This window comes from Thamnophis elegans, chromosome 12 (genome assembly GCF_009769535.1).
Source record: "Thamnophis elegans isolate rThaEle1 chromosome 12, rThaEle1.pri, whole genome shotgun sequence".
Classification (NCBI taxonomy): Eukaryota; Metazoa; Chordata; class Lepidosauria; order Squamata; family Colubridae; genus Thamnophis; species Thamnophis elegans.
The window spans coordinates 43,818,397-43,940,292 of record NC_045552.1 but is presented as its reverse complement, the minus strand read 5'-3'; the positions used below and the strand labels follow the sequence as shown (position 1 = coordinate 43,940,292).

At 42.5% G+C, this 121,896-nt stretch overlaps 4 protein-coding genes and 1 long non-coding RNA gene across 6 annotated transcripts; 3 read left to right on the top strand and 2 right to left on the bottom strand.

The window, feature by feature from the left end:
- Nucleotides 1–506: 506 nt before the first annotated feature.
- LOC116515248 (protein CXorf21 homolog) lies at nucleotides 507–7,006 on the bottom strand. The gene is made up of 2 exons (XM_032227171.1): nucleotides 6,731–7,006; nucleotides 507–1,510 (listed from the first exon to the last, which is right to left on the bottom strand). The coding sequence occupies exon 2, from the start codon at nucleotides 1,461–1,463 to the stop codon at nucleotides 636–638; it is 828 nt and encodes a 275-aa protein (XP_032083062.1). The 5' UTR covers nucleotides 1,464–1,510; nucleotides 6,731–7,006; the 3' UTR covers nucleotides 507–635.
- A 1,286-nt stretch (nucleotides 7,007–8,292) lies between these two features.
- Nucleotides 8,293–12,469, top strand: LOC116516098 (SH3 domain-binding glutamic acid-rich-like protein 3). Its single transcript, XM_032228499.1, has 3 exons — nucleotides 8,293–8,352; nucleotides 10,887–11,054; nucleotides 11,979–12,469. Exons 1-3 carry the CDS (start codon nucleotides 8,305–8,307, stop codon nucleotides 12,078–12,080), a joined length of 318 nt encoding a protein of 105 aa, XP_032084390.1. The 5' UTR covers nucleotides 8,293–8,304; the 3' UTR covers nucleotides 12,081–12,469.
- A 3,716-nt stretch (nucleotides 12,470–16,185) lies between these two features.
- SH3BGRL (SH3 domain binding glutamate rich protein like) lies at nucleotides 16,186–48,935 on the bottom strand. Its single transcript, XM_032228253.1, has 4 exons — nucleotides 48,578–48,935; nucleotides 20,772–20,957; nucleotides 17,921–18,001; nucleotides 16,186–17,172 (listed from the first exon to the last, which is right to left on the bottom strand). Exons 1-4 carry the CDS (start codon nucleotides 48,620–48,622, stop codon nucleotides 17,140–17,142), a joined length of 345 nt encoding a protein of 114 aa, XP_032084144.1. The 5' UTR covers nucleotides 48,623–48,935; the 3' UTR covers nucleotides 16,186–17,139.
- On the top strand, nucleotides 34,911–47,329 carry LOC116515929. The gene is made up of 3 exons (XR_004256286.1): nucleotides 34,911–35,031; nucleotides 41,398–41,576; nucleotides 47,133–47,329. It is a non-coding gene; the product is annotated as an uncharacterized LOC116515929 (long non-coding RNA).
- Nucleotides 48,936–68,823: 19,888 nt separating the features above from the next.
- On the top strand, nucleotides 68,824–78,501 carry LOC116515273 (non-histone chromosomal protein HMG-14A). 2 transcript variants are annotated; one of them, XM_032227207.1, is made up of 6 exons: nucleotides 68,824–69,429; nucleotides 71,102–71,131; nucleotides 72,600–72,635; nucleotides 73,305–73,355; nucleotides 76,693–76,836; nucleotides 77,788–78,501. In XM_032227207.1, the coding sequence occupies exons 1-6, from the start codon at nucleotides 69,415–69,417 to the stop codon at nucleotides 77,833–77,835; spliced, it is 324 nt and encodes a 107-aa protein (XP_032083098.1). In that variant the 5' UTR covers nucleotides 68,824–69,414; the 3' UTR covers nucleotides 77,836–78,501. The 2 variants fall into 2 exon arrangements, with proteins under 2 accessions (XP_032083098.1, XP_032083099.1); XM_032227208.1 differs by having other exon boundaries at nucleotides 68,831–69,429; nucleotides 72,600–72,629.
- The last annotated feature ends 43,395 nt before the right edge of the window (nucleotides 78,502–121,896 follow it).

Genomic DNA, 121,896 nt, shown 5'->3' with positions numbered 1-121,896 from the left:
ATCTCCAAGGTCCCCTCCAACTTTGTTATTCTGTTGATCTGATTTTTTTGTTAATAGCTAAAAACCAGTGATACACAAATGCAGCATAAGCCCTAAAATACGATTAATAATGCCTAGGTTTCTTTCAAGAACTTCTCAGATTTTTTAATATACACGATAGGGCTTAGGGCTCCATTGTATATAGGTTGTTGCCAGTGGTGGGATTCAACCAGTTCACACCTATTCGGGAGAACTGGTTAACTTTCTAAGCAGTTCGGAGAACCGGTTGTTGGAAGAAATCTCCTTTTGTTTTTTTCCACTTCTCAGGGCTAATCCTATAAGAAAGGCAGGAAGGAAACATTCTGGTGTTGTTTCTAGCCTCATCTTTATTGTCCTGCTTACAGAAACTGCCTCTCCGGTTAACCCTGATTACATTGTAACAGCTAAGGCGAAACACCCATCGTGGGTAAAATGAGAACCCAGATTGTTGGGGGCAATATGCTGACTCTGTAAACCACTTAGAGAGGGCTGTAAATCACTGTAAAGTGGTCTATAAGTCTAAGTGTATTGCTATTAACCAAAGACTGTCTCATTTCTTTTGTCTGTTTTTAAAGAATTTATTGCACGTTGCATCACAAACATTTTCTCTTGCCAAATCATGAGATTTGCAAATTCGGCGTGCTAATTTCACTGCTGTTTCCACCGCTAGTGTTGTGCAAGCCCAGGCGAGCCAGGGAGTGCAAGAGCGTTTGTTGGTGTCCATGAGACAGTGGGTGGTGGGCCTCACCGAGGTTACTCATCAGGCCGTTCGACATCAGGCAGTGGGTGATGGAATTGCAGTGAGTCAACTTCTCTTCCCAAAACTGTTTATACAGTTCCTGCATTTCCTTTTCCATGTGTTTGTTAAGCAACGAGTTAGAAAGGGGCTCCTTGTGGGGAGCCAGGCTGTTCTCCCCAACGTCATCCCCGGGCCCCACCTTTAGCACCCTGGGTTTCTGTAACGGGAAGGGAGCATCTAAGGGGAGGTCTGTAGACAGGAACACGGGACCAGACAATTCGTTGTAAGTCTGGTACATGAAGCAGCCGGAATCACATTGTGTATGATCAGCGATATGATCTCCTCCAATATGCAGATCGGGATAATTCTGATAAAGACTTTGGCATGACCAAGATCTGTACAAATCCAGATCTTTCCCATAGTACTGCTCTTGAACTGGTAAGCGCTGAGGAACAGACAGGGGCATTTTCTGGATTTTGTTCCTTGGGGCATCTTGTCCAGGGATCTGCTGATGACTTTTTGGATCCATGTTCCCACCACCAGTTGCGTCCTGATTAGATTCCGTAAAGAGCTGTTTGTTTTCATCCGTATTTGCCAACTGGCTTTGCCAAGTTTCTTGTCCGACAGGTTTCAGCAACTGGCTTTGATGGGAGTCAAAAAGCTCACCTTTATAGGCAAAGACAGTTATGAAGCTTTCTGCCAGCATGGTGGCTCAGAAGACGGACCTTCAAAAAGACTATGCAGAGGAAATGCCTTTTTAAAAAAAATACACGGAGAAGTTATTTAGAGAAGGAAAGAGAAAACAAATTCAGTTGCTTAATTCATTGTACCTCGGTTAAGACAGCAGCAAAATATTCTCAGCCTTCTTTAAACCAAGATCTTCCTGGTTTATTAGATTCCAGAATTCCCACATCAGCATGGTCAGCGTGTAGGAATTCTGGAATTTATAGTCTAAAACAGTGGTAGTCAACCTGGTCCCCACTGCCCACTAGTGGGCGTTCCAGCTTTCATGGTGGGTGGTAGGGGTTTGCTGTATAACTCTGCTTTATAAATTCTGCTTTATAAATTTTATAAAGTAAAGTTACTTCCCTACTTTATAAATCACCATTACTGTGGAACCGGTGGGCGGTTAGAAAATTTTACTACTAACAGAGATACGAAAGTGGGCGGTAGGTATAAAAAGGTTGACTACCCCTGGTCTAAAACATCTGGAAAGCGTCTCTTACAGCGATTAAATTTTGGCTCTTCCTTTTCTACGCTGCCCTTATGCTAAGCAAAACATATTCTCTAATCCCAATAATTTGGCAAGCCATTGCAAAACACCAGAAAGATAAGAAGGAACATTAGAGAACCAGGATGTTCTAAGTTATCCAGAAAAAACACTTAGAGAACTACTCAGTGGCTCAAAATACACTGAAAATGATTTATAGTTAAGCAAGCAAATAAAAAATATCGGTCTGTGGATATCGACTAATGATTCATCATTGGCTGAGATCATACATTCTAAACCATGAATTATGGTGTTGCAGAACATGATGGTTGGATTCACACAACATGGTATACCCTATGCAGGAAGAATTTGCTCACAAATTGGATCACAATTGGTTTAGCTAGATGGGTGAAAACTCTTACAGAGGAGGTTTGCTTTGCTTTAGCTCAATGCATTCTATGAATCCATGTTATGATTTGTAGATTGTATTTTGTCAGGGTAATGATGATTTAATAGCTGACCAGCTGCTGTAAAGCTGTCAACCAAGATGATATAAGTCAGCAGGGTTACTTCCGCTCTACATGGGGCAGCCCTTGAAGAGTGTTCGGAGACTCCAGCTGGTCCAGAATGCAGCCGCACGAGCGATTGTGGGTGCACCCCAGTACACCCACGTTACACCTATCCTCCGTGAGCTGCACTGGCTACCTATTGGTCTCCGGATACGCTTCAGGGTGCTAGTTATTACTTATAAAGCCCTACATGGTATTGGACCTGGGTACTTGAGAGACCGCCTTCTGCCGATTACCTCCCACAGACCCATTCGATCCCACAGATTAGGCCTCCTCCATATTCCATCTGCCAGCCAATGTCGGCTGGCGACTACTCGGAGGAGAGCCTTCTCTGTGGCTGCCCCGGCCCTTTGGAACAAGCTCCCCGTGGAGATTCGGACCCTCTCCACCCTTCAGGCCTTCCGGATGGCCATGAAGACCTGGCTGTCCCAGCAAGCCTGGGGTTGAGTTTCCCCCCCCCCCACACTCGAATCTGCTGTGTCTGTTGTGCTTTTAAATGTGTTTGTATTGTCTGATTGTCTTTGTCTTATTTTTTGTAATTTCCCCTCCCTTGGCTTTGTTCAGCCGCCCTGAGTCCCTTCGGGGAATAGGGCGGCCTACAAATTGAATAAAATCCAAATCAAATTTAAGAATCTGTATATATAAGGGAAGCCATGTGAGGGTCTCTCTCTCTCTCTCTCTCTCTCTCTCTCTCTCTCTCTCTTTCTCCCTCCCTCCCCCCCCCTCCTCCTCCTCCTATATCTCCCTCCTTGCATTCTATTTCCATTGTGGTTCCCCATGTAGAGTTGAAGATTGATTGATTGCCTGGTATTTGCCTAACACGTGTATGTATGTATATATAAGTCTTGTATATAAACCACTGTTTCAAAGACAAAACCTATGTGTACTGTATTTTACTCCTGGGTTGACTCAAAACAGTAGTCACGCTATGCGCACTCTGACATATTTTACATCTTAGTCTGCCACACAGACACCCATCTGACTGCAGCTTGTTCAAAAAAAGCTGATTAAGAAAGTAATGTTTGATGCAATGTATATGGTGTTTAGCCTCTGATTCATTTTCCTTAACTGCGTTCCTATTTCTTCTCCTTTTTCAAGGAATTAGAAAGTTGGTACATCAATTTCTTTTATCAGCAAAACATACAAGTCAGTCAAATTAGAGTTTCTTCTTTAGAAGAGAAAAGTTGAAGCTCAAGGTTGAACTCTGGGCTCCTTGTGCTCTCTCCGCTTGGTTGTTTTCTTACCGACCACGTTTCATTACCAAACTAGGTAGTATCATCAATGCTAGAAGGAAGTGAGGAGTTGCTCTCTTTTTATATATTAGTGGTTTGCACTGTCAGAAAACAAAATTGGAAACAAGAAGACCAAAACATTTTCCCACCAACCATTAACACCCAGATAAGGACAGATTAACACCAAGAGTATTAGCACCAACAAACAAATAGTAATAAATACTCCAATCAAGTAACTACTAACTCAGACAAACAAACAGTAAACAACAGCCCTTGAGTTGGATCACTGATGATGTTACCTAGTTTGGTATGGAAAAATCTGTAAGAAAACAACCAAGTTCAGAGACCACCAAGGACCTCTCAGTTTCTTCTTTGCTGTAATAATTTCCTTCGGGTATTTATGAAAAGAGGATAAATATGTCCATTCAGTCCAGAATTGCTATTTAATTTAATAACTTACTATTTTTAACTCTCACACCTCGTTTATTGTGAGTCTCATTTCTCAAAAAGAAAAAGGTTAACAGGAAGTTGTGGTTGAGCATATGAGGCTCACCCAAACCATGTCCCACATCTTAAGTGCCTCTCAACCCCGATCAAAATTTTCTCAACTTGTCTTTTCTGCAGAACACACAGAGCAGGCTGAATCTTAAGAGTTATTATAAGGCGTGGAGGAGAGTGGGGGAGCAAAATATAAACCCTCCAGATGAATTTCCACATTTCTTACAGATGTTTTACCTTGGCCCATTCTAGATCTCACCTGAATTATTCTCACGATAGATTTAATAGAATAAAAGAATTGGAAGGGACCTTGGAGGTCTTCTAGCCCAGCCCCCTGCTCAAGTACAATTATACAATTATAATTATACAATTCCAGACAAAAGGGCTGTCCAATCTCTTCTTAAAAGCTCACCCAAACCATGTCCCACATCCTAAGTGACTCTCAATCCTGATCAAAATTTTCTCAACTTGGTGCCTTGTTCTGAAATCACTACAAATTTACCCAAGTTGTGTAAAGTCCTGCAAGTTAAATAACCCCAATGAATTATTTTTCTAGGCCCAATTTTATACAACAGCCTTTTCTTCCGATTCTGGGTGGCTTAAAATAAAATAAAATAAACACGTAATAAACGCATAAAAAGAACTGTAACATTAATAAATATTTTTTTTAAAAAAAAACAATCTAACTGGAAAAAGTGCAAAGAAGAGCAAAGAAGATAATTAAAAGCCTGGAGACTAAAACATATGAAGAACAGTTGCAGGATTTGGGTTTGGCTAGTCTAGAGAAAAGAAGGACTAAAGAGTGACATGATAGCAGTATTGCAGTATTTGAGAGGTTGCCACAAAGAGGAGGGGGTGAAATATTCTCCCAAGTACCAGAGGGCAAAACAAGAAACAATGGATGGAAACTGATTAAGGAGAGAAGCAACCTGGAATTAAGGAGAATCTTCCTAACAGGGAGGACAATTCACTATTGAAACAGCTTGCATTCAGAAGTTGTGGGTGCTGCATGGAGGTTTTTAAGAAAAGACTGGACAGCCACCAGTCTGAAATGGTATAGGATCACCTATTTGAGCAGAGGGGGTGGATAAGAAGACCTCCAAGGTCCCTTCCAGCTCTATTCTGATTCTGTTTCTTTTACAATCTAAAAATGAAAGCGTAGCTGCCATAAAAACAAGTTGGAAGGTCTCTTGAAGAGGATTATTTTTGTCACGTCCTGAAAGATCATCAGGATGGGGGCAGACTAAATTTGGAGGGGAGAATACTATAGTCCAGAGGGAGGGGACCACTTGTGTGAATATTTCCACCTGTTTTGTTTCAAGGTGCAAAGAGTGCAGAGAAGAGCAACAAAGATGATTAGGGGACTGGAGACTAAAACATATGAAGAACGGTTGCAGGAACAGGGTATGTCTAGTTTAATGAAAAGAAGGACTAGGGGAGACATGATGGCAGTGTTCCAATATCTCAGGGGTTGCCACAAAGAAGAGGGAGTAAAACTATTCTCCAAGGGTAGAAACTACCCTCTCTGAGGGTAGAACAAGAAGCAATGGGTGGAAACTAATCAAGGAGAGAAGCAACTTAGAACTAAGGAGAAATTTCCTGACAGTGAGAACAATTAATCAGTGGAACAGCTTGCCTCCAGAAGTTGTGAATGCACCAACATTGGAAGTCTTTAAGAAGATGTTGGATAGCCATTTGTCTGAAATGGTATAGGGTTTCCTGCCTAGGCCGGGGGTTGGACTAGAAGACCTCCAAGGTCCCTTCCAACTCTGCTATTGTATTGTATTGTAAGATGAATATCCTCTATTACACTGCCTAGTTGGGCAGATTCTGTATAATTTGTTTTAAATTTACCCATAGTCCAAGTGATAAAGCCATGCACTGTAGGTCATCACTAAAATATTGCAGGAAATTTTACAGTATTGTCTGATGGCAAAAGGTTTAAAGTGTTATCTCTCCACGTTAGTTTACCCCAGGTAAATTATAGGAGACAGGGTACAGAGGTAGATTTTGTACAATATTAAAATAATATAATCCAAGAAGGTAAAACAGTAGGGGTATGATTTTCAGCTAAGCTTAGATTTATATTTGTTCCCAAGCCTTTTTTGCATCCATGTGATACTGCCTGTATATATTACATTGCAAAAAAATTTTTTTTAAAGATTTTAAAACGTTCATTCCAAAAATGTCACTGCTACTTGCAAATCTTACCATGAATTACCATACATTAACCAATGGGAACTCAAATTGTCATAGTTTGGGGCTATCTCAAGGTGGCCCCTTCAGCAAAACATATTCCCAATTACATTTTGGTTTGTTTATTTGTATTTATTTCTTAAATGTATTCCTCCCATCTGACTAGCAAGCAATTCTGAGAGGCTTGCAAAAAATGCCCTGGATTATAGCCTTAACATATTTTAAATTACATAAAACGTTAACCTCCCTGTGTTTGCAATAAACGTACCTTTGCTGATTACATGCTTTGTGGGATCAGGAGGGAAAACGGCCACAAAATAGAGACAAGGATGATTCCTTTCTGAACTTTTTTCAGAGATTGCCCAGATGTTCTACTCTCTACAAGTCATGCTTGAATCTCTGGGATTCTGCAATGTTCAAGCATTTAACAACAAGTCACTGCCAGTGAGGGGGGAGGGAAATCTCTGTGGTCACCCCTCCTGCGATAGTAAATCCAAAAAAGGATCTGACTTTTAAAAATTTTATTGTGTAATGAGGCAGATAAGTGCTGTTCTCTTGTGACTGATACAATTTGCGGAACTGCACAGGAAAGAGGAAGTACGACTTAACTAGGAAAACGAAAATGTACCATATTTTTCAGAGTATAAGATGCACCAAGGTTTTGAAGAGGCATTTTTTTAAAAAAGTAGGTAGGTAGATAGAGGAATAGACAGGGAGAGAAAGAGAGAGAAATACATTAGGTAGGTAGGGAGAGAGAGTAGTAGTTAGGTAGTTAGGTAGATAAAGGGATGGATGGATGGATGGATGGATGGATGGATGGATGGATGGATAGATAGATAGATAGATAGATAGATAGATAGATAGATAGATAGAGATAGAGATAGAGATAGAGATAGAGATAGAGATAGAGATAGAAATAGAAATAGAAATACAGTAAATAGGTAGGGAGAGAGAGTAGTTAGTAGATAGATAAAGGGGTAGAGAGAGAAATAGAGAAATACAGTAGGTAGGTAGAGGGATAGAGAGAAAGAGAGAGAGAGAGAGTAGTTAGTTAGGTAGGTAGGTAGGTAGGTAGGTAGGTAAAGGGATAGAGAGAAATACAGTAGTAGGTAGGGAGAGTGTGTGTGTGTAGGTAGGTAGGTAGATAGAGGGATAGAGAGAGAGAAATAGAGAGAGAGGGAAATACAGTAGATAGGCAAGTATTTCTGCTGGCACAGCACTTGATCAATTTAATTCTCATCAATCAGTTAAAGAGCTTTCCAAAAGGAAAAAAAAGTTTTTGCACTTTGCAAACCTTCCAACAACGGCCCGTTTTTTCACGAAAATGGGCCTGTGTTTTTTTTTCCAAATAAAAGGCATGAATAGCCTTGGGGGGGGGGGGGTGTTGCAGAGTATTCCTGCAACTGTTCATTATGTTTTAACTTCTCTGCGCTTCAACATATTTTTGTATCATGTCCCCAAAACATGTCTGGCCTTCTCTCCCCTGAATCTCAGATCTCCTGCATTGGCCAGAACTCCCAGGCAGTCTCGGTGCTGGACTCCAGCTCCTACCATTCCTTTCTTGCTAGCCGGGATGCGCAAGCATCGCAACACCAACCTCTTAAAGGTCCACAAGAGAGAGGGGGGGGGTCTATTTCCGTCTGATGGCCTTTGCAGGAACACTCGCCGCAGTTCCCCGCCGGTCCGCAAGGGGCGCAGAAGAGCAATAACCAGGGAAAGGAGAGACCGGGGAGGTGGGAGGGGGGTGGGCTGCTCTTTGAGTGGCAGCACGAGTGGCCACTCTGAATGGCCGAGCCTCGCTGGCGGTTGTGTTCTCATAGCAACGGCGGGCCCAGGGCGAGCATGGCCGCCCTTCGAGTGTATTACACCAGCGTGACGGGCTCCAGGGAGGTGAGGGGCAGCCTGGGGGAGCGACCGCGCCCGAGAGCTCCTTACAAGCCGGGCTGCTTGGGAGGGCGAGCCGCCCCGAACCTTTCTGCAACCCGTCGCCCTCCGGGAGTGCGGAGACTACAGGACCCATCATCCCCAGCGCCTTCCTTGTGGCTGAGATTGCAGGTCCCCTTCCCCTCCAGAGACGTGTGGACCACAATTCCAGTCATTCTCAGCGCCCTTCGCCTGCCTGGGAACTACGAGCCCTGCCCGGTGCCCCTGGGATCACAACTCCCATTATTCCCAGCCAAGTTGTGGGATCACAACTCCAATTATTCTCAGCGCCGTCTGAAAGGTCTCAGGACTACAAAACCCAGTGGTTCTCCCGAGGCTCTGGGATCCCAACTCCCATCGCTCTCCATGTGTTGTAACCACAACGTCATCTATTCTCCATACTCTGGGATTACAATTCGCATCACTAAAAGAAGGGGGGAAGGATTATGGGAATGTTTCTTTTCCCATTTGTGGAAAGGTAAAATAAGCTCAGTATTAGGAAGGAAGGAAGGAAGGAAGGAAGGAGAAGGAAGGAAAAGGGAAGGAAGGAAGGAAGAAAAAAACAAATGGGGGAACCATGGCAACCCAGTATCTCTTTTATGTCTTGGAACTACAAGCTTCAGTGCCCTTCCAAAGGCTTGGATCACAGCTCCCATCACTCCCAGCCACCTTAGCATCCTTTGCGTGTCTCTGGAATACAAGTCCCAGTAGCATTCCAGAGACCTCTTGGATCACAGCTACCATCACTCTCAGCCACCCAAGCATCCATTGTGTGCCTTGGAAATACAAGCCCAAGTACCCTTCCAAAGATTGGGATCCCAATTCCCATTCCCCGCCCCCCAGCATCTTTCATTGAGTGTTGAAGTACAACCCTTGGACCCCCAACTCCTATCACCTCAGGCTGAAAATGCTGATCCATCTCTGAGGGGATGAGGGCATCCTGAGTAAGGGGAGAGAGAGAGGGAAGTGGATTCCCCAGACAGACTATTTTGAATTCAAAAGATCAATAAAAGGCTTGCAATGAGATCAGTGTTGGGTAAGGGCTCTGAAATGCACAAACTCTGGTCTGCAAGGATGTCTGGAGAAGAGGGGCTCCAGCTCCTTCCCTCTGGGCTTCTTTGGAGCTGCTGAGAATAGAGATGAGACATTCTCGAGCCTTGAATGACAGAGAGCAAACCCCACTCCTTCCTACAGTAGCACTGATCATATTACCTACCCTAGTTGGGTAGTCAAATGTCTGCAAGAAAGCAACCGAGCTCAGAAAGACCAAGGACCACAACAGTTCAACTCAGAGCTATAAATACACTCTTACAATGAAGTAATAAATAATACTCATTGGAACCTTCTTGCAAATCCACTCAAATGCAGCAGCCAACACCAGTCCTAGAAGAGACTATATAAGACAGCAAACCCCACTCCCTTCTAGCACTGATGGTTACCTAGTTGGGTATTGAAATGCCTGCAAGGAAACAAACTCAGAGAGCACCAAGAACTCCAGAGCGTTCAAGCCTGAGTTAAAAATATTACCTTCTATTGGTATCTGGACTGACATTCAATCTATATATCTGATGCATTTCATCTGCCACCTCATTTCTTAGGACTCTAGGCAGTTTACAGATTTAAAGAAGTGCAAGTTGTGCTATCATATGTGTGTGTGTGTGTGTATATAACATTTTATAATTTTACACCAGCATCTTCCATCTGCTGGAAGCAAAAATAATTCCTAATACAGGCATTCCATTCAAGGCACTTTTTTAACATTCAAAAACTGCCACTCTTAAAAATAGAAACACACAAACTATGGCTCAAAATAAATTAGTTTCAGAAAAATCAATAGAAATAGTACTACAAGAAAGCTATGCCAAGACTAAGACATCAGAAATCTGTAGTTGTCAGAAGCAGTATACAGGGATGGGCAGACTTTCAAAAAGAAACCATTTCTGCACAAGTTTAAAAAATACTAATTAGTTGCCTGGATTGATTCTTTTTCCTGTAGCATAATAAACTAAGTAATTTGTAAGTTTGTACTTCAGGAAATATTCAGGGGATTGTAACCTATATGTGGCTTTGTTAGTGAATGCACCTTTGTTCTCTATTACCAAACTTTTAATTTTAAAAAGAATCCATTGTGATATAAATAGTGATTTTAACTTGGCAGAGGGCAGGAAGGAGGGAAATGCAAAATTACTAAAATAGAGGTGGGGAATTTGAGTGGGTGGGGGGAGGGAAACTGTATTGAAGGGCTGTTCTCAAAAATGGGCATGAACCCCGAGGAAGCTGCATTTTCAGCCCCAGCTAAAGTCACCCACTTTTGAACTAACTTTTTGATATGAAGTTAGCTTCCAGCTCTTCTAACTAAAACCCGGAATCATCCCAAGCGGAGGACTAGGGCAGCCCCATGGTAACACCTGGATTTGAAGTATTAAGAGATGCTGTCAGATCTGTGACACCCCAAAGTCTCTACCCTCCCTCTTCACCAAAACTGTTGACATCCTATCTAGGTGAAGCAGAGGCAGTCTGAGGTTCTTCGTATTCTGGATGGGAACCGCATGAAGTACCAGTTGGTGGATGTCTCTCTTAGTGAAAGTTTGCTGCAAGAGATGAGGGACAAAGTTGGCAAGGCTGATGCAGTCCCGCCCCAGATCTTTAACGGAGACGAGTATTGCGGGGTAAGGAAAATCAGATTGGGGGAGGCAACCAAATTATGGATTTGGTTATAAGGGCTGGAAAACAAGTTGGACAGCACCAACGGAAGGTGAATAAAAGCACACTTATTCAAAAGGTATTTTGTGTGTGAATATAATGTCTCATTAACCTTCCTTCCCAAAACAAGAAAAAAATCTGGAATTTATTCACTTCCTCCAATTCTTGCTTTTTTTCCCCCCTCATTGGCACCATCTCCAGCCTTTTTCTTCTTCGAACATTAGAATCATCCCCCGTGCAGGTTACATATTGACTATGCTATTATTTCCAAATGGAAAAAAGGGGTGGAGGGGAGGAAGGATAGGGAAAATAGAGTGTGTGAACTACATTACATCAATGAGCTGTTAGTCATCCAAAGTGCACAAAAGAACCAAACCACGTTCCCATTTTTAGGGCTGACCTACCAATCAGATTTGCAGAAGGATAAGTTGTCCCTAGACAAGGTCAGTTAGTTTCATTTTTGATTGGAAAAAATTCTTGCTTGTATGTAGCAGAAATCACATATTTTACCATCTTCTGACAAAAAAAGTTTGTCCCACCATGGAGTTTTCTTTTCTGCTTTCTCCTTCCAACAATCCAAATGAGCAAATTAAGGTTGATAAAGAGTTCTCAGACCATGGTAACCTATAGTATGGTTGCATTCAGTGTAGCATATTCTTTGAATCTCGTTAACAAATCATGATTAAATATGATTTCTATAGTCAGTGAGTGATTGGCATAATCCAGTAACTTTAGGAATGGAATGGCCATTTGAATCTAGGATAAACAGATTCAGGCTCAACAGTAACAGCATTCTGAAGAAAAGTGACATCCAGCGGAATGTGACTTTCATCCCAGTGCCCTTCTGCTTTCTTAACTCAGTTAACTTCTATCTTTTGTATTTGTTTCAGGACTTTGAGATGCTGTATGAAGCAACTGAAAATGAAGAAGTTAAGAAATTCCTTAAGGTAGCAGCTGTAGATAGAATGGGGAAAAATGTGGCAACAATTTGAAGATGTTCCTTTATATGTGTTCAATGCTTAAACCATTTTTTTAAAAAAAGTTTAGATGAAACAGGAATTTTGTATGTCAAAGAAATTCAGCTCCCTGTGAAAGACATGGGAATTGCAAAAAAGTAATGTCCGCTCTTTCAGCTTTTTGTATAAGGTTTACTTTGAGGATAAGGCAGTAACACCTTTCTCTGACAGTAGAACACAAAAAGTGAGCCATTACTTTTCTGGTAGCTGGGTGGACACACTGTTAAACACACCAACTTGAAATCTCTCCTATCAGATAGAAGGATTTTGACTCATTTAAAACACCAGAGTGAAAGACCTAATGAAACATATCTTTTGAAGTTGTGACTTCAGATACCGTTATTATCTGGGTGAATAAAATAATAACGTAAAGTTACTTAGAGCTGTCCTGTTTTCTTTGAGGACATGATTCCTGCAAATGCTTGTGTTGTCTTTAGGTAAAGGTAAGGTAAAGATTCCCCTCGCACATATGTACTAGTCATTCCCAACTCTAGAGGGCGGTGTTCATCTCCGTTTCAAAGCCAAAGAGCCAGCGCTGTCCAAAGATGTCTCTGTGGTTATGTGGCCGGCATGACTAAACACCGAAAGTGCACAGGACGCTGTTACCTTCCCACCAAAGGTGGTCCCTATTTTTCTACTTGCATTTTTATGTGCTTTTGAACTGCTAGGTTGACAGAAGCTGGAACAAGTAACAGGAGCTCACTACGTTACGCAGCACTAGGGATTCGAAGCGCCAAACTACCGATTGACAGGCTCAGCGTCTTAGCCACTGAGCCACCATGTCCTTCCATGTGTTGCCTTTAGGTTGAATCAATCTTTGAACTGATTTGGAAGCAGGGATTTTTTTTTCTCAAAGTTTTTTTTAAAGACATTTCTGTACTGTAAAATCCAAAAATACTGATAGATTCCCTTTGGTTTTCAGTGGGCCCATTTCTGTTGGCTTTTATAACCTCAGTTGCCTATGAGAAGTTATTGCAGATAAAGAAAATGTTAAAAGTATAAAGAGGATTCCTAGGCACTAAAAAGCTGGCGATCACTTTAAAAAAAAATATTTCTGATTGAACTTTCCTAATTCAGAGCCCACGGCCATCATGAAATAGGGAAAAGAAAAGTTTCAAAGGAGTTGTGAACTGCTATCATTTAGGAAAAGAAACAGGACTGCCAGCCAAAGAGACTCAAGCACAGTGGGATTATGAGAGAAAAACTGAAGTTATGAATGGATGCCAAGGTCTGATAGACCAGAAGGTGGGTGATCAAAGGCCCGAAGAGGAACTAGCAGAATTGGATTTGGATTTTATTCAATTTGTAGGCCGCCCTATTCCCCGAAAGGACTCAGGGCAGCTGAACAAAGCCAAGGGAGGGGAAATTACAAAAAGTGAGACAAAGACAAACAAACAATACAAACAGTTTAAAAGCACAACAGACACAGCAAATTTGAGTAGGCGGGGGGGACTCAACCCCAGGCTTGCTGGGACAGCCAGGTCTTCATGGCCGTCCGGAAGGCCTGAAGGGTGGAGAGGGTCCGAATCTCCACGGGGAGCTCGTTCCAAAGGGCCGGGGCAGCCACAGAGAAGGCCCTCCTCCGAGTAGTCACCAGCCGACATTGGCTGGCAGATGGAATACGGAGGAGGCCTAATCTGTGGCATCGAATGGGTCTGTGGGAGGTAATCGGCAGAAGGCAAGTACCCAGGTCAGAACCCCAGCAAGAACAGACCTCTAGTGCTATTCACAGAGTTGCAAGATGCCCAAAGGGGCAAGGAATCCTGGTGGCGCAATGGTTAGCATGCCCAATTACAGGCAAAACTCTGTCCACAGCCTGGAATTCGATCCTGGTGGGCTCAAGATTGACTCAGCCTTCCATCTTTCCAAGGTTGGTAAAAGGAGGATGACCCAGATTGTTTGGGGGGGGGGGGGCAACATGCAAATAATGCTGCTATACTGTAAACTGCCTAGAGAGTGCTGTGAAGCGCTATGGGGCGGTATGTAACCCTCACGCTAGCGCTAATTACCATGTAGCAGGCCAAGCAATGGCACTAGTTCAGGTTAGCGGCAGACAAAACAAAAGGACAACTGCTAACGATAATAGGGCTCCTGGGAATGACAATCAAGCCACAACCACAAGGCTCGCTGAGTAGGCCTGTGTAAGAGGAAAAGTGCAGGCCGTAGGGATGTGGGCAACTATGGCAACTTTAACACCTGTGGACTTCAGTTCCCAAAAGTCCTAGAAGTTGGAGTCCACAGGTCGTAAAGTTGCCAGAGTTGCCCATCCTTGTTGCAGAATATAAAAATATCACAATATCACAATAAAAGATATAGTTGTAGAGGATATCATACAAAGAATGACTTAGAGGGTTAGTATAATAATAAGAGACTGCTTATAAGAAATTAAGAGTATAACAAGTTTGAGTTACAATATACTCATTTAATGCAAAAATTAATGACTATTAATGACAATAGACTATTAAGAGATAAGGGGGTTATCTAACATAGGCTTTCCAATAGCAATGAATTAGGAAGATATATGTAGATCAATATATTTGAGTGAAAAACTTTGTGGAACCGTCTTCAGCCACTGGATGCAGGATTTGTCCTGTCTTGAGTTTCTTACCATCAAAACCCATCTCAAACCTGCAGGGTATTCTTTGTCCAATCTCAGCCCAAGAGCCAGGAACAACTAGGAATGATCATTGGTGCAAAAGCATATAGTATGAACTAAGAAGAGATGGTCCTCTTTTTTTCTTTTGGAATCCAGAACTGGTAAAACCAGGCATTCAACATTAGCATTTCTCAACCTTGGCAACTTTAAGATGGGTGGACTTCAACTCCCAGAATATTCCAGCTAGCCATGATGTGGAATTCTGGGAGCTGAATTCTGCCCATCTTAAAAGTTGGCAAAGCTGACAAATATTGCTCTACATACTACATATTTCCAAAGAAAAACACCATGCTAAACATTTTTTTTCTGAAAACAACACAAAAGAGAAGCAATTATTGTATTTTGACTCTCAAAGGCCTCATGAAAGCTAACACAGATAAAATAATGCAGACATTATAAACTTAGGCAATTCCTGCAGAACTTAAATTCTGGAGGGACCATGTCAGCTGACAGGAATCTTAGTTTTAAAAAAAAAAAACCTCATGTTGATTTGTGTATTTATCTGCATGTATTATTAAGTGGGAAAGGGAATATTTGGATGGAGTCATCTACATTAACTTTGGTCCTCCGCATGGGCTGAGAATACAATATCCATGAGATAAAAAGGCAACATACATCTATTTATCTGTGAAGTTCTTGATATTCCCCAAGCTTGATGATATCTGCATATGATGTGTTATAATTTGACTAAATAATATCATCGATGCTCCTTTTTTATATAGTTTGCCTTGCCAGCTGTGGCTGGGGGTGTGGTTTTCTCCTTGCTACTTCCTTGATTAGGGTGATATTTTCTGCTTGATTGTTTCTCTGGTGTTAATCCCCGCTTATCTAGTTCTTGGCTGTTGAAGGAGATGTGTTAATTGAAGAACTGCCAAGGAGAAAACCACTGCTCACCAGTGCTAGCAGGGCAAGCTGCTGTATCAAAACAGAAAGCAAACCCCAGGCTTAATCTCACTGATGATGTTATCTAGTTGGGTAAGGAAACATCTGCAAGCAAACAACCAAGCTCAGAGAGCACCAAGGACTCCACAGTTCAACCCTGAGCAATATATATATATATATATATATATATATATATATATATATATATATATATATATATATATATATATATATATATATATATATATATATAGGTATATTCTTTCTGTTGGATATATCTATATTGATGTGATTTGATTAAGACTTTGTGATTCAGCTGCATTTCTACAACTTTCCAAATCCATAGGAGTGAGAACACTTTTCAGCATTACTTGTAGCTAATGTGTTTCTTGGGATGGGGTTCTTGCCCACATCTTTGATCGTTATTACACATTCTGAAAATACTAGGAGTTTGACAAACTGCTAAAGGCAACTTCACAGCATTGCAAAACCAGGCTGAAAAATCAGTTGAAGTTCCTTTATCATAGAGACCTACAAGCTTCATTCCTGCAAATGACCTTTATTCAGTTTTATTTCATATTGGACCCTTGATTTTAACAAATCTCATCTTGTATAGAAAACATTTTACAAGCTCAATATATCAAACTAAGTGTTATTCTAATTCGTAATTACTTGACCTTGTTTCTTAATAATAATAAAAAAATAACAAAAAGTATTTTGGCCCCATATTACATTTGCTTCACATTCTAGCGAAATAAGAACTATTTTGTTGTTTTCATAAATCCAGAGGGTTAGAAATGCACATTTTACTGAGACTGCACAAAAATCTTGTCATTGTGTTCTGATCAACTCTGGCAAATCCTGCCCTGATTCCATCAAAGAGACTCCAATGGCATCAATCTACATTACAAAATAACAAAAGACCAACTCTACAAACATCCTAACTACCACAAGTCATTGCAAACTTCAGCTATGTGACATTGCAACAAACTTTAGGACATCCTATTTGACATTTCGGTTTTTGAAGCAGTAGAGGCACTGGGGTTTATTAATAAACATTTTTGCAGCTAGATTTTCTCTACATCTGCAAGTATAATTACAGATCTGTGTCACAGAGAGAAAAAATACAATGCTTTCGTTAATTTTACAAAAAAAAAGAGGGTGATGAGCTGCAAGAGTCAAAATTCAATCAAGGGTTTCTAGAAACTTCATTTAATTTCTCTCTCTTTCTCTCATTGTGGCACAGTTGTATTTACTATTATTATTATCATCATCATCATTCATAATGATAATACTATTTGGTGTTGCTTCTTGTTAAATCTATATGGCAGAATATTGTAGAGAGCAGCCAGTAATTTTGGGGAAAACAACAAAACCTTTGCTTCTTTTTTCTTCAAGCGCATTGGTTTTTGCAATTGTAAGGGAGAAAAGCTGTAGGATTTTCTCTTTGCAGAATTTTTAAGGCTTGAGGCTGGGAGGAAGAAAGGAGGGAAGGATTCACACCCCTTGTTTTGCTAGTGCTTCTGCCTCCTGGAAAGACAATGAGAGAAATGTTAGCCAAGTTTATTTTTAATAAATAAAACAAAACAATTTGGTCACCTGTACAGGTAGTCCTCAACTTACTACCATAATTGAGCCCAAAATTTCGATTGTTGAATGAGATGCTTGTCAAGTGTGTTAAGGAAGAAAATTTACATCTGTTTCAGTAATATCATTAAAGCTTTTAAGAGGAAAAGAAAGATAATCAAAAGCTAGGATGGTTAATATAATATTATATATTGGAACACTAAACTATTTCTATTAAAAATTCTTAGTATTCATCCTAAGACCAAACTAAAGGGGCAGTCACAGAACAAAGATGTAAAAAAAGGTGAAGATAAAATAAACAAGGAAGCTCATCAGCCTTAAATATAAAATGTTAATTCTCTTTTACCCATGCTCAGCATACTCTAGTATCTTTTTGAAAATTTTAACTGCTGCCAGAGATAAATCTAGCACTGTTTCATGTAATAAAGAGTTCCTTATTGGAGAGGAGAAAATCCAGAAAAAAAAGCTCTCATGGTGAGAGAAAATAAACTTTAAATGCAACACTTGCATTTAGACCAGGAATCTCCAAACTCGGTCACTTTAAGACTTATGGACTTCAACTCCCAGCATGCTGGCTGGGGAATTCTGGGAGTTGAAGTCCACAAGTCTCAAAATGGCTGAGTTTGGAGACTCCCAGTTTAGACTTTCAAAGCACAGGAAACAGAGTTCAAGCAACTGTGGCAATACCTACCTTTGAACCAGGTGGGGGAGTCAAGCCTAAAAAAGCATAGACAGCATTATTCTCTCTAGCTTCAAAGAAAGCGTCATAATCCTATGGGATGGGAGAGGGAAGAAAAGAAACATCAGTATATAGCCTTTAGGAACCAGTTTGTAGTATTTGATCTTTGAGGAAAAGGAACTCACGAAGACCCACCATGCCTATTTATAAATCTATATCTACGGGTATATATAAAAGGCAAATACCACTCACTCATCACAAGACCTCCAGAACTATAAAGCCTACAAATTTGAAATTTGGCACGTATGTTCCTCTTGGCTTCTAGGTGCTCGCTAAGAAAGGATTTTTTCAAAATGACCATCAGATCTTTAGTATTTCTTATATTATTATTAAAACGCTCTGATGCTAAGGAGTTCTACTCCCCCTCCTCACCTGAAAAGAACTCTGTTCCAACTGCCAGTTGCCTCACATTCCGCTACCTCAGTTCAAACTGACAGATGTTCCACTCCTTCACTCAGGAGTGGTCTGGGGCTCCTTACAGTAGTAAACATTGGTACTTCACCAAAATGTCTATGCCTTCCACCTATGGAACTGCTTCCATAGATCTCAAGGCAGCGGGAGCAATATTCCCTTATGTGTTTTAATTACCGACCACCACTCAGCCAATGTATTGAACTGGATTTCTCCTGCATTGTCCAATCACATAGTTTCATTGTGAAGCACGGATGTCCAGCTAGTATTAATATATTTCCCATTTTTCCGTGATACTGAAGGAAGCAGAGGAACCTATCCAACACTTTACTAACCTCTGAGCAGAAGCTGGCTAGATGATTATTTTCAAGAGACATCCTAGAATTTCATCTTAATACGCAATACTTTTTTTAATGAAATCTATTCTGTCCATTACAGTTGACTTCATAAGCCCATCCTTTATTCTTAGGCTATTCCATTAGTAAGAAACAAAGTAGTTGTGATAGGGAATTCATCCCGGGAGAATTGGACTTGGCTGGTTCAGTTACATATTGTTGGCTTTAAAAATCAACACGTACTCCAGCTGGTTTGGCAAGAAATCTGATGGTTGGATTATACCTGGGCCAATAAATATGCTGAGTAGCTTGAATTAGTCTCCGAGAAGTATTTCTGAGTTGGGAAATACAGCCAAATTCAACTGTATGGGACCGCTATTCCCTAGAGGGCAGACTCTCTATATTACCAAATATTCATGTTTTAAACTATTTTTAATTAGAAAAGAATAGAATAACAGAGTTGGAAGAGACCTTGGAGGTCTCCTAGTCCAACCCCCTGTTTAGGCAGGATAACCTACACTACTTCAAACAAATGGTTATACAATCTCTTCTTAAAAACTTCCAGTGTTGAAGCATTTACAACTTCTGGAGGCAAGCGGTTCCACTGATTAATTGTTCTGTCAGGAAATTTCTCCTTAGATCTAAGTTGCTTCTCTCCTTGATTAGTTTCCACCCATTGCTTCTTGGTGCTTTGGAGAATAGTTTGACTCCCTCTTCTTTGTGGCAACCCCTGAGATATTGGAACATTGCTATCGTGTCTCCTCTAGTCCTTCTTTTCATCAGACTAGACATACCCAGTTTCAGCAACCATTGTTCCTATGTTTTACCCTCAGTCCCCTAATCATCCTTATGGCTCTTCCCTGCACTCTTTCTAAAGTCTCAAAATTCTCACATGGAGAATTTTGTTTTGTAGATTCTCATCCAAGTCCTGGTTGTCCCAAAGGTGCTTTTTCAAGAGGCAACTGGACTTTCTGGTTTTTCTTCGAAGACGTTTTGCTTCTCATCCAAGAAGCTTCTTCAACTCTTCAGAAGCTGAAGTCCCTCTTCAAAAAGCACCTATTTGCAGAGGTGAAAATGAGAATGCCTGTAGGCCCCATTCATCCAGAAATAGCCAACATCCAGAAAGGTCTTCGGTTCCGAACAAAGCATTTATGACTCTATTTCTACTATTTAAAAAATATCTTGAAAATTCTGGAATTGAAGCCGGCACATCTTCAAATTGCCAAAGTTGAGAAATCTGGCTTAGTTTATAGCCCAGGGATTTCTAAGCGTAACTTGGAAGAAAAGTCTGTTTAGCCTTTTCAGTTCAAATGAAGTAGACCCAGCATTTCTCCTCTGTTGTGACTTTCCACCTCATTCCACCCCAAAAGTTACTTGCAAATGATGTGCCCATTTGAGGCAGGGATTCTAGATTTGAAGCTTATAGAGTAAAGCTTCCTAGTGTTCTGACCTAGGCTTCCACAGCAGCATGAAGCTGAGTCCTCCTCCCGATAAACCCCTTTTATTTAATTTACAGTGAATTCCTCTCCAGAAAAGTCTTTCCTCTCCCACTATGTTTTAAGATATTTCAAAATTACTGACGTTTATCAGGCTTGGAGAGTGGCCACACCAATATCTTTCAGACACCACAATACTTGGCAAGAATGCAGGAATGAACTAATTGTCTCCTGCAAACTCCCCTCCCCTTTCGCTCCTCTTTCATTTCCTCTGGGAGGAGCCATTCACTGTCCACCTGTGGCTTTACTCCCAAGTCGGCCCCTGTTCTTTAACTGTTCCCTTCATCTGGCAGCTCTGTGCATGCGCACACTGGGAACAGGCTCCAGCTGTTCATCTGCCTCACTGATGTCTGACTCCAAAGGCAGTTGATCACTGTCAGACGGCTCTGGCCCCCTCTATGCCTCCAACACAGAGCCCTCATCCGAGCCTTCCCCAGACTCCAGGACTGGCCCAAGTTCCTCCCCAACCTCCTCACTGTCTGAATCTGCTGGCCAATGGCAGGCCACAATACCTAGCAGATTTTTAACACAAATGGAAAAAAAGCAGAGGCTGTTGCTCACCCCAAGGTACTGGCTGTCATTAAAGATACGTGGAGGCAATGGATTCCCAGTGGCTGGCCGACAGTCTTCTGGGACGTTCTCCCTCATCCATTTGCGATTCTCTTCATTGGCCGCAATGTCTTTCTCTTCAAACTCAATCTTATTGACTTCCAAGAAGCTGACCACATCTTGCTGCTGTTTTTTTATCTAGGACAAAGATATATGAATCAATGACTTCTTAGTTCCTTCTCTGTGTGAAAGTGGAGAAAAACAATCCATCTCGTGTATGCTACGGTGCACACAGTGTCCTTCAACATGTACAGAGGCAGACTCACACTGGTGAGAGAAAATTAGCATTAGCACTCAGACTTATATACCGCTTCACAGTGCTTTCCAGCCCTCTCTAAGTGGTTTACAGAGTCAGAATAGTGCCTCCAAACAATCTGGGTCCTCATTTTATCCACCATGGAAGGATGGAAGGCTGAGTCCACCTTGAGCTGATCGGAATCGAACTGTTGGCAGTGGGCATAGTTATCCTGCAATACTGCATTCTAACCACTGGGAAGAATGGAAGGAAGGAGGAAGGGAGGGAGGGAGGGAGGATGGGAGATAGCAATAACACTTAGACTTATATACTGCTTCACAGTGCTTTATACCCCTCTCTTAGCTGTTTACAGAACTAGCACTTTGCCCCCAAACAATCTGAGCCCTCATTTTACCAACCTCAGAAGGATGGACGGCCGAGTCAACCTTGAGCCTGGTGAGATTTGAACTGCCAGATTGCAGGCAACTGGCAGTCAGCAGAAGTAGCCTGCAGTACTGCACTCTATCCACTGCACCACCACAGTTCTTGTTGATGTGCTATTGATGTGGCCGAATACTGGGTGCATGTCATTTAGTTTTAATCCTATTTAGCCTATGTACGTTTAATGCGTTTCTATAATTCTGACAAGATTTTTTTTTTAAAGGAAGTTCCTTCTGGCTCCCTCTGGTGTCCAACCTTCAAAATCTCATCTTATTTTTTTAAAACAGAATTCAAAACAAAAACATTTTCCTATGAGAAGGATTCTTATATGAATTCCAAAATCTTATTTAAAATACACCAGGATGCCTTAATCTGTTTGTAACTTTCCAAAATCAACCTAATAATCCTTTTGCTGTCAAAAAAATCCTTAAATTCCTTAAACCTGTGTTTAAAAATTATTTTGCTAAGAATTGAAAGGAACTAAGCTCTATATATAGAGCAAGCAACAGAGGAAACCTGGACATACATATGCCCTCCACAATTTCCTCCACAATCACAAGGCAGTATACATAACCATTGTATTTCCATTTTCCAACAACCACAAGTTATGAGCTATTAGATTAGATTAAATTAAATTAGATTAGATTAACAGAGTTGGAAGGGAGCTTGTAGGTCATCTAGTCCAACCTCCTGCCCAAGCAGGAGACCATTTAAGTATGAGCCAGGAAGGTGCTGTAGCTTCCAAAAAAGCCAACACAATCCTAGGCTGCATCAAGAGAGGGATAGATTCTAGATCTCAGGAAGAGATAGTAAAATTCTATGCTGTACTAGTGAGACCGGATTTACAGATTACAGATTAACAGGTTCCACCACAAAACCGCGGTCGACTAAAGCCCGCTCGACGAAACCGCATACCTGACGTCATCACAGCGCGACGAAAAAAGCACGCTGTGAGCGGTAAAGCTAAAATTAACGCGTAAACCTAAACCTAACCCCCCCAAACCTAACCCTAAACCTAACCCTTAACCTAACGCTAAACCTAACGCTAACCCTTAACCTAACCCTAAACCTAACCCTAACGCTTAACGTAACCCTAAACCTAACCCTAACCCTTAACCTAACCCTAACCCTAACCCTAACCCTTACCTTTACGTGAATCGGCTTGCTTTAAAAGCGCTTTTTAAAGCGCCCTTTTTTCTCCGCGGTCGTTGTTGTCGCGCTGCTGATTTGCTTTGGTGTTCTACTATTTTCAGAGTTTATGCAACCTTGCCAATAGAATGTTTAAGCTTGTACACATTGGTTCATCTGAACGGAACCATTTATTACAATTACCTTAACATGCCTAATTACTCAATTTTGGGACAAGAAGACTTAACTGATGCTTTTGCACCAACAATTTCCTTCTTGGAGTAAAAATGTTCAATTATAGTCTCCAACCTTTCCTTCCATTGCTTCAGAGACATGAATGATTATAAGGAAACTGGTTGTTAACAAGAAACTGTGAACTTCAGGACACACACCTGATCAGCCTTTTGTCTTGGAAACCAGAATAAAGAGTGGCTGACTAGAAGCTAATGAGAAAATCAAAATTGAAGAGGTGACATTATTTCTAATTTGAGCCAGATGCAGGACTTTTCTCAAGCAGCTTGTCCATATATGGGCAAGCAAAAACACTCTAGTCCTCCAGCCAAACAGATGTGAGAGCAGCAGACAAGCAAACTAACTCCAAATATGGTTGCTGAGCTGTCTGGTATGTAGGAAGACAAACTGAAAGAGGAAATGAGGGGAAGAAATGCAAGCCAATTCTTTGGCTTTGCAATGGACAGATGCCATGGGCCGACCTTGGATCCATGGGTATTTGAGGAACATTAGGGTCAAAAAAGAGACGTACAGAAGGATGAGAATGTGGACCGACATCACTTCAACCCCTAGGAGCACACACAATCTTATGCTGTAAATTTAAAAGATCTTGTAGAATACTTGGGTGCATATCTATGTCTTATCACTTTGAGTCATTGTTGACTCTTCGCAATTGCCTGGACAAGTCCCTGCAGTTTTCTTAGCAAGATTTCACAAGTGGCTAGCCATTGGCTCTTTCCTAAAGTTGAAAGACAGGAACTGCCCCAAGGTCACTGGCCTTAGGCTTTGTGCCGAAGGCAGGACTAAAACTCAATCTCCCCCTTTTAACCTGATACCTTAACCACTAAGCCCAACAAGCTCTCTAGAATAGGAAAAGGAATAGGAATAGGAATAGAAGAGAAGAGAAGAAAAGAAAAGGATGGAAGGGAAAGGAATAGGAATAGGAGAAAAGAGAAGAGAAGGATGGGAGGGAAAGGAATAGGAATAAGAATGGGAATAAAGAAGAGAAGAGAAGAGAAGAGAAGAGACGTAAGGATGGGACAGAAAGGAATAGGAATAGGAGAATAGGAATAGGAATAGAGTAGAATTCTTTATTGGCAAAGTTTGATTGGACACAAAAGGAATTTGTCTTTGGCGCATAAACTCTCAATGTACATAAATGATATAAGTGATAAGTCATGATCACAGTCATCATAATACATTCATCATGAATCGCAAGTGGAATTGACAGGTTATTCTACTACAGTAGTGAGCTTCCACCTGACTGGCCTGCGTATGGTGCAACTGCTGAATTAGCCATTAGCCAATCAATCAATGCCAATATAAGAATATCTGGTGCATCAGATTTTGGTTTAATAATATTATTTTGACACCATCGATACAATTGCAAAAGCCGAAACTGGGCAGATTTTTTTTAAAAAAATTACAAAATAACCTTTGCAATCATGTTGGTTATAGTGAGGCTCACAACTGCAAGGCAATAGGTAACAAAACAAATCATTTTCTCCTGGGGATTCACAAATTGCTTCTTTATATACCATAGAGGCCCAAATGTAGATGGTCATGAAGACAGAACATAGAATAATATGGCAGGAAGGGACCTCGGATGTCTTCTAGTCCAAACCCCCATCTGCTCAAACAGGAGACTCCATACCATGCTGGACAAATGGTTATCCAATCTCTTCTAGAAAACCTCCATTGAAGGAGCACTCAGAACTTTTGGAGATAAGCCATTCCAACAATTTATTGTTCTCATTGTCAGGAAATTTCTTAGTTCTAGCTTGAATCTATCTTTAATGATTTTCCATCCATTACTTCTTATCCACAGCTGCTTTGGAGAATAGGTTGGACAGTTCTTTTCTATGACAGCACCTAAGATACTGGTAGACTACTGTCATATTGCCACTAGTCCTTCTCTTCGTCAGACTAGACATATCAAGCTCCCTCAATCATTCATTATGTAGTTCAGCCCCAACCCCCTAAACATTGTTGCTCTTCTCTGCACTCTTTTTAGAGTCTCACAATCTTTCTTGTATTATGGTGACCAGACTTGGATGCAGTATTCCAAGTGTATAGTATTCCACACCATAAAAAAGATGTTGAGACTCTAGAAAGAGTGCAGAGAAGAGCAACCAAGAGGATTGGGGGACTGGAGGCTAAAACATACGATGAATGGTTGCAGGAACTGGGCATGGCTTGTCTAGTGAAGAGAAGGAACAGGGGAGACATGATAGCAGTCTTCCAATATTTGAGGGGCTGCCACAGAGAGGAGGGGGGTCAAGCTATTTTCCAAAGCACCCAAAGGCCAGACAAGGAATAATGGATGGAAGCTGATGAAGGAGAGATTCAACCTGGAAATAAGGAGGAACTTTCTGACAGTGAGAACAATCAACCGATGGAACAGAAGTTGCCTTCGGAAGTTGTGGGAGTTTCACCATTGGAAGCTTTCAAGAAGAAACTGGACTGCCATCTGTCAGAAATGAGCAGGGGGTTGGACTACATGTCCTACAAGGTCCCTTCCAACTCTGTTAATCTGTAATCTGTAAATCTGGTCTCACTAGTACAGCATAGAATTTTACTATCTCTTCCTGAGATCTAGAATCTATCCCTCTCTTGATGTAGCCTAGGATTGCGTTGGCTTTTTTGGCAACTACAGCACCCTCCTGGCTCATACCTAAATGGTGGTCTACTAGCACACCCAGATCACAGTTCACACAGATCACCCAGAATCACAGTTAAGTAGCCTAAATGGACTTTAGAAGGAAAAAACCGAGAACAACAAAAACTTTCAAATAGGCTTCATTTATTTTGATAGCATGTCTACAGAGATTCTCAGTCCTCCGGGTCATGGTTGTCCCAAAGGTGGTTTTTTTTCAAGAGGCAACTGGACTTTCTGGTTTTTCTTTGAAGACGTTTCGCTTCTCATCCAAGAAGCTTCTTCAGCTCTGACTGATAGTGGGGAATGGAAAGATTTATATTCCTTGCAAACAGCTCCACTATATTTCCCTGAAATGCAATGGATTTATTGCCCTCATTAGCAGCCCAGTAATCTCACTACTGTCTAGAACAGAGGTGGGGAATTATTGTAGGATATGGTGGCTCAGTGGCTAAGATACTGAGCTTGTCGATCAGAAAGGTTGGCAGTTCGGCGGTTCAAATCCCTAATGTTGCATAACGGAGTGAGCTCCCATTACCAGTCCCAGCTTCTGCCAACCTAGCAGCATGTAAAAAATGCAAGTAGAAAAATAGGAACCACCTTTGGTGGGAAGGTAACAGCATTCCATGCGCCTTCGGCATTTAGTCATGCCAGCCACATGACCATGGAGATGTCTTCGGACAGTGTTGGCTCTTCGGCTTTGAAACGGAGGTCAGCACTGCCCCCTAGAGTCAGGAACGACTAGGAGATATGCACGAGGGGAACCTTTACCTTTAATCTGACCACTGTCTAGAACAGAGATATGGAATTATGAGCCCTTTATGACTTGTGGACTTCAACTCCCAGAATTCCTGAGCGGAAAAAAAATTTGGGAGTTGAAGTCCACAAGTCATAAAAAGGGTCATCGTTCCACACCTCTGCTCAAGTGGGGAGGTGCTCCTTCAGTTGGCTTTATGGCTATGATTGAAATAAGGCAGACTTTTCTCTAATGTACCCCAGAGGCAATGTTCCAGAGCCAAGGGCATTTCATCTCGCTATCTGCTTCCTGCAGAGGACTTGCCATTTGCGCTTGGCAAAATTCCTTTATGTCACAAATTGTCTTGGAAGTTTATAGCGGAAACAACTCAACGCAGCAGTGAGATTGAGCCAGTCTGGAAGGAAAAGCAACAGGCAAGCAAGAGAAACTTGGAAGAGCGATGCACGGTATGCAAGATGCTTTGGGCTGATTTGGAGGGGGACATGTCCCCCGTCCCCCCCGAGGGACCAAGAAAGACCCGTGGAGTTACTTCTGAGAGGCTTCTTTTATTGTTCCTTACCTAGAGAAAATAGGGGTGCAGTGCCTCAGTAGCTAAGAAGCTGAGCTTGTCGATCAGAAATGTCAGCAGTTCGAATCCCTAGTGCCACGTAACGGAGTGAGCTCCTGTTACTTGTCCCAGCTTCTGCCAACCTAGCAGTTCAAAAGCACGTAAAAAATGCAAGTAGAAAAATAGAAACCACCTTTGGTGAGAAGGTAACAGCGTTCCGTGCTCCTTCAGCATTTAGACATGCCGGCCACATGACCACGGAGACGTCTTCGGACAGTGCTGGCTCTTCGGCTTTGAAACGGAGATGAGCACCGCCCCCTAGAGTCAGGAACAATCAGCCAGGGTTGTGATTTGCGGGTTCTCCGAACTGGGCAGATTCTTAGCTAGGGGTTCTCCTGAATCTGTGCGAACCCACAGCAGCCCACCGCTGGCAAGGATGCTCCAATTTATTCCAGGTAAAATGCTGGCTTTCTTTCTCTCCAAATGGGGTTGACACACTTGAACATATGCCAACGCTTTTTTTTTAAGCCAGGTGATTGCCTCCTTTTTTGAAATTTAGGAATTACACCTAATTCCTGATGGGCTCATTCAAACTCCTTTGGCTGCGGCCTGCGGCATCCCTCCATTCAAATGGCTTGGACTTCAGAGCTCAGAACAGGCCTTCCTTTCAAATGGGGGAAGGAAAAAAGAGGTGACAACAGGGAACAATGGACTGCTGCCAGGAGAAATTAATTTATCTGCAGGGAACTGAGCCAGCCTGCATGTTTTGCCTTTGTTTGACATTTAAAAGAACACTAGGAATGTGCTTACTGCTCCAGATTGAAAGTGCACCCAGCAAGAGCACAGCTGAGAACTTGGAGGTTTCGGAGGAGAAGACAAGCAAAACAGTTAGGATGACATAAAGCCAACCGGTAGGCTTCAAAAAAAGCCAAGAAGCTTCCCCCCCCACACACACACATATACAAAAAAAGAGAGATCTAGACAGCATACTAAAAAGCAGAGACTTCACCCTTCAGCAAAATTGTGTATAATCAAGGCTATGGTTTTCCCAGTTGCAATGGATGGCTATGAAAGTTGGACCATAAGGAAGGCTGAGCGCCAAAGAAATGAGGCCTTTGAACTATGGTGCTGGAGAAGACTCCTGCAAGTCCCTTGGACTGCAAGGCTATCCAACCGGTCAGTGCTAGAGGAGATCAACCCTGACTGCTCTTTAAAAGGCCAGATCCTGAAGAGGAAAGTCAAATACTTTGGCCACCTAATGAGAAGGAAGGACTCACTGGAGAAGAGCCTAATGCTGGGAAAGATGGAGGGCAAAAGAAGAAGGGGATGACAGAGAATGAGGTAGCTGGATGGAGTCACCGAAGCAGTCGGCGTGAGCCTAAATGGACTCCAGAGGATGGTAGAGGACAGGAAGGCCTGGAGGAATGTTGTCCATGGGGTCGCGATGGGTCGGACATGACTTCGCAACTAACAACAACAACCAAAGAGGCGTAAGGTCCTTGGCTACCAACTGTTATACCTGATGGTCATTAAATCACAAGGAAGTCTTTGGAATTAAAAGAATCTGCCTTAACCTATCCAAGGCTAGAATATTTGGGCATGAACTTTTCCAAAGTTCTTGACTTCCTGGTGTTGGGTACACATTGCTCACACCTTGCATTAAGCAAAGCGCACAAAAATCTAAGGAATCATATTTCTGTTAACAGTGTACAAAGGTTTACAGGCCAGGAATGCAGGTAGGGTTCAAATCAATGGCACTGGGGCAAAAGCTGACTTGGATTAACATTTAAATCCATATTAAGACTGCTGGAAGTGTACAAATAAAGAGGGGTCTTTTTATCATCAATGGTGGACATGTGATAAAGCACAAAATTTTAATATATTTTTTTTTGAAAATGAAGATAAAAATGAAACCAGAACTTTTCCTTTTGGGTTTAATGGGAAAGGAACATATTAACATGCTCTGATGCTAAGGAATTAGACATTCTACTTCCCCTCCCTACCTGAAAAGAACTCTGTTCCAACTACCAGTTGCCTTATATTACCACACTTGATGCTACCTCCTTCACTAAACCGAGAGTGAGTGTGGCCAGCGCGTTACTCATCCAGCCTGTGGGCTGGGATTTTAGACATTCTACTCCCACTCCCCATCTGAAAAGAACTCTGTTCCAACTGCCAGTTGCCTTATATTAACCAAGCCCAATCATAGTTTCGGAGCGAAGCACGGGTATCCAGCTATTTATATATGTTGACAGCAGCAAAATTATTGTATGCACAAAAATGGAAGGACACGTCAATTCCTACCATGGACGAATGGTTTCAGAGGTTGATGGAGTTGGCTGAAATGGCAAAAACTGACCACTTTGATTTAAAAAAAGAACATAAGTACCTTTGTTTCCATGTGGAAACCGCTTCTGAACTTCGTGCTTGATGTGGAGAAGAACGAAGCTTTGATTTTGCATTTTACTGATTATACTGATAGATCTTTATAGAAAAGACTGGTTCATACTATTACGGTAAAACAAAAAGTTATGATTTGATGTTAATGCCTTATTTTACTGTAAGGGAGAAAGTCAGGAGCCAATGCTTCTTTTTCTTTTTTCTTTTCCTTATCTTTCCTCACTTCTCTTTCCCCCTGTCCCTCCCTGCTGCTTTCCTATTAACTTTGTATTTTGTAGTTTACAATACTTTATAACTCAATAAAAATGGAGACAATGTTAATGACAAGACTCCTTACATCGACAGTTTTCCCAGTCGAAGATCACACCGTGATGGCAAAAGTGGGTGTAAATCTGGTAGATATCTCCAAGAATTTAGAGAGCTTAAATCAATGCTAAGGTTGCAGGTTGTATACATTCATTCGAAATACAATTAGTCCTCGATTTACATCAGTTCATTTAGTGACAATGGTGCTGAAAAAAGGTAAACCTATGATCGTTTTTCACGCTTAGAACTGTCTCAGCATCCCCGTGGTCATGTGATCAAAATTTGGACTCTTGGCAACTGGGCTCATACTTATGACGGTTGCTTGGCAACCAACTCATATTTATGACAGCAAAATGATAGTTGTCAATCTTCCTTTAGGTCAGGATCGGGAACGACTAGCACATATGCGCGAGGGGAACCTTTACTATTTTATTCCAAGCAGATGCTCACTCCCCTTAAGACAGTGTTTCTCAACCTTGGCAACTTGAAGATGTCCGGACGTCAACTCCCAGAATTCCCCAGCCAGCGAATGCTGGCTGGGGAATTCTGGGAGTTGACGTCCGGACATCTTCAAGTTGCCAAGGTTGAGAAACACTGCCTTAAGAGCTCGGGGCACTGAAGGAATGCTGGAAAATCACTGGCATAGCGCTGCAAACATCCGCCCTACTGCTCAGCACTGTAGGAGGCCCGATAATACACAAGCTATTTTGGGAAGTGGATAATTATTACTAAGTGCTCATGACTTCTTTCAAGGTTACATTAAGCAAACAAACAAATAAACCCAAGAATCGTATATAAGGCAATAGCATCCACAGAAGCAGCAGGGATATGCAGTCAAGGACACAACACCGACTGCCATTTGTCAGAAATGGTGAAGGGTCTCCTGCTTGGGCAGGAGATGACCTACAAGACCCCTACAAGACCCCTTAGAGCCGAGGTGGCGCAGTGGTTAGGGTGCAGTACTGCAGGCCACTTCAGCTGACTGTTATCTGCAGTTCAGCAGTTCAAATCTCACCGGCTCAAGGTTGACTCAGCCTTCCATCCTTCCGAGGTGGGTGAAATGAGGACCCAGACTGTGGGGGCGATATGCTGACTCTGTAAACCGCTTAGAGAGGGCTGAAAGCCCTATGAAGCGGTATATAAGTCTAACTGCTATTGCTATTGCTATTCAAATTCTGTTAAGCCGCAGTGGCGCAGTGGTTAAGAGTGCAGTACTGCAGGCTACTTCTGCTGACTGCCAGCTGACTGCAATTTGGCAGTTCAAATCTCACCGGGCTCAAGGTTGACTCAGCCTTCCATCCTTCCGAGGTCAGTAAAATGAGGGCCCAGATTGTTGGGGGCAAATATGCTGACTCTGTAAACTGCTTAGAGAGGGCTGTAAAGCACTGTGAAGTGATATATAAGTCTAAGGGCTATTGCTAATCTGTTAAATCAAGACAAGACTATGCCTTCTTGGGTCAAAGGGAAAAAACGGGGGAAATGCATACATCCAGTCCCTAAGGGGGAAGAACCAAAACCTGCAGAGATGAATATCTTGTGTGTGTGTGTGTGTCTTCTAAAACAACATCTTTTTTTCATATTGCACACATAATTTATTCAAATGCTGTATCCAGATCCAGAAAAGCCAGTCAGGATATTTCTGCTTTGATACTGTTGATACTGTTCAGTATTAATTTGGCCTATGAAGCAGCCTGGAGGAGTTCTGTCAAACCTGTGCATCCATCAACGGAACCATCCCAACAACATGTGAGGCTTCCTTTAGAAAGCAGGAAATATAAAACACAATGCACAGAGAGATAAAACATCTCTTTAATTTCTCCAGTAATCCTTATGCGAGCAATTATTTATCAATAAAAATCAATATGCTCCAGGCATTTCCACTAATGCACTCTGGGTGCTCTGCTTCTTTTTTTAAAATTTTTACATTCAGAGACTGCTTCATTTAATGACTGAGTTACCAGTCTCAAGTTTGGTCATTAAACAATGTCGTGGCCTGTCGGCCACCGACCCTTCCAGCAGTTGAATCAGAGGAGAAGGAGGAAATGTGGGAGTCAGGGCCAGCAGCCAGGCACCTTGAGAGCTTCAAGGGGGAAGAGGGAATGGAACTGGCAGAGAGAGAGAGAGAGACAGAGAGAGAGACAGAGACAGAGGCAGAGCCTGGACTGGCCATCAGTTCTCAGATGGTGAGTCAACAGCCCCCAGGTCTGGAGGTGGCTGATGAGGAAGAGGAAGAACAGCTGGATCCAGTGCCTGATACATGGCTGCACAGAAGACAAAAGAGAGGAGAGCAGTGGAAATCTGTGGGCCGGTCCTTGGGAATAGATTCTGCTGCTAGTGAAGCCCTACCCTAGTTCTGGGGATAAAAGGCAGGGGACGGATATGAATAGATGTGGCAGACAACTATTCATCCCCCTGCCAGACAGACATGTTAGCCTGCTGTGAGAGAGAGAGAAACTTTTTGCTGGGGCTGCTGGCAGTTCTAATAAAGGAATCATTGATTTAACTACAGGGGGTTTCTCATGTATTGGGAAGCTGTGTCAGAACAGGTTATTTCTCTTTGGAGGAACATCTCTTCATGTCACCTGCCACTTTTACTTTGAACTGGTCCGGCCCAAATTCACCCATAGCTCTTCTAAGGTGCCACTGGGTTGTACTTCATATCCGAATCAGAGTTTACAAATTTTATCAGTTTAACAAAATATAAAATATGAAAACATAGGAAGAAAAAAAAAGATAATGGGAAAAGGGGGAGGGAAAAAAGTGCAGGGCAGAAGGAAAAAGGAAAAAAAAGGCATTGACCTCTGACACCTTTTGGTGCTGTAGAGTTCATGGCAATAAATTACTGTATTTTGGGGAGTATAAGATGCACCTTTTTCCCTCAAAAAAGAGGCTGAAAATCTGGGTGCGTCTTATACACTGAATACAGCATTTTCTTTTGCCTCCTGAAACCCTGCTCCCTTCATCAAAATGGTTGTGCATACCTTATAAGAGGTTTTCAGATAGCTCCTGGGGGCTGGGGAGGGCAGAAATGAGCAAAAAATGGGGCATTTTTTGCCGCCCTAGCCCCCAGCAGCACTCTATAAACTTCCTAATGTCCTTTTTTTTTGGACAAAAAACGTGCCCATTTTTGCAAAAATTGGGCCATTTTTTGCTCGTATTTGCCCCACCCCTGGAGCACTCTACAAGCCTTCTAAGGGTTATTCATGCCCCCCTTTTGGGAAAAAAACGGGCCCGTTTTCATGAAAATGGGCCGTTTTTGGGAGGTTTGCAAAGTGCAAAAACTTTTTTTTATTTGCTTCTTCAAAACCTTGGTGCGTCTTATACTCCAAAAATACGGTAAGACCTCAAATTTCAAAGAGCAGAGCCACGGATCATAAATGAAAAGCAAAGGATCTATTGACATTAGGGGAATTCCTATTTCTCTGGTATGCATTAGGGAAATTCCTAACATTTCCCCAGGATGCTCTGAAAATAACCTTTTTATAGCTTGACCAGAGTTTGAAGGGACCTTGTAGGTCATCTAGTCCAAGCCCCTGCCCAAGCAGGAGACCCTACACCATCCCTGACAAATGGCAGTCCAATCTTCTTTGAAAGCCTCCAGCAAGTTGATCCATTGGTTGATTGTTCTCACTGTCAGAAAAATTTATCCTTATTTCCAGATAGAATCTCTCTTTCATTAGTTTCCATTCATTATTTCCTTGTCTGGACTTCAGGTCCCTTGGAGAGTAGCTTGACCCCTTCCTCTCTGTGGCAGCCCCTCAAATATTGGAACAGGGCTATCATGTCTCCCCTGGTCCTTCTCTTCACTAGACTAGCCATGCCCAGTTCCTGCAACCGTTCATTGTGTGTTTTAGCCTCCAGTCACTTAATCTTCCTGGTTGCTTCCTCTCTGCACTTTTTCTAGAGTCTCAACAATTTTTTTTATAGTGTGGTGACCAAAATTGGATGCAGTACTCTAGGTGTGGTCTTACTAAGGCTTTATAAAGTGGTATTAGTACCTGACTTGCTCTTGAATGTAGTTTACTTTTACTGACTCAAGGACAGGAAAGAAAACAAATGGAGAAAAGATTAGTCCAGCTGTCCCAACCACAAGACTGAAAAATCGCTCTACTTCTGACAACTTGACATGACGGTAAACCAACAGCAGCTGGATTTGCTCGGATGGGGCCTCCCATTTGACATAGTTTCAAGCTGCAAACACCAGGAAGGCTGACAGGCTAACAGTGGTGGACTGAGAAGCCAACTGTATTTAATTCAAATTTAGGCTGTGGGTTTTTTTACAGCTGGTAAAAGAGGGTGAAGCAGTTAAAATTTTGGAAAAAAAAACAGAAGGAAAACTAGAAATGTGAAAAATTGGACAGCATTCAAAAGATGTTGGTAAGGTCTCCAAAATGGCAGTTTTATTGCACCTTAATCAGACACCAGGCTAAGGAAAAAATCCTTTAGCAGCATTGCAACCGGTTTTTGTACAAGGCATATATTTGAAGAAAGCATTGTGAACTTTCTTCAAGTTTACTTACACGATAGGTGTAGGCCACATATTTCCTGGGAAACAAAGCACATTGTTTGTCTCCCACCCTTTTGAGTAGGGCTGAAAATTTAAATCAATACTCCAACTGTTCTCAAATCTGTTCATCTGTGTCTGTGCATATGTGTGTTTGTAGGAGTCACTGTAGCGCAAAAATACTAATAATACACCCACTACTATCATGGGATTCTACTGCGCATTTAAAAATCTCTACATGGGTTTTTTTTTTTTTAATCTCCATAATCCTGTGATGTAGATTGCTACCATTGGGGAAATAATAAATCAGAGCAAAGAGAAAATGTATTTTTTTTTTCTTTCCAAAGTCATCCAAGAAAAGTCACAGCAGGGTGAGAATCTAAATCTAGGATTATATCCCAAGTTCATTATTGCATGCAGAAACTCCAGCACTGCATATGCTGAAAGAATTTCTAGATTTCTAGGGCCCCTTTTTTGGGATGGCGTGGGTGGGGTGGAGTTATTGGAGGGCTAAAGCTGCCTAGAGTCACTGAAAGAGAGTGGGTGGCCATATAAATTGTCTCAATAAATAAATAACAGTATAACAGCTGCCTTAAAGTTGCAGAGGCGTAAGGATCCTGCAAATAGCCTTTACAATCCACAAACCAGAACAAACGTGTAGTTTTTGGACATGGGTTTTAAGAAGTAAAAGGGTATTTTAAGGCTCTGCAAGATTTAGCAAGTTCATTCTGCTCCTTAACTCCTACTCACCCTCATCCACAAAACACACACAGGGGGCGGAGGGTAGGGGGAGAGAGGGTGGGGACAGGAGGCTAAAAATGTTGAGGTCACCCATTTTGGCAAAGTCACAGCAAGAGTAAACAACAAATATAGTTGCCAAACCAAAGCGGATTGTCCATTTTTGATCTCAGAAAATAAAAAGTTAGGATGCTCTCTAGGTTTACTCTTTTTACATTCCAGATTTAACTCTTCTGGAACTGCTAATCAAATCTGTATTATTTTTGAAGGTGGGTGCTATGTTTAATTCTCTTTCATAAATTTAATTTGGGCATTTATACTCCAGTCTTCAGCTAGAAACAATCTTGAGCAGTTTACAGGGGGAGGAGGAAGAGGAGGAGGAGAGGGAGGAGGAGGAGGAGGTAACTCAAATTAGTACAAAGAAGTTGTTGAGGAGTGCTTGTTGCTGTCTTGAGCTTGGTCGTTTGCTTGCAGAATGCAGATGTTTCATTACTCAATTAAGTAACATTATCAGCGCTAGGGAGTGTTTATATACAGTAGCTCCGTCCTGCCAGTTTTGGTGGGGCTGTGACTTGATTAGGGTATTGTTTTCTGCTTGTTTGTCTGCTTGTTAATCCCTTGGGTGTCGGTTGCTGGAGAAGATGTGTTTTGGTCTTTTTTTAAAAGTTTATTTTTCATCCTTTGAATGACATGTGAAGTTGGTTTATCTCCTAATTGTCTATTGAGAAATTATCTAACATTTTTGGACTCACCTTGGTTCTAAGCATCCCAGTTGAAATTGTGATTGTTAGTCTTCTACCTGTCTGGTCCTATGTAGTTAACTATGTCATCTTTGCAATGTATTCTGTAGATAATTCCTGTTTTTGTTTTAATAATTGGACTTGCTGGGTCCTTTGGTGTAATTTTTGGGTAGGCTTTAGTTGGTCTGTGTTTTACAGTGATATAGTGTGGCTGTAATACTCTTATTGGTTGTGGCTAAGTTGTTTTTGATGTACTGCAGTGTTATCCTTTTCATAGCTTGCGTGGATTGTGCTGTATTGGCTTGAGTGTCTATGGAGATGCTCAATCCTCCAGGGCCATGGTTGTCCCAAAGGTGCTTTTCCAAAAGGCAGCTAGATTTTCTTGAGGTTTTTTTTTCCTTGAAAGCATTTTGCTTCTCACTCAAGAAGCTTGGTTGGAACTGAAGAAGCGACCTTAGGCTAAAGATATAGAAGGATCTTGACAAACTTGAACATTGGGCACTATCTAATAAAATGAAATTCAATGGTGAAAAGAGTAAGGTTCTACATTTAGGCAACAAAAACGAAATGCACAGGTACAGCATAGGTGGTACCTTGCTCAATAGAAGTAACGGTGAGAGGGATCTTGGAGTTCTAGTGGACAACCATTTAAATATGAGCCAGCAGTGTGCAGCAGCTGCCAAAAAAGCCAACACAGTTCAAGGCTGCATAAACAGAGGGAGAGAATCAAGATCATGTGACGTGTTAATACCACTTTATAATGCCTTGGTAAGGCCACACTCGGAATACTGCTTTCAGTTTTGGTCGCCACGATGTAGAAAAGATGTAGAGACTCTAGAAAGAGTGCAGAGAAGAGCAACAAAGAGGATTAGGGGACTGGAGACTAAAACATATGAAGAATGGTTGCAGGAACTGGGTATGTCTAGTTTAATGAAAAGAAGGACTAGGGGAGACATGATAGCAGTCTTCCAATATCTCAGGGGTTGCCACAAAGAAGAGGGAGTCAAACTATTCTCCAAGGCACCAGAGGGTAGAACAAGAAGCAATGGGTGGAAACTAATCAAGGAGAGAAGGAATTTAGAACTGGGGAGAAATTTCCTGACAGTTAGAACAATTAATCAGTGGAACAGTTTGCCTCCAGAAGTTGTGAATGCCCCAACACTGGAAGTTTTTAAGAAGATGTTGGATAATCTTTTTTCTGAAATGCTATAGGGTTTCCTGCCTAGGCAGGGAGTTGGACTAGAAGACCTCCAAGGTCCCTTCCAACTCTGCTATTGTATTGTATTTGTTATTTGTTATTTGTTGTTATTTGTTATTTGTTGTTATTTGTTGTTATTTGTTGTTATTTGTTGTTATTTGTTGTTATTTGTTGTTATTTGTTGTTATTTGTATTGTATTGTATTGTATTGTATTGTATTGTATTGTATTGTATTGTATTGTATTGTATTGTATTGTATTGTATTGTATTGTATTGTATTGTATTGTATTGTATTGTATTGTATTGTATTGTATTGTATTGTACCTGAATGAGAAGCGAAACATTTTCAAGGAAAACAAACGAGAAAGTCCAGTTGCCTTTTGGGAAAGTACCGCTGGGACTACTGGTTGAATAACCAGTCCCTCTTTGATCAAGTTGCATGAGTTATCAAAAACTACCTGACCTCTTCAACTACTACAGCATTAGCAAAGCACACCCATGGACATCTAGTACAGCTGTCTGTTTACACATCAGTGAAGATGAGCCCTGCAAGATCATTACACCAGACTGCCTTGGATCCACAGAGCAAGCCCTGGGCCTCAGACAGAAATGGACTACCCTGTCATTTAAAAAAAAAAAAAACGGTTAACAGAGTTGGAAGGAACCTTGTCGGTCATCTAGTCCAACCCCCTGCCCAAGCAAGAGACCCTACACCAGTGATGGCTAACCTTTTGGCCATTATGTGCCAAAAGCGTGGGAGCGTGTGGGGGCGGTCGTGCGCATGCATGCCCACACCCATAATTCTATGTGCCCGCCCCTCCCTCCATGCATTTCCCCCCCCCTGCTTTCAGCACACGATGGCAAGGTGGACCCGTTTTTCACCCTCCCCACGCTCCAGAACCTTTCTAGAGCCTGGGGAAGGTGAAAACCGCCTCCCCCCCCCTCCCGGAGGCCTTCCGGAGGCTGAAAATGGCCCATTTGCCAACTTCCGGTCAGACCGGAAGGCCCATTTTTCGCTCTCCCTTTTGGGCTTTCCTGACTTCTGGTTCGCCCAAAAGGCCTGAAAATCAGCTGGGCAGTGCGCACATGCGAGCCAGAGCTAAGCTCGTGTGCCCACCGATATGGCTCCAGGTGCCACCTGTGGCACACATCCCATAGGTTTCCCATCAGGGCCCTACGCCATTTCAGACAGATGGCAGTCCAGTCTCTTCTTGAAAGCCTCCAGGGATGAAGCTCCCACAACTTCTGAAGGCAACTTCTGTTCCATGGGTTGATTGCTCTCACTGTCAGAAAGTTCCTCCTTATTTCCAGGTTGAATCTCTCCTTGCTCAGTTTCCATCCTTGTCTGGCCTTTGGGTGCTTTGGAAAATAGCTTGACCCCCTCCTCTCTGTGGCATCCCCTCAAAATTTGAGCTTTCTCCTCTAGGATTTTCAATGCCACGACTCGTTTCACACCGAAGTCTGTAACATTAAGATCTGGAAAGCTGTCAATCCTAATTCTCCCCATTTTACACCGATTCTGAATAAATCTCGTATTTATCTCTCTTGAAGACTGCAACTCCAGTTTCCTAAAGCTGAAATTTCTTTTGAACAGAATCACTACCAATTCTGTGAGTTTGGGGGAGGGGGGGAGAGAATTTGGACGCCAGCCACTAACTTTAAGTTGGCAACCCAGCAAAAAGCAAAGTGAGCGAAGTCTGAAAAGAATGCCTTGTGGCCGCAGTTCAAACTCCTTCAGAAAGCAGCTGGCCAGCAGTTATCCGAGAGGCCACCCAATTACCGCCTTTCAGTAGGAAAAGACCCGGCTTCTTGGCAGGCTATGAAATCAGCCAAACAATGTTTGACTTTTACAGCTCTGGAAATGGCTTTTGTATAGTCCAAAATAAACACAGAGGCAACCTCCCCACTAGCTGGAGGGCAGCAGCTTAACGTGGTTATCCATTAACTGCTAAAGGTTCAGCAAGGAAACTGAGGGGGGGGGGGGAGCTATAGCTTTCCTGCTGAGCCCTGCAGAACATCCTTAAGACTGTTTGATTCGCATTTTTCTTCCATTATTTTTTAAAGGCATTTAAACACCTCACACTTGCCAACCACAGTTCAAAAGATTAACAGCCAGAATAATTCAAAATGAATCGGGTGTTTTTGGCAACGGCGCTTCCATTCAAGCATTCAAAAATTAAAGTTGGCATGAAATACAGAAGCCAGCGCCTTGGTTGTCCCACTTCATTGAGTTAAAAGTTAACTTGCTAGTCCTTAGGACGGCCAAAAGACCCTCTGTAAGATCTTCCAGCTAGCTAGCTTCGTTCACCTTTCCACCAGTTTCCTTTCGTTGATGTCCTAGCAGCTGTTTGGTTGAAACACAAACCTCTGCGCCATTAAAAGGCCACGGATTCTGAGTCTGCCTAACAATTTACAAGTTCATGTTTTTAGGGTGGTTCTTAGAAAGGCTGTTTGGTGAAGCTTGCCAGGAAACCACAGAATTAAAGAATTTTGCCTCCCTAAAGACTGTTTGCTATGCTTTTTTTTGCAGTTGGAATTTTCCAGCTTGGTTTGGAACAACAGATGCTGCCAATTATAACTTCTTATACAAATCTAACCCATCCCTTTAAAGATGACGTCCATCCACTCATAAGGCTTTCATGTTATTCAGCATACCTCAGTGCCATGATTAGATTTCCTCTCGTGTATGATCATTAACAGATATGCTCAAGGCAGATTTTACCCATGCACAACCATCTTCACTACACAGCGTGGACAAATCCAAATGAAGAGCACTCATACAACCCTAACAAATATGAAGCAGCAACTTCAAAAACATAATTAGCAAACTAGAGATCTGGAAACGACTTAGACAGATGGTAACTCCTGGGTTATGCCTTTTTCCCCTCCTTCTGTTGAATCGTATCTGATTCATAGAGACTCTCTGAGGTTTTTCTTGGCAAAGTTTTTTTGGGGATGTGGCTTGCCATTGACTCCTTCCTAGGGCTGAGAGAGAGTGACTGGCCCAAGGGTCACCCACTCTATGCTTGTTGTGGCCCTCTAGCAGCCAGAGGAACTGGCAGCAGATTCGGACAGTGAGGAGTTTGGGGAGAAAGATGGACCAGTCCTGGAGTTTGGGGAAGGCTCTGATGAGAGCTCTGCATCGGAGACAGAGAAGGGGCCAGAGCCATCTGACAGTTATCAGCTGCCTTCAGAGTCAGACATCAGTGAGGCAAACAAACAGCTGGAGCCTGTTCTCAGTGTGCACATGTGCAGAGTTGCCAGGCGAAGGGAACAGCTAAAGAACAGGGTTGACTTGGGAGTAAGGCCACGGGTGGATAATGAATGGCCCCTCCCAGAGGAAATAAAAGAGGAGTGAAGGAGGAGTGGAGTTTGCAGGAGACAAGTAGTTCGCTTAATTGGTTCTTGACTCTCTGAGACTCCTTGCCAAGTTCTGCAGAGATTGGCCTGGCAATTCTCCAAGCCAGATAAGGTCTGTGACTGCAAATCCTCCCTTGAAAGACTTTGCTGGATGTGAATGAGCAGAATTCACAGTCAATTAATAAAAGGGGGTTTTGTAGGGACAAGGAGTTTTCTTCAGGCTCTTGGGAAGCCTCAGTCAGAATAGTGCTCAAGGCACATCTAGAACTCAAAATCTTTCTAAAGGTTTCTAACTTGATGCCTTAACCACTACAACTACACTGGGTATCACCCACCGATCTCTACCCTCCCTTTAAAAGTATTCGCTCAGATTGTTCCCAAAAATAAATACTCTTTTAATAGTCCCTAGATGAATGGTTGGGTCAAGAACCACTGGTACAAGGCCTAAAATAAAGCTAAAAACAATATTTAAAAGAACCAAGAAAAGAATGCGAACAGAAGGAAGACTGGACATCTACCCATTTCCAGTCCTCAAAAAATATTCAGTATGATCCCCAGTCATCCAGCCCTGCCCTCAACGATGAATCACACTCTACACAAACCACGATGCTTGAGTTCATACAGCACACTGAGACCGTATGAAACAGAGGGCTTAGAGAGTGCGATTCCAGCCTGTAAGTGACTTAATTGAGTACTTGAGAGACTGCCTGCTGCCAATTACCTCCCAAAGACCCATTAGATCACACAGGGTGGGCCTCCTCCGGGTTCCATCTACCAGCCAATGCCATCTGGCTACTACCCGGGGGAGGGCCTTCTCTGTGGCAGCTCCGGCCCTTTGGAATGAACTCCCCGCAGAGATTCGGACCCTCAGCTCTCTCCAGGCCTTCCGAAAAGCCGTTAAAACCTGGCTGTGCCGGCAGGCCTGGGGTTGATGAGTTCCCTCCACCTCTCGACTTGTGTGGCTGTGTGACTCTTGGCTATTTTAACTACTTGTATTGTACTTTTGTGTTCCCTTTCCCTTTTGAGTTGTTCGCCGCCCTGAGTCCCCCTGGGAAAAGGGCGGCATATAAATAAAACAAATCTCAAATCTCTCAAATCTTAATGAGCCTTGGTGGCGCAGTGGTTAGAGTGAAGTCCTGCAGGCTACTTCTGTTGAACATCTGCTGTTTGAATCTCACCAGGCTCAAGGTTGACTCAGTCTTCCATCCTTCCGGGGTGGGTTAAATGAGGACCAAGATTGTTCAGGACAATTTGCTGACTTTCAAAACCATTTAGAGAAGGCTGTAGAGCACTGTGAAGTGGTCTATAAGTGCTATTGCTATGATCTTCTCTTCTAGGCAATTCCTAGGACAGGCCAAGCCAACCTCTGCAGAAAAGGAGGAGGAAAAATTGGACTTCTACAGGTTAATAATAGGAAGAATCTGGACTATGTGGAACTTCAACGTGCCTTCATTTTGGGCCTAGGACAATTCATCGTGGCCAACTGGCTACAAGACAACTCACTGCAGGACAAGAGGTACACTAATATCAAAGAAATGGTGGAATAGAATCATTAAAGAAAGGATGCAAAAGGAGGGACAGAATAGCAATGGCACTTAAACTTGCATACCACTTCACAATGCTTTCTACCCCTTTCTAAGCGGTTTTACAAAGTCAGTCTCTTGCCCCCAAGAATCTGGATCCTCATTTGACCCACCTCAGAAGGGTGGAAGGCTGAGTCAACCTTGAGCCTGGTGAGATCTGAACTGCCAAATTGTCTGCAGCACTACACTCTAACCACTGTACCACCGCAGCTCTTAGCATGAAATGGTAATGGCAAAAATTAAATTAGATAGATAGATAGATAGATAGATAGATAGATAGATAGATAGATAGATAGATAGATAGATAGATAGATGGATGATGGATGATAGATGATAGATGATAGATGATGATAGATGAGATAGATAGATTAGATAGATAGATAGATAGATAGATAGATAGATAGATAGATAGATAGATAGATGATAGATAGATGATAGATAGATGATAGATAGATAGATGATAGATGATAGATGATGATAGATGATAGATAGATTAGATAGATAGATAGATAGATAGATAGATAGATAGATAGATAGATAGATAGATAGACAGACACAGAGAGAGAGAGAGAGAGAGAGAGAGAGAGAGATGATAGAGATGATAGAGATGATAGAGATAGAGATAGAGATAGAGATAGAGATAGAGATAGAGATAGATAGATAGATAGATTTTAAATAATTAAATAGAATTGTTAAATTGTCTTGCAGAGAGTTGGCAGCGACGATTTGGTTGTGGCAAGTTGTCCCATTCCATTCATTTTGCAGGCCCTTCCAGGTAGTCCTTGATTTACAACGAAGCTACAACGGCACTGAAAAAAAAAGTGACTTATGACTGGTCTTCACACTTACAACCACTGCAGCATCCCCATGGTCACACGATCAAAACACGATCAAAACTTTTGGCCGTTGACAATCAGCACGTATGGTTTACGATGGTTGCAGCCAGGACCATGTGATCACATTTCCAATTTTCCCCCTTTGGCTTCTGTCAAGCAAAGTCAATGGGGGAAACTGCATTCGTTTAATGGCCATATGGGTCATTTAATAAATGCACTGATTCACTTAACAACTGTGGCAAAAAAAGGTCATAAAATTAGGCATCGCTCACTTAACAGCTGCTTTGCTTAAGAATGAATATTCTGGTCTCAACTGGGATTATTACCAAATTTTTCAGAGTATAAGACGCACCAAGGTTTGAAGAGGCAATTTTTTTAAAAAAAAGTTTTTGCACTCTGCAAACCTCCCAAAAACGGGTCTGTTTTTTTTTCAAAAAAAAAGGACATGAATAGCCCTTAGGAGACTTGTAGAGTGATCCTGGGGAGGTGAGGCCCCCAAAACAAGCAAAAATATGGTCCATTTTTTGAGAAAATGGGTCTGTTTTTTCTCAAAAAAAGGGCATTAGGAAGCTTATAGAGTGCTCCGGGGGGGGGGGCAAAATTGAGCAAAAAACGGCCCATTTTTTGTACATTTCTGCCCTCCCCCGCCCCCAGCAGCTCTCTGAAAGCCGCCTACAAGCTATGCATGGCCATTTTGGTGAAAGGGACGGGTTTCAGGAGGCCAAAAAATGCTGTATTCAGTGTATAAGATGCACCCAAGTTTTCAGCTTCTTTTTTGAGGAAAAAAAGGTGCGTCTTATACTCCGAAAAATACGGTATATTGGAGATCAGCTGTAGCATCTTTCATTTTAAGTCAGTGGTTTTGTTCTTCCAAACTTGACTTAAAATATGTAGACTTCAACTCCCAGAATTCCCCAGCCCCCCCCCCCCCCCTGCTGTGTGGGTTCAAGTTTGTGCCTGTTGGGAATCTCCATATGGCCAATGAAACAGCCATTTTCATGGAGTTTGTTTATTATGGACAATCCTCAAAGAAGAGTTAAATTAGTATAAACTACAGGAAAATACCTGCCTCAGGAGTTTATGCAGGGAGTCCTCGACTTACGACCATAATTGAGCCCAACATTTCTCTTGCTACGGTAAGTGAAACACCTGTTAAATGATTTCCCCTCATTTTACGACCTTCTTCTTGCCACGGTTGTTAAGCGAATCACTGTGGTTGTTAAATTAATCAAACTCTTGTTAAGCGAATCTGGCTTCTCCAGTGACTTTGCTTGTCAGAAAGTAACAAAAGGGGACCCCGGGACACTGCCACCGTCATAGATGTGAGCCAATTGCCAAGCGTCTGACTTTTGATCATGAGACCCTGGGGATGCTTCAACGAGTGACAATCGGTCGTAAGTCACTTTTTTCATTGCCGATGTAACGTTGAACAGTCACTAAAGGAACCGTTGTAAGTGGAGGACTTACCTATAATCAGGAATGTAGTTATGAAGGAGAAAAAGAGATGAAACACAAAGACAGGGTACCAGAAAGAAAGGATGAAGCAGCAGCTGCAATTAAAATCGTAATTGAAATATTTCATTTGGGGTGATTGATTAAAGGGTGAAAGCTAATATTTCTACTGCAGAGATGGCTTCTAAAAGCTTTGATACTTAAGAAAGTGAAGAGGAACAGAACATTCTTCTTCCTCCTCCCTGTTTAGCATTTTGTAGAGTAAAATTTCAGGCATAATCTTGATGCTAAGACAAATTGCCTACACCATTGTCTCAGCCTGCCTAAAAACAGTTTTTTAATTATAGGCTTTGCCCAAAACACGTTACATGTTAAAGCAGTAGCACTGATCTCTCCACCAACTCTCCACTCGTGAGAGCACCCTTGATATTAACAGATTAACAGATTGGAAGGGATCTTATAGGTCATCTAGTCCAACCCCCTGCCCAAGCAGGAGACCCTACACCATTTCTGACAGATAGCAATCTAGTCTCTTCTTGAAAGCCTCCAGTGATGAAGCTCCCATAACCTCTGAAGGCAACTTCTGTTCCATGGGTTGATTGTTCTCACTGTCAGAAAGTTCCTCCTTATTTCCAGGTTGAATCTCTCTTTGGTCAGTTTCCATCCATTACTCCTTGTCTGGCCTTCAGGTGCTTTGGAAAATAGCGTGACCCCTTCCTCTCTGTGGCAGCCCCTCAAATATTGGAAGACTGCTCTCATGTCTCCCCTGGTCCTTCTCTTCTCTAGACTAGCCATGCCCAGTTCCTATAACCATTCTTCATATGTTTTATCCTCCAGTCCCCTAATCATCTTGGTTGCTCTTCTCTGCATTCTCTCTAGAATCTCAACAAGATCAGGAGTAAATAGAATAGAATAACAGAGTTGGAAGGAACCATGGAGGTTTTCTAGTCCAACCCCCTGCTTAAGCAGGAAACCCTACACCACTTCAGACAAATGGTTATCCAATCTCTTCTTTAAAACTTCCAGTGTTGGAACATTCAAAACTTCTTGAGGCAAGTTGTTCCACTGATTAATTGTTCTGTCAGGAAATTTCTCCTTAGTTCTAGGTTGCTTCTCTCCTTGATGGGTTTCCACCCATTGCTTCTTGTCCTGCCCTGAGGTGCTTTGGAAATCAGCTTGACCCCCTCCTCTCTGTGGCAGCCCCTCAAATATTGGAAGACTGCTATCATGTCTCCCCTGGTCTTTCTCTTCACTAGACTAGCCATGCCCAGTTCCTGCAACCGTTCTTCACACACATTCATCGGCATAGTACCATGTGTGTGTGAACCTAGTAAGAGTGTAATTCTGCATAAAGAGAAATTCTGAACAAAGGCCTTTCTGTTAAGTTTCCTGGAGCAGAGGTTAGCCTCTGGGAGTTCAGAACTCCGCAAGGCCTTCTGCTAAGCTGCAGCTCAATAAGAGTTTTCCACGTGAACTTTTAAGAGTCAACCCCCTACTTGTTAAAGGTCACCAACGCAAGAGGAGGCCAAGTGGCAAATGATCGACTCAGGAAAGTATTAAGCAGCTCCCAAGATTCGTTTTAAGGCATTTTAAGGCTTGTTTCTCCAGTGAAAATGTGGTGCTGATTCACCCTTTTGAGTTGGCCTTTAAAAAGTCTGTCCAATAACAACACACAATTGCTTTCTTTAAAGCATAAGAACCAAGGACTTGCAAAGGTTTTCCTCACTTTATTTTCTTAGCTATAGCCCTGCCCAGATGGTCTAGACAAGAAGCACAAACAGGAGTGCTAACTTTATCTTTATTGTTAAAGTGTAACATTAACAGATTCTTGCAAAACTGGACGTACTTCTCCCTCCCTTCCTTTTACTCTCCAGAAAACCAGGGAGGGTCCTTTCTGAAACGTTTCCCATGTTTTCCCTTCTTCTGTGGGCTGAGACATTTTCGCTTGCTGCTTGTCTAGTCTGCAGTTCCCCCTCCTGTCTCCCAAGGTCATTCACACATAGCTTTACTCTTACTGACCCCAAGAGGTAGATCAGGCAGGTCAGAGACAATTGACAAAAACCAAGTTACTAAGTCTGATGTCCAAAGCAGAGCTTCTGCATCAAGATCTCCCTTAAGCACACCACCCTACTACTCAATGCAATATTTTGTCCATGCAATGGACCACCAGCTAAATATGAGCCAGCAGTGTGCAGCAGCAGCCAAAAAAGCCAATGCAATCCTAAATTGTATTAACAGAGGGATACAATCAAGATCAAGTGAGATACTAATACCACTCTATAAAGCCTTAGTAAGACCACACCTAGAGTACTGCATCCAGTTTTGGTCACCACACTATAAAAAAATATGTTGAGACTCTAGAAAAAGTGCTGAGAAGCGCAACCAGGATGATTAGGAGACTGGAGACTAAAACATATGAAGAATGGTTGCAGGAACTGGGCATGGCTAGTCTAGGGAAGAGAAGGACCGGGTGAGACAGGAGAGCAATATTTGAGGGGCTGCCACAGAGAGGAGTGGGTCAAGCTATTTTCCAAAGCACCCGAAGGCCAGACAAGGGATAATGGATGGAAACTGATCAAGGAGAGATTCAACCTGGAAATAAGGAGGAACTTTCTGACAGTGAGAACAATCAACCAATGGAACAGAAGTTGCCTTCAGAAGTTGTGGGAGCTCCATCACTGGAGGCTTTCAAGAAGAGATCAGACTGCCATTTGTCAGAAATTGTGTAGGGTCTCCTGCTTGAGGGGGGGTTGGACTATAGGACCTATAGAGTCCTTTCCAACTCTGTTAATCTGTATAATCTGTATTTTGGTCATCCCTGTGCATTTTGGGAAATAGCCCTCGGTCTTTCTCTAGCTTTGCAATTCTCTCATCAATGCTGAGTCACAGAGATCTCACTTAATGTACTCACTAAATTATAGCTGAGGCATTTTGGATGAAAACAGAGAATGGAAACGCGAGAAATCTGTAAACACTGAGGTCTGCAGGACAGAATGCTTGGGGAAAACCACGAAGTGAAAATAAAATTTGGAATAAACAGAAAGCAGAATGCACCAAACACCTTTGCTGGAATCAAAACAAAGACCAGAGTTTTGTCTTTCAAAACAGCTGGATCTTTGCTTGGAGTGATGAAAGCAGGATGCTAAGTGGATTAAATGGATGCTTATTGTTTAGATAATCTCAGTAATCTTTTTTTTTAAGGTGAAATATGCAAACGAGGAAAATTGACAAACTGGCCACTGGATTCCTCCCAGGCAAACTTTTATCAGAAGGCACTAAGAAAAGAAAGAATTCTTGCACAGAAAAAGAATGGCTCCATCTTCAGAGGCAGATGTTCTCCAGATAAGCAGAAAGCTTCAGAACAAAGCTTCCTCTAAATAATAATAATTAAAAAAGGTTATACACAGTTATGAAGCCTCAAGCGTGGACGGAGGAGACGGAAAATGTTTGTGGTCCGGCCCTGAGCAAGAAAGGACACCATCCAATGAAGATACACTGGACTATTATATGCAGAGGGGGAAACTAAGCCACAAAGCCATTCTTACATTTTACTTAGTTTAGTTTAGTTTACTTTATTGTCATTGCACATGGTACAACAAAATTAAATGCCATCTTCAGTGAACATTACAATTATAAAAATAAAAACACAAACATGCATCCTTTACATTCTATATAATTGAAATTGAAAGCCCGATATTGCACTATACCAAAGAATTCAATGTGGTTATTGCCCTGGGATAGAAGCTGTTTTTCAGTCTGTTTGTCTTTGTTTTTATTATCCTGTACGTCTGCCAGATGGTAATAGTTCAAAAAAAAAAAAAAGGATACCCAGGATGAGATGGATCTTTGAGGATGTTTTGAACTTTCTTAAGGCAGGGGGAGCTATCAAGCTCTTCCAAAGAGGGGAGAGGGCAACCAATGATCCTCTGGGCAACGATGTTGACCCCCTGGAGTGCTGTCCTATCTGCCACCGTGCAATTGGCAAACCAGACACAGGTGCAGATTTACCCAGGAGTAAACTGCAACTGACCAGGTAGGCCTTACTACAGAGGAGACCAGGCATCCGGTCTGCTCATGAAAACCAAGAGGCCACAGCCACATCCTAGACAAGACCTTCAAGAGCAAGATGATGCTATATCCATTTAAACAGATAGGCTCCCAATTCCAGGCCACGCCATTCCAGTGCATGGAATTAGTTAACAGATTAACAAGAGTTGGAAGGGACCTTGTAAGTCATCTAGTCCAACCACTGCCCCACCCCCTCAAGCAGGAGACCCTACACTATTGACTGTGCACATATTCTTCCATGCCCCCCCCAAACCCAGAAACCCTCTGCCACAAGGACTCCCATGTAGGGATGGAGGAGGGTGGGGGGGGAGAGAATTATGTCCCAGGTGAAGGGGCTGCAGCCCCAAAGCCTCCGCCCTGCTCAAGTTGCGCCCTGCTCTCATTGGGAGGGGGGGAGAGGGAGGAGGGGTCGCTGCAAAAAAAGGGAGGAAAGAAAGGGAACGGAGTCACCTCTCTCTACAATGTGGGGGGAGGCCAGGCAAGTGAGGGAGGGGGCGAAGCTGAGGTTGCAACTTTCCTCCGGGACAAAGGCGAAGAAAGTTGGGGGGGGCAGCGGGGGTGGGGGGGCGTCCCCTTACCTTGGTGGAGCCGGAGGAAGAGGCGATGAAGACTTTGAGCACCATCCTGGAGAGACCCGAGGAGGGGCGCTTCCTCGCCAGGCAGGCCAAACGAGCGTCGGGGTGAGTGGGGGGTGCTGGAGAACCGGAGCAGAGCCGGGCGAGGTCCAGCGGGCCGAGCGCTCCACCTCCCAAGCTGCCTCTCACGCTCGCTCTCCCTCTCTCAATCTGCCCAGCCCGGAAGATTCGGGCGGAGCACGTCTGACTTAAACGCGCCGTGGCAAAAAGGCGGGGCGGAGGAAGCCCCCGTAAAGGGAGCGGGGCTGCGATCCGGAGCAAACCCACGAAGGCGGCGGATGGGCTGGAGGGAGGGAGGGATTCCGTCTCGGCTGGCGCTCCAACCCCGGCCCCCTTCCAGGCTGGGAGCCAAGCCAGCCGGCCCCGCCTTTTTGAGGGATGCGCCAGGTTGCAACTCCCGTCTTCTGGAATTAGCATCCCCGGTTCACAATCAGGTTGGGGAAAGACAGAGCAGAACAACTAAGTTGGAAGGGACCTTTTGAGGTCTTCTAGTCCAACCCCGGTCCCTTCCAGGCCGAGAACCAAACCAGCGCCTCTCCCCCCCCCCTCCAATTTTCTGGAATTAGCATCCCTGTTCACAACTAGGTGTGGGGGGGGGGAAAATCTAGACTAAACAGAAGGGAACAACAAAGTTAAAAGGGATCTTGGAGGTCTTCTAGTCCAACCCTGGTCTCTTCCAGGCCGAGAACCAAGCAAGCCGCCCTGCCAGGTTGCAACTCCCATCTTCTCTAATTAGTATCCCTAGTTCACAACTAGGTTGAGGGAAAGAACTGATTAAACAGAACAGAAGAAGAAAGTTGGAAGGGACCTTTTGAGGTCTTCTATTCCAACCCCACCCCCCTTCCAGGCTGAGAACCAAGCTACCCCCCCCCCCTTTTCTGGAATTAGCATCCCTGGTTCACAACTAGGTGGGGGGGAGCTAGACTAAATAGAAAGGAACAACAAAGTTAAAAGGGATCTTGGAGGTCTTCTAGTCCAACCCTGCCCCCCTTCCAGGCTGAGAACCAAGCCAGCTGCCCCGCCAGGTTGCAATTCCCATCTTCTGGAATTAGCATCCCTAATTCACAACCAGGTTGGGGAAAGAGGTGAACTAAACAGAACAGAACAACAAAGTTGGAAGGGACCTTGGAGGTCTTCTAGTCCAACCCCCTGATCAAGCAGGTGACTCTATACAGTTTCAGACAAATGTTTTTTCCAATTTCTTCTTTAAAATCTCCAGTGATGGAGTACCCACAACTTCTGGAGGCAACTCATTCCACTGGTTAATTGTTCTCACTGTCGGCATTTTTTTCCTCCTTATTTCTAGGTTGGTTGATTCCAAGCGAAGGGCTTAAACATGTCTCGCTGAAGGGACACCTTTGATTTTGCATTTTTTAAAAATATATAAAGCCATGCTTAGACAAAATGCTCCAAATATAGATGGTACATAAATAAAGGGATGGCGCGGCTCAGTGGCCAAGACGCTGAGCTTGTCGATCAGAAAGGTCGGCAGTTCAGCGGTTTGAATCCTTAGGGCCGCATAATGGAGTGATCTCCTGTTACTTGTCCCAGCTTCTGCCAACCGAGCAGTTCGAAAGCATGTAAAAAATGCAAGTAGAAAAATAGGGACCACCTTTGGTGGGAAAGGAACAGCGTTTTGTGTGCCTTCAGCGTTTAGTCAAGCTGGCCACATGACCACAGTGACATCTTTGGACAGCGCTAGCTCTTCAGCTTTGCACGGAGATGAGCACCGCACCCTAGAGTCAGGAATGACTAGCATATATGTGCGAGGGGAACCTTTACCTTTATAGATGGTTTATTGTGCTTTTGCCTAATCAAAGCCCTTCAAACCTGAGCTTTGGGGTTAAATCAGTATTTCCAGAACGTTCTGCTTCCCCCTTTGAAAAATTTTGAAAAATTTTTGGGGGATTCCTTCCCCTAAGTGCTTTTGTTTGGATATGGCCTATTGATCAATATTTACCATATTAAATATTAAAATGCAATGATTTTGCTGCCACTTCTGATGATTGTATGGAGGGATTTTAATACTGTATTATTTGCAACAGAGCCTGGCAAGTAATTTTGATTTTGGAGGTGGCCTGAGAGGTTTTTAGAAGATCCCAATGGTCCTAGGACCACATTTTAAGGAACAATGCATTAAACCATGATTCATTTCACCCTTAGTTAATTATCGTATTTTTTGGACTATAAGACGCACCAGGGTATAAGACGCACCAGGGTATAAGACGCACCAGGGTATAAGACGCACCAAGATTTCAAAGAGGTAAGTAAGAAAAAAAAGTTTTTGCCTTCCCCCAGCAGCCCACTGCAGTCTTCAGCAGGGCTGGGGAAAGGCAAAAACGCCCCCGTTTTTCCATTGCCCAACCCTGCTGAAGCCTGCAGAGTGCTGCTGGGGGCTGAGGGAAGGCAAAAAAGTCTCAGTTTTTGTGAAAAATGGCTTGTTTTTCACAAAAATGGGATGCGAGGGAGGGGCTTCGGGAGGCTAAAAATGGCTGTATTCGGTATATAAGACGCACCAACATTTCCATGCTCTTTTAGGGGGCAAAAAGGCTCATTTTATACTCCGAAAAATATGGTAAGTTAAAATTGACTGGATTGGCAAACCAAACTCATGTATTTTGTTCAGAGCAGAGCAATAGCAATAGCAGTAGACTTATATACCGCTTCATAGGGCTTTCAGCCCTCTCTAAGCGGTTTACAGAGAGTCAGCATGTTGCCCCCAACAATCTGGGTCCTCATTTTACCCACCTCGGAAGGATGGAAGGCTGAGTCAACCCTGAGCCGGTGAGATTTGAACCGCTGAACTGCTGATCTAGCAGTAGCCTGCAGTGCTGCATTTAACCACTGCGCCACCTTGGTAGGTGGGTTCCTACCAGTTTGCACCTATTCGGTAGAACCAGTTCGTCAAATCTACCAAACCGGTTATAAGAGGTTCCACCAGTGGACCCGGAAAGCAGGCCACACCTACAGAAGAGATTCCAAAAATTTTTGAAACCCACCACTGGCAAAGATCTTATAACTTGACAGCTTTAAGACTTGCATGCTTCATGTCAGAGTTTCTGAATAGCTACTTGGACCAACCTAAGTACTAATTCATAATTTCATATCCGGTCACATGGGTGGCAAACCACTCCCACAAAGGAGGCCACACCCACAGAGTAGGTTCCAACTATTTTTGAAACCCACCACTGGAAACAGGGTAGTCCTTCTTTTCATCAAACTAGACATACCCAGGACCGACCTAAGTACTAATTCATAATTTCATATCCAGTCACATGGGCAGCAAGCCACTCCCATTCAGTCACATGGGTGGCAAGCCACTCCCACAAAGGAGGCCACACCCACAGAGCAGGTTTCAACAATTTTTGAAACCCACCACTGGTTCAGAGTGTGTAAAATCAAGTGTTTCTTGTCCAATAAACCACACATAAGATGGCAGGCGGGCATGTACTTCAAGCGGAGGTGTGGTTCATAGCACTCAGCACATCCAAAGGAGATGTTTGAATTTGGTTTAAAGAGTTGCATGTACAGCAATTGTGGGTTGTTGTACTGTGTTCTATGAACACAAATTGGCTTGCTGTACAAATAATGGTTAAACCAAGATACTTCAGACAGCGAAATGGGTGGCATATACATTTAATTTTAAAAAGTCTCAGCATAACCTATCATCTGCAGAGTTCAGTGTTTTGCATTGATCTTGCAGATGTGGGGTATTACATTTTCTGCAAGGTTGTGGCTTCTTAGTTGCTGACACCCAAGTGTATCCTTTGCAGGAGGCCAATAGGGCACTGTTTCTCAAACTTAACCAATAGGTGGACTTCAACTCCCAGAATTCCACAGCCAGCATGAGTTGAAGTGCACACAACTTAAAATGGTCTAAGGTTGAGAAACACAGCACTTCAGCATCATCTGCTCCATTTCTGAATCTTCAGCCTTTGGGTCAGGCAACAATTTGATGTCACCAAGAATGGTGTGTTGCAATCCTCCGAGACATGCCTTCGCTTCCTGTGGTTTAGTTTATTTCAACAAAAGGAAACCACTTTTCGTCTCCATCTGTTTCTCTCCAGCTCCATTTGCAGAATGCACAAAGTGGCCCATCCCATCACACCTTGTGCAAATCCTGTCTGTGTGTTCATAGTTTGGGGCAGTGTTTCTCAACCTTGGCAGCTTTGAGATGTGTGTGCACTTCAACTCCCAGAATTGAAGTCTTGCTTGACGTTTAAACGGTACTCAAACATTGGCTTAGGATATTGCATGAAGCTGAAAAACCGGGTGGAAAAACACATCTCAGTGGATTGTATCTAGTCCATTGTGAGCCGCTCTACATGGGGCTGCCCTTGAAAAGTGTTCGAAGACTTCAGCTAGTCCAGAATGCAGCCGCGCGGGCGATTGTGGGTACACCTAGGTACACACACGTTACACCTATCCTCCGTGAGCTGCACTGGCTGCCCATTGGTCTCCGGACTCGCTTCAAGGTGCTAGTTATTACTTATAAAGCCCTGCATGGCATCGGACCTGGGTACCTGAGAGACCGCCTCCTGCCAATTACCTCCCAAAGACCGATTCGATCACACAGGCTCGGCCTTCTCCGGGTTCCATCTGCCAGCCAATGTCGGCTGGCGACCCCCCAGGGGAGAGCCTTCTCTGTTGCTGCTCCAGCCCTCTGGAACGAGCTCCCCGTGGAGATCCGGATCCTTACTACCCTCCCGGCCTTCCGTAAAGCTACCAAGTCCTGGCTGTTCCGGCAGGCTGGGGGCTGTTGAAGTATCCAGTCCCGCTTCATTTGTGACTGTTGTGTATTTTAATATTGTTTGTATTGTCTTATTTATCCCCTCCCCCATTTCATTGTGAGCCGCCCGGAGTCCTTCGGGAGTGGGCAGCATACAAAACCAATAAATCTAACGAAACAAAATGAAACAAAACGAACGATTGGTTGAATTCTACAAAGAAAGGCAGGGAGGGCAGTAATGGCTAACCTTTTTTATTGTCATGTGCTGAAAGCGTGTGCCTGGTGCATGCACCCATAATGGAATATTTGTGCATACCCCCCTGTTTCCCTCATGCATGAGCTTCACCCCTGCCCTCCACCCGTATTTTGCTTCCAGCTTGGTGCCAGAGGCTTTCTAAGCCCAAAACGGGGCACAGGGGAGGGGGGGCTTCATGCAGGTCCCTATGCCCTGTTTTGGCTTCCAGGTTGCCGCAGGAGGTCTTCCCTGCCCATAAACAGGGTGCGGGGGTGCCGCACGAGCCCCCCAAATGCAATGCAAGTGCCCCATACATGTGCCCTGCCCTCCCACGCATGAGCGTGTGCCTCCCCCGCATGTGTCCCACCCCCCCCGTGCATGCATGGCAGAGAGCCAAAGACCAGCTGACTGGCGGGATGTCCATGTATGTTGGAGCTGGGCTGGGGCGAGGGCTGACGTGTCCGCCGAGAGGGCTCTGCTTGCCACCTGTGGCGCGTGTGCCATAGATCTGAACTTTTATTATTATTTCCTTACCAAACCAGGTAACATCATCGGTGCTGATGCCCTGGTGGCGTTAACTAGTTTGGGAGCCCTGATGATGTTAACCTTGTTTGGTAATGAAATGTCTTCAAGAAAACAACCAAGCAAGGATCCTATGGTGCACCTTCTTTTTGGCACAGCAGCTCCTCCCCCAAAACAACTTTGGTTAGCTCTAATCCTGCCTGCCTCCCAGGCTGTCTTTTGGAAGGTATGAGTTTGGGAGTGGTAGGACCTGCTGAAGAAGTATCCCTCCCACTCCCACCCACCCCCAGCACTTAGGTGTATGTTGTGGCCCAGCAGGAGCCATTGGAGCTGCCAAAGATTCCGATAGCGAGGGACCCTATGAGTCAGCTCTGGAAGATGTGGAGGACCCTGGACAGGGTTCAGACTCCGAGCAGGGACCAGAGAGGCTGGTTGGCTGCCAGGAGGTGCCTGAGGCATGGAGCAGCAGTGAAAGCCAAAGGAAGTTTGTCCCTGACGTCAGGCTCTGGAGCAGTGGGGAGGAACTAAGGGAGTTAGTCCCGGACACCAGGCAAAGACGGGCAGATAAGCACCGACAGCAACTACGGAGATACAGAAGATAATTGGGGCCAGGTGGTTGTGATTAGGCTCCTCCCAAGAGAGTATATAAGAAGAGACTTTGGGAGGAGGCTGTTTGCAGGACACAACTATTATACTAAAGCTGGAGAAGCTCTCGTGTGTATTTCTTATCTGTGGAAGTCTGGGTTGCTGCCAAAGTCTTGCCGGTGTGTTAATTTACCATGAATAAATTGTCTGGCAGTAATCTTGTGTTGGCGTGACTCACCGTACGGAGAGGGGTCAGAACAGGTGTGTATTTAAGTTGCTGGTGTAAACTGTGCGTGAATGTGCTTTAAATATTGCATGGTCTTCCCTGAGGAAATGCACTGCATCATGAGTCAAGTATTTTTACTGCAGGGCTTCATGTATAATATATTACACGTCATCATTGATGGCGTGTAATAAAGTACAGGAAGCCCTGGAGTAAAAAAAATACATACAGGGCATTGTGGGGATTTTAAAGAATGGCTCGCACCACCTCCAGGGATGTGCCAGCAGCCTGCTTCTACCAAGCCCAAGAATCAGGGGCTTCTTAAGCTTTTTCCAACCTTGGTTGAGTCTTTTCTTGACCATTGGAGTCACTTAACCGAGAAGGGCAGTGTAGAAAATAGATGGACTGACCGATAAATAAGGAAATGCATCTAGTCTGCGATAATATTAGCAAGTGGTCTCCAGAGTTTCAGACTTTTTTTTTTTTTTTGCAAAATGTTACAGGTTTTCAACACTTTAAACATGACCTTCTAGCTGAGGGGTGTCAAACTCAAGGCCTGGAAGCCAGTTCTGACATGTGTGTATGTGTTTGTTTGTGTGTGTGTGTGTGTGTGTGTGTGTGCTTAAATCTAGCCCATGGGGCTACCCTGGAAATAGCAAAGGACTGGCCTGCAGTGCCTCCGCCAGGAAAAACGGAGCTTGGGAGGGACCCTCCACCCCTCCCCAGAGGTGGGTTCCGGCAGTCACTACTGCTGGTTCGTTCATGGGCGCGCCACCCACCTGCCTGCGCTTTGCACGCATGCGCAGTGCAATAAAAACTGATCTGCGCATGCGCAGAAGCAAAAAACCAAGATGGCAGCGGCCAAGGCACCACCTGGAGTACCGGTTCAGGGCGTGGCAGGCCTGGGTCGCTGCCGGTTCCAGCAACCCAGGATGCCAAACCACTACCGGTTCGTCTGAACCAATCCAAACTGGTAGGAACCCACCACTGCCCCTCCCAAGCTCTGTTTTCACTGGCGGAGAGTTGCAGGAGACAGTCGCAGCCAAAACAGAGCTCAGGAGCCTGTTTTCGCTGACAGAGTGTTTGGGCCACCACAGGCGCCCCGGACACAAGTGATGTTGAGCTGGCCATGCCCATCCTGGCCATGCCCATTCCCCTCCTTCCCCCACAAGGTCAAGCTCAACCTTGATGCGGCTCTCAATGAAATTAAGTTTGACACCCCTGATGCATCTGAAGGAGTTGGAATTTGAAAATGGCGGTGGAGGTCAGAGTCGTTGGAGGGGTTTGGATTTGAGTGGCTAAGAAGCATGGCTGCACTTTGCAACTAAAGAGAGACCCCTGCTGGAACAGCTAGGAAATTAAAGGGACTGAACTCAAACTTGTTTTTTCAACATTAACAACTCACAAGATGCGCGGACTACAAGCTCCCAGAATTCGCCCAGCCAGCATGACTGGAATAACTGGTCCCAGCAAGAAACCCAGAACTCAGTATACAATTCTTACCCTCCCATTCTTTGCGTGGAAGGGATATGCAAGTCACCCTAGTTCTATTTTTTTATTTTTTTAAAAATGCAGATCTCTGTAAAATGTCTCAGTGCTATTTCTGTTGGAAGCCAAGGGGGTCTACATATCAAGTAACCAATTGTTTATTTAATAACATGTAGCTAAGAGGGGTGGCAAAACCTACGAGGCCAAAAGTAAACAAACTACATCTTGGTTCAGTGTTTCTCGACCTTGGCAACTTGAAGATGTCCGGACTTCAACTCCCAGAATTCGCTGGCTGGGGAATTCTGGGAGTTGGAGTTGAAGTCCGGACATCTTCAAGTTGCCAAGGTTGAGAAACACTGTCTTGGTTTCATAATGCATAACTCCAGCCACTTTTAAAACTGTTACTTAGTTTTTTTAAAAAATGTATTTACTTTTGATTTGAAACTGCCCAATAGCCAAAGATTTCTTTACACCTCATTTGCAATCAAACAGGAGCTGCAGAGATGCTTCACCGGTTGATCTGGATTCACAGCACTTTGCTCTGGGGAAGGCCCGCTGGGATGACAAGCAGCAAACAGTGGCCATGACAACTGGTGGAGCAACAATTGAACAATTGAGAGGTGGATTAACAAGGACTCTTCCATCGCTACCTTAGAAAAGATTGCGCATTGAGGCTTAAATAATGAAACACCATAGGAAGGAAGCACCATTCTATCCCCCAACGTTGATGGACTTTTGCATTTTATCTCAGTCACCACAGACCTATTACTGGCAGTGGATTGGGGGGGGGGGCGGAGGTGGGAAAAAAAAGAAGAAGAGTTTGACAGGCAACCTGGCCCTCTAGCCATGTGACTCATGGAGCAAGGGTACGTTTACTTCTACAAATAAACAGCATACAATATTTCTTCCGTTGTGTCAAGAAGGCAGTTTGGTGAGAGCTGGATAAGTTGCTTTTGGGTTTGATAAGAAGGGGGTATACGGATTAGGGCAGAGTGATGTTTGCAGCAATCTGACTGCATCCTTTGCGGTGGGGGGGGAGAGATAGGTGGAGCTAAAGGCAAAGTGGGTGGGGCCAGACCCCAAGGCAACCACACGTCATCCTTAGCAAAGCATGCAAACCAGCATCTGCATTTCCTGCTTCGGATGAGGAGAGCACATCTTTCTCCTCCTGTCCTTGCTACAACTGAGAGAACAAACTGCATTACTGTCTGGTTTGGTGGCAGCAGTGCCTGAGATAGAAAGCCCCTACAGAGAGTGGTAAGGACAGCCGAGAAGATTGAAGGAAGCTCGCTTCCTGTTATTCAAGGTGCTGCTTATATGTGCTTAGAGCTCAAAGCATTGTTGGAGACCCCCACACACCCACTTCACGGTCTGTTTCTGTTGCTCCCCTCTTTTCTAGCAGGACTTCCAGATTCTGTAACAGCTTTGTTCCCTAGGCCATCCGCCTGGTAAACTCACAAGTTTCATTTTTCTCACCATCTACATGTATACATCCGAACTAGACTGTGTTGTTTCATATATGTGTGCATATACATAATTCTGTATTTTATTTATGTAGTGTATATTGGAGGTAATGACCCTTTGAAAGCTGTAGGCAACAAAATTTCATTGTAATGTATGCCAATTAGTGTACAAAGTCACAATAAAGTTATTACCATATGTTTCAGATTATAAGACCCACAGGACTATAAGGCGCACCAAGATTTTGAAGAGGTAAATTAAAAAAAAGGTTTTGCACTCTCCAGGACACCCAAACTCTCTGCATGCCTTGTTTTTTGTGAAAAATGGGGCATGCAGAGAGTTTGAGAGACCTGCAAAGTGTTCCTGGAGGTTAGGGTGGGCAAAAACGAGCAAAAATGGAATGGGCCCGTTTTTTGCAAAAATAAAAACCAACAACAGGGCATGCATAGGCTTTGGGAGGCTTGTAGAGTGCTCCTGGGGGGATGGGGGGGGGCAAAAACGGGCAAAAAATGGCTCATTTTCTGCTCGTTTTTGCCCTCCCCAGCCCCTAGGAGCACTTTGCAGCCCTCCCCCCAAAGCCTATGCACATCCATTTTGGCAAAGGGGGTGAGGTTTTGGGAGGCTGAAAATGCTGTATTCGGTGTATAAGACGCACCCAGATTTTCACCCTTTTGGGGGGGGAAGGTGCGTCTTAAACTCCGAAGAATATGGTATTCTCTTCTATTATTTTAACCACACCCAGATACAAGTCAATCCATGGAAAATCATCCCAGCTTCACACAGCTCTGTTATGTTCATCCCTTCACCCCTACAAAGAGACATGTGCATGTCCTTCTTAACACTGCCTGTTTCTTCAATGTCCTCTCCATCAAACCAGCCAACAATCTGCTCTTCTCTTTCCACCAAAACAAAAAACAGAAACAGCTGGAGATTCAGGGGGAAATCACTAGCATCTCTCAGACTACAACTGAAAAGTTCAGCCCTGGCAGGGAAGGAGGGTGGTGGTGGAAACTTTTCTCAACTGCTACTTGACTTCCACGGGGAAATTAGAAACAGCCTGGTTTGCTCAAGAAAGCCTCTGTAACCCTCAAAAAAAGAGAAGGATCTGGCTTTGCAGGTTAACAAGTGATCAAAAGGGCTGGTCCCGGAATCAATATTATGCTGAAGATCCCAAAGGTTCTCTTTTTTCAGGAGACAACTGAACTTTCTTGTTTTTTCTTTGAAGGTGTTTCGCTTCTCATCCTAGAAGCTTCTTCAGCTCTGAAGTCTTCAGTCTTCAAAGAAAAGCAAGAAAGTCCAGGTGCCTCCTAAAAAAAAAACACCTTTGGGACAACGATGACCTGGATGACTGAGAATCCCTACAGACTTTTAGCTAGACAATTTGGGATGAACACCCTTGGAATGGTGTGGGAGGAGGAATGGATTTCCAGAGGGGAAAAAATTGTAGACTACAGGAACCATTTGCACTACTCAGGTGACTCTGAGGACACAGATAAACCTCCAAGTGCTTCAAAGACCCTCTAAAAGGATGCAAATGACCAGCTGTCTGCAAAGAATATAAATCCATCCATTCCCCACCATCCTGTCAGAACTGGAGAAGCTTCTTGGATGAGAAGTGAAATGTCTTCAAGAAAAAAAACATGAAAATTTTCCAGTTGCCGCCTGAAAAAGCACCTTTGGGACAACCATGACCTGGACAACTGAGAATCTCTACACACTTTTACACTGCAAATGTTTGTAGAGGCCCATTAAACACATTATCCTCATTTGTGACAACAAGGAAGAACAAGGGTGCTTACCATGGAGATGATAATTTGGTCAGCTGAAGGTTCCACCACAAAACCGCGGTAGACTAAAGCGCGTGTGACTAAAGCGCGGTGACAAAACCGCACTGTCAAAACCACGCGACAACAGCGCGCCGACAACAGCGCACCGACAGAAGCGTGCTGTAACATAACCCTAAATATAACCCTAAACCTAACCCTAAACCTAACGCTAAACCTACCCTAAACCTACCCTAAACCTAACCCTAAACCTAACCCTAAACCTAACCTTAAGTTAAATCGCGCTTCTGTCGGCGCGCTGTTGTCGGCGCGCTGTTGTCGGCGCGCTTTTGACATCGCGGTTTTAGCGCCGCGGTGTTGTCGGCGCGCTTTTGACGTTCGCGGTTATGTCGTGCCACGCAGCCGAATTGGTTCTGCTTCGATTCAGTTCAAGGTATTCACCGCTTGCATTTGTTTTATTTTAAAGCAAGATGTTTTGTAGGCAGGACTTTGATGAACATACAGGATAAATGAATCCAGAGATTTGCAAGTATTTTTACCCCTCCCATGCTTCAATTACTTTCTGCTTTTTTAATGTATTGTTTATTTAAAGCATTTAGACACCTAAAAGGACTCTTAGTGCATCTTCTATAAAAATTAATGCAAACAAGACTGCCTCTACCTGAAAGTTTCCCATCTGTGAAACACGATAAACTAGGAAAAAAGAATGAGGAACAGAAAAACGAGGAAACCCAAGACCAACATTGTTAAAGTCTTCTTTTGAAAACAGAAAACAAATTCCTTACTACAGTACTTCTTTCCCTGCCCATTTTAAAAATCTAAGTACAAATATGTAGTAATTCCAGAATGTAAACATTTTGATAAATAAAAGATAAAACAAATGCAATAAAAAATTAAAGTTAGGGAAGTGCAGAAAGACGAAAATAGTGAATTTTGACTTTTCCTTCAATGCAGTAGAGTAGAAAAATAAATACTTACAACCTCAGCCTTTTTCTTTACATTTCCAAACGTAAAATAGAAAACATTACACATAATAGAAATACTTGAATTGATCCTTAAGGAGTTGCTTCTTACAAACACCTTAGAGGCCTTTCCCCCACTTTCAGGATCACATTATATCACTTCCATTACTTTAAATAACCACTCCATTAATCTTTTAGGCATAATAAGCAATCTTTATGCCAAGCACTCATATAATCAAATCAATTCAGAATATATCCTGGCAAAAGACTGGCTGTTCCATGTGTTTTGATTGGAAAAAATTATTTGCCCAGGCCCAATTCTGCCTTATCCACTGCATGTATTGATTTCAGGTCTGCTGGCAGTTACTGTATATCTTCAGAACAAAGATTAGGGAAAAACTCAGAAATATTACCGTAGACCGGTGGTAACTTCTGCTGATGTACATGAGAACTTGAAAATAAAGGTATAGAGTAAAAAGTAAAGCCACTATGTTAAAGAAAGGCAAACTCAAGGAGAAACAAGAGAGGGGCTCACAGGTTCTTTGATGTGGACAACAACTTTTTTGTAAGTAGTTCGGTACATCATCCCTTAAAGTTAGCCAATGTTGCAATCTTATTGTATACTAGCCGATAACCCGGCATTTATTTATTGGGGGAAAATGTCTGGGCCAAATGTAATTTCTAATGTTGTGTTAGGTAAGCTCCCTGTTGGGAGAGTGAGTACGTTCAAAGAAGCGTTGTGAGAGTTGTATTGGAGAACACACAAACCAGCATACAGAGACACTGCAGTTTAAATAGGCTTTTACTTTTGTGGAAATAGAGGTATCAGAGTCCATCAAACAGTTATTTATTTATTTATTTATTTATTATTAAAATTTATATGCCACCCAATCCCGAAGGACTCTGGGCGGCTTACAAAAGAAGAAAAAGAGAGAGAGAAAAAAAATAAGAAAAAAGAGTCCAAGTCATACACGGATAAGACAGTCAGTCATCAATGTCTTTCAGTTAAGGGAAAATCCAAATAACATAGTCCAGTATCATATAATCACTTCAGTACTCAAAGTTTGCTAGTAGTTGCAAAACTTACAATAGCTCATGGCACTTTCTAACAGCCAGCTTCCAAAACACTTAGATCAGATCAGTCCAGCATCTAACAAACAGAGAGCTAACAGTCATTCTGGCTCCCTCTTATGGCCAATGGAGGAAAACAGCAACCAATCACATTTTACAGCATGATTTAAAGAAACAGGTATAGCATTGTTACATGATTTATATATCACCAACCCAACCGTTAGATTATATTCTTAACATGTTGGATTTTCCCTTTTACCAGACGGAGCCCACTTGTGGAGTATTGTGAAGCCGTTACCATGGCAACTCCACTGTGCTGTACAGTAGAAGCCATTTTACAGCAGTACAGTAGAAGCCATTTTAAGGCACAACAGGTTGTATCTTAACAGAACACATACCCTGAGGTATGTTAGGGGTGTCTTACCCCCACAGTATTTGTTTCCAGAGAGTAAGTCATCTGTGTACCAAGTTTGGTTGAAATTGCTTGAGACATTTCACAGTTATGCTGGAACACACACACACACACACACACACACACACACACACACACACACACTATATAGATTGATTGATGATGTCAAGCTCCAGAATCTGAACTGGATAAAATGAGCTCTGGCTATTTTAGCTACTGAGGGAGCCCTTAAGCTGGTGACTTATAAGTGAACTTCCTAAGTTCCTTGTATTGCATAATGTGACTTCAAGCAGTTTTGTTCCAGAAACAAAAACTGATTGACTAGAGATTCCAGAGTACATGAAAACTTTTAGAAAGCCACAGGATCCATCCATGGAATCTTAACCACTATGATACACTGGATGCCCTTATAGTGTTGCAAAATAGAAATAGAATAACAGAGTTGGAAGGGACCTTGGAGGTCTTCTAGTCCAACCCCCTGCTTAGGCAGGAAACCCTACACCACTTCAGACAAATGGTTATCCAACATCATCTTAAAAACTTCCAGTGTTGGAGTATTCACAACCTCTGGAAGCAAGTTGTTCCACTGATTAATTGTTCTAACTTCTCCTTAGTTTAAAAGTACCATACTATGTGAGACTGAGGTGCTCTGCTTAGTAGTAACATGTCCTTATCTCATTTTTAATTGAACAAATGAAAATCAGGGAAGGCAAGAGAGGTGATGCCAAGGACTCTGTTGGCAATCCATGCATTAAGCAATGAACTAAAGTTTCAATAAAGGAGACTATTTGTAGCTCTGGGTTAAAATGAGGAGCCCTTATTGGTCTCTGAGCTTGGTGGTTTTCTTGAAGATGTTTCATTACCCAAATTAGGCAACATCAGCAGCAGGTAAGCCCAGTGGTGAAATCCAGCAGGTTCTGACAGGTTCTGGGGAACCGATAGCTGAAATCTTGAGTAGTTTGGGGAACTGGTAAATGCCACCTCTGACTGGCCACAGAGTGGGGTGGGAATAGAGATTTTGTAGTATCCTTCCCAAGCCATGCCCACCAAGCGACACCCACAGAACCGACAGTAAAAAAAAAAATTGAATTTCACCACTGGTTAAGCCCCATTCTTTAATAGCTATGATGATGTTACCCAGTTTGAGTAAACAACCAAGCTCAGAGAGCAACAAGGCCCATTCAAATAAAAGTTTATAAATCAAAAAGGCTGGATTTACACAGCTGCGAAGCCATAATCACTGGTTTTCAAAACATACTAGTTAACTGCATCCCCTACACCGTGATGGCGAAGCACGTGAAGCCATGTCGCATAGCACGCACCGCCTTGCCTGTTTGTCTTCTGGATTTCTGGTGCACATGCGCATGCAACGATCATCCATCCTTCGCGTGCGCAGCAGTGATGAAAACCAACATGCACATGTGTGCCCGCCAGCTGATTGTCGGTCGCATTTGCGCGCTAGAACCCAATAGTTTTGGATTTTCCGGAGCGTGATCCCTTCGCATGTGCGGCAGTGCCCAAAACCGGTGTGTGCATGCATGCTGGCCAGCTGGTTGTCAGGCATGAGTGTGTGCTAGAACCTGGAAGCTCAGCTTTTCCAGAGCGCAGCCCCACCAAGCTCTCGCATGCACATGTGATGTTTCTGAGCAAACTTTTTGGCATTCGGTGCCAAAAAGGTTTGCCTTCACTGTCCTACACTCTGCTGAAGATGTTACCTTAGCCTGGTAGCAAAATTTTCAGAAACCAAACCACAAGCTCGGAGAACGAACCTCCGCCCTCATACCAGTTAACTTTCTGTAAAAGACTATGCCAAAACCAAGGAAGGTACATGGTGTTCCACCCATTTTGTTCTAGCTGCAGCTTGCCTCCAGAAGTTGTGAATGCCCCAACACTGGAAGTCTTTAAGAAGATGTTGGATAGCCATTTGTCTGAAACGGTATAGGGTTTCCTGCCTAAGCAGGGGGTTGGACCAGAAGACCTCCAAGGTCCCTTCCAACTCTACTATTGCATTGTATTGTATTGTAAAACCTCATCTCTAGATCGCTTTTCCTACAATAGCCCAGCCCATCTACTTTGGTCACAACAGGCAAGAATCTGGATGTCACCTGGCCAAATCGGTTCCACCACAAAACCGCGGTAGACTAAAGTGCGTGTGACTAAAGCGCGGTGACAAAACCGCACCGTCAAAACCGCGCGACAACAGCGTGCCGACAGAAGCGCGCTGTAACATAACCCTAAAAATAACCCTAAACCTAACCCTAACCCTAACGCTAAACCTAACGCTAAATCTACCCTAAACCTAACCCTAACCCTAAACCTTACCTTAAGTTAAATCGTGCTTCTGTCGGCGCGCTGTTGTGGGCGCGCTTTTGACATCGCGGTTTTAGCACCGCGGTGTTGTCGGCGCGCTTTAGTCTGCCGCGGTTATGTCGGGCCACGGCCAAATCTATCATAGTTTCTTTGCCGGTTTGTCCACTCCTGCTTTAATTCAAGATTGGGTGAACATGGAAATGGAAGGCATCTGCCCTTAGGTGTGTTCTGTTCAGTTTTGACCTGCTTGAAGTGAAGAAACGGTTCAGAGCAGGAGAAGTAGACCAGACAGGTTTGACGGATCACCTGCAATCTAGCCTTCCGAATGAAAGATCAGCGACTGTCATCAGAGAAGAGGTGTTTTCTTTTATCTCTTCCAACGATTAAGTCCCTATTGTTTTATACCTGTGTTTCTGTTGACCTTTCCTCAGAAAGGAAGGACGCTTTAATTTAAATCCCGCTGAAGTCAATTGGATGCCCATCTGGAGGCACACAAATCTCAGGTTAAGTGTCCTTCTCCATAGAGGTAAGCATATTATTGAGGAATTACTGAGTCTTGTCATCTGCACCTCTATAAACTCTCTGGTTTGGTTCTGCAACCCAACAAGACAGACACAGGCTTCAGAGGATAATTAGAACTGCAGAAAAAACAATGACTGCCAACTTGCCTTCCATTGAGGACCTGTACAATGCACGAGTCAAAAAGAGGGCCATGAAAATATTTACAGATCCCTCACATCCTAGACATAAAGTGTTTCAACTTCTACCCTCAAAATGACGCTATAGAGCATTGCACACCAAAACAACTAGACACAAGGACAGTTTTTCCCCAAACGCCACCACTCTGCTAAACAAATAATTCCCTCAACACTGTCAAACTATTTATACTAAGTGTGCATTACTATTACTATTAATTTTTTCATTGTTCCTATCACCCATCTCCTCCCACTTATAACTGTAACTTTGTTGCTTGTATCCTTGCGACTTATATTGTTTCCTAGTATGATTTGATTGCTTATTTGTACGCTATGATTATCATTAAGTGTTGTACCTTATGATTCAGGATGAATGAATCTTTTCTTTTATGTACACTGAGATCATATGCACCAAAGACAAATTCCTTGTGCGTCCAATCCCACTTGGCCAATAAAGAATTCTATTCTATTCCTATTTGTTATTCTATTCTATTCTTATTCTATTCTGAGGGCATATACACCAAAGACAAATTCCTTGTCCGTCCAACCCCACTTGGCTAATAAAGAATTCTATTCTATTCTATTCTAATTCTAATCCTATTCTATTCTATTCTGAGGGCATATGCACCAAAGACAAATTCCTTGTGCGTCCAATCCCACTTGGCCAATAAAGAATTCTATTCTATTCTATTCTAATCTAATTCCTATTCCTATTCTATTTTATTCTGAGGGCATATACACCAAAGACAAATTCCTTGTCCGTCCAACCCCACTTGGCCAATAAAGAATTCTATTCTATTCTATTCTAATTCCTATTCTATTGTATTCTGAGGGCATATGCACCAAAGACAAATTCCTTGTGCGTCCAATCCCACTTGGCCAATAAAGAATTCTATTATATTCTATTCTAATTCCTATTCCTATTCTATTCTATTCTGAGGGCATATGCACCAAAGACAAATTCCTTGTGCATCCAATCCCACTTGGCCAATAAAGAATTCTATTCTATTCTATTCTATTCTATTCTAATTCCTATTCTATTGTATTCTGAGGGCATATGCACCAAAGACAAATTCCTTGTGCGTCCAATCCCACTTGGCCAATAAAGAATTCTATTCTATTCCTATTTATTATTCTATTCTATTCTTATTCTATTCTATTCTGAGGGCATATACACCAAAGACAAATTCCTTGTACGTCCAATCCCACTTGGCTAATAAAGAATTCTATTCTAATTCTAATTCTAATCCTATTCTATTCTATTCTGAGGGCATATGCACCAAAGACAAATTCCTTGTGCGTCCAATCCCACTTGGCCAATAAAGAATTCTATTCTATTCTATTCTAATTCCTATTCCTATTCTATTCTATTCTGAGGGCATAGGCACTAAAGACAAATTGTGTGTCCAATCACACTTGGCCAATAAAGAATTTTATTCGATTCAGGTCTACATTTCCTGGGGTAGAGAAATCAATTTTCCTACCCATTAGCTTGGTTTTCTCGATTGACACCATTCACTGAACTACAAAGCAACCCCAACCAACTAAAATAGAGTTGGCTGAGTGGTGCCCACAGTTCCCGTGTCTGCGAAAGATGGTTTTTACACTTTTGCCTGCCCTGAAATAGAGAAGCAAGAGATTGACATGCAGCCATAAAATTTGATGCCTTTAACTACCAGTGAACAGAATGTAGAGAAAAGAATGCCAGACATGCTTCTTAAAAGGAGCCACTGCTCTAAAATTTCTAGTAAAGGCAGCACCCATTGCACAGGTTTGCTGATCATACTTTTCACCCGTAATAAGAATACTCTACAGAAACACAATCCTTGTACCTTTTTAAAGCTGTTTTCCTAAAAGCGAGGGACATACTAGATATACCTTCACATTTTCAAGTCTATTATCAAAGACTTTGGCCACCTAATGAGAAAGAAGGACTCGCTGGAGAAGAGCCTAATGCTGGGAAAGATGGAGGGCAAAAGAAGAAGGGGACGACAGAGAAGGAGGTGGCTGGATGGAGTCACCGAAGCAGTCGGGCGTGAGTTTAAATGGACTCCAGATGGTAGAGGACAGGAAGGCCTGGAGGAATGTTGTCCATGTGGTCGTGATGGGTCGGACACAACTTCGACTTCATAACTAACTGACTAACAACAACAATAACATCAAAACTCAAAGCAAATCAGAATTGAACCATAACCCGTTCTTTCTCTCACAAGCAAGAAAACATTTCCCAAACAAGAAAAATAAATATTTTCTTTCCCAAATAAGAAAAAAAAATCTTTCCCAAACAAGAAAAATATTTACTTTCCCGAACAAAAACAAAAAAATTATTTACTTTCCCAAACAATTTTTTTCACTGTTTGGGGGGGGGGAATAAACATCTTCACCCTAAATAAATTCAGATACAATGTTTCCAATGGAAAGTCTGCAGTGGGTATCTGTAACGCTTCATAGACTGACATTGAAGTCCTAATCAGGTCTGCCTAGAGAAGACATGAAAAGGTGCCTAAGAAAGTGAGCATTTCCAAACAACAACAAAGTGTTAATCTGCGCCTATTGCTGAACAGTTCTCTAAGGGCGAAAGAGCCTCTCCTTGAAAAGGAAAGCCTGCAAAAACATCCAAGGTGGGAACCAGTCCCAATCCACAAAGCGGTTAGGAGCCTCCAAAGGTTATCTATTGGGATTAGAGATGCGTGCACAGAGTATCGATTCAGCCAGGCAGGCTACAATATACGGCACATTAGAGGGCTTTTTTAAGTAGCGAGGGACGACGCTTGAGCGATGTGGGTTTTTATTTAAAACTTTCCATTGTTCCCTTTTAAAAACCGCTCTGGGGATCTTTTGCAAGAGAAGAGCGATAGAGCCATCAAAGTCAGGAATAAATTTAATTTAATTTATTTATTTTCTCAAGCATTTATAAGGTAAGAGATATACGTACAAACATGATTATGAATACAGGAAATGGATACGAATAAGTGGGGACAGTAGGACAGGGACATCATAAGGAATGCAGGGTCCCAAATTCGTCTTTCGTTCGGGAGGGGAAGGAAGCGGCGCAGCCTCGGGTCTACGGCCTAGCAATGCACGCTCGTGTCCCCCCCCCACACACCTTGCAAAGCAACCCCCGCTGCGAGAAAGGATCCCCTTTGCACGCTGCAATCTGCTCGGGGGGGGGGGGCGATCCTTCCACGCAGAGCCATCAGGCCAGCCTCCACCCCCCCCCGAGGGAACTCTTAGCACCCCTCCCCCATCTGCACCCTTCTTCTTCTTCCTCCTCCTCCGCAGCCACTGCCTTCGCCAAGAGAAGGCGCCAGGGCAGCCATGTTGCAGCCCGTGCAAGCAAGGGGAAAGCGAGCTCGCCCGTGTGTGCACGCTGCCCAAGGGCTTTGCACGAGCCCCTTTCCCCGGGGGGACCTTGGGCCTCTTGCAAAGGGAGAGGGGGGCGCTGCAAAGAGGCTGCTGCGAGCGCGCGGATTTGCACGGGGAGCGGGGGTGGTGTTTCCTTTCCGTCGCCCCAAGAGGCTGGGCGCCAGGAGAGGCGACGAGGGTCGTGCAAGCTTGCAAAGAAGGGTGGGGGGGAGCAGGGAAAAGGAGGAAGCATGAAAGGAATGGGGAGGGGGGGGGCTGGCCCGGGAGCCCCTGGGCCACCTTGCCCATTTGGAGGGGGAGAAGGAAAAAAAAGGGGGGGTCAGGAAGCGCTTTTTAAGGGCCGCTCGTCTGCGCAGACGGCAAAAAAAGGGGGCACTGGGCGACGCGCGCGAGCGCCTCTCTCGCGCTAAGAGTCTGGCTCCGCCTCCCGCCTGAATTGTACAATCGGCGCTTTCGCCCAGGTCTGGCCTGAGTTTGCTATTGGCCCCGGCGCGCGTCATTCTCGGCCCGGACTTTCCTCGCGCTTCCCATTCATGCAGTTTGGTTGAGTGTTGGTGTATTTTACTGTTTGCAATAAAGAAGGGGGGGAATTATTATTATTATTATTTTTTTTAAAAGGTTCAGGGTGTTTGTTTGGGTTTTATTTTTTGCTGCTGCCGCTGCAAAGTCGCGCGTGGGTGTTTTTTGTACAGTTTTGCAAAGAAAGAAAAAGACTTGTTTTTGTTTTTAAAAACCCAGCCGACCAACCAAAAATCAGGCCTTTTCTTTTAAAAAGAGGGTTTGTTTTGCGCGCGGTGCTTTGATTTCCCCCCCTCTTTCCCCCCTTCATCTTTTTGCATTTGTTTCGAGGGGAGGGCGACCGCCTTTCCCTCCTCCCCCTTTGCAAAGATCCGCATCTCTTTCTGATCGGCCACCAACTGTTCCAAGAGGCTCAACTATGCCCAAAAGAAAGGTAAGCAAGCGAACGAACGTGGGGATGGTGGGGGCAACGGACCGAGGAAGGGAAAGACCCCCTCCTTTTTTTGCGCGGGGAGAAAAGATGGCTTGCCTTTTGCGCGCGCGCGCTGGGGCCCCGTGTGCTCGGTGTGTATTTGTGTGCGCGGGGGTTTCGTGGAAGCGTTTTTCTAGGCGCCGCGCCGTGCAAAAGCGAGCGCGCTTCCCAAGCGCTTTGGCAGCCGCGATCGCCCCCCAGCCGAAAGCTGCGGAGCCGAGTAGGGAGTTTTTGTTTTGCCTGCTCGGTGCGTCTCCATGCTGGATTGCAAACAGCCATAGTGTGCCGCTTGCTTTGACCGCAGGGATGGCAGGCTCGGCTGGCGCCCCACCTCCTCCTCCTCCTCCAAACTGCCAGAAGCCCTGCCGAGCCTCCGGGCTGCCTCTAAGCCGTCCGAGGGGCATTTGGGCTGAGGTTTTTTTTTCCCCTCCCCGATTGGGGTCTCTGCCTCTGCTGCGTTTGCCTTTGTTCTTTTTATATTTTTCCCCCCTCCCCGGCCCTTCCTCCTACTTGTCATACCAGATGGCGGTGCAGTGGCGGCTCGGAGCCGGTAGGGGCGCAGAGCTTTGCCATTGCCCGCCTTTGGGGAGAACGAGAGAAGGGGGGGGGTGAGATGTGGCAAGAGATTTCCTAAGCCCCAATTCGGTGCAACTTTAGCGAGGAGGCGTCTCTCTCTTTCTGACCCCACTTCCTTGTTTCCCTCCTCTTTTTTTAAATTTATTGTTTATCCTTTTGCAAATCCGCTCGAGATTTACCCATGGGGGGGGGGTGTTGGTTGGAAGTGCAGCTGCACAAGGAGCGGGAGGGAAGCATGTCATAAAAATGGGGTGATCGGTTTGTGCACAGTTGCAGGGCAAGCAGAAGGGGGCCCCGCCGAGCAGTCTCGCTTTTATGTCCCCGCCTTCCCCGGGGGGGGGAGTTTCTAAAAGCGAGATGCGTTTTTAAAGGCTCCACGCCCTTTGCAGGTCGTTTGCAAACGACCTTGTTCTTGCAGGTAATTTGGCGGGAATTTTTTTTGCCTCCCGTTTTTTAAAGTTAGGACATGATGGCGTCAAGCAAAACGGACCGCCCCAAGTGCATTGTGGGATGTGTAGTCCGGGAGTTTGGAAGGAGAGTTTCGAACAATGTAAAAAAAAAAAGTCTGGTGGACTGTTAAAAATTGTAGCTGTTGGCAGAAGAATCTGATCCTATTTCTAATTTTTTTTAAAACATGCGTCCTGGGCTATATTTGATTGGTATTATTATTATTTTGCTGAAACCCAGGAAGAATAAATAGGCTTGATATGGAATTGATAAAAGTCCAGAGAGAAATTAATCGGTTCCTGCTGAAGTTTTCTTGTACTACTGTATGTGTAAATCTAGTTGCTTGCTCGGTTTTGCTTCCAGAATTCAAAACTTTGTAGACTGTTTTGATTGATGCAAGATCGATACATTTGCCCTCATGTGTCAGTTTTGATTGATTGATCCCAATAAAGCGATTTCTCACCTTTTATATTAAAAATGTCTACTGGGCCATTTATTTTAGTCAACGAAAGTGTTCCACTAGATATTCTTGGCATCCATTTCTTTTTATGAAATTGGAACAAAAGTAAATAGTTTATATTGTGTTTGTTTCTTTTTTTTATTAAACTAGGCTGCAGCTGAAGGTGAAATAAAGGAGGAGGTAAGGTTTTTTCCCCATACCTATATATGTATATTCAGTTGTCTTCAAAGGAGTTGGGAAAACATGCACCACAAGGATTGACGTGCAATGTGAGCATGTGGCAGGATTTTAAATCTACATGGCAAGGATGTTGGAAGATTGATTTGCCAAGAATTTGCAACTGATCACTGTACACACAATTTATATGCAGAGTAATCTATACATGCAATGAAAAAAAATATTGTGCAGTTGGACTTGCTTAAGAGAGAAAATCACTTAGTAAGAACATTGGGGTTCCCCACCCCAAAATAGTTTCTTCATAGTATTGTCATGCTACCAGCCACAATTGGCTGTATTCAGTACATCAATCTTAGAGCCACCGATTGCAAATCACAGTGTGGTTTCAGGATTCTGCCCCAGTTTAATTGTTACAAGAAACCTGTCTTTGTGCTTGGAGAACGTGTTGCAGCCAACTTCAAAAGCTATTGTTCCTCCTGGAAGGAAAAGACTTCTACCTTTCAATTTAAATTGTTATTGCCCCATGTCAAAAGTTTGTAGCTTGTTGAAGTTATGAGTAGCATGAAAAAGGGCCAGGATGACATTGGACTTTGGGATCAGGTTTTATTTCGAACCATATTTCAGTATCACAGAGGGCTACAGTTGGTCAAAAGCTAAAATGAACTCCACAGGAGTATCGGAGAATGGAGATGCAAACTGAACCCAGGAAATGGTTAGTTCTGTTCTTGTTTGTCTTCATATCGCTTTCGATTCCAGGCAACTACACAGAACACTCCCTGCAGTTTTCTTGGCAACATTTGTGGAAGTGGTTGGCCCTTGTCTTCTCACAATTAAGATTCCTACAATCACCCTGTCGGCTTTGGCCTAAAGCGGGATTAGAACTCACTGTCTCCTGGTGTTTTCATTACCACACCAAAATGGCTCACTCACACATCTCTGTCCAACAAAATGTGTTTAGTTGGGCAGAGAACAAATATTGTCATTCATCTGCATCATTTTTGTTTTTTTTATGCACAATAAAGCAAACGTTTTGGGAAATTGCTCACTATACCAACTTCTACATCCTGATAAGTAGTCAGCAGATAAGCTAGAATATATATCCCAGTTTGGTTTTAAGACAATCCTAGTTTAACAGACTACAGAGTTTATTGTATTAATAAAAATGCCAAGAGAAGAGAATATCTAGACATAATGCTTGTTTTTGTTCCAGTCAGCTATGGTTTATTAGGCTGTAAGAGTTACAAACCAGCCCTGCAGTCCTGGCATTCCTTCAATATAACATTTCGCTTTTGCAAAATGGTATCTGATGCATATTTTTTTGTGGGGGAATAAGCCTTAATGAATGTAGTGGGATTTTCGTGTTAAACGAGAAGAGCATGGTTGCCTGAGGTACGTTGTTTTGAATTTCTGTGAATTCTACTTTTAAGAAAACTGATGGTTGGTTTTAGTAATTTGTTTTTCTCTTCTGCAGCCAAAGAGACGATCGGCTAGACTGTCTGCTGTGAGTGTACGCTTCTTTAAAAAAATCTATATTACATTAAAGCTGTTAAAATCAATATATCTTTCAAAGTTTCGTTCAAGTAGCCCCCTGTGAATTATTTCCAAGACTAAATGCAATATTTACTCTAAATAAATAGATGACACGATTGCTTCACCATGATAAGCCACATCTTGAGCTAAAGACTTACTTGAATATTTTCCAAACTTGGCAGCTTCTAAATAGGTGGACTTCACATCTCCCAGAATTCTGAGCCAGCATGGCCACAGCTAAGAATTCTGGGAATTGAAGTCCATAAAATTCAAAGCTGCCATGGTTAAGAAACACTGATCTAGATCCTTCTTCTCTTTGTACATATGTATTTTACTCCACCAGTTATAATTGGGGGGGTTACTATTTCAGTTATTATAGCTGCTCATCTCAAATACATGAGTTTAGGTAGCTTACAACACCTAAAAGCAATATCCAGACCCAAAATAGATATCTCGTATAAAAATAACCAATGTGTTGGAATAAATGTTCCCAGAGTCAATGGTGCTTTATGAAATGATAGCTGCCACTTTATTTTAAGGCGACCATTGTAATCCTAATGGCCAGAAGTTTGAGATTGTTACAGCAAATTGAACTAACAGGAATGCTGTGTTTATTTAACAACGTATCTGTGTGCTTTTCTTGCAGAAGCCTGCTCCACCCAAACCAGAGCCAAAGCCGAAAAAGGCGCCGCCGAAGGTAAATGAATGACATGCCTATGTCATCGAATGCCTTGAGTTGAGGATTTCCTCCGATGTCAGAATGGACTCTTATTCCCTTAAAGAAGTCTTGATTTCTTTTTCTATTTTTTGCATGTGTATTGATGACATGATATAACCTGTTTCCCCAAAAATAAGATCTCCCGGATAATAAGCCCAATCAGGCTTTTGAGCGCATGCGCTAAAATAAACCCTCCCCCCAAAATAAGCCCTCCTTGAAAATATTGAAACACAGCAGCAGCCATGATGTGATCACGCTCGTTGTCTCCTGCACCTCAAAAATAATAAGACCTCCCCGAAAATAAGGCCAAGTGCTTATTTTGAGGGTCAAAACAAAATAAGACCATGTCTTATTTTCAGGGAAACACGATAGGTGATGATGAGGAAGATGATGATGATCTACCATCTAATTTTACTAAGGGGGAAATGTATTTGGAGAGGTTGGATTAGTAGCTTTTGATTACATGGATGTGAGAATCCAGCCTTACTGTATTTAGTCAATTGTTTACTTTGAGAGAACTGTTTTAGGCCAAGGAACTAACTAGTAGATGAGATGTATCTAAAAGAGAAAAAAGGATGAACAACTACACACCTAAGAGGTGTGCAGATGTGAAAGAGGTACGCCTACTCTGGAGTTTTCAATGAAAATTCCTTCCCCTGAGCAGCTGTGCTGTCCACTGTAACTCAGATGGTTTTAGAAGGGGAACAAATCCCTAGTAACCCAAAATATGGTGCCAGAGTCTGGGATAGGCTTGGCAGCCTAAAACCATCAACAAGAACTATCGCTTTCCAGGCCGCTTATCTGTGGGAGCCAAGTAAAATCTCTGCTGTGATCAGATCATATCTGAAGACGGTACAGTGTCATTCATGTAAGGCATAAAAAACAAGATTTATTGAGTAAGATGGGGGTCATTGAATGACGCATAGTGGTGTCAGCTTTGGAAGCCATATTAACACCGCCACATTCTTATGCCTGGGAAAGTAGTGGGGGGAGGGGGGAATTTAGTAGTGGGAATGTAGTTAGACAAAATAGCATTCTTCATTTTGGTCAAGATCATGGTATTCCTGCACCTGGAGGAGTGGTTGAAGTGATGTCTCGAGTTGGGACGGATTAGGATTGAACGAGGTGATGGACTGATGGGTGCAGGGGATTGGTTTGGACTTTTGACTTACTGAGGAAAAGCTCGGAAATCTCAGATTTGGGTTTTCCCAGATGTGCCTGTATCTACTCTAATAAATGGAAGCTTTGAGAAAATGCCTGCCTCGGAGTTTTTCATTGGAGTTGGGCTTTTCAGGAACGCTGACATTTATTAGAGTAGGTATACAGGCACATCTCAGAAAACCAGATTCAACTGTGAAACTTCATTGGGGTGGGAGAAGGATAGCTTAATTCACTACCTTTAAAGGTCACTGCTAACTTGACTGGGTCACTTTCAATTTAACTTATTTAAGAGTTACCTCCAAAAGGAGAACAAGGAATCTATATTGAAAAGGACAAGGGTGCCACAAAGAAGAGGGAGTCAAGCTATTCTCCAAAGATGACCATGGAAAGATGGAAACTTATCAAACAGAGATCCAACCTAGAAATGAGAAATTTCCTGACAGAGAGCACAATTAATCAGTGGAATGGCTTGCCTCTAGAAATTGTGAATGCTCCAACACCCAGGTTGGAGGTTTTTAAGAAGAGAATGGGGAACCAGTTGATTGAAATAGCCTCATGCTTGAGCAGGGATTGACTGGAAGACCTCCAAGGTCCCTTTCAATTCTGTTGTTCAGTTACATTCATGATTTTCCTGTGAATTTGTTAAATTAAAAGGAAGAAAAAAATGGAGAAGTTGCTAAATCTCCTCACTTGGGATTGGGAGCTCTAAATCCAATGATTATTGGGGGCAGTAGGTTGACACTCTAAACCGCTTAGAGAGGGCTGTAAAGCACTATAAAGTGGTATATAAGTCTTAAGCTCTAGTGCTATTTAGAAGGGCCCTTGATTTTAGCTCTGTGCTATATTGACTGGACTTTGTATGACTTTGAACTTGAGCCAGAACTTCAGTGAAAATGCAGATAAAAGTTTGAAAATGTCACTTTAACAGGTCTGGTGATGGTGATGAGGAAGAAATGAGAGAAAAGTTACATTAAGATTCTAGCTAGTTCATATGAAATAAACAAGTCTTGTAGTTGGCATTTTCTCTCTAGGTTAAAATTGGTGTATAGATTGTTACTTGCAGGATACAATGTAGCCTGGAAACTCAGATTGAACATGTTTCTAAATAACCATTCTTCCCAGGTTATAATGTACAAGGGAAATAGAGTTAAAGTCAGGCCAATGGTTACCTAAATATCTTATTTTATTTTGTATTGCAAAGTAAAAAAAAAAAAACCCTTCATCCAGTTGAAAAGATATGCCCAGTCTGCATAAGTCAGGCTTTCTTAGAAATTATCTGGGAATCCTGGCATTGAAAACTTTTATAAAATTTGGATACATTTTATTAGCCTTTTTAATTGCGTTAACATAAACACTGATCCCTCAAGCTTTTGTTCTCCCTGCCTGGGATCCAAATATGATTATCTTGTTCTGAAAGCATGGATAAACGTTTTCTTCAGTCAGTTTTACATACTTTTTAAATTATTTGAGATTATTTTTCAGTAGTATCCGTACCTCAGAATGAAATTGCCAATACCAACCCCCACCCCTTTTTTTTTTTTTTAAATTAAAGATAATACGCACAGGTAGAAAAGTAGCAGCCCTAAAAAGGTTAAAAACATTTGTCATGAAGTTACTTTTTCATCAGTTGCAACTCTGAATGGTTGCTAAAAGAGGCAGTCACAAAACAAGGACTAACACTTCTGCTCTACTCTCAACTGATATTAATGTATTAGTCTTATATAGGAGTGCCAATGACTGGTGTTTTGAGGCTGGCCACTGGCTCAGCGGCTAAGACACTGAGCTTGTCGATCAGAAAGGTTGGCAGTTAGAATCCCTAGCACCGCGTAACGGAGTGAGCTCCCATTACTTGTCCCAGCTTCTGCCAACCTAGCAGTTCAAAAGCACGTAAAAAATGCAAGTAGAAAAATAGGAACCACCTTTGGTGGGAAGGTCACAGCGTTCCATGCACCTTTGGCGTTTAGTCATGCCCGCCACATGACCACAGAGACATCTTTGGACAGCGCTGGCTCTTTGGCTTTGAAGCAGGGATGAGCACTGCCCCCTAGAGTCATGAACAACTAGCGCATAAGTGCAAGGGGAACCTTTACTGAAAAAGGATTGGTGAGTAAGTGAAATTTTACTCTCTCTCTCTCTCTGTGATTCCCTCTAACAGAAAGAAAAAGGGGGAAATGATAAGAAAGAGGACAAAAAGGTAGCAACAAAAGGGAAGAAAGGAGCCAAAGGAAAAGATGAAACTAAGCAAGAAGATGCTAAAGAAGAAAACCACTCTGAGAACGGAGATACCAAAACTAACGAGGTACTGTATTATCTCACCATCCCGACAATCGTTTCCAAATACTTAGGAAATCGGGGAACTCTGCTCTGAACAGGTCCTGCTTTATATCCAGCCGTTATATGCACAGTACTTAACTTACGATCAGAATTTCCATTGCTAAAACAAAGCAGTTGTTAAGTGACAACACACTTAATTTTAGGACCTTTTTGTTGTGGTGGTTAAGCAAATCGCCACAACTTAAGTGAACCACGCAGTCATGAAGGAAACCTAACATTTAACTTTTACATCTCGTTTTTAATTTACTTTCTCCCTAATAATACAAGCATGGAGGGGGATGGTACCCTCTCCCACAAAGATAATAACTATTTAGGGGAAGCATGCACAGCAGGGAGAAATTAGTCTCCAGTTTAATTCATTTATTTGCCTGTTTTTTCTTCTCCTTAACATGGAGATCTCTCTCCCTCTCTGCCTGTTTCTCCCTCCCTCCTTCTCTCTCTCTCTTTTCCTCTCTACCGCGCTCTCTCTTATTCTAATTTCGATGTTTGCTTCTTATTTTACCCCAAACTGCCACCAATATGATGTTGGCATGCAGGTTTCTATTAGGTACAATGTGTTTTCAAAAGGGATTTTTTTCCCTCTTTAAATTCAGCAGCTGCCTTTGTGCATACTGGTCAAGGTAGGCATACAAGGAAGCTGTACTACTCCATGCTTTCAGATAGGCTTCCTTACAGACCGAGGGGTATTGTGCCATCAGAGTCCAAAGTTAGGAAAGAAATTTTGGTTTGGTGCTTGAGTTAGCTAATAAGCAAAAGCTGGGGAGTCTCCTGCTGCTGTTGTGTGCAAGAATGGAAGTTGGTAAACTCTGCGGCATTCATTGTTTGTGGGACCGAGCTATGGTTACGCCCAGTATCTTCTGCAGTGGATTTTCTTCCTAACATAATTCAATTTTGTGTTTCTCTCAAATACTAACAGGCACCAGCTGCTGAAGTATCTGATGTCAAGGAAGCCAAGTCCGAGTAACAGATTATAAACCCTCTTCATTTCCATCATTTGGTATTCGTACCTCCATACTGTATTGTTAAGAGAGGAATATTTTTATCAACTATTTTATAAATGCAGGTTTTTTTAGCATGAATTTAATCATGGAACATCTTCATCTCGGTAACTTGGACTTCAAAACCAACCAACCAACCAACAACAAAAAAAAAAGAAAATCATTGTTTTTAAAATTTTGTGATTGTCATAGTTTGTATGGTACCCGGAAAGAATCAGTGGTGGTAGCTATTGACTTCTATCAGTATATAATCCCTTTGTGTGTCAGTCATACGGAATTCAGATTTTAATTTTACCCTTGTTGCGTGTTGTATGGTTTCTTAACGTGGGGAGGTCTAAAACAAAAATACACACAAAAACCACAATTGCGTCAGACATTCCGGTGGTTCTGTGACTTGCTTTTATAAAGAAGGTGAGATATTTTCATGAAAAATCTTAAGAAGCTGGAAACTTGTTGTATCCCAAATGTAGTTTTATTTTGTCACATTTTGGAGAATAATATTAAAATATGTATTCATGTTTTTAAATGAAATACAAAAAAACTTTTAAAATAGAGAAGGACAGGTTTGACTGAATATACCCACTGTTAGGAATTTTACTGGATTTATCTTAATAAAATGTCTCCTCAAAAGATTCATGGTTTTGGGCTGCCTTATGTTATAGCTAACTATAAGATGCTCTGGACTATAAGATGCACCTACCTTTTGAGGAGGAAAATAAGAAAAAAAATTCTGCCTCTGCCTAGCAATTTGCCTCCTTACAGCAAACAGCCTAATCAGTTTCAGCAAAGCCTAATTTAGCACGAACACCTATCAGCTGTTCCAGGCTGCGGGGGTCTCCGCTGCCTATCCCTGCCCATCACCGCCTCCACGCGCTCCATTTTCGGCCTTCACGCACCCCGTTTTTGGACTAGACAGCAGCGGGGATGGGCGGTGGCGATCCCTGCAGCCTGGAATGAGGCATTGCAGGCAAACTGCCTACAGCCTGGAGTTTGATCCTGATGGGACTTGAGGTTGAAGCCTTCCATCCTTCTGAGGACCCAGACTTTTTGGGGCAATAGACTGTCAGGCCTGGAAGCCATCTTTTGCACCGCTGTAAACCGCTTAAAGAGGACTGTAAAGCACTGGCGGGGGGGGGGGGGGGGGAGATGGTTTTGAAGGTTAAAAAGAGCTTTAACAGATGAGCTATGGAATCTGGTGGTCTCTAAGGAAGCCATCTTCAGGCAGCTTTGTATTCTCCAGATGGAAATCATTCATCTTTATTTAGAAAGGATTATCTGCAAGTAAAGTGAGGAAGTGTAAGGAATCCACAATGGTATATTTGTAAAAGTACAGTGAAAGTCAAGGTTTTAAACCGAACACTTCAAGATGTGTGGACTTCAGTTCTCAGAATTCCTCAGGCAATTCCCTCATCTAGGAATTCTGGAAATTGAAGTCCACACTTCTTCAAGCTACCAAGGTTGAGAAACACTGTCTTAGATAAATGCGGGCAGAATTTTACCCTGTTTCCCTAAAATAAGCCCTTCTGGGATGCCCAATCGTGCTTTTGAATGCATGCACTAAAATAAGTCCTCCCTAAAAATATTTAAACGCATGCTCAGACGGTCCCCACCATTTCCTTTGGTTGTTTGCTGTACAAACAACATGAGGTGAGGAGGCAAGCCCTTACCTAATGGCCGCTCCCGCAACCCTAGCAACCGTGCCCCTTCTGTCACGCTAATGGCCACCGCCAAAGGAACGGCAGGCCCAGCGATGCACAACACAGCAGCAGCCATGAGGTGACCACGCTCGCCGCCTCCTGCATCTCAAAATTAATAAGACCTCCCTGAAAATAAGGCCAAGAGCTTATTTCGGGGGGAGGGGGGGTCAAAAGAAAATAAGACCCTGTCTTATTTTTGGGAAAATGCCTACTGCATATATGCCACTTTACTAGAAGAAAAAGAAATTCTGAACACTGAATTCTGGAACAGACTGAAAAGATGTATAAAGTTGTGTTTCAGTCACTCAAAATCACTCACTACTCTTCCAATCTTGCTTCCTATTTTGCTAAGTCATCAAACATTACAGTATTCACAAACATACTTTAAAAGTTCATGAGTTATTCATGTGTTAAGAAAGTTGTTTTCTTATCAGTATCAAATATTAGTTTAATTATAGGTTTAAATCAGAAACACTTATGCTTGCTTAACAGTATCTATAATAAATTAACAGTTGGCTGGATTAGCATGTCACACAGACTCAAAATCAAATTCATCTTAACATATAGTAAGGCTGTGTCATTCTTAAGGTACCCCACTAAACATGCTACATTATTGGCCTACTGATTTTGGTCGAAATGCAAATATAGTATTACTATTGCAAACATTTAAAAATCCAGCTAATAATTCCAGATAACTACCATACTGGGGTTTCATCTAGTTCTAGTCAGTGCATTATTTGAACTCTTGTGATTTCCACGTCATTCTGATATGCACTAAAATGATGTAAAAACTTTGCTAACAACGGTAATAAATATAGGAAAAAGGAAAGCTAAGGATGTTTATATAGCAAATAGAACAGGTTAATTTTAGATGTATTATAGCGAATGTCTTGCTTAAGCTACCTAAAGCTGATTGAAACTAACGGCCTTCAAGGATATTTGCAAATGCTTTAAACAACTTTTTAAAAGACCTGTAGCAAATCATTTAATAAAGTGGAGGGAGTGGGACAATGAAAAACAAACCAGGAAAAATCTCTCAGCAGATACAAAGCTGGGGGTGATAAGAACTGGAATCCAACACATCTAGAAGACATTTCTTGAGCTGCTTTCAAAAGATGGACACAACAGCCCTGCAAATTAATGTAGGACAGAGATGGTGAACCTTTTCGGCACCGAGTGCCAAAAAGGTTGCATAGAAACACGTATGCACGATCCTCAGGGCTGCACTTTGGAAAAGCCGAACTTTCGCATTCTAGCCCACATGTGCGCCTGACAATCAGCTGGCCTGCATGCATGCACAGGATGGTTTTCGGCACTGCCGTGCGTGTGAAGGACAGCTGATCATTGCACACACATGTACGCCAGAAACCCGGAAGACAAAACAGGCAAGGCCCACGTGCCATAGGTTCCCCATCACGGATATAGGATGAGCAACTCATTAGATCAGTGGCATGCATATAATAGCATGCAATGCTTAAGCACGCGTTTTACCTTTTTTTTTTTTTTTTAAGGCTAAATGATCAGATTTATTCAGAACATTCCTGCCATCTGTTTCTGAGTGGGCAGCTGCTTCCTCTAAAAAAGCAATAGATAAACTCCCTCCCCCTTTCCCCCCAACACCAGCATTTTTGGTGACCGATTTTGAATGCTGCTGAATAAATGACAAGTCGGATAGATTTTTTAAAAAAAAGTATATTGATAAGTGCTATTGCTTGCAACTGCCAAGTTTCTTTAAATTCTGAAAATTATAATGTTTGGAACAATTTAGGCTCTGCATAAGAGCAGATGTTTACGCATTTTGGGTCCATCTACTTCGTAGCAGAATCACTAATATATATATATATATATTTCCCCAATTTGCATGGCGCTCCTTGTATTATTGTGCTTATGTACTGCCAATGCTCGCCTGTAAATCACTGTTGATTTTTCACAGTTTCCTTTGGCTTCTTCATTATGTAATCCTATGAATGTGCATTCACGAGGAGGCCTCTTTTACGTTTCTATGAATTGGGTGTTGTATTGCAGATATCACTCACAAACTTTTATAATGGAGTATCATGCAGTGGGGGTGGGGGATGGTGACAGTGGCTTCCCTGCTCTTGCATGTCAACAAGCCGCCCAGAGTCATTTTATAGGGCATAAAAATTTAATAAATAAAAAATAAAACATCTATCGCTTTCAGTTTAAGCCTGAAGAATTGTTTTTCCAAAGCTGTTATCTGTTGATGCAGATTCTGAAGGCGCTGTTTGGTTAGACACTCGCTTCAGGATCAAATATCCTGGAAATAAGTTATTGGATGGCATTAAAGCTCAGCTTTCTCCCGGAAAGCTTAAGGTAATGCAGATTATGGGATAGGGTGGGTACTCTTTTCCACTGGTCCTTCTTCCTTTTCTTAGGCAAATGGTATTGGGCTCTGTGGGAAAAGTTGAGCCAGAAGCTCATAACTTGTGGGGGGTCTCGGAGCTGTCAGGCCTGCAGACATCTTTTCTTTTGGATCTTTGGCCTGCCACACTTTCTATTATTCTGCTATGCGTTTTCTATTGTGGGAAACGGGGGGATTGTAGGAGTGAGATGCGATGTAGCCATAAAATAATTCTAGAAAGCCAAGGTCATCCTTTGTTTTTCCACCTCTGCACCTGACCGGAACTGGATGGGTGGAACGGCCAACATGGCAGTGGGAGATTGGATCATGTGATGGACTTGTGGCTGTGGGGACAAAATCTTGAACTTTCAATTGGGTGGAGTAAACCGGGAAGCTTTCAGATTTGGGTTTTCCCAGATGTGCCAACATGGCTCTCTTTAATAAATTGGAACTTTGAGGAATCCTTTGACTTGGACTCTGATTTAATTTTGGATGCTATTTGGAACCCTGACTGGAGCTTGATGCTCTCACCCATTTTGTTTGAATGTCTCGCTGAAGACATCTACAGGTAATCCTTGACTTATTATCATAATTGAGCCCAGAATTTCTGTTGTTAAGTGAGTTTTGCTCCTTTTTATGACATTTTTGCCACAGTTGTGAAGTGAATCACTGCAATTGATAAGTCAGTAACTTGGTCATTGGATGGGGTGCCCTTGTCCAGATGGTGCTAATAGCCTGTTTCTCACCCTCTTCTCCCTTAACTCGCAGTTCCTTCTCAAGGAACAGGTAGCAGCTGTGCCCAGGTAAGCCTTTGCCCAGTTCTGTCTTGTTTGCCAGCTGCACACGTCCCTTGTTTGGAGCAACCCTTTAAGATCTTGCAAAAACTGCAGCTGGCTCAGAATGCCAACCAAAATGGCTCTGCCACAGAGTGGCCGCCTCATACCTCTGCTTTTAAGCTGCAATGCTAATTATACAATTTAGCTTTTATATTATATTAACTCCCATTGCATTAACTCTAAAAAAAGCAATGGTTTTAAAAGTTAAACTCCGATTTCAACCTGTAATATTTCGTACACATGCAGAGAGAGGAGAGAGGGAAAATGAGAGAGGAGGAGGGAGTGAGAGAGATATTAGGGTTAGAGAGAAAGGGAAAGAGAGAGGGGGAGGAAGGAGAGAAAGGGAGGGAGGGAGAGAGAGAGAGGGGGAGGAAGAAAGGGAGGGAGGGAGAGGGGGAAGGGAAGAAGAGATAGACAGACAGACAGAATCCCCCAATATATACTGAACTAACATTGTATTTGCTTATTGCTGCCAGGATATTAAATATATTTTTTAACTGGGAAAATCATTTGATCCCTCGAATGCTGGCTAACCAAGCTGTGGGAATAAGTGTTGATCTCTAAAACATCTCCCTCCCTTAAAATTAAATCTGATACAGAACTCAACTCAAATTGGCAACTGTTCTCAAACCACAATCTAATATACATGGATTTGTACCACATCCAAAATTTGGATTTTTCTCTGTGTAAAGTCTATACTTCAATTTTACAGGATTTACAAATCAGAGCAGGCTTTTAGTAATGTGGATAGAATTTATTGTAGAATGTAATCTCCCCCAATGATTTATGCTGCTATTGATATTCACTTTTTGCTTAGAGCTTAATAGTGATGTTTGCCTTTTAATGTAGTACACCACATTCAATTACTGATTAACTAATTAACTGATTTTGTATCAGAAAACTATAGCCTCCATGACATTTGTAAACCCCTCATTTATTCCTTTAATCACTATGTATCTGTATTTTATTCTTTTATCTTTCTTTCCTAATTGTAAGAATTTTCTCTAAAATGCTTAATTTAAAAAATAGGAGAATTGCTTATAAGTTTTCATCCATCTATCTTATGATACAATGCAGTGCTGCAACTTTAATACAGTAATTATCCAGAGTATTTTCAATCAAAAATTGATAGAGCTCTTAATAAGAATGTAAACAGTTTGGTTCTAAAGCGGAGAGTGCTATGAACTTAACTTAAAAGAGAGGATAAACCACGGAATTTCTAAAACAGTTGTGAAAAGAGTAAGGTCCTACATTTAGGCAACAAAAACAAAATGCACAGGTACAGTATAGATGGTACCTTGCTCAATAGTAGTAACTGTGAAAGGGATCTTGGAGTCCTAGTGGACAACCATTTAAATAGGAGCCAGCCGTGTGCAGCAGCTGCCAAAAAAGCCAACACAGTTCTAGGCTGCATAAACAGAGGGATAGAATCAAGATCACGTGAAGTGTTAATACCATTTTATAATGCCTTGGTAAGACCACACTTGGAATACTGCATTCAGTTTTGGTCTCCACAATGTAGAAAAGATGTGGAGACTCTAGAAAGAGTGCAGAGAAGAGCAACAAAGAGATTAGGGGACTGGAGACTAAAACATACAAAGAATGGTTGCAGGAACTGGGTATGTCTAGTTTAATGAAAAGAAGGACTAGGGGAGACATTATAGCAGTCTTCCAAAATCTCAGGGGTTGCCACAAAGAGGGGGAGTCTAACTATTCTCCAAAGCACCTGAGGGTAGAACAAGAAGCAATGGGTGGAAACTAATCAAGGAGAGAAGCAACTTAGAACTGAGGAGAAATTTCCCAACAGTTAGGACAATTAATCAGTGGAACAACTTGCCTCCAGAAGTTGTGAATGCCCCAACACTGGAAGTCTTTAAGAAGATGTTGGATAGCCATTTGTCTGAAACGGTATAGGGTTTCCTGCCTAGGCAGGGAAGACCTCCAAGGTCCCTTCCAACTCTGCTATTGTATCGTATAGTTTATAAGTGTCATAGCACCTAGTTTGATATAAAGACAACATGCTCATTTTTTCACTGGGCGCATCTGATTCTTAACTAATATCCTAACTTGACTAAAATACTTAAGCTTCAGCATACGTCCTTTAATCATTATTTGGACATTAAATAATGCAAGGTAAGCTTGCCTGAAAATAGTTTTCATGTAGGCTGGTTCTTCATTCCTTCATTCATTTACTATCAACAGCGGAGATGGGAAGTAGCAGAAGCTGATAAACCAAATGGTCAGTATAAACCAGGGGTGTCAAACTCTTGTCGTCACAGCAGTGTCATGTGATGTATCGGGACTCCTTTCTCCTTCGCTAAACTGGGTGGAGGCAGGGACAGCACATGACGCATGAAACCCATGGGTCGCAAGTTTGACATCCCTGGTATAAACCAAGCATACTTGAGAGCTGGACTGAAACAGAATAACAGAGTTGGAAGGGATCTTGGAGGTCATCTAGTTCAATCCACTGCTCAAGCAGGAAACCCTATAGTATAGGGCTTATACCATTCCAGACAAATGGTTGTCCAATCTCTTCTTAAAAACCTCCAGTGATGAAGCACCCACAACTTCTGGAGGCAAGTTATTCCATGATTAATTGATCTCACTCTCAGGAAATTTCTCTTTTTTTTTTTAGGTTGGTTCTTTCCTTTATTAGTTTCCACCCATCACTTCTTGACCTGCTTTGGAGAATAGGTTGACACCCTCTAAGGGCTGCCTCTTAGATTTTGGAACACTGCTATCATGTCAGTCCTGGTCCTTCCTTTCATTAAACTAGACATACCCAATTCCTGCAATTGTTTTTTTTAATGTTTTAGCCTCCAGTCCCCTAAACATCTTTGTTGCTCTTCTCTGCAGACTTTTTAGAGTCTCTGTTAGGTCAGCCCCCTGTTGGGAGAGCAAGTGCGTTCAGAGAAGCGTTGTGAGAGTGGTGTTGGAGAACACACAAACCAGCATACAGAGACACTGCAGTTTAAATAGGCTTTACTTTCATGGAAATAGAGGTATCAGAGTCCATCAAACAGTCCAAGTCATACACGGATAAGACAGTCAGTCATCAACGTCTTTCAGTTAAGGGATAATCCAAATAACATAGTCCATAATCATACAAACAGTCCGGTACACAAAGTTTGCTACCAGTTGCAAAACTTACAACAGCTCACGCTGATCATTATACGGCACTTCTAACAGCCAGCTTCCAAACACTCAGATCAGATCAGCATCTAACAGTCATTCTGGCTCCATTTTATGGCCGATTGAGGAAACAGCAACCAATCACATTTACAGCATGATTTAAAGAAACAGGTACAGCATTGTTACATGATTTATATATTGCCAACCCAACCGTTAGATTATATTCCTAACAGTCTCTGCAGCTAGAAACAGTGAGCAGGAAGAGTGGACTTCTCCCTCTTAGCTTTCTCTTCAATTTGTCTCCAGTACTGAGTTTACTGGACAGATGAAGGACAATGGCTGGAGGTTGTTGGCACAGAGGAAAAGAAACAAATAAGGGCTATTTGCATGGTTATTTCCTACTCTTCCACTTCCAGTTCAAATTGAAGATCAATACTAAGCACAGTCTCAGGGTTTTTCTGCAGCGAATTCCTTATTATACATTGTGCAAGGAAGTATTTTGACCCAATTCTATTACACTTTACTTTCAACATTAGAAACAAATTCAAGTGCTTGGAGAAAAGTGAAAACAAAACATCAGAAATAAGCTTTTCTTTTTAGTTTTACTCATACGCACCAAAGACAAATTCCTTGTGTGTCCAATCACACTTGGCCAATAAAGAATTCTATTCTATCCTATTCTATGCTATCCTGTGCTATGCTATGCTATGCTATCCTATCCTATCCTTGTTCTATTCTATTCTATCCTTGTTCTTCTATTCTATTCTATCCTATCCTAAGTCCAGCGTTGCCATGGAAGTCAAAGCTTAAAAGGCATGGTGGATTTTGAATTTTCCTATGAAACCTTGGGTCAAACCTGGCTTTCCCATTGACTTTGTTTGTCAGAAGGTTGCAAAGCTGATCACATGGCCCAGCAAAACTGCAATCGTTATAAGTATGAGTCAGTTGCCAGGCATATGAATTTTGATCATGTGACGATGGGAATGCTTCAACAAACTTAATTGTAAAAAACAGTCATAATTCACTTTTTTCAGTGCCACTGTAACTTTGAATGATCACTAAATGAACTGTTGTAAGTCGAGGATTAACTGTAATGTGGATGCCCTACAGAACCTAAGCTCTTCATATTCAATGTGAAATTCAATGTAGAGAAAAGTAAAGTCCTACATTTAGATAAGAGAAACCAAAAGTACAGACATAAACTGGGTGAAACCAGGCTTAATAGCAGTGACTGTGAGAGGGATCTTGGAGTCTTAATGGACAACTAGCTAAATATGAGCCAGCAGTGTGCAGTGGCAGCTTAAAACGCCAATGCAATCCTAAATTGCATTAACAGAAGGATCTACCGAACCGGTTAGAAGAGGTTCCACCAGTGGACCCGGAAAGCAGGCCACACCTGCAGAAGAGGTTCCAAATTTTTTTGAAACCCACCACTGAATCAAAATCAAGAAAGGTACAAACACCACTCTATAAAGCCCTAGTAAGACCACACCCAGAGTACTGCATCCAGTTTTGGTCACCACACTATAAAAAAAGATGTTGAGACTTTAGAAAAAGTGCAGAGAAGAGCAACCAGGATGATTAGGGGACTGGAGGCTAAAACGTATGATGAACAGTTGCAGGAACTGGGCATGGCTAGTCTAGTGAAGACAAGGACCAGGGGAGACAAAGTAGCAGTCTTCCAATATCTGAGGGGCTGTCACAGAGCTATTTTCCAAAGCACTCAAAGGCCAGACAAGGAATAATGGATGGAAACTGACCAAGGAAAGATTCAAGTAGAAATAAGGAGAACTTTTCTGACAGTGAGAACAATCAATCAATGGAACAGAAGTTCCCTTTGGAAGTTGTGGGAGCTTCATCACTGGAGGCTTTTAAGAAGGGATTGGGCTGCCATTTGTCAGAAATGGTGTAGGGTCTCCTGCTTGGGTGGAGCGTTGGACTAGATGACCTGCAAACTCCCTTCCAACTCTGTTAATCTGTTAATATTCCACTGCTTGAAAATAGCACATCACGCTTTGGATTGAAGATGTAATTTATAACCCTGAGGAATTAATTGGTTCATCATTCTTTAGCCCACTATTCTTTACACAGTTGCCTTGTTTCAGGAAGCAAAGCATAAAAATAAAACACAAGCCCATTGCAGACATAACAAGATTTCAGCTTTTCTCATGGTATTCACTAACCAGGTGTTGTTCTCCTTAATCAATATATTATTGAATAAGGAAGACTGTAAGCATTGCTAATTATGCAACCATAGTAACTTATTTATTTAGCTTTTGATTGACTGTTGCCTATAAAGTTGGGAAAATGGTTTTGGTCTTTAAGGGTAACAAATAGGCAACCTCTTTGAAGGAGCAGGTAAAAAGATTGCATTCGAAAAGGCAGATTAAACTCTAATAGAGCAACAAGAGTTCAATTTTCTTTGCTTATCAGCTGTCATAACTCAAAGAAAGGGCAGAAAATAATAAGGCAGTGGGTGGATGGATTGTTCCATTTTGGTTTGATTTTAAAATATGTAATTTCTTCTAGGAAGAAAAAAAATACAATAAATAAAGTAAAAGATGAGTAAACACTGAATCAGGCTTGCATTCAAATATCTCCATATTTCTTGAATGTCAGAGCAATGTTTTAAAGATATTGTCGAGACAGAAGTCTGTTTCTATGATTTCTATAGAATATGGTAAACTTAATATATAAAACTATTAAACAATCCTTGCATAAGCTTCTAATTTCTCATCACTAATCTTCAAAACAAATAATCAGGCATTTTTATATCAGTCCAACATATGATTAACTGGATAAAAAACAGATATATATTCAATTGAGTCACCTATGAAATACACCAAGAGTGTGGTACTCACTGAAGATTTCACAAATATAGCAATACAGTATGTACAATTTCAGGCAACAGATTAGACAGTAATCAGGAAAAACATCTATTCCTTATGAATATTTTTCCAGTGGATGGACAATAGTGGCTCAGCACTTGTTCTGAACTACAAAATATCCCCAAAGAATTGAAGAAACCTGTTGTAAACTTCTCCTGAATAAAGACTAATAGGATGTTGAGAATATCAGGAATCCCTTTTTCTAATATTCTGTTTTCTGTGCAGAGAGGAGAGTGAGTTTTCAAATGTCATATATACACATTAATAACAACCTTTTGTTATACAGGGGTATAACAAGGGTAAAAATATTTGGAATTTGCTGATCATGAAAAACGGGTTTTGCTCACTTATTTCTTGGGTGATTTAACCTACTATTTAATAGAAAAAGCTCTGGAACATAAGAAACAAACTGTCAGCAAACTAATCTAATTAAGAGAGATAGCATAAAAGGAAGAATATTGGAGAAGGAAGAGGAAAAACACCAGATGGTGCATACTGTATAACAAACAGCTGAGATGGAAATCACTTAAGAATGCAAAGGGCCACAGCTAGCTAAATTTCTACTGGTCCTTCTGTTTCTATTTCCCCTTCTGCTGAACTTCATCTACTAGGCATTGCTCTGTGTGTACTTGCCTTCCAGTGTGTGTTGACTCCTGTGACTAGCTCCTGCAGTTATTATGGCAAGACTTCAATAGCAGTTTGTCCTTGCCTGATTCCTAGGGCTGAGAAAAGGGAACTGGCTTCACATCTAAAGGTGGGATTAGAACTCACAGCGTCCTGGTTTCTAGCCTGGTGTTTCAACCATTACATCAAACTGGATCTCGCTCCTCATTATTACGCAGATTTAAAAATACTGGAACTTCGACTACACCCATCGTGAATTCAAAATTGACTCTATGTCTAAGTACCCACATGAAGTATTTTTTGGTGCAAAAGTGCAGAATAGGAACTATTCTTATACATGCAAGGACAGATTCAACCAGGAAATAAGGAGAAATTTTCTGACAGTGAGAGCCATGGATCAGAAGTTGCCTTTGGAAGTTGTGGGAGCTTCATCACTGGAGGCTTTCAAGAAGAGACTGGACTGCCATTTGTCAGAAATGGTGTAGGGTCTCCTGCTTGGACGGGGGAGGGGGGGTTGGACTAGATGACCTACAAGGTCCCTTCCAACTCTGTTAATCTGTATCTGTATGCAATGGAAAAGTTGAAAAGCAAGTAGTTTGATGGGGTTTGATGCTTCAGCACGCCCATTCCTGCCGTCTAAAGGGGAAAAAAAAGGTTGCAGGACTCTGTTAAAACAGCATTTTAATCTTTTTGTTTTCATTTCAATCTTACAAGCTTGAATTCAGCAACTCTGCCTCTTGTACCAAACACCTTACAGGCTTCTTCAAATATTGCTGGGATTTAGGATCTCGGGTTTTTATTCATTTACAGCTTTGGCTGACAAAGATGCTCTTGCATCACCCATGTGCAAGAGAAAGCTTCTGCAGCTGCTTGCATGATAAAATGGGGAGCTGAGTTAGTACCATTATGATTTCAAAATAAAACATTGTTTTGTTCCTTCGGCGCAATTTTCTTTTTAAATTGCGAGTGTCTGGAAAAGGATAAAGGGAAGAAACAGAATGGAAGCAGTTTTAGGTTTGTGTTTTTTTTCCCTGGGGGAAGGAAATGGCTCTATTACCTTGCATATATTCTAGTTATTAGAGCAAAATGCGCTGTCACAGTAATGGCAGATGGCATTTTAAAAAAAGAGAGGAAGGGGGAGGGAAAAAGCTTGGGTCAGATTTAAAAAAAAAACCCCATTTGTTCCATTTCTGACCTCGGATCATGCTATGGTCCTAATTAGTTCAAAAACAGTGCACAATTAAACTGATGGTAAGGAACATGAATTCATTTCTCCCACCAGCTAATGTAGAGGGACACACACACACACACACACACACTTTATTTATTTATTTGAGGATAACTGGCCTGGCATATACTGCCTCTCTTCTTTGAGGCTTTTCATTTTTATGTACATGATTATTGCATGTCTGGAGAAGGAGGCCATTCCCAGTGTTTATTCCCAGTATCTCCGATAGCTACAGCAGGCTGAAGAACAATGTCATTTTAAGCCATGCAATCAACAGCTTCAGCATTCTTAGGGGGGACAGCAAGCAGTGGTACATTTTAGCATCTAAAAATGTAACTTGATCAGAACAGAAAAATAAGAGGCATAGTTTTAATCAGGAAAATGCTGTGTGCACACAGAAAGAAAAACAGATTTCTGAGGAGGTTCTGAATTCTAAAGTTGGGATAGTAAAGGTTTACTTGATCCACCATCATCACCATTCAGTCAAGAAGGTTGTGTTCATTTTACATGAACGGAGAATGATTTTAAAATGAATTGGAAATGCAGTAATAAACCTGAAGAAGACTGTAGAGTTTATAAAAATCAAAAATCAAAAAGGAAAAGAGAGAGAAATGGGAACTGCAATTTAGAAGAGATTGTATCGCACAAAGAACAATGGGACCCACACATGCTATAACGTACAATTTTACCTTATATATGGAATGTAAGGTTCATAAAATGAAGCATGCTATCCTACAAGAGAGAGAAAAAGAAAGATGTAGTATAGATTGGAGACATACAAAACCACGTGTTTGAATATTGAAAGATTTGAAATAGAAGGTGTCAGAGTTTGTTGCAGCAATCACACCCAGAAAGCACACACAGGTAATTGGTTCAGCAGGATTCATTAACATTTCTTTATATATAAAATAACACATGAAGTAAATATGCAATACCAAAAGCAGGGTTTCCAAAGTGGTAGCAAATACAAGCAAACATAGGCAGAGGAGAGAACCGTTTCAGTTCAGAGTAGCAGACTAGTTTAGAGATCAGCACAGACTCAGAGTTACAGAGCTAAGCCACGCCCAGGCTTCAAACTGTTTCAGCTCCCGTTGGCTGATCTTGTTAATAAGCCCTATTCCAGTTCATGAATACTACACTAACAGATGGAATGTCAGTGCACAGCTTGAATATGAAATACTGAAAGAAAAAATGAAATAGTCTATGTACAGAAGTATGCAATGCTTCTGCTACTACAAGCCACACGTTCTGAATTTTTTTGGGGGGGGGGGAGAATATCGAACAAATGAAGGCTGTCTAGTGCAGTGATGGCGAACCTATGACACGCGTGTCAGTGCTGACACGCGTAGCCATTTCGGGTGACACGCACATGCTCCCCAAACTTGTTTCATCGGCAGCTCTCAGCCTGGGCGGCAGCGTCATGCAGGCTGTGGAAGGAGGAGGAGGAGGAGGAGGAGGGAACCAACCAAAGAGAGGCTTTTACCGGGTCTGCGCCCCACAGCCAGGATCGTCCTTGCACCTCAAGCCGCGTTTCTTCCTGCAAAGCCCTTCGGGCAACCCGAGAGTTCCGCTTGACGCCAGAAGGGCTTTGCAGGAAGAAACGCGGCTTGAGGCGCCAGGACGGTCCTGGCTGTGGGGCGCAGACTCGGCAAAAGCCTCTCTTTGGTTCCCTCCTCCTCCCCCTCCTTCCACAGCCTGCGTGACGCTGCCGCCCAGGCTGAGAGCTGCCGCTGCCGCTGCTGCACAACTGAGGTAGGGAGAGGGAAAGCAGAGGTAGCCTCAAATTCCACCGTTGGGACAGGGGAAAGGGCTTGTCCCTCAAGAGTGGGGGGGGATAGAGGTGGGAAGAAGGGGCCCGGCCTGTCCCCAGCGCCCCCCACAGACGGATTACGGATCGAACGCTTCTCTCTCTGCAGCCTTTTTCTGCAAGTCCCAGCTACTCAGCGGGGCGTCATCATTTCCGGGGGGTTGCAGTTTTCCAGCTCAGATATCAGGATCCGTCGGGATTAAGTGGGAGAAAACGCCGCTGGCCGAGCGGAACAAACACATCCAAAGGTTAATCTTATTTTACGAAAACACAACTTCCAAAAGTCGATCGTGGCCTCCGTCAAGAAGCTCTTCCCCCACCCCCCACCCATTCTGGGGTCTTGGTGTCCCTCGGCTAAGATCCACCCCGGAAAGCAGAACGGGGGCAGCCCTCCTGTAATTCTGGCTGGGTTAAAGAGCAGGGATGGAGGAGCCATATCACACCTTCATTCAAAGGGTGGGGAGGGGGAGGCCCGATAAAGTCCCTCCCTTGGGGTGTCTGAAGTCCCAGCTGAAGCAGCCGAAGGAAAAAGGATAAGCATCCCTCGCTGCCCAATGGCGCTTGGGGTAACCCCGCTGGGCAGAGCCAGTCGAGGCTCATCCTGCAAATGAGGGTTTCCTTTGGGGAGGGCCAGGTGGTTTCAAGCACCCCAAACAGCCAATCTCTCTCTCTCCGTCCCCCTTCCTTTGCTCCTGGGGCTGCGGAACTTTCCATGGGCTCAACAGTAATTGAGTAAAATTCTAAGCCACTGCAGTAGCTGCTTTTTGGTTTTATTTTTTTTAATATTTATCAGTCTCTCTTTTAGTTGAAGAGTTGAAGTCCACAAGGCTTAAAGCTGTCAGGTTTGAAGACCCCTGGGGTTTTTTTCCTAAAGGGTTAGGGGTGCAAGGTTCTTGTAACTTGACAGCTTTAAGACTTGCGTGCTTCAATGCCAGAGTTTCTGAGCCAACATTTTGGTTGCTAAGCAGGACCGTTGGTAAGTGATACTGATAATAATATCAAGGGCAACATACGAAATCGACTGATGAACAAAGAAGTTACTAAGCAGCTATGTTAAATAATTTGTTTTTGGTTTATTAAATACAATTATATTGCAATTATATATTTTTGTAGTTTAAACTATAAATTGCGCAAAATTATGTTTTTGTCGAAGTGACACACAACGCGAGTTATGCTCGATTTTTTGCCGATTTTTGACACACCACGCCAAAAAGGTTGCCCATCACTGGTCTAGTGTGTGAGGCGAATAATGTCACTGGAAGGACAATATGAAGTACCATCTGATTTTGCTTTGTCAGCCATTCAATCAAAACTTTACTATTGTCTAAGAAGATCCTAAGACCCCCCCCCCCCCAAAAAAAAAGTGCTTTTATGTAGGCTGCAGTTTGCATACTTCAGAGAAGCAGTCAAAACAGTATCTTCTAGGATTTCCATGCAAAGTATCTCTTACAAGGATGGGGTCAAAGAAAGGGCTTCCACCAGTGGTGGGATTCAATTTTTTTTACTACTGGTTCTGGGGGTGTGGCATGGTGGGCATGGAAAGGGAAGGACACTTGAAAATCCCCATTCCCTCCCCACCCCACTAACTTGCTTTCCAGCTCTGTTCTCCTGTGCAGGGCAATAGAAGAAGTCAGACAATGAACGGGGACACTGTTCAGCTGGGACTCGGGAGGCAGCAAATAGATTGGGTAGAGCCAGCCAGAGGTGGTATTTGCCAATTCTCCGAACTATTCAAAATTTCCTCTACCGGTTTGCTAGAACCAGTCAGAACCAGCTGAATACCACTTCTGGCTTCCACCATATGTTAAGCCCAAAGGAGACTTGGGGAAGGAAAATAATCTTTCAAGAAACTTGGCCCCAGCAAGATGTTCAGTGAAATTGTGATAAGGCCAATAATGGAACCTTAATTGGCCACAGTTAATAACCTGGTCCCAGGATTGTAGGACAGTGGAACTTTCTACTGCTTTTAACGGGTAGCATCATTTAAGTACAGTCACAAGCAGAAATGGATTGTAACATCTGACATCTCTAGAAACAAGAATTTATGTAGTTCCACCTAGCTATAATTGTAGCATTATGCCACATAAAGCTGCAACAACAAACCCTAATAAACCACCTATGTTGATTTGATAGCAGATTTGTGTACTGAAGGAAGATCCATGACATTAAGGTTAAAAAATAAATTATTATTTTTTATTTTGAAAGTCAGAAAGCAACCTTCAAACTCTTTTACAACGTCTTATCGTATATCCCAACAGGAATTAGGAAGCCACACTATTTGTTTAATGTGTACTCCCAGCTACCATTGTTTGGAAATCAAGGTTTATGGCTTAGTTTTCAGTGAAACCACCCAGTTTTGGCATATTCAAGAAATCACTGTTAAATTGACCATGACTTAGGACTGAGCTGAAAGCTCCTTTTATGCCAAATTTAACTCAGCTTTAAGTCAAAGGCATGAATGAGTTGAGCTTGATGGAGTAAATGGGTCATTTAAACCCTAACCCTAACATTAAACATGACTTTAGATTGCTATACGGATAAAATATTTATCCAGCCCTGAATTCTTCTTCCTATAGTGCCTGGCCAATTGCCAAAGAAAGAAAGATATAGAAACAAAACCGTCTCAATGGATAAAAATAATCATTTTTTTAAAACCAACTGTCTTATTTATTTTTCTTTTTGGATTTCCAGTGTGATGGAATCATTTTATTTTAACTTGTGCAATTAGTACATCTCTATCAGAAAGTTTTTCTATCAGGGCTTCAATTCCCTGAAGTTCCATTGTCTAAAAATTGTTTTGGAGATGGAGTAAAGAGAGCTGAATCAAAATAGAGAGCTATAAGAGTAATAATAAAATGAACACAGCAGATGGAACTGTGATGTGTGGGCAAGCCTCCCATTTCTGCAATTCAACTTACATCTGCTACCAATGATGTTAATACTGTACATTGATCTGATTCAGTTTAGGGTAAGAATCCCTTTCAATTAAGTTGGATGAAGATATCTCTCTTAGTATTCTGACCTAGGCTTCCCAAAAGCACGAAGCTGACTCCTCATCCAGATAAAACCCCTTTTATTTAGGTTAAAGGGAATTCCTCTCCAGCAAAGTCGCAGCAAACAGTCTTTAAAGAGATTTCACAACTACAGACCTTTATCAGGCTTGGAGAGCTGCCAGGCTTATATCTTCCAAACGTCATTTTGTAGCAGACTATACTTGGTAAGAAGTCAGGAAGAGATCTTCACCCTAATAAATTGAACTAATTGTCTCCTGCAAACTCCACTCCCCTTTCATTCCTCTTTATTCCCTTTGGGAGGGGCCATTCACCGTCCATCTGTGCCCTTGTTCCTTAGCTGTTCCCTTCTCCTGGCAGTTCTGTGCATGTGCACACTGGGAACAGGCTCCAGCTATTCTTCACTGATGTCTGACTCCGAAGGCAGCTGATAATTGTCAGATGGCCCTGGCCCCATCTCTGCCTCTGACGCAGAGCATTCATCCAAGTCTTCCCCAGAGTCCAGGAGTACCTCATGTTTCTCCCAACCTCCTCACTGTCTGAGTCTGCCACCAACTCTGCTGGTGGGCCACAACACTTAACCCTCTTATAGGAGAAAGAAACAATAGCAACCAGCAGCTGCATAGGAATACCATAATAATAAATGCTGAAGCTGGTGAGCCAGGAATCAAAAGTTGTCAGGTTAGAGCTGGATTTCCAAACATTGTTAACTTTAAGATTCAAGTTACCAAACATAGGAGATGACCAGGCTGAGCCCGAGGGAGCGGTCCAATGCGTCATCAGTCATGAGTTCCTAAGTTCCCACAAGATGTCCAAGTCCAGCCCTCCTTGAATTGCTTTCTATTCTTAACTCCTGCTAATTTCCCTTGACCGTTAGTAGCTCAGATTCTTGTAGAGAGCTTAAGCTTGTAATAAATCTTTATACTTATTTGAACTGCCTGAATGTCCTGATTTCCCCGATGCTTGACATCAAGGTTGGGTAACCCCAAGTTAGAGAGAATCATTATGTAAGATTTGACCAGATGCTTCCCAGTTTCAGGTCCAGATAAGGGCAAGTTTCCACTGACTTGCAAAAGCTGAAGGGAAACTTGGAATGTAACCTAACAGACATGTATACTGTATATATAGCTTAATAGATCTCTCTCTCTTTCTCTCTTTTCTCCTCTCCCCCCCCCCTGCCCCAATAGTTTCTGTCTTGTCTGCAATAAAACAACTTATCTAGCTATGCTGGATGTATGACATTTCTGCTGTAAGCAAATTCCTATATATGGGCTGAAGCAATAAATCTAGATTTATTGCTGTGCTTGGTATAAAATCTGACATAAACTTACTCAACACACAAAAGAGATTTAAGGTTTCAAACACATTTAAAGGATTTAAAAAAAAAACTATGAAAGAAGTAACTTTCATTTTTCAGAAATGGGGTGGGAATAAAAATCTAAGTAGCTCAAATTCTGGGGTTTTGTAGCATTGTTTTAATCATAATGAAAATAACAAACGATCAACAGCAAAGTAAAGATGCAGAGCTTTTATTGGTAGAATCTGTGAAATCTCTCAAGGATCCCGCAATCAAAAGTCCTAAATGACATGTTACATGCAAATATGGTCCTAATGACCTTCAAAGAACAGCCACATCTTAGAGATGGAGAATTTGAGGAGGAAAAACTAGATGGAAAAAAAACCCATTGGAACATCTAATTGCTGATGTTGCCATGCAGAAAATCTGAAGCAACAGAATTATAGTGGGAACCTGTAATGTAAGAAACATGAAATTGGATACTCTCACTTAGATCATATTATTTACTACTCAGGATAGACACAAAACAAAAAACAAAATAAAACGAAGGAATGGCATTGCTTTTCATAGTTAGAAAAGAGATAGCACACAATATTTAGATATATTGGTCAATGACCACTGATATTGATTAGCCTTCACATGTAACTTTTTAATATGACAGTTATCTATCATATTATCACAACAAAAGATGCTGAAAAAGAGAATGCCAGGTTTTATGATCCAGATTCAGACTGAAATCAACAGAACACACAAGTAAGGTGTGCTGTTTATAGTTGGGGGCTAGAATGTCGAAGTTGGAAAGAGCAAGGGGAAAAACTTAATTGGACTTTTAAGGCCTAGGAAACAGAAACGAAACAAGAATGCAATTTATTAGTTTCTGTCAATCCAATGCTAACATAGTGCTCCAACAGCTAAAATAATGTCTATACACTGAAAAGGATCAAGACGAAATAGGCTCACAATACTCTTTGCCATATTGTTACATTTTTCATTAGCAAACACACAAATGTTTCATAAAATTTTCCATGAAACATTTACCCCATTGAAATGAAGCATTCATTTGGCAATTTAAAAAACAACAACCCTCTTTACTTTGGCTGGATTCCTAACTGAAGCAATTAACAGAAGCAAGTTTGTTTTGTCTGGTTAGTGATTTTTTTTGGGTGGGGGGGAGGTCAAAGCAACTTACTATTTCCTTAAGAAATTTCATTTGGGAAAATATAAAAGAGATGTTTACATGGGAATACACACTGAGCCTGGCTCTGAAAAATAACTAAAATGTTCAATTGAGGTAGATGATATGAGAAAAAACAAGTGCTTGGAGAAAATGTAGGTGGTATGCTTAGCCTTCCCTCCTAGCTAAGGGACAAAGGGAAAGGAAGAAGCAGAGAGTTCTCTAATCAACCACCACCTACAAAAATCATCTCAATTTTTTTTGGATCCTGCAAAAATCCTCTTTTTGGGGTCTGTTTGGATCACAGTTTTTTTTAGATCCTGCAAAAAAAAAATCCTCATCATACCACCTAATCCCCGAATCATTCTGCTTTTAAGTATTTTAAAGGACTACAGGTAGTCAACAACTTTTGTTTACTGATTATTGAATGTTACAACGGCAATGAAAAAATTGACTTATGACTGTTTTTCGCACTTATGACTGTTGCAGCAAGGACACAGAATCTGGATACTTGGCAACTGGTTCATATTTATGACGCTTGCAGGGTCCCAGGGGCCACACGATCTCCTTTTGTGACCTTCTGACAAGCAAAGTCAATGGAGAAGCCAGATTCACTTAACAACCATGTTACTTAAGAGCTGCGGTGGCGCAGTGGTTAGAGTGCATTACTGCAGGCTACTTCTGCTGACTGCTTGCTGCCAGCAGTTTGGTAGTTCGGGTCTCATCGGCTCAAGGTTGACTCAGCATTTAATCCTTCCTAGGTGGGTAAAATGAGGACCCAGATTGTTGTGGGCAAGAGGCTGACTCTGTAAACCACTTAGAGAGGGCTGGAAAGTACTGTGAAGGGATATATAAGACTAAGTGCTATAGCTATTTTCCTTCCTTCCTTCCTTCCTTCCTTCCTCCCTCCCTCCCTCCCTCCCTCCCTCCCTCCCTCCCTCCCTCCCTTCCTCTTTCCCTTCCCTTCCCTATCAATCAATCCATCCACTCATCCATCCATCCATACCAGCTCAAAGTTGACTCAGCCTTCCATCCTTCCGAGGTGGGTAAAATGAAGACCCAGATTGTTGGGGGCGATAGGCTGACTCTGCAAACCTCTTAGAGACAGCTGGAAAGAACTGTGAAGCCGTAAGTGCTATTGCTATTGCTAGTAGCTTAACAACTGTAGCGATTCATTTAACAACTGTAGCAAGAAAGGTCGTAAAATAGGGCAAAATTCACTTAACAACTGTCTCACTTAGCAACAGAAATTTTTGGCTCAGTTGCGGTCATCTATTGAGGAATACCTGTACATATTATTGGTCAGATTTGATATCTAGGTGGACCGGATTGGCGGAAGGGAGGCGGATGGTTCCGGGCAAGCAGCAGGCTGTTTGTGTATGCATGCTCACCTGCACTTTGCGCAGACCGGTTCCAAATGGGCCACAGCCTGTTAGTGGGCCACAGTCTTGGGATTGGGGACCCTTGAGACTGATGATAGATTTTGCTATCACCAAACTTCTGTGTAAATCCTGCTCTTGCTTTACAGAAGAAATTGACATATTTCTAACAGACACCTTCTAATACCCCATATTAGGATGAGATAGATTGATGAGGCTGACGCCTACAGATAAGATTAGATCACATGCGCTTCCTTCAAAGTGAATAACACACACACACACCAGATGAAGTATTTAACAGTTGTTATAAAATATGATGGCTATCTAAATCAAATCAAATCAATTATTCTAGAATTTTTAACTGGATATTCCTTGAGTGTTTTATTTGTTCTGGTGTCTGGATTTTGACTATAATAAACTTGATTTGATTTAAATAAATCAAAGAGTTTACATAGGACAAACTTTGCACAAAAGAATTCAGGGATACACATGCTTGACTTCAGGACTCAAATACCAGATAATATCAGAGTTTTCGAACCCCTCTAGGACACTCCACAAAGTGATTGCTTTGAAAAAGTAGGACTTCAACTGCATTGTTGAGGGAGAAATTACTGAGTTCACATACATCAAAAGGGTTGAGACCATCTCAGAAGGTCTCAATAAACACAATGGGTTTTTAACACATTTTAACACATTATAATTGATAAGGTACTTGTAATCTCTCTCATATGAAATCTGCATCGGCATAACAGGCCTAACTTTCTCCTCCCTCCCCGAAGTCCATATATCTGATGAACTGAGCTTCAGCTCAAAATTTATGCTTTTCAATGAAATATATTAGTTGGGAAATGTGCTACCAGACTCCTGAACTCAATCCAATTCCAAAATTCTCTACGGAACATCTTGCTCCGTAATATTACATTTTGCAGAAAAATGAATTCCAGCTCTTGCATTGCTTTGTTTTTTGATGAACTGGCCGATAACCCGACATTGTGCGGGTATTTATTTATATGGGGAAAATGTCCAGACCAAACGTAATTTCTAATGTTGGATTTTCGCCCTTACCAGAGGGAGCCCCCTTGTGGAGTACCGTGAAGCCGTTACCATGACAACTCCACTGCTCTGTACAATAGAAGCCATTTTAGGGCAGTACAGTAGAAGCCATTTTAAGGCACAACAGGCTGTATTTTAACAGAACACACCCTAAGGGGTTTTGCGGGGGTGTCTTACCCCTACAATATTTGTTTCTACAGAGAGTATCTGTTTCTACACACACACACACACAAACACACACACACCGGTTTACATATATAAATATTTATAGATTGCTACTGAAGATTGGTGGGTTTCTTGATGATTTGAAAAGCATAAAAGGATGCAGTCTAGAAAAGGAAGCATGAGAAGTTTTGTGTATACCTAATCACTCAAAAGTTCATTTGCTCGATCAAGTTTATCTATTATCACCAAGAAGATATATAAAATCAAAAGACGGAGGACTTAACATAATTATATTTAAAAACAGATGTTTTTATATATGGGTGAGGATTAGCTCTCTGAACTTTTTATATGTTTTTGATTAACAGTATGTAAGCATTAGAGTAGTATACTGACATTATTTCTATCTTACTGTTTCATGCTATTTGTTATATTACTAAGAACTTTATTGTATTGTCATTATATAATTTTTAACAATAAAAACAAATATTCTACCAGAAATCTCTACTGATCTAATGAATTAAATATTAAATAATGAATAAATGTGGAACAAATCAGACATAAAAGGAAAAAATGGAGTTGACGCCAGACTTGATTTAAGTCTCCCAACCTTTTGTTTTGGTTTGGTTTTGGTATTAAGCATTCTTTTACCACCAATGCACTATTTTATTTAGAGTAATTTATTAATATTTCATAGGCAATAGATATTTGAAATCATGCAGAGAAAGACCAAAAAAAACCCCCAAAATAAATCAAATTTATTGCAATTCTGGTTGTGGTCCGCCACCTAGAGGAAATATTCGAGTGATGCAGATTGACATAGAGATCAATGATATTGAATCTGAAGCCCACCACATTTTTTCTAGAGTTCCCCATTTTACAAAATGAGGGAGGATAACTGTGTTTACAAGGCAAAGCAGGATGACACTTTTGAAATGCGGAGAGAGGGTCAGGGATCAGCTGAGAACAAATTAACAGAAGAGGTAGCAAGGCTCTTACAACAACAACAAAAATTGTTTGACGGTACAGTTCAAGACACACATGCAAGCACTTTATAAAGGGATTTGCTAGATCGTAATTTTATACACAAAATAGAGGTGTGTGGGAAATAAATAACTTCTCCCCCAAAATACCACCATATTAGGTGTGGGGAGAAAAAAACCCCCAAAGACACAGTAATGTAGCATGTAAAAGGTTCAAACCATTATGCGATCTACCATGCCAACGAAAGTCGACAATTTTTACAATGAGTTTTAGCCCCTGGAAAGTGGCAACAACAAACTCACAGGCTACCTGCTGAATCATTGCACTGATCCTGTGGGTTGCATTTTGATCTGTAAGTTACAACCTAGATGTGTCTGTTTTTTGAGTAATAAACCAGAGACAGGCATTGTTTGTGTTTTTATTTTGATTTCTATGTTACAATGTATACAGACAAATTTGACTGCATAAATGCCACCTCTCTAACTATTGTACATATTCACCAAATTTAAGACACATTTATTTCTACCTAACCTTTAATTCTTTTTTAGAAATAACTCAAGGCAGTGAACACATACAATACGACTTCTTCCTCCTGTTTTCTTCACAACAACCTCTTAAGGTGAGTTGGATTGAGAGAGCGACTGGCCCAAATAATATCCTATTTTCTGCTATTTTCTGGTTTTGATTGTTAAACCTTAACAAATGCTTGATAAAACTGTATCCTTAGCTATCATGAAAGTTTACTAATGTCTTTCTAACCCCCTACCACCATTTCACAGATATTCCTTAATTTCTGCTTTAGCCAGGTGGGATCATGTTTGTCAGAGTCAAGTTTGGTGTAAATGCGCTGGGTGATACAATGAAGAGGCACCGGACAATTCCTATTGTGGCTGAGGGTTAATCCTACCAGTCACATGAAAGGCCCAGTAGCTCACTCAATGTAGTCATTGTAACACCTACATTTTATATCAAATAGTGATTTATACAGTACAGCTTGTCCTTGACTTATGATCATAATTGAAGTCCAAAATTTCCATTGCTAAATGAGACAGCTAAGTGAATTTTGCCTCATTTTATGACCTTTGTGTCACAGTTCTTAAGCGAAACACTGCAGTTGTTAAGCTAGTAATACAGTTGTTAAGTGACTAGGGTATCCTTCTTCACTTTGCTTGTTAGAAGGTCCCAAAATGAGACCATATGACTGGGGTTACTGCAATCATCTTCAATATGAGTCAATCACCAAGCATTTGAATTTTGGTCACAGTCATAAGGGTGAAATACAGCCATAAGTCATTCCCTCCCCTCCCCAGTGTCATTGTAACTTCAAACAATCATTAATTGAACTCTTGTATGTCAAGGGATACATTAATTCTATAAAACTATTCCTACCCCTAACATTATATTTAAAATATTCATTCAGTTTTGGTCGCCACGATGTAGAAAAGATGTGGAGACTCTAGAAAGAGTGCAGAGAAGAGCAACAAAGAGGATTAGGGGACTGGAGGCTAAAACATATAAAGAACAGTTGCAGCAACTGGGTATGTCTAGTTAAAGGAAAAGAAGGACTAAGGGAAACATGACAGCAGTGTTCCAATATCTCACGGGTTGCCACAAAGAAGTGGGAGTCAAACTATTCTTCAAGGCTCCTGAGGGTAGAACAAGAAGCAATGGGTGGAAACTAATCAAGGAGAGAAGCAACTTAGAACTGAGGAGAAATTTCCTTACAGCTAGAACAATCAATCAGTGGAACAGAAGTTGCCTCCAGAAGTGGTGAATGCCCCAACACTGGAAGTCTTTAAGAAGATGTTGGATAGCCATTTGTCTGGAACAGTATAGGGTTTCCTGCCTAGGCAGGGGGTTGGACTAGAAGACTTCCAAGGTCCCTTCCAACTCTGCTATTGTATTGTATTGTATTTAAAAGTTAGGCAATTAAAAAAAAATTAAAATAACACATACGTTCAGGAAATCAAGCTGGTTTTAATGTACAATACTGTACTGCATTTTAAGGATATGTGTCAGCAAGCGAACAGCTGTTTGAGAAAACTATGTGCTATCAGAGATACATGCAGCAGAGAGACAGAATTAGCTGGGGATACTGTTATATGGGATGCCAAACTAGGATTTATTTAATGTAGTTTGGAAAATATCCCATGGTATGCTGCTTTGGGAATTTAACTCTTTATTAGGTTAACAAGGCTTGGAGGAAGGCAAGGTTAAAGCTACCTAATAAGTTGCAGATGAGAAAGATTAGGAAGGCAGCAAAATAAAATTATTTGTGTGTCAGAAGCTGAGTCACTTCTTCTCCTGGCCACTCCTTAAAATAACTTCCTGGTGAGGGTGGAGAAGTTGCACTGCTTGTTTCTTAACACAAGTGCAGGCATAATTTCCGGAAATGATGGTCATCTCAAAAGCAAAGAAATATTCTACACATGTAAGTTAAGCCGTCCTTTGTATGGCTTGACACTGAAACTGCCCTAAAACATATAGGCATTAAAGTCTGTAATTTAAATAATAACCTTGAAGATAACCTAGAATTAGACTCAGTTCCTAAATGATGGCATCTATACAGTTTTCAGGGCAGTGTTAGAAAAGCAATTTGTTACTGTTTCTTCCAGATTTCTGTCTAGCCTACAATCCAGTGGTGGGTTACAGGCGTACCGGAGCCTTCCCGGAGCACTGGGTACCGTTCCGGTACGGTGCTCCGGAGGACCCACCAGCCTGAGCTCCTTACCTGTCCTTTAAAGCCTTCAGTGCTTCCGCGAATGCGCGTGGCTGTACAGTGCTTGTGCGATGTTCCTCCGCTCAGCTGGAGCGTCACGGAGGCTTGCGGAGGTGTCACTGGCAGGTATGCCGCATGCGTGTACTGCGCACGTGTGCATGCACTACGCATGTCCATGTGCGTGTCCACTGCGCATGTCTATGCGCATACCAGTTGGAATGGGATTCGGAACCCATCACTACTACAATCCTAGGATTTCCCAGCTAGTCAAAATGTACCATCCAACTCCTAATGGGGGGGTGACCTTGTTTAACTTTCAAGATCAGCCATGGCTGGCTTAGTGCTGCCATCTGCTGAGAGAATAATGACATACACACACACACACACACACACACACACACACACAGACACACACACCACACACACACTCATATACACATATACATATATACACACTTTAAGGTAGTGTTTCTCAACCGTGGCAATTTTAAGTTGTGTGGACTTTAACTCCCAGCATGGCGGGCTGGGACATTCTGGGAGTTATAGTTCGCACAGCTGCCAAGGTTAAGAAACACTGCTTTTCCAAGCATATGATCTGTTTTAGTTTTATTAATTGTAATTTTAAAAATCTGAAAGGAACTGAATGAACAATAGCTTCAACTTTCCCAAACCAACGTTCATAGAACAACATGGACTCTCCGCTGAACTCTACAAAGTCTTTGTGCCTTTTGTTTTCAGATAGTAACCCACTATCCTTTTGGCATCACAAAAGAGTAATCATTTATACATTCTTCATCAATATAAATTTCTTTTCCTCTTCACAAAAAAGTGGCTACAAACTCGCTTTCTATACCAATGCTGGCCAGAGTTGCTTGATAGTGAGAGGGCAGCATATAAATTTAATAAATAAATGAAAAAAATTGGCAATGTCACAGGGCTGTCTTGTACAAAAGTGATTTATATGCCATTGATAATCTCTTTTTTAATTAAACTTGTAACTTTTAGCCTCTTTGTGCTACTATAAATAATAACATACTGCCACCCCTGTACAAAATGTCACTAAATTCAAACAGTGAATATTTCCTCCCCACTCCTCTGTTTCTAGAATAAAAAGATCAGTTATCCACACCAACTACTTCAGGAGTTGAAAGAAAGTAACTGCTTTTTATTTGTTTATACACAATGATAATATCTTTCTGATAGTTCAGTCCAAACAACAAAGCCTCAAAATATTTAAAAAAGAAATGTCTTGCTCACTATGCCATGGCAGATAACCAATGTTCCTTTACTGTTTCCCCCCGCTAAATAAATACGTTCTTATTTATTTTAAAGGTTTCTACCAATATCTATCTGGCACACCTGATTCTGGGCATCTTACACTATTAAAAACATAAAAAACACAATAATAATGACCTCCAAGGTTCCTTCTAGCTCTATTCAGATTGATATAGAAAAATATCAAAAAGAGAACAGCTGGAAAAAAGATCACAAAGCTACATTCTGGCATTCAACATAGCTGAGCAATGGGTTTTGTCCCATACGTGGGACCCAGGGCAGTCAGAGAACCATGACTTCAAGGTCTTAGGGAAGCCCAAGAAGGATGGAGCTAATCTGATCTCTGGAGGGAGAATATTCCAGAAGGTGGACGCCATGGCAAAAAGAGCTCTCATTCTGGGCCTTGACAATCACACTCCTTAGTGTTCTTACCTAGGCTTCCCCAGCAGCACGAAGCCGAGTCCTCATCCCAATAAATCCCTTTTATTTAATTCACAATGAATTCATTTCCAGCAAAGTTTTTCCTCTCCCACAGTCTTTCAAGATAGTTCACAATTACCAACTTTTATCAGGCTTGGAGAGTGGCCAGGCCGATATCTTTCAGATGCCGCAAAAATTGGCAAGAATGCAGGAATGAACGAATTGTCTCCTGCACACTCCACTCCCCTTTTGCTCCTCTTTTATTTCCTCTGGGAGGGGCCATTCATCACCTGTGGTCTTACTCCCAAGTCGACCCGTTCTTTAGCTGTTCCCCTTGTCTGGCAACTCTGTGCATGCGCACACTGAGAACAGGCTCCAGATGTTCGTCTGCCTCACTGATGTCTGACTCCAAAGGTAGCTGATAACTGTCACATGGTGCTGGCCCCATCTCTGCCTCCGACGCAGAACCTTCCCCAGACTCAAAGACTGGCCCATGTTCCTCCCCAACCTTCTCACTGTCTGAATCTGCTGCCAGCTCTGCTGGCTACTGGTGGGCTACAACACTTAGCTGACAGGACACAGAGCACATCCATCCTGCCAAATGGATGTGACAGCTAGATGCAAGCAGGGAGAGTTGGCCCTGTACGTGAGCTAGGTTTTTCTTTGCTTGAAAATTGTAATGCTATGCAACAGAAGAACAGTTGTTAGGGACCTTGAAGGTCTTCTAGACAAACCTCCTGCTCCAGCAGAAGAGCCTATACCATTTCAGACAAATAGTTGTCCAATCTCTTCTTAAAAGCCTCCAGTTTTGGAGCACCCACAACTTCTGGAGGCGAGCTATTCCACTGATTAATTGTTCTAACCATCAGGAAGTTTCTCTTAAGTTCCAGGTTGAGTCTCACCTTCAGAACCAACCTAGATCTAAGGAAACTCCCACATGGCAAGATTCTGTCAATGTAGCTTAACATAATAATTAGCTCATCTGGTTGTGATTCCTATCAGGTTCTCAACTTAGAACTATGGGAAAGACCTTGGGAGAATAAGACAACAGGCACTGCCAGGGGAATGGTCAGATAAGAGACAGCATAGCCTATGGCTAGATAATGGAAGAGGCAAGAGGAACAGAAGGCGCCATTCCCAGTTTCTAAATTTCAATTCCCCTTTGTAATGGTGTATGGGAATGGCCTTGGAAGACAAAGCAAAGAGATACAGCCAAGAGAACAATCAGATAAAAGATAGCATAGCTGTCTTCTCTTACAGTAGCCTAGAGTTGGATAACTGGCAGGGCAGAGGTTTTAAGAGGGACCCTCCCTAGTTTCTTGGGCTGTAAAGGAGATGGGGAGGGGGGAAAGGGAGAGAACTGTGCTTTCAGATTGCAAGATTCTGTCAATACAGATTTACAATAAAGAAGAATTGGTGCATGGGGTTGTGATTTCTATCTTGTTTAGGAAGGCGGACACAAACAATCAAAGTTGTGTCCCAAAAGGTTACTAACCTTAACACAGATTGGCGAGCTCTCCACCTTCTTTTTACAGGAAGGACCACAAGAACACAGGAGGCTCTTCTTGGGTGCCTGTCAAAAGCACAAAACAAATGCCCCAGTGAATTATAATTTCACTCATAGCAACATCCATTTGGTGTATTTTTAATTATTTATTTATTTAGCCAAGCATGAATTAGATAACAGATATAAGTATAAACGTGATTATGAATACATGAAATGAATACGAATACAAGAGAATATTAGGACAGAGACAGTAGGCACGCTTATGCTTATACATGCCCCTTAAAGTCTTCTTAGGAATGGAGTGAGGTTGACAGTAGACAATCTTACGTTAAAATTATGGGGATTTGAGGAAGGAACCAGTGTCAGATAGTGCATTCCAGGCATTGACCACTCTGTTACTGAAGTCGTATTTTCTGCAATCAAGTTTGGAGTGGTTTATCTTGAGTTTGCATCTATTGTGTGCTCCTGTGTTGTTGTGGTTGAAGCTGAAGTATTCACTGACTGGCAGGACATTGTATTGTATTGTATAGTGTAGCCCTGGGAAAAATAAACACAAATTTGTGTTGACCTCGATTGGGGTAATAATTCTCCAAAGTATTTGGGCAGCAAAATGGAATGGTTTGCTTCTGCTTTTTTTTCCTGGGATATGTTATGGCTTTTTACTCCAGGCTTAGAGATTTTCTAAAGAGTGTGTATCTAAGTACTAGGCAGGTTCCTTGTACATATGTTTTGGATGTCCGCATGGTAGTACACAAACTTTGAGATATGTACAGAATATATAACTACACACAGAAACGTGTCTTCAAGTATACTTTTTCTCAGTCCAACCGATCTTTTATTGTTATTGTGGGGAAAACAGAAGGCAGGAATATTTGACATGTTCACCACCTTGAGTTATATATAAATATTAAAAAGGCAGGATAATAATCATCTCCCCCTCCCCAGCTTTCTGGAATAGCATAGAATCTCTAGTAAATAAATTAAGATGTGCATATGCACACAGAGAAATACAATATATGTATTTTTATTTTATTCATTACATTTATATGCAGGGTGCTTTGTGTTCTCTGAACTTGGTTTTTTTCTTATTGACATTTCATTACTCAAAATAGGTAACATCATCCAGTAGTAGAAGGGAGTGAGGTTTGCTCTCTGCTTATATACAAGGGGCAATCAGAACTGTTTATATCGAATATAAGCAGAGAGCAAACCCCACTCCCTTCTAGTACTGATAATGTTCCCCAGTTTGATAATGAAATGTCTGAAAGAAAACAACCAAGCTCAAAGAACACAAAGGGCCCCTAATTTCAACCTTGAGCGATACATATTTTGCTTTATTGGTACAATTACATGCTTCCAATTCCCAGTAACTCTAGGCTGTTATTTATTCTTTTATTATTTAGTTATTAGTTATTTATTTACTAGCACTTCGATGCTACTGCAGTCCAGTGGGAGATATCTATAACTACTGTATATCCCTATCTATATGTATGTGTGTATATACAGTATGTTTATTTATTCATTCATTTAGTTAGTTACTTATTTACTAGCACTTCTATGCTGCTGCAGTCCAGTGGGAGATATCCATAACTACTGTATATCCCTATCTATATGTATGTGTGTATCTACATGTTTAGGGACGTGGTGGCTCAGTGGCTAAGACGCGGAGCTTCTCAATCAGAAAGGTTGGCAGTTTGGCGGTTCGAATCACTAGCGCCGCGTAATGGAGTGAGCTCCTGTTACTTGTCCCAGCTTCTACTGAGCAGTTCGAAAGCACGTAAATAATGCAAGTAGAAAAATAGGAACCACTTTTGGTGGGAAGGGAACAGCGTTCCGTGCGCCTTCAGCGTTGAGTCATGCCGGCCACATGACTACGCAGACGTCTTCGGGCAGCGCTGGCTCTTTGGCTTTGAAACGGAGATAAGCACTGCCCCCTAGAGTCAGGAATGACTAGAACATATGTGTGAGGGGAACCTTTACCTTTTATATATATGTTTATTTGCTTGCTTGTTTACTTACTAGCACTTCTATGCTGCTGCAGTCCAGTGGGAGAGTTCCCTATACATACATACATACATACATACATACATACATACATACATACATACATACATACATACCCCTATATACATACATACATTACATACATATACGTATATATGTATATATACATATGTATATGTATTTGTATACATGTATGTATACATATATGTATTTGTATATGTGTGTGCATGTGTGTATGTCTGTCTGTGTATGTATTTGTGTATATACACGTCTGTGTGTATATGCAAGATGTTTATGTTTATGTGTATATATTTTTCTGTGCGTATATATTTGTGTGTGTATGGTTGTGTGTGTTTATACATATATCATGTTTTTACCAGTACAGTATATAGACTACTTCGCACTCTTTCTAAATCGGCTAAATCGGAAGGGGGCAAACGGAGATACAATGATTTAAAAAAAAAATGAAACCCCCTCCCCACATATATATAGCTCATCCTGAGGGGGGAGGGCCACCTGGGGGAAGGTCTCGACTTTTCCTCCTGCCCCGGCCTACCTCACGGGGCTGTTGTAGGAGGCAGCGAGGCCGGCCACCCTAGGGCGTCCGACCCTCCCCTCCAGGCCGCGGCAGGGCTGGGCAGGTTGGGCAGGGCCGGGCGCGAGCGTGGCTGGGGCGCAGGCCGCGGCCTCTTTCCCCGCCTCTTCCGAGAGCGGCCTGCCCGCCTGCCTGCCTGCCCGCCAGGCCCGCTCGTCGCCCCCGCGCGGCACGGAGGCTCCCCGAGGCTGCCCAGGCTCCCCTCGCCCGGCTCTCCCTCAGGGCGACGACGCTGCTTCCCCTTCCTCCCGCAGCCGGTGGGAGCGCGTCGCCGGGTGGCCCGTCCCGCGGCCAGCGCAGCTCCATGGGGCCGGCGGCGCGGCGGCGGCGGAGGGCGAAGGCGGCCGTCCAGACTCCTCGCCCCGCTCGCCGGCGGCGGCCGTGAGAGAGACCGAGAGACCGAGCGAGAGAGAGACAGAGACAGAGAAGCGCCGCTCGCTTCGGACCCGCCGCCGCCGCCCCTCCTGACGGGCCTGCGGCTCCGGGCGGACGGAGGATGGCGGGGGCTCCGACCCAGCTGGAAGCCGGTGAGGAGGGACGGAAAGGAGTGTGCGGGGGGGAGTTGGGGGTCGTCTTTGGGGGGGGGTCTTGTCCGGCCTGCACTGACCGCCTTTCTCCCTGCCTCGCCCGCAGAGCTCTACTACCTGATCGCCCGCTTCCTCCAGTCGGGACCCTGCAAGAAATCGGCTCAGGTGAGGGGTCTTGGGGATGGGGGTCTCGGGGGTGGGGGATGGAGAGGAAAAGATTAGGGTGCCCTTTGGGGCTGGGGTCGCGGACCCCCTTCCCTCCTCACCCCTTTGTCTGCCTCTTTCCTCTCCGCAGGTGCTGGTGGCCGAGCTGGAGGAGCACCAGGTAAGGGAGACTAAAAAATGGGATTGGGGAGGGATCTCCCCGACTCCTTTTAAAGGAAGGAGGACTGAGGGGGGGCCGTCCCGATGTGGGACCCCTGGGCTGAAGCTAATGGGGGGGGGGGTCATCATTTCATGCCCTTGGGAGTTATCCTTATGTGGGACCCTCCTGAACTTGGGTTTTATTCCTAATGGGAAGGGTCCCTAATCCAAGAAAGGGCCCTTCTTCTTCTTCTTGGGGTAGGTTTTTTATTTAGCAAAAGCTTCTATAAACAGAACAAGTTCCTCCTCCTCCCCCTTCCCTCCTCCTCCTCCTCCTCCTCCTCCTCCTCCTCCTCCTCCTCCTTCTTCTTCTTCTTCTTCTTCTTCTTCCCACTTTCTCCCTTTCATAAAATGTTTGTGTATCTCTTCCCTGCATCTCTCTTTCTCTCCATCTGTACAAGATGCATGCCTACGAACACGCACACATGCATGAGATGAGAGTTAGACCATGAAGAACGCGGGTTCTCCCCCCCCCCCCCCCAAGGTTGCCTGTTGGGCTTAATCCCAAAGCAAATTGGACCTCTTCGGCTTTTCAAAACCCTCTGGACTTTTCCTAGATTTCGTGGACCGAGACCCTGCTCATTTCTGCTACGGGTTTGTTGAGGGTGGGGGGTGGGGGGAAGAGGGATATAAAGAGGCAGCAGTGGGATAGAGGGGAAGAAAAAACTTTTTTCTTTCCTTTTACTCAGGAGTTGGTTGGTGGGACAACCTTTGTGTTGGTTCTCACAGGGCAAAGCCTTAAGAGGGGTTGAAAAGGGACTAGCTCCATATCCAATAGAAGACTTGTGTGACACAACCAAGTGCCAATTCAGCCTTTGGGCCCAGAAATGATTCCTAGATGTCTACTTTGGATGGGGAGTACCCCATTCAAAAGTCAAGCGCGAGTGGGCCCTGGGAAGACATTCTCATTTGGGAAGTAAGCCAAGATGTGATTTAATTTTGATGGAATGGCCTAGGACCCTTCCTTTGTGATCTGCATGTGGCAGCTGATGGACTAAAACCATAGTTTAAGAAAGAGTAGCTGTCCCCAATGTGCAAATGCAACCTCTGTGCATATCATGGATTAGCAAAAACCTTAGTTTTTTAGGGGTGGGGGAGATAGGAGGGAGTTGTTTGACTTTCCGCTTTGCACAGTATTTCACTGTTTGCCCCTCCTCTTTGCTAGCTGATCCCGAGGCGCTTGGATTGGCAGGGAAAGGAACACCGAAGAAGTTTTGAGGATCTGGTGAGTGAATCTTGGCTTTTAAAATTTCAGCATTTATTTTAGTGGTGGGGGTTGGCTTGGGGTGGGGTGGGGGGTAGGAAGAAGCCTGCTTGTTCATGTTTCTTTTTCACAGCTGCAATAGAAAATCTGGATAAAGGAAAAGCGTGGATAATAGGAGTCGGTTGTTGGCTGGTTTGTGGAATTTTTCTCTGTGTGATTTTCTTTTTTTTCCTCCTAAGAAAAATCTACCATCGAGAAAGCAGTGAGGGTTATTTGAGGGCACGTACAAGAAGTTTCAGCCCGGACCAATAGTGCTGCATCTATCAGATAGAACTTCCTTGTGGGTGATGAGAGGCGCCAGCTGATTGGTTGTACCTTTCAATACAGGAACCAAGGGAAAGAGGCGTTTTTTTCCCTTCTTCTCATCTTTCTGTATTAGTAAGAAAAAAAAAATATTATCCCTTTTCTCCACAGACCTGTCATATTAGAGTTAGAAAGAAAACCTATTGAGGGACGGTGATATTTAGTCCCCATTTTAAGTCTGTTCAGGGCCCTGATGACAAAATGCAAATGAATGTTTAAACATAACAATTACATTCTGCTTGCAGAGGTGGTACTTCATTTAAAATATAATTTTAAATGACGAAAGCTCCTATGTTTCCTTGAGAAAAGAAAGACAGTCGTTATCCCAATTTATACAAAACAGTAGTAGCAAAAAGAAAAAGTCTTTGATTAGAAAGTTTTGACTGGAACTTGTTCATTATGGCTTTTTATTCTGGTAAAAGAATAATACAGAAATGGGATGGAACGCCATTTCTAAGAATTGGAATAATTTCTTAAAAAGCCAATATCAGTTTTCATATTTTTTTCCTGAGTTTCCAACATGTTTATGGCAGTTTTCTTTTGCCATTACTGCTGTTTAAATAGGAGGAAAGTTGGAATAATAATGGATATGGTTCCTAAGAAATAATCTGTGTGAATAGGAAGATGAAATGGGGTCCAGAGGCAGCTATTTCCTCTAATGCATTGGTGCAGATTAATTTTGCTAGCTGCAAAGTATGTGGAATGACCTTTTCAGTTCTGATTTGAAAACCAGCTGCACAGTAGGTAAATAGTACATTTGATACAAAATAATCAGTATGTTACAGTTGTTTATGCTTGCATTTTATGATTACTTCAGTGGGAATACACATTCTATTGTAGCTTTGTTGTGTGTGTCTTCAAGTCAATGTTGATACTTAGACATTTCCTAAGACAAAGTGTCTGCAGTTTTCTTGGCAAGGTTTTCAGAAGTGGTTTGCCTCCTTCCCAAAGCTGAGAGAGAAGAGATGGCCTAAGGTCATCCAGTTGGCTTGGTGCTTAAAGCGAGACTAGAACTCACAGTCTCCCAATTTCTAGCATGACACACTGTACTGGCCTTCCTTTTTTTGTAGCATGAATGGTTGTATCAGTATATCAGGTGCTTTTATATAAATTGGGAACACATGAAAGTAGGAGAAAGTAATATCAAACTTTTCTAAATACTATTGGCTCATTGTTTGTCTAGGTTGATTCCATTGGTTTGATTTGTTTCAAACATTTGTAGGGAAATAGTTCAAAAAACAGAGTTTTTGTGTCCAGGCATTTATCCGGTCAGATCAATGGTAAACGAACAAACTGAACGCCTTGTGAGCTTTATTAGGGATTTTGCAATTTTCAGTGTTGATTTTCCTTAGAAAAATATTTATTTTGTACTCTCTAACTTTCAGTGTTATTGTCATAGACCAGAAGACATGCCTGTCTATGAAGTAATTCCCTTTATCTCAAAGTGTAAATACAGTGGAGAGCAGAGTGAAATTACTTAGTCATTCAGAATAATCCCTGTTTTATCCTGCAACTGATCATTTCTTAGAAAGCCAATATCAGTTTGCATTTTTTTTTCCTGAGTTTTGGGAAGTTTCCAGCATGTTTATTATAGCAGTTTTCTTTTGACATTAAAAGGTAAAGGTAAGGGTTCCCCTCGCACATATGTGCTAGTTGTTCTTGACTCTAGGGGGCGGTACTCATCTCCATTTCAAAGCTGAATAGCCAGCACTGCCCAAAGACGTCTCTGTGTCATATGGCCAGCATGACTAAATGCTGAAAGTGCATGGAACACTGTTACCTTCCCACCAAAGGTGGTCCCTATTTTTCTACTTGCATTTTTTACAAGCTTCAAACTGCTAGGTTGGCAGAAGTTGAGACAAGTAATGGGAACTTACTCCGTTACATGGCGCTAGGGATTCGAACTGCCGAACTGCCGACTTTTCTGATTGACAAGCTCAAAATCTTAGCCACTGAGCCACTGTATCCCTTATAACGTCTTTTGACATTATTGCTGTTTAAATAGGGGAAAAGTTGGAATAATAATGGATATGGTTCCTAATAAATAATCTGTGTGAATAGGAAGACGAAACCTTATTTAAAACTTGATTTGCTTAATTGTAATAGACACACCTTTCCTTTTTACCCTTTTAATATATTAGCCTGTCTGTTTTAATATTTCATATCAATGTTAAACAATTGAAATAAGCCAACAAAGTTTGAAGGTAAGATTTGTGAAGCTGCATAAAAAATTGCAGGTTCCCCCCTCATACTAAGAACTGTTTATTCTCTTTATTCTTGTTTTAATCAGCTAAGACTGAAATGATTTTGAATACATCTTAGATGAATTATAGCTTTTACAACTTTAAAAGCCCTTGATACATGTAGCTACGAGGGAGCCCCATTAACCACAAGAAACTTACTTGTAAAAGGACTTGGCGTTGTTCTTCAGTATGATTTCTCATGATTCTTTTGTTTTTTTACCTGGTTTGTATAAACATTCCCAAAATCCACATCACTGTCATGCTAGCTGAGGGTTAAAAAACATCACCTCCAATTCCACCCATACTTCCGCTTTTATAATCTAAAAAAACTTGACTGAGTAACTTTTGAGCCTGAACAAGATGATCACCAAAGAGCAAATCCAATTAGCTGTACATGCTTGCCTGCTTCCCAGCTCAGTTAAATTAGGAATAAAACTGCCATAAAGCAATGATGGGGCATTGCTGGCGAAAACGTAGATGGTCTGAGAAGGCATTGTGCCTTCTAGCTACCAGCTGAATAATAATGCACACTGTTCCTAAGAGGTGTGAAAATGCCCCTCCCTTTCTTTGTGGTTGCAGCTGTTTTTACAACACAAAGGGGCTTTATTATTTTGTTAACCCCCTGCCTTTAGCCAAGATACTTTGCCACCTCCAGCTCTCCAGCTCTCTTAATGTCCCTCCATTAACACCTGTCTGCCAGCATCAAGTAGTTCTTAATTTACAAATGAATTGCATTTATAACGTTTGGCTGTCCTAGTCTATTTAGGAGCTTATTTATTTCTTACGGCACTTCATATTTCAGTAAAAGGAACACGGTAAAATACAAAACGTGGAATATAAAATCTGAACTCCTTGACCAGAAGATTGCAAACGTACGTCTTAAGTTGCAAATATAATTTTTACTATATTCATTGCAGCCAGGAAATCAGCGAAATCTCCATTACAGGCTCTGTTTTGACACTCAGTCGCTCATGTGTTACCCTAAATAGTTTGTTTTTCGGCCCTACAGTCACAGTTCGGTGATGGTATTTTGTCACGCTTACAGAGGGCAGCTGAGCATCTATCATGGACCAGTGCAAATTTGGTTCAGTTTGGTCCACATCGCTCAGGGCAGGTCAAATCCAAATCCATTTTTTTCAAAATGCAGGGAAAGCTTTGACATTGTGTTTTTTATTTGCTTATTCTGTATAAAACACTAAGGGTGAAAACTGATTGTTTTTGTGGTGTACAGTTCATTAGGTATGTTACATCCATTACACCAGTGGTTCCTTTAGCCATGCCCCACCTAAGCATCTCTAAAATCCTTATCCCCGCCCTCCCACCCCGTGACATATAATTCTTACTTTACTCAAAAAGTGAGCTCCTACTAATGGGGAGGAAGCCTAAAAGGCTATCAACTTGGTTTAAAGCAGGTTCAAATTGCCACCCATTAAAAATCAAATTACCGCCTTGTGGGGCATGGGCCCCACATTGGGCACCACTGCATTACACTGAGCAAGTGGTATTGGTTGTTTTGACATTGATTGAATGTCAGAACATTATTTCATACTTATTTCTGCCCTCTAAGGCCATCTTCTCTGAGAGTTTAATTTATTTTTTAAAAAATATTTTTCCTAATATTTATAGCTGTATAAATTTAATTAACAAATGATATTCCTCCTCCCAAAATATGGCAATAATCCCTACATGAAATTACTGTGAAACAGACACAGGCAAACAATCATCCTCAGCTTTCATTACTAAAACAAACTTCTCTATTCAGACAGCATCTGAGTTAATACATTTTACTAAGCCTTAATGCAGGGGTGTCCAAACTTGGGAACTTTAAGCCAGGCTGGGGAATTCTGGGAGTTGAAGTCCACAAGTCTTAAGTTCTCAAGTTTGGGCACCCCTGACTTAATGGGACATCTTTGATTTTGGCTAAATGCCACGTGGGATACAGCTATAGAATTATATAAACCATGCTTTATAGGATAGCATGTTGTATGAACCAGTTGGAGTTTATTCTCTAATCTGTAATTAAAATAATAGTTAAAGGTGTTGTCAGGGGTAGACTGACACTCCTTTGCTCCTCAGTTCTTCGATTTAAGCTTCTTTTCATGCCTGCTTATGGGTTTTGCAGAGAGCTGCATCTGGCTATTGTGGGAAACTGAACTTCTTGGTAAGAATTATTCGAGGCATTTAGATCTGCAGTCTTTCTGATATGATTTTCCTAATTTGATCAAGTATGTAGTGATGAAAGACGCTGAGCTTGTCAGCTGGAAAGCTGACAGTCTGAGCTCAAGACCCGAGCACCCCACAACAGGGGGACCTCCCATTCCTTGCCCCAGCTCCTGCCCACCTAGCAGTTCAAAAGCATGCAAATGTGAGTAGATAAATAGGTACCATTTCGGTGAGAAGGTTCCATGTGCTTTTGGCATATAGTCATGCTGGCCACATGACCACGGAAAGGTCTTTAGACAACACTGACTGCTTCGGCTAAGAAACAGAGATGAGCACATCCCCCTAAAACCAAACTCAACTGGACACCCCCTGCCTTTTATCCCCAAAGCTAGAGTGGGGCCTCACTGGCAGCGATGGCTCTTCCTTCCCCAGAATCGGCCCACAGATTTCCACTGCTCTCCTCTCCTCTGCCTTCTGCGCATCTGCGCGTCAGGCACTGGGCCCAACTGATCTTCCTCTTCCTCATCAGCCACCTCCAGACCTGGGGGCTGTTGACTCTCCATCTGAGGGCTGACAGATGGCCCAGGCTCCACCTCTGTCTCTCTCTTTCTGCCACCTCCATTCCCTCTTCCCGCTCGGAGCTCTCAGGTTGCCTTATTAATGTTGACCCTGACTCCCATGCCTCCTCCTTCTCCTCCTCCTCCTCATGTGATTCAGCTGCTGGAGGGGCCGGCTAAGGAAAAAACGTTGCAATACTTCACATGACAGCAATGTGACACCACAAGCCTGCCACCTGTGCTTTACACAATTTAACTGGTGAAGCAGTTTGTTTCCTTTTATTTATACCTGGTGGTGTCCCTAGCACCTCCTCCTATAATTTTCCAGAAGAGCCACCTTGTGAGAAAGGGACTCCAGTTGAGCGAAAGGGACTGGATCAAGTCTGCATGGTGGCTGAAGGCACATTCGCACAGGGTCCCCTGGTCCAGTCACTACACCATTCATGAAATATGAGAAAGTCTGGACTTTCTTTCTTTCTTGGCTGCCTTAACTGTGCTTTGAATGAGATCGAAATCTCATCCCTATGGATACTTGGAAAGTTGTGGAGGACAGAATTCAACCGTTCATACAACATAATGCATATAATGTGCCTTTTAAAAATTTAATTTGCCCTAATCCTTTACCAAAACCTCAAGTGAATGTTGGCTATCCCTTTCTTCGGGGAAGAATGTTAGGCGAACGTTTTTCTGTGGTTATGTACTGTTAGTTGTTATATGCATAGATTCCAAGTGTCTAACAACTATTAGAAGGATGCGGTGGCTTAGTGGCTAAGATACTGAGCTTGTTGATCAGAAAGGTTGGCGGTTCGAATCCCTAGCGCCGCATAACGGAGTGAGCTCCTGTTACTTGTCCCAGCTTCTGCCAACCTAGCAGTTCGAAAGCATGTAAAAATGCAAGTATAAAAATAGGAACCACCTTTGGTGGGAAGGTAACAGCATTCTGCGTGCCTTCAGCATTTAGTCATCAAGAAAAGTCAGTGGCGGAAATCTGATTCTTTTAACAACGATAAGATTCACTGCAATGATCCGCTTAACAACCGTTGCCCCAAAAGTTCGTAAAATCGGACATGTCTCTCTTAACTGCCTTGCTTAGCAATGGCAATTCTCGCCCTGGCGGTGGTCATAAGTCGAGGACTACCTATAATGCTTTCTACCTTGACTTCTCTTTGCCTCTCTCAAATTCAGGTTGGACGTAAGGAATGCCTGCTGATGCTTTTTTATTTTTAAAAATATTCAGGTAGCAGCCAATGCTCACATCCCCCCAGATTACCTCCTCAAAATTTGTGAGCGAATTGGACCTCTATTAGATAAGGAGATCCCACAAAGTGTACTCGGAGTGCAAACTTTACTAGGAGTGGGACGGCAGTCTTTACTAAGGGCAGCCAAAGGTAAGACATTGTTCTTTTATTTATATTCCACCTTATAGAGGCAAGGAAAGCAACTTGCAGCCAAAGTCACGTACAATAGAACGAACTGTAATCAATTGAAGCATTATTTTTTAACTGCATCCCTCTTCCGACAAGTTAATAACAGTGTAACTTAAATGGGTACATAAAAACTTTAAAAAGGCATGGAAAAGGGGTCTTTTGGAAACATGGATTTTCTGAAATGTCTTGCTTTTTGAAAAAGGAACTAAAACCGTTTCCTGCAAACAGCTTGACGGAGAAGAAAGGGATGGGAAGGAGCAGGGAAGGCGTACCCACATTGATAGTTTTGAGCAGGAAAAAAATAATAACTGGGCTGCAGAGGCCAAGTCCTCAGGTCAAGACTTTGACCCTCTTTTAGCGGATTTAGGGAAAGCTCCGCTGTTTCCGGCTCCGGATGCCATTAGATGTGTTGTTGCTCCTGCCAGCTATCTTAGTCAGTTGGAGTCAGCAAACCACCAAGAAGTATTTTCACTCGCACGGTGCCATGCGCTTCCATTGGCCGTCCTGTACGGCAAGTCTAAAAGGATACCATTGACAGGTTGGAGAAGAAGAAAGGAGTTTTGAAATGAAGCAAACTAAAAAACTAAGTAGACAATACACTTAGATCAAGATATGAAACGGTTAGTACGTGTATGATAAGAATAATGATGTTTAATGTTGATTATTATTACTAGAAGATAGTAAAAAGAAAAATGGAGGATTTTATACCGTTTAAATGCTCAATGTGTTATGATACTAAATTTAGGGAAATAATGTTAATATGAATGTGAAAGATGTGGCAAAAGAGGAACGATGTTGCCTAGAGATGTTTGTGCCCAGACAACACCCTGCACAAGGAAAGACGGAATGTTTATTTTTGTAATTGAAAAATAATAAAATTGTTTAAAACAGAAAAGAATACCACTGACGGAAAGACACTGTCCCTGCAGCTCAGGAGAGGTGGAGATCTGATTCACATGCTCCTTAAATGTTATTTTATGCAAAGATTAGGGGGGGGGGGATATTCTGCCAATAACTGCTAGGTATCCTGGCCACTCCGATACTACCTATCTCCAGTGGCTGCTTAAGGATGAACAGTCCATAACTACAGCACAGGTGGACAGATTCTGCACAGCAGTACTGGGGATTCATCGCAAACACGTGTCTTCCGTGACATGACAAAACCGCGCTCGTCAAAATAGCGGTGATAAAATTGCATTGCTAAAGCCGCGACGTCATCACCGTGCGTCATCACCGCCGCGACAACAGCGCGGTGACAGAAGGGCGCTTTAAAACAGCGCGGCGGCAGAAAGCGGATTTAAATTAAGGTAAGGGTTAGGATTAGGTTTAGGGGTTTGTTTTAGGGTTAGGTTTAGGGTTAGGGTTAGGTTTAGGGTTAGGTTTAGGGTTAGGTTTAGGATGCTGAGTGCTTGGGAATGCATGGATTTGCCCTCTGCGATTATGTCATCGCGGTAGGGTCGCGTTTTTCCTTAGCGCTTTGAACGGCGCAAATTAGTCTTCGCACTTATGTCTCCGCGGATAAGGGCTTCGCGGATTTGTGGTGGAACCATGTCTTCTCCACCATAGTGGTGTCATATAACAAATGGTTCAAACCCTTTGCACTGCTTAGTCTTTACCGTTGAACCTACTATGAGCCACATAGCTTATGTATTGTAATTGTAGTATAGTTAGACCTCATATAATTGCCAGGCTGGATTTTATTATAGATTTTAGTTGTTATTTATTATTTTATACTAGAATTTTTAATTGTATATTTACCGAGTGTTTTTATTTGTTCTGGTCTCTGGTCTGAGACTGTAATAAATTGTTTGATTGATTGAATGACTGACCCGCTCCGAATCCTGTTTGCACAGAATGCAGGCACACAGCCTGGAAGGGTTCCGCGTTTGCAGCCCTGCATCGGGGCCGACCTCCCGAAGTCCCCATAAACTATGGGAGGCCACCAAATGTGGGTAAGGAATAACTTTCTTATATGCCAATGTTATATTCCAATGTTTTGTTTCTTTATTTCTATCCTGCCGTTATTATTTTTACAAATAACGAAGGGCGGCAAACATATCCAATGCACCCTTCCTCCTATTTTCACCACAACAATATATGTGAGGTGGGTTGAATTGAATGCTAGCAAAAGCACTTAGGGTTGAATACCGTTTCACGGTCCTTTAGAGCACTCTCTGAGTGGTTTACAGAGTTAGCATCTGGCCCCCAACAAACTGAGTCCACATTTTACTGACCTTGGAAAAATGAGCCAACCTTGAGCCAGTCTGGATCGAACTCCTGGCAGTGGGAGGAGTTAGCCTGCAGTGCTGCATTCTAAACACTGTATCACCATGGTTTCCTAGAGAATGACTGTGTTCTGACCTAGGTTTCCCAAGAGCATGAAGCAAACTCCTGGTCCTAAGAAAACCCCATTTTATTAATTGACTGTAAATTCTGCTCATTCACATCCAGCAGTCTTTCAAGGGACGATTTACAGTCACAGACCTTATCTGGCTTGGAGAGCTGCTAGGCTGATATCTGCAAAACTTGGCAAGGAGTCTCAGAATCACAAACCAATTAAGCAAACTAATTGTCTCCTGCAAACTCCCCTCCTCTTTTGCTCCTCTTTTATTTCCTCTGGGAGGAGGCCACTCATCGTCCCCCTGTGACTTTACTCCCAAGTTGATCCTGTTCTTTAGCTGTTCCCTTCGTCTGGCTACTCTGTGCATGCACACACTGGGAACAGGCTCCAGCTGTTCATCTGCCTCACTGATGTCCGATTCTGAAGGCAGCTGATAACTGGCATATGGCTCTGGCCCCCTCTCTGCCTCCAACACAGAGCACCTTATCAGAGCCTTCCCCAGCCTCCAGGACTGGCCCATTTCCTCCCCAACCTCCTCATTGTCCGAATTTGCTGCCAGCTCCGTTGGCCATTGGCGGGCCACAACTGACTGGCTCAAAGTCACTCAGCTGACTTTCATGGCTAAGGCAGGTCTTGAATTCACAGCCTCTGGCTTTCTAGCCTGGTATCTTAACCGCAGTAG

Excerpts from the sequence above, each read along its gene's own strand:
- LOC116515273 (XM_032227207.1), top strand. Across the intron at positions 73,356-76,692 it reads CGAAAAAGGCGCCGCCGAAG|AAAGAAAAAGGGGGAAATGA; the intron begins GTAAATGAATGA and ends TCCCTCTAACAG. Across the intron at positions 76,837-77,787 it reads GAGATACCAAAACTAACGAG|GCACCAGCTGCTGAAGTATC; the intron begins GTACTGTATTAT and ends AAATACTAACAG.
- LOC116515248 (XM_032227171.1), bottom strand. The coding sequence starts at position 1,463 with ATGCTGGCAGAAAGCTTCATAACTGTCTTTGCCTATAAAGGTGAGCTT.
- LOC116516098 (XM_032228499.1), top strand. The coding sequence starts at position 8,305 with ATGGCCGCCCTTCGAGTGTATTACACCAGCGTGACGGGCTCCAGGGAG. Across the intron at positions 8,353-10,886 it reads GCGTGACGGGCTCCAGGGAG|GTGAAGCAGAGGCAGTCTGA; the intron begins GTGAGGGGCAGC and ends CATCCTATCTAG. Across the intron at positions 11,055-11,978 it reads ACGGAGACGAGTATTGCGGG|GACTTTGAGATGCTGTATGA; the intron begins GTAAGGAAAATC and ends TATTTGTTTCAG.
- SH3BGRL (XM_032228253.1), bottom strand. The coding sequence starts at position 48,622 with ATGGTGCTCAAAGTCTTCATCGCCTCTTCCTCCGGCTCCACCAAG. Across the intron at positions 20,958-48,577 it reads CTTCCTCCGGCTCCACCAAG|ATAAAAAAACAGCAGCAAGA; the intron begins GTAAGGGGACGC and ends TCTTTGTCCTAG. Across the intron at positions 17,173-17,920 it reads CTCCCCCACCTGGTTCAAAG|GAGGCAGAAGCACTAGCAAA; the intron begins GTAGGTATTGCC and ends TTGTCTTTCCAG.